The sequence below is a fragment of the Centroberyx gerrardi genome, chromosome 20 (assembly GCF_048128805.1).
Source record: "Centroberyx gerrardi isolate f3 chromosome 20, fCenGer3.hap1.cur.20231027, whole genome shotgun sequence".
Lineage (NCBI taxonomy): Eukaryota > Metazoa > Chordata > Actinopteri > Beryciformes > Berycidae > Centroberyx > Centroberyx gerrardi.
The window spans coordinates 13,849,696-13,993,874 of record NC_136016.1 but is presented as its reverse complement, the minus strand read 5'-3'; the positions used below and the strand labels follow the sequence as shown (position 1 = coordinate 13,993,874).

Sequence of the window (144,179 nt, the reverse complement as noted above, 5' to 3'; positions counted from 1 at the left end):
AGATGATGAACATTCCTTTTTGATTTCCACCCAGTCTCCAGTTTCCTTGATGGGTAGGGATTTGTTATGTAAATTGCATGCTACCATGTTCTTTTCCCCAGAAGGAGTCAGTTTGTTAATTCCAGAAAAGAGAAGTTATCAATGTACTAAATTACTAGCTTGTATTCAGGTTGTGACAACTTTGTATAATTGGTCTATACCAGCAGTTATACCATGGTCTGGGTGAATACTCGATTCTGATTGGCTGCAGGGTGTCTATTAATTCCTGATAATGGACACCTACTAAGTAGTTCCAGTGAAACTGTCTGTTCACCGTTCTAAATTAATGCACTGGCTACGTAGTATCAGCCTGTATCTAAAATGAGTAACCATAGCAACAGGGACACAGTCAAAGCCTCCGTTTGAGCCTGATTTGTTCGTGAAAATCTTGATATTGATTTGGGGACAATGACATGGCTGGATAGCTAGCTAGTCTTGTTGTTAAACATACTGTCAAATTATATTTACTGTTTGTCAACCGTACGCAATATTATTGACTTTGAATCTTGCTAGCATAACGTTAGTCCATTGCATAAGAACCTTATGGGATGGTAATGATTGTTCCAGGTATTAGTCAAACCCTCAGGTGTTACCAGGGAAACTGAGTTATGGCTTGTGAAAAACTTTAGATTTTGATTACAAAACGCATGAAAATATAAATTAATGGTCTTCATTTTTTTCTCTTTGGCAAGTGACCATGGTATAAGCGGGATAATGCCCTTCGAGGTGTCCATTATCAGGAATTAATGGACTCCGCGGAGGCAACGCGGAGGATGGTTCTGGCCTCCCCGTCGTCCATTAATTCCTGATAATGGACACCTCGTCAGGCATTATCCCTTACATGTGTTTTAAAATGAGAGTCTGTTTTCTATTGCAACTATACAGGCTATATCTAAACTAAACCAATCTCTTGGCCCAGATTTGTTAACTCTGCACCACCACATAGAGTTACTTTAAAACCAGATGCAGAATTACCTTGTATGCGACAGTACAATATTTCACCTCAGGCGTTAGAAGGTATACGCCCAGTAATTAAATCTTTGTTACAACAGAATGTCATAGTGCCAACTTCTAGCCGTTGTAACACATCTATGATGCCAATTCCAAAGCCTAATAGACCAGATTCATGGAGATTTGTACAGGACCTGAGAGAGATAAATGCATGTGTTGTTCCCACGGCTCCCATAGTCCCAGATGTTTCGTCAATTTTGACAAGTATTCCTGTGAACAGCACCTATTACACAGTTGTTGACTTGTGTTCCGCCTTCTTTTCAATTCCATTACATCCAGATTCACAATATCTATTTGCATTCACTTATGATGGTCAGCAATACACCTGGACCAGGTTACCACAGGGCTACACTGAGAGTCCTACTGTGTATGCAGCAGCGGTCAGACGTGATCTGAAAGACTTGGAATTGCCAGGCGGCAGTACACTGATACAGTATGCTGATGATCTGTTGATAGCCTCTCCATCTCACTCAGCCTGCACAACAGACTTTATTGTGCTTTTGACCACACTGGCTGAGAAAGGACATGTTGCCTCATTGAATAAACTCCAGTTTTGTCTTCCCAAGGTTGACTATTTACGCCATGTTCTCTGTACCGGACAGCGTCTACTCTCTCCATCTAGAGTGGCTGCACTCTCTTCCCTGACAAAACCTCGCCCAAAGAAAGAACTGAATTCTTTTCTAGGCATGTGTAACTATTGCAGGCAGTGGATCTTCGATTACCGCTCCATGGATGCTGTGCTGAGACCTGCAGCGACTGAACACACAGCTCCCAATGTTGTGGAATGGACATCCGACATGGATGCTGCCTTTGTGGCCCTAAAGACTGCACTGCAAGCTGCTCCAGGTTTGGGCATCCCTGACTACACATTGCCTTTTCACCTCTTTGTGGCCGACAGGGAGGGTTTTGTGACTGGTATCCTGGCACAACAACATGGTAATGGCAAACGTCAAATTGCATACTATTCAGCTCAACTCCCTGCTGTGGTTCGTGGTCATCCTGGTTGTCTATGGTCTATTGCTGCCACTGCATTAATGATTCAGAAAAGTACTCCCATTGTACTAGATTCAAAATGCACTGTCTATGTACCTCATGCAGTACAAATTCTCCTACAGAAGGCGGCCACACAACACTTCACTGTTGCACACTGTTCACAATATGAAGCTGCTATTTTAGGTCATGCTAATGTCACTGTTGTTAGGTCGCCAGTTGTTAATCCAGCAACCCTCCATCAGACTCTACTGACAATATTACACCCCATAATTGTGAACAGGTTGTTGAGTCTGCTACAACACCGCGTCCAGATTTGCAACAAACACCATTGATCAACCCTGATTTAATTCTTTATACAGATGGCAGTTCATCACGCCTTTCTGATTACAGAGTACAGAGCAGGCTATGCAATAGCAACACATTTTGATGTGCTAGAATCTGCAGCACTACCACCTGGAATATCTGCTCAAATGGCAGAAGTATTTGTACTGACTAGGGCATGTATTTTAGCTACTAATAAATCCGCTACCATTTATACAGATTCCAGATATGCTTTTCAGTCCCTCCAAGAACTTGCGATTTTGCGATCGCAATAATTAACGCAAATTCAAGAAATCTCTGCAATATTTGCGAGAGCTTGCAGTTTTGCAAAATTGCCGTAACTTTTCCACATGAAATGGCCAAATCAACAGACCGCTTGTGATTTGGACCAATTGTCGCATTTCGTGGTAACTCACGTCATCGCAGCGCGCATTCAGGTGGAAGATGAACAAAGCTCACCTGCCAACAAAAATTACTGCCATAGACCGTGCAAAACAAAACAAAAGCAAGAATTGAGGTGAGTGCAAAATTCAAGCTCTTGGAAGAGTTAATAGCTTAAACGGAGAGTGGGAGAGAATAGGGGGAGGCTGTGTGTGTGTGTGTGTGAGAGAGAGAGAGAGAGAGAGAGAAAAAAAAGTTTTCCCTTTGCTTGCAATTTTTCCCAATTCCCGCAATTTTACCGCAAAAAGAGCACATAAAACCTTGCAAATTGTATCGCAATTTTTGAGAAAAGCCGCAGCAAAATCAAGCATTTTTGGCCGCAATAATCACAAAAAAACTCTGCGAAATACTGGTGGGACTGTTTGGTATAGTTCATGATTTTAGGATGTTATGGAAACACCGCGGTTTCATCACCTCATCAGGTGGTCCATTAAAACATCATGTTCTGGTTGACAATCTATTGCAAGCTGTCCTTTTACCATCTCAATTGGCTGTTGTGAAATGTGAAACTCACACTGGTGGTTCAGATCCTGTCTCTCTAGGTAACGCTCGTGCAGATGAAGCCGCTAAACAGGCCGTGCTTCATCCTACTCTGGTGGTTCCCCAATGTCCTCAAGTGCAACCTACGCTTCTGCCAGCACCGTCCCTTAATGATGTCATTGTGGCGCAGTCCATTGCTGATGAAGTGGAACAGGCTGTTTGGCGTAAGAAAGGTTGCTACCCCTCGGAGTCTGGCCTGTGGCTCCACCCTGATGGTCGTATAATTTGCCCACGTTCTCTCCTACCTGCTTTAGTCCGTTTAACCCACGGCCCATCGCATGTAGGTCAAATCAACTGGCCAGATGCTCTACCTCTTGTACTAATGACTCTCAGATCTTCTCCCAACAGAACGGGATTGTCTCCTCATGAGATCCTCATGGGGCGATCAATGTCAACAGGGTCCTCACCTCCTCTTACACCACAGCAGGTGACTCTACAATGGACATATGAAGCAACCCTGCGGTATATGTCTGCACTAACTGCTCAATTGAAAATATCCAATTCACAGGTGGCAGCAGCATTCCCGCCGGCAGTGGAGGGGCCCAAACATCCTTTCCAGGCAGGAGAATGTGTTTGGATAAAATCAGTTGGCAAGTCTTCTTGTTTGTCTCCTCAGTGGAAAGGTCCCTTCCAGGTGTTGCTGACCAGTGATACGGCAGTAAAGGTAGCAGGCAAGCCGACATGGATTCATGGCTCCCACTGCAAAAGATGTCTAACCCCAGAGGTGACGGTGGAAAAAACCAGATGGACCCAGTGGAACAGCTCCCTGATAGGATGCCTCCTTGCTATGGGCTGCATCGTAGTGCCACTCCTGATCTTCATCCTGGTATCTGCAGGCGATCCTAGATCATCAATGGAGGCGGAGCGCACAAGCTCACTTATTCCCAACACCGACACGCACACTGATAACACCACACTTCTTCTTAGGGAGAAGAGATCGACGGAACCAGGACAAGATGCTCTGCCTATGACCAGCATCTACGCTGAACTGTTTCAGATGCATCGTAAGGCTTTGGGCACCCCTAAAGTATCCTGATGTTATTTATAATGCCCAAGACTACTATGACTATGACTATGACAATGTTGACTGTGATAATGATGATGATTACACTCCAATGACGGTTTATGACAATGCTAGGGTCTGTGCTATGTTTCCAACTACTATGCATTCACTCTACTGAATATTGACACCTAAACTACTGCCTTTAAAGACGATGATTGTGTTGAACTGAGCCTCGTTTGGGATTTTTCCCTCTTACTATCATCATGAGGGTTTTTGTCCTGAATGTGGATTTATTAAACTTAGATGCCCACTTGGTCTTTTACTTTTCCCTTGTCGAATGGGGGAGGAGATGTTTGGCCAGATGTTAGGATCATGAGACGATGCTTTGTCTGGGGGGGTAGGCTTGCAGGTGGCTGTCCTTGTCCTAGGAGATATAAGCCTGGTTAGTCTGACCCTTGTTAGAGAACTGCACCATTCCCTTTGCTATGATGTATTTCTCTCATCATTAAAGAAACCACTAAATCAACGGACGGCGTCTTTATTATAAAATTATTCATCAGTGAGTCATCAGTCTCCAATCATTCAGTCATGATTGAAAATGACAGCACTATACAAGCACCAATGCCATGTAATAATGGCTGTGTCAATTAGCTACCATTTACTCTGGCCTGCACTGCTGGTCTTTTGTGTTCAAAACGAATAGCTATGAGAGGGAATATAACACATTATTTAATGGAGGAGAAAACAGCAAAATGATTTCAAAATAAGGGACTGCATGACAAATTCAGGTGCAAAGCAAAGCTATTTGAGCCAAGGTAAAAACCTAGAGGACAGAAATGGTTTCAAAATGGCCGAGATGTTCCTTTTCTGAGTGAAAAAGCTGGCCTCCAATTTGGGCACAGCTGCACCGTATGATTTGCATCTAAGTTTACTGTAGGGCTTTCTACCGGGCTGGGGCATGACGAGCATTTTCTCACCATGAGGACTAAAGGAAATAAAATACATGTATTCTTTAACACCATCATCCTTGACAATGATCCATTCAATTATATGTCTAGACTATATAAAGGTAGATGATATTCATTTCAGCACAAAGGCAAAGAGCACCAATGTCTCAAAACATCAGCATTATGTAGTTGTGTCTCAATCGTTTGCTGTTTTGTTGGATGATGTCTCTTCTTTGTGCCTGTCCTCTGGTGATGATCCCACCTGCAGGAACACCACGTTTTGTTTTTAAGCCTAAATGACATGGCTGGGGAGTAACACATAGCCTACACACACACACACAGTCCCCACAGGACACAACAGCATATTGAGTATGCAGTAGGTGAGAGATATTCAGAGAAAGGGAGAAACCCATCTCTGAGGCTGAGGCACACTTTCAAGGTGCCCCCCCCTCCTCCCCCTCCCCGTCTTCCTTTGTACTCTTCTGTGGGAGGATCATTTGTCTGCACCAGTAGCTGGGACTTGGCTGTAAGGAGAACTGGAGGAGAGTCACCACCAGCTGGTCTAGTAGGTCATGGATGGTCCTGTCCTAGGCCAAATTACAGAAAAAAATGTAATGCTAAATCTTATCTTACTTAAGAATGCAATGTAGGGTTTTTACCATTACAGAGGATCTGCTGGGATGTTCTAAAATAAAAAATAAGACAGAATGGTAAAGTTTAGGTTGATTTAGGATTTGGTTCTCTAATAGTAAAATTGGATTTCTTCTTTCTTTCAAATTGGGAATAAGATAGGATGGATTAACTAACAACTAAACAGGCAAACTAATTTGTATGGATAAACTTGGTCTAAAGCATGCAATAAACTCTGGCACTCTCTCCATCCTCATTCTAAAGGACAATGCCTCCAGGACAAAGTCAAAGTCACACCTTGCCCCCCCCCCCCCCCCCCCCCCCCCCCCCCCCCACACACACACACACACACACACACACAAACACACACACAAACACATTCACAATGCTGCCTGCTGTGTTGAACCTGTACCCACCATGCAGCCATGGGGGAATGGTGAGGTAATGGACCATATAAAAATTCAGCTTCCCACACTCAAGGTGTCGGCCCATCCCTCTGCCCATACGGAAATATGACAAGGACTCAAAAAGCGGCCATCTATCAGTTCAGGTAGGTTACATACACCAGCCCATTCTTGCAGGCATCAAGGAGCCAGCGTGGGCGTCCACATATAGAAAAAAGAAAAGAAAAAAAAAAAAAGTATTTTCTTTCAGTACACTTACTAAGAAAACAGATATTTTAAAGTGCAGATAATGTGCAATACGCATTGCTTAATGCATGTAAAAGCAAAGTTCCATTTTGGGGAGTTGCTAACCTTGAACTACAAAGCCACAAGCATTTTGGAAAAATACTCTGGCACCAGCGCGTGGCTGGCATTTGAGAGGTGACTTCATGGGATGTTTTCAAAAGGATGAAATCAAGGGGCTCTCTGTGCTATGTGTATATAGTCCTGTTGACTTTAGGGGCCGGGGCATTGATATTACATGACATGATGAGGGGAGGCCTGTTTTACACAGGAGCTGCAGAGAAGTGGTGTGTGTGTCTGTGTGTGTGTGAGGTTTTGGCCTTGTAATATAGTAGGATCACTGTATAGCGTTATGTGATGTTGTTTTATCTCCGAGTACATTCAAATCCCTTCACACTAGTCCAGCACCTAACAACAAGAAAGACTTCTAATCTATTTAAGAACAATAAAGCTGATGACCGAACCACAGGAGGATTCACACTCCTAATGTAGTGCTATATGAACTGTGAAAACCCCTTTAGTTTAACCAAACATTCAACTAAGTCCATCGCCAGAAAGTCTGTTTCTCTTCGGTGAGTATATCACAGCCCAGCACTGACGAGCTTGTTTTGTCATTACACCCCTTCTATTGATCTTTTGCAGGCATTTTCCCATTTTTGCAGTGCCTTAAAAGATTGTTTTTCCACCCTAAGCTCCAGCTAGCAGAGGTTTGTTGGAGGGGATTTACAGAAAGCTGGCGGGGGGGCTTTGCCCTCTCTTCACTCGCAAGCAGCCAAGCAAAGGTCACAGTTATCAGTGCAAAGGGAGGATTAGGCTGCCACTGTGTGAAGGAGACTGTCATCTGACTTGTAATGACATATCCCAAGAGCCATCGCATCTTTGATGGCAGACTTAGGCACAAATCCATTCCAATGTGTCTGATGTGGGACGGGCTGAGAGGGAGAGGTTTGGGAAAAGCAATCTGTTGTGAGTCCTTTGTGATAAGGTGTCTGCTGCACATGCAATTCAGCAGTGGTGGAAGCTTCCTTTGAGGACGATCATGGTTTGTCGTGTCATTGATTTTGACCATTTCAAATTACTATTGGTGCTAGATGGGGGGTTTGCATCCGCATTAGTCTCAGCCTTCAGAGGACAAAGACAGGAGTGTTTTGTCTAAAGCCTACTTTAACTTTTGCCATTTTACTATCAGACATTTGTCGAGGAAATGTTGTGTTCTAACAACAGGGGCAGGGGTGCATTAATAAAATCCATGGCAGAAAATGACCGCATCCATGGCAGAAAATGGTCGCATGTGGCATCCTGGTCCACATGCGACCTACGATGCACACTATGTACTCACAATATTCGATCATGATCTTTATGTTATCCGCTCTTTCTCATGAAGCAGAAATGTCTTCAATAAAGCTGAGAGTAACGATAAAAAAAGAACTCTAGGGGCCACACTCTACATTAAAAACAAGATTTATTTATTTTCAAGTTAAAAACATCTTCTGGCCATGGAGCTCTTTAACAGATCTTCAGTGAACTTGACGGCCATTTAATATTTTAGTTCATCTAATTGGTTTTGAAAAGGTTTCATAAGATCAAGGTTAGTAGAATTTACCACGTAATCCTTCAGTTGAACTTAAAACATGAAAACCACCAAAATTGGAGTTATGAGGTTTTCACCCGACAGCGACGATATGCTAAATGTGTAGAAGTACTGAGGATTTAGACTCAACTTGGAATAATGAAAGCTAGGATACTTCCAACAGAGCTGAAGGTTGCCACACTGGGAGGCGTGTCTAAAGGAGTGTTCTGCTTAGTGGGCCAACGCTATTGGTGAACTGCCATGACAGATTTAAGACCTGTGCTCCTAAGTGCCACAGAACAGGTGGCACACTCCATCTGTACCTATATGAGGGTGGAAAATAATATTGCTAAATGCAATACCTGTAGAAAAGCAATTTACTGCAAGGGAGGCAACACCTCAAACATGATTAAGTGTTTTTGATGCATCGGTGTAGTTCCAAAGCAACTCAGCCCTACACAGCTTAAACAAATACTATAGCTAAGATTGAATACTTTTTACCATTTATTTTTCATAAATAGCCAAGCAGCTACAACCTTTGAAAGTCAGAAATGACTAGGGAGAGTGGAGGAATGCCACCGAGTGATGGCAAGGTTTAGTGAAGCGTCTATTCTTTCTCCACAGTTGAATCCCCTTTTTCAAGTCTACCTAACAGTAAATTTCATTATGTAATTATTGCAATATTTGCTTTTGATTTTGACCTAGATTGACAGCCTTTATACAAATCACAAATAGTTACTATGATTGCTATTCACTGTAGCCTATTTGGCCAACAGTTCTGTTAAAAGATTACTGAAAGGAGACTAAGACTACATGCTACACACTTAAATATAATCTACAATATAGTGATTATAGTGGGAATAACAATAAAATAAACATTTTCTCTCTTACACAGAGTACCGTAAGAATTGGCATCAAGATTCAATGAGGAATCAAATCAATAAGCACTGATGAAATCCAAATAATACCTGATTCTGCCAACAGCAGGGCTCAACAGCCACACCGAGGCCCCGACAGTGACCTTAAACATGGTAGGGTATCTGTAGCGTATGCACTTAGGCTGCCCCACTCCCCACCGGAGCACGAGCAAGCATGTGCGCCTCATTATTTTGTAAACAAGACATTAGAGAAAGTGCTTCTGAGATACTGAGAGTTGCTTACCTTGCAGAAAGAATCTTTACGCTAGACTTGCAGAATGATAGCTTATACAGATGACAAAAAAGTAATATTCTTCACACGTCAACAGGAAATGTGTTGTGGGTGATTGTTCAGTCCTCGGTGGACTTTATCAGCAAGAACCATGAGTCCATTGACAGTGAAGGGCTGGAGCTCAAGCTGCTCCCGTCCCAATCTCGTTCCACATGATTATTCTCAATTTCACAGCTGATGGTTTTTACTGAGACAGACGGCAGCAGCCAAATGCCAAAGTATAGAGGGGAGCACACCGAGGTGGGAGAGAAAGTTAGAGAGGGAGAAAAAGATAGGCTGGTCACTGAACTTCATTACCAATGTTTGGGATAAAAGAAGTAATCTGCGAATGTGGCCTATTCTCGGGAGCAGAACGCTGAGGGATATGGGGCACATATACTATACTATACTTGGGTGTGACAGTCCAGGCCTGGCCCAGCGTGAACCTCAAACATTTGTGTCTAAACACAAACCAAACCCGAGAGATAGTAACTTTTGTGAGCCCAATCTGGACTAAAGCCAAAAATGCTGCTAAAAATCAAGTTTTTTCAAAATTTTCAATACTAAATGACTAAGACAGTCTGTGTGCCGGATAATAAAATGGACATAAAAAAGGCTTCTCTGGTGCGTCAATTTCAAATAGGCTTAATCCAAGAACCAAGAAATTTTCAAGAAACCAAAATTTTCAAACCTGAACCCAACACAACTCCAAGCGAGGAAGTAGAAGTAGAAGTAGTGAGAAGTATTTCCCTAACCTGAACCCACTTGGTCCAGTTGTGTCCCATTGGGTTTGGTCACAGTAAATATCAAGCTCTAGGCAGTGCGCAGGTAAGGAAGAGAGAAAATGTAATCCTAGCTTCGTGAATTTCTGTGAATCTCTGTGTTGCTCAGATGGTGTGAGGCTGGCCCAGCTGTGTTCACACCTACAAGCTCAACTGAATCACACAGACACGGGACTAATGGAAGTACAAACTCTCCCAGTCTCACGTTGGAGTGGTAGTGAAAATTACAGCATTACCCTGGGGAGTGGGCAGTGGGAGGCGCGGGATTTGATGAATCAAGGCCCTTTTGTTCACAACGAAAATGACAGTCGCAAAGAACACTGCTTTGGAGGTGCAGCGGTGCTTGGCAGCAGGCAGGCGTCATTTGAAGCCATTTAGATTTGAAGCTGAGGCGGAGGGGTACGGATGAGAGCAAGGTCATTTGAAGAGGATGCGGAAGATGATGATGTTGCCAGCACTGGGTGTTTAAGTGGCGAGGTCCAGTCCGCTTGACTTGAGTGGCCGCTGAGTACACAGTAATGAGGGTGTGAGAGGCAGGCTTCCATAAGAAGATGTAGCAGCCAAACTGAAATGTGAGCAGCAATACTGACACATAAGGTTTTTCACCAAACTGTACTCAATGACATGGGTGAGTGTACCACTTTACTCACTAAATTAACTCTTTTTCTTCTTCGGAGGAAGACTAAAGTCATTGCTGATAACCCTCTTTAGCTCCAAAGAACAGCCTATCTGATCTCAAAGAGGCCCAGATGATCTCACTCGGTAAGAAAAGGAAGACACAGTGAAAACAGACTGGTATCTGTTAGGACACCTCTTGTAAGACAGGGAGCTTTTTGTCAAATGGAAGCCCGATGAAATATTCAGCAGTGGTTTTTGTAGTGGCTACAGTTAGCTACTTAAGTTACAGTGTCTATGTCTCTTTCTCTCTCACTCTCTGACCTACCTCTGCTTTCCTACTGCTTCCATGGGATATTTCAGGTGGCTGACACACATAGGCTTCTCTGTCTTTTGCACACATGCGCAAACACACATGAACATGCGCGCATACGCGCTGACACAGAAAGACACACCTTTCCTCCTTGACTGTGACTGTGATGGGCAGAGTCACATCCTTGAACCCCAGGGGATAAACAATCACCCCATTCATTAAAGTTAGACTACATTTGATTTACCATTTATCACCGTTATATCGTTGACCACCATCAACAGGAGGGCCACTATTTGTCGAATAATTAACACTAAAAAGTGAAATAAATGATAAACGCACTAATCTTCTAACTGGAAATCTCTGTCTGTACAACAACTTGGTAATTAGCCTAAACAGCCTTTACTGCCTTTAAAAGTTTCAACTATGGAGTTGCAGAGGAGTGCAGCGACTAGGGCTACTAAACATTTTAAAGGGGAAAATATTAGTTTCTTGACAAGCAAGTTTTCCCAGTCATTTGGCTTAACAAGACAAGAACAAACTGCTTATAAACACCATTCCGCTTTTTGATATATTCAGACCTAACGTTTTTCTTCCGAAAAAAGAACTGTAGTAATCCTAGACACATTTTAGAAAGACACTATACAAATATCACAACAAACAAAAATACCATAAAGTACGATAAGGTCACTATAAACTCACTATTGTGTATACAGACACACACTCCCTATAGGAATAGTTCTAGGAATATTATAGTGGTTTTTCGTTAGGGTCAGAAACATCTGGTTTGTTACAGGCGAAACAATTGCATTTTTAGCTCAGGACAAAGACAGACATAGTAGAAATGTTTAGTCGATGGACGACAGCAATCGACATTTGTGGCTGAAATCACACACAAATGGAGATAAAGACAGCTACGAAATGTAATAATTAATTCCAGAATATTTCCCTACCTGTGTCAGAGGGTTTGGCAGGTCCTCCGGTGTGACTGTCCATTTCCAACTGTCACAGATCACGGCGCGAGCTGCAGGCGTTTCAGTCCCGCGAGCGTGTCAAGATAACCATGCTGCTTATGTGCGCGCGCGGTGCCACTGTACTGCCTGCGCGACAGAGATATCAAATCACTGGGCACGAGGATCAGAGAAAGGGAGAAAAATAAAATCGGTATTTGAAGAAACGAGTTGGCCAAGGAAGAAAAATGAAACCACTGTACGGTATGGAACGATTTGAAACGTCCATTTGCTTAAACCAACATAAAGTAACTTTTAAAAGCTACTCAGAGGATAATAGTGTGTCTGTGGCTGCAGTTTAGTCAGGGCAAGATAGGGATTTGAATGAAAATGTAGTTGCCAATACAGTGCGTTTCCATTGATAGCCTACAGCAATTCACTATTGCTTTTTTATGTTTTATTTTTTGATAAACTTCCAATTTCTATCATCAAACTAATGGTGTCTTGAAGGTGCCCAGTCAGCATAAAGCATGATAATGAGACATGACACAGAAAAGACAATGACTGTCAATACAGTAGGTTATGGAGTCCAGCAGACTAGTCTTCTATTGTCATATGGTTGAAACAGAGAAGAGATCCATTTGTTCCATTATTTTCTTCTTCTGCCCAGTGAAAGTACATTTGACCTCACATATAATCTGGGGGTCTTTGTAAAGCAAATATTGGCATTTCAACAGCCTCTGTCCAACGCTGATGTACATCAGTGTTCACTTCTATTAATAACCCACTACCACATAACAGCTACTTGGAGGAAGATAAATTGCCCGTGGGGTCAAAGGAAAATGTTGACCATGTTGTATCACCCTGACACGTCAAATCCTCTCCACCTTTAGGTGCTCTCTGTGCCTTGTGGGCCTATCACCCTGTGATCATTTCCCAATCCCACCCCTCAGCCCCCCTTATTAACATTGTTGGGCTATGTTCAAACATAGATGCCTGTAGTTGATTTTGGGACTACACTGAAACGGCACACGCCTGTATGTGTTGTGGTCAAGGCGGCGGTGTGCGGTAGGGCAGCTGTCATGGATAGTGATGGATGCGCTGTGGAAACATACTTGGAGTTTGAGCTATGTCCTTCTCATTGAAGTCCTTTGGCACCCTGCTTGACCCCACCACAAGGCAGCCACCCTAAAAATAAAGGTGCACATGTGCTTGTATACACACACAAGCAGAGACAAGGGTGTAAGATAACACAGTTCTTCTCTGCTTCTTTGTCTGTGTGTTGTGTGTGTGTGTGTGTGTGTGTGTGTGTGTGTGTGTGTGTGTGTGTGTGTGTGTGTGCGAGAAAGGGTAAGTTCTCAGGAGAACAGAACTAGCACACAGACAAATAGAGTGACATGCATATAGGCTACATGTACGCCACACACACAAAATCACACATTCACACATGAAACTAGCTCAAACTGGATATTCCCACTATAGTGGAATCAACCCCGCTTTTGTTACAGTAGATCTGCTCTGACTCTACTAGACTTGAGTCCAATCAACAACATGTTCCTATCATCAAAGCTGAAGCCAACGCTCGGCTCCATTATTATCTTGAGTGCTTTCATTAGAGGCCATTTTATTCTTCTGGTCCATGCTGCGCTCCAGACTTATCTCAATCAAGACCAGGCTGCCCCTCAGACCCTTGCATTTCAATTAACCTGGTTACTATGGTAACGTTCTTGAAATGTAGGCCTACGTACCAAAATTTGTTATGTTATTTGGCTTCAAAGTTTTATTGAGATGACATAATTTGAAGGATGCCAGTGGTTAATTTCAAAAGTAGAGCTAGAGCGGGGGACAAAAGAATAGTACCACTGTAAAATCCATGGCCAGATAATGACTATAGTTCAATGCCTGTAACACTGTAACACTCAGCAGTGTGACTATACAATATCTGACTTTGGACTGGTTGAGCATCCTAATTCCACATAGATCTAGTTATTGGTCCACTAGCGGCTGTGGCAAAGCAGCGTTTTGTTAATCTATTCCTTAGCAGACCGTCAGTGATTCCTCTGGCTTATTGGACATGCTGCTAATAGATTTTGAAGTACTGGCAAGCAGGTAAAATAATACTTTAGTCCATTATCTACTCCCAAGCAGTCTATGACTTTAGGGACAGACGAGAAACTCAACCTCTTTAGGACTTTAAATAGAAATAGCTCTTTATTCCTTTATTCTTCTCTCACTGCAAACCCATTGATGCTTTGTTTGGTTACTGTACTACTTAAAGTCACAATGAAACAGCATTTTGAGAGCATCTCCTATTGAAATAGGGTGTTGGGATGGGATGCAATTCAAAATGTCATTTCATTTTTCATTTCAGTGTGACTTTAAAGGGGCATTAAGTAATCCATGGCCTTTATTGACCTCTATCAGCAACCAGTATCTCCTCTGACACAGGGATCTGGCACAGCCCCTTCACTTTTGGTTAAGGGTCCCACGTAATTTTTTTTTATTTCTTCTTGTTTTTAATACATTTTTAAGCCGCTTTTTTGTTGTGTATCTAATGCAGAATTTCATTTTCTTACTTTGAAATGTAAGGGCCTTAGTTTTGTTACAAATGATTTAAATGAACTTGGTTTACATTAACTATGGTTTTATATAGGACAACATAAACTTGGACTTTGCTTTTGATCACAACTGGGTAGCAACTCAATGGAAACTGGTTATGCTTCTGTTTGCAGTCTGTTGTGCTGTTGATACAGTGATCATCTATTGTGCTACAGAAACATTTTGTCCAGTCAGTCATTTTACAAAAAGGTTTACCCAAGTTTACTGGCAAAGTGTGGTAAGAAAAATGTCCCCTTCATTTCTGAAACTGTTATCCATTGTCTGCTTCCCAAGGACACCAAAATAGAAGACATTGTTCAAGTTGATTTAAACTGTGAATTCTTTACCCACATGGTTTTGCCCGACCCATTTTTAAAAAAGTTTTTCACTCTGGAAAGCCCTTAAGAAGTCATCAAGGCCAGAATGGAGTCACTAAAATGGGTTAGGTTAGCAATTCAGGGACTGGATCCACGCTCACCATCATGAACGCTGCCACATTTTTCAAGATCCAAGAGAGTCATGGAGAGAAAGCTTCGAGGTGTTGTTTCCACTCATCTTTAAAGTTTGTGTTCGATGGCCTTGTCGGTCTAAATGTGGTAAAAATCAGAGACTGTAATGAGAAAATAAATAAACAAATCAAAATGCTGCAGTGTGAGACGAGTATAAGAGATTTGTTGTGTTATTTTTTTTATTGTACAAGCGTACCTTCTTCCTTTGTCCTCTTGATCCTGGGTGGAACCTGGGTGATCAGAAGAAAATGAATCATATTTAACAATGTTAACATAGCAGCTGGACCAGGTATTCAGAACTGATGCTGTTCTAGGAGATTGCATAATCTGAAATGTTTTCTAGTCAGTCTTAATATTTGACCCCTTTGTCAGGAACTGAGGCAACTCAACTCACCATAACCATTAATATTTATGTTACTTCTCCTTGCACCATGCTAAAGTAATATTGATATATTGATATATAAGTTGAATTGCTAGAGAGCTTGTAGCGACTGTCACCCCCCTCCCTTAACATGTGTGTTCAATGTGCTGTTAAGCAAGACACTTAAACCATTCGACTGGAACTAATCAGGGGTCATGAGGAGAAGACTGGGGTTCCTGGGTAGCCAATTTCCTAGTGTGAATGTGTGTAACTGGGTGAATGTGTAATAGGGTGTTGCTAAAAGACAGCATAGGTTTTCAGAAAACCCACCTTAGGTAAATAAAGGCTGAAATGCAATAGAATCCAAAATACAAAAGCAGTATATTATCACCTGACAGCTCGCGCTGTTTGTTGTTCTCCATTCTGGGTTCCTTCTTCACTCACATCCCATCCTATTACAATACTGTTGGGTGTTTCATTTTAGATAAGAGACAATAATTGTAACCACATCAGACATGCTATAGCTATCAGCAAAAATCTCAAACTGCACCACAGTGTTATCCACATATTGTGTCCCTCCTGTCCCAATGCCCTTGGTATTTAATGTCATTTCTGTCTGTCCAGGAAAATAGAAGGAATCCATCAGGAACTAACTATCTTGCTGTCAGATGCTGGACTGTCAAGATGATTCACCCTCTTGGCATAACTGTGATTCTGAAAGGCAGATCATAATGCGGAGGGTGGGGTTTTGACGAGATAGGCCCGTTTCTTCCAAAAATAACCATATAGGCAATTATTTCCAAAAAAGAGAGAGACAGTCTTCCGGGTCATTCTCTCACCTGTCAATATATGGTGATACATGTCAGCACTCAAATCCCATTTTCCCTTCATAAATGATTGATGGGTTTAGTCTTTTTGGTCTGGGCCTATATGCTACAGAAGTGGGCCAGTGGTTTCCCCCAGCAAAGAGAGCATTCACTAAAGTTAATCAAAAAATCCTTGTTGTTATGACAACCAGGCATTATTCAAGCCAGTTATTGGCCACATTACCCATTTCATTTGTGCTATAAATGAAAAAAAAAGAAGAAAAAAAAAAAGATTATGGAAGCAAAATGTGCAGGTGTATATGTGGAAGACTATGTTTATTTTCAGGGCATGTCTCTCCTTTTTTTCTGCAAATCTCCCCTCTAAACACAGTCATTTTTAGTCCGGCTCCCACACCATATGATTCATAGTGGCAGTATAGTAAGAAATGAGTTTCTTTTTTGACAGAACATGCCTTGATTGACAGCCCAACAAATGAGAAAACATTTACTGTGAACAGAGCTTGAGGCCGCTTGCATTTGGCAGAGCAGCTGTCTGTCTCTGAGGCATGTGTGTGTACGTGTGTGTGTGTGTGTGTGTGTGTGTGTGCATGTGCGTGTGTGTTCCATTGGCTTTAAAAGCAGCTTCACTGTAAGAACAAGGTCTGATGCATCACAGCCACGACAGCAGGTCTGTCAATTTAAAAGACAGCTTACACCATTTCCAGTGTAAAAATCTCAACATGGCCACAGTTTCTTTTTGATGTTCACATGCAGGTCGAGGTCAACAAGCGAGGCTTTCAGCAATCCACTGTACCTGTCTGAGGAACACAAAGGAACCTTTGACAGTGAACATGCATCTTCTTTAGTTTTTCCATTCTGTGCTCAGGGTAAAACATCTTTCAGAAACTTTAAATTCTAGTGCAATCTATGCTCTTTTACATTTGCTGGTTGCTGGAGTGAGACATTATCACTTATGACTAACTTGTTTTTCTCCAAGTGGGAGTGTTTATGAATTATAATGCAGCCTTGCCGATTACGTGACTCCACTGTTACAGAGCATGAATACAACTTGAAATAATACCATTTGTTATTGATATTTTTAAGACTAGCAAGTAAAATACTTTAAACTTTACTTAAAATTGACTGAAGTATTGAACAGAAATGACTGAATGAACATTAATGAACTTTTGTTGTGTTGCAAAATTATGTAACATTCAAAATATCAACGAGAGAATTCTAGATTGAATTAGTCATAGAGAGTCATATTCCCACTGATTCCATCCATACTAAAATATATGCAGTGCTTTGAAGTGCTTTGAATAAATCCACCGAATGGCATATACTATGTTGACAGAATTTCCAATACCTGATACAGTCAGGCATTTCAGACGCTGAGACTAATGCCACAGATATTCTTCAAAATCCTGTACAAACCCATGAGAGTTCCCTTGCATGGAGACCATTTAAAATATTATGCAGTTTCTTCAACTAATAGATGTAAAACCTGAAAGAGCTGCAGGCACCTCTATTAAAAGGGCATTGTACATCAAAATAGAGTGGACCGATGCATTAACCCAGAGAAACCCTGTTTTAAAATGCGCAGTAGAATAATCAGGTGAGCACAAATGAAGCATACCTCTATTGTGCCATGCCTCTGCAAGACACTGTAGATAATGGAGTTTTTTCCCCCACTGTGCAAGTAATGGCTTTTTACATGGTCACTCTCCATATTGTCCACATTCACACATACACATGCTCATACATACAAATGCACACACCATACTGTGGATACATTTCTTCAAGCTATTAAAATTGTGGTTAAGAACGCTGCATCCAAACATGACAATATTTTAACTAAGAATTATACTATACATGTCTAACTGGTGTAGAGTTTGAGAATCTACAAAACAAAATAGATTTGTATCTGTTATTATTATTATTATTGGTGTAGTTCAAGCATTTGCAAATGTGCACACACACACACACACACACACACACACACACACACACACACCATAATCTCTAACCTTAAATATAACCTATTCCTGACTGTAACCCTCAAAGCCATTGCCCTTACCTTTAGCTTACCAGTTTCTAAATGAAGACCAGAAAAATGTGCTCACACTGTAGAACTATGATGTAGTTCTATGTAGATGAATATGGCCACACATGCAATCAAGAAGACCAATTTGTGATGGCTTGGCTTTGTATCTGGACTTAGAAAGCATTATGCTTCCATCTAGTGGTTGGAAATGTCCATTGTGGCTGTTTCTATGACGCTTGTTATATTTACAGACAACTAAAGCTTCTATGAGGGCAAATCTATGAATACAATAAGTGCAACAGGGTCCAATTTACACTTTGGAATTTTGTTTGAAGTTGTTAAAAATCGTGCATTTCAAATGTATTCACATTGTATCCATTATTTACATTTATGTTGTTTTTTCCAGTCATTTTGCTGGTGTATATTACAATCTGTCAGTAGCATACATTTTATAGTGATAAATTGCTTAAATTTATCAAACGGTGGTTATTTTAATTTTTGCCTGGTGGGTCAGTGAAAATGTACTAGAACTCTGACCTACTGGCCCAACTGGGCAAGTGGAAAATTAATTCTTAATGTTGAACCCTGCATTATGGCCATAACAGCCAAAGGACTGAGTGTAGCTTTGAATTGTCCAGACTCGGGTGAAAATGTCACCTGTCTCTTTTGTGTTATCAATTTCACACAGCAGATCCATTCAGCAAATCCATTTTCTTCAACAGGGAGGATCTTCAATGACTGAGCGTTTTACATTTCATTTCAAAGTTTTCAATGGCTTTGTACCCACTATCCATCTTCAAGATCTTCCATGGTTTTCTTTTACTTTCTATGACTATGACAAATTAAAACCGATTCCTGGCATGTTTGTGCTGTCAGCTAAGCTATAAAAAGGATCACAAAGGATATGATGTGATTTAACCACAGGATTGTAGTAAACAAATAGTTTTCAATCCTGTTCTCTGAACGTTTTGAGTTGATTCTGGTCATGGTAAGCCATAATTGGCCTTGCCGTAAACAGTTGATCACCAAGATCTGAATGTCAATGAATGTGCATGAAACAAGCGGCAAGAACCTCCTGATATTCCATGACTTCACCAAGGAATTTACTTAATTCTTGTTTTCCTTCTTTAAAATAAACCTTTCAATTCAATGATAAGGCCAGTAATTTTATGACCAGTGGGAAGCCTGTTGAGATGTTTATCCTCATTCAATCATCTGTGGTGGGTCACCACTGCAAGAAAAATACCACTTCTAGATAAAATTAGAATTTAGCTCAGTGTCAACAAGTAGAAAAACAAGTGCATGTCTTGTCTGTAGAAACAGTGCTTATGTACCATAACAAAGTATCCAAATATAAATAGCGATAGTGTGGCACGCCCTAGCAGAACCGAAACAGAGATGGTCGTGATAACAAACCAAAATGTATCTCCAACCATCACCCCTACAAACAAATGAAAGAGAAAACTCTGGAAGTGCCATGGTAAAGGTTCTCCATATCAACTCAATGCTCAACATGCAGACACTGTTTACGCAGAGGTGATATTTATGGCATTTCTTAAAAGGGGCATTACAGGGAAAAACATATATGTGCATAATCATTACAGGAATTAGCCATTTTGAAATTGTGGAATGTCTTTAGATACTAGAGGTTGTACTGCAACTAGTCTGACGACTGAAAACGACTGGAATCTGGATTCGGATCAAGAAATCTTGCATGTTATTTATTACTTTTTGGTCTTACAATTTTTTTCACATTTATCTTACAAATTAAAAAAGAAATTGCACATAACTCTCTGGTGTTACAGGTGTTAATGCACAATGGGTACAAACAAATGAATTTGTTGCACAGATCAGATACACCTTAAGGTGCGTAGTCTATCAAATCATGACCTGCTGTAAGGGCGTAGCAGTCTTAAGCAGGGTCTAGAGCTTTCCTGGTCACTGTGCCACCAGTGTCCAGGTCCCTAAAAAGCACGACAAAATGCTGTGATCTGAAAAGCAGTGAGACAAAACCCTCCTTTAAGATCAACGGCTTTGTCATTTACGTTTTCAGCAAGATGGTTGGGTATTTGTATCTTTCATAAGGACGATTGATGTAGAGGGAAACAATAGGAGTAGAAAAGAAAACAACCGCCAAATTTTGCATGTGTGTGTGTATATATACACACACATACACACAAACACACACACATATACACATATATATACACACACACACACACTTACAAAGAGGGTAAAATGACGTACAACCATCATCCTTCAAAAAGGTCATTTACGACAGAATTGAATCAACTGAGACAGGGAGGTTGAAGACGGATAGGGAGGTAGATAGATACAAGGGGCAAGGAGAGGAGAGAAGAGAAGGAGTGAGGGATACTGGTACTTCCCTCTAGCTTATGATTCTTTTAAAAAAACGTTCCTTTAATCAAAGGGGATCCAGATAATCTCATCTGTAATCTCAGTTTAAGTGCAGGAGTGGAGAGTGGCTCTGCCCTCTCCCTCCTCTCTGGGTTTTAGTTAGCTGCTGTCCTTAAAACCATGTTCAGGGCTCGCTCACTAAGTTCATTGTTTTGCACTTGCTAGTTGCTGCCGCCACAGCACTGGCTGCTGCGGCCCTGGGGGGCGGCTTCCTGTAGGTCCACTCCAGTCCTGGTCCGCCCCGCTGTTCCCGCTCCGCCCTGAGGATCGTTCTTGGGTAGCTTCTTGGCTACAGGGACAAACAGGATCACAGACATAAGACATTAAAATACAGCAAATTTAAAAGTTCAAAAATGACAATGTACTTAGCAACAAAATATAGTGTAACAACTATGAATGGGAACTTCTGACACTGAAAAAAAGACAGAGACTGGCCGCTGTTTTTCCATTCATTAGCAATGGTTTCTTTTTCTTAAGTGTATACTCAAAAGGTCAGGTCAGGGTCTGCTGTAACAATTTTCTTTCTAAAATGTATGTTCAATTAAACTTTGCTGCAGAAAAACGGAGCTGTAATCTAAAGCGTTACCTAAAGTATCTATCTGAGGGAGCAGCGATTAGAAACAGATATACATTTGACTCTGTAGAAAGATGCTCTTACCAATAGCCAAAAAGATTTCGTTGACATTCATGGCAGTCTTGGCTGAGGTCTCCATGAAGAGTAGACTGTTGTCATCAGCGTATGCTTGTGCCTCCTGAGGGGAACATTATTTAGATGTTTAGGATAGTATTAGACATTTACTGCAGGGAAAGGTGCAATTCACTTTTAAAATGTAATCAATTCAGGAAGTGGATTTCTGATCATTTGAAAATATTTTGCTGTAAAAAGGCTCATATATTTAGTCTAGTGAGTAAAGTGTAGTTATACTATTTTGAAAATATTGTATTGAAAATTAACTGACTTGGACTCGGGACAAGTGCCATCACCAAATTAGAAATATCCAAGGCCACAGCAGAGAGAAATAGTGATGACCATGCCATCTCCACATCCACTAACATCCACTGGCATGATGTAATATCTTATCATATGTTCATACCTGAAGGTCTACGGCTCTCTTGTTGGCGATGTCAGCCTTGTTGCCAGCCAGAGCGATCACTATGTTGGGACTGGCTTGTCTCTGCAACTCCTTCACCCAGTTCTTTGCTCGTGTGAAAGTATCCTGATGAAACAACAGGCTTGTCTGACATTGGTTTTAACTAGTATAGTCCATATAAATTCATGTGAAGTCGACCTCCAACACTGGCTGACCTGAGGATTTGATGTCACTACTTAAACACTTTTGAACACCTACACAGGTATCTGCACTAAAAACGACTATGTTCAACCACAGTGAAAAGTAGCTTTTAAGGCCCTATCCTGGATAATTTAATTACACAACTGATCCAATTTTAAGCATAGGACAGATACAGATGTAGAGTAACTGAGTGTCTTTCACATCCTACAGTAACTCTCATTGCTTCAAAACAAACCTTGTAAAGCTTCATAATGCATTCTAAAATTCATAATTACCCGTTATCAACATAAAAGGTTTGTTTACAACTTCACATGTAAAAAAAAACATGTTTAGGTGTCATATACTGTCAGAGATAGTATCAAGAGATCAGAAAATCAATTTGATAGCAGAGAAATTGTTTTCAATAAACATAAATATTGATAAAACTAGTAGTTTTATCAATATGGCACCCTCTGAGGTGCCATACAGCTGTGCCATTACAGATTCAGCCTTGAATCTAGAGTAAAGCAACAAGCCATCTGACTTCATCATGTGGCTACTGGCTAAGTTCTGTCCACCACAGTTGAACCACAGAGGAGACCTACTGCGTTGGTTATGTCGTAGACCACGATGGCAGCCTGGGCTCCTCTGTAGTACATTGGAGCCAGGCTGTGATAGCGCTCCTGGCCCGCTGTGTCCCAGATCTCAAACTTGACCGTGGTGTCGTCCAGACAGACAGTCTGGGTGAGGAAGGCAGCTGTGGAGGGAAGGAGACAGTTCATCAGTGGAATGACAGTTGGACAAGTGCATCGGTACCCATTCACTTCTCCTTCCTGTAAGGTCCTGTCCAACTATGCATCTAATTTAGCGCTTGAAGGTTGTCATCTGATGTGAAAAGCATGCACACTCAAATTCCTTGCTCAAAAAAGGTGATTTGGTGGTTACAGGGATGAGGAGCAAGACCTTTCAGTTGCTCTTCTTCCAAGTTTATTCAAAATTTCTATGTTATAGCGTGTGCTTGTGGCACGGTGGGATTCGGGAGAATAACCCTAAAAATTACTTTTAATTGCTTAGCAAGGAAACTCCACTATTGACCAGTGATTAATATAATGGATTTTGCTATTGACACTATGTTCATGGTGTCTATTCCGTTTGGCCTAATTTGACAGTATAGGTGTCAAAAATCTGAGAACGAGGGCGCCCCGGAGGCTCAATCGGTAGAACGCTAAGTCCTAATGGCAGCGGCACGTGTTAGAATGCGGCCCATGCCCTCTGCTGCATGTCATCCCCTCTCTCTGCCCCGTGTTTCCTGCCTCTCTCTACTGCAGCTGTCCAATAAACTAGGAATGCCAAAATAATAATAATAAAAAAATAAATTGAGAATGATCAACTGTAGAAATGTATTTTAGACATATAAGCCAAATGGTGCAATTTGTACTACATGTTCTACATGTGTCTTAGTGTCCAGACAGCATGGGAAGAGAAGTGCTATAAGAAGTGTTTAAGTGTTAAACCAGTGAATGCAAGCTGCTGACACTTCACTTGGCTCAAAGACAATGCCTCAATCACATTAGTTAAATTAATGTGAGAAAGAGAGATTTACTTGCTACCTCAGCAGAGGCTGTCTCCTGTGTTCACTGCCTGCCATTGCTGTACTAGAAGCTGATAAGATGAGGCTGCTATTTTGAACGCACCTTGGTCTGGATCTACTATTAAATATTCCTGAAAAGCGGTGATTATCAATCATGAAGCAAGAGGAGCAGGACGCCCTTTGAGATCAAACTGAAATAGCCTGTCTGTTTCAACTACAGCTCCCCTCCATTCCTTTTAACGTTTCAGCTGTCACATACTGTCAGTCCTGGTATCAAGAGCTCAGACAATCAATCTGAGAGTGAAGTATGTCTTCTATCGAATAAAAGAAAGAAAAAAAAACAAATAAACAAAGCCAGCAGTGGGGAGGGGGGCAATGTTTCAGCAGGAGGAGCAATTATGGACGGGGCCTTTGGTCCAGAGTGGTTCCTCCTGTGGCCTGTTTGTCATATATTTAGTTACAGCAGTGCAAGTTCACACAGTATTTGATGCCAAGTATGGCGGCTCTGTGGAACAGCTACATCTTAATAACACATTAATTTAGAATGGTGATAAGACTACTTTGTCAAAGCCAGTGAGGCCTGGTGAAGCAAGGTGCACAAGTGGAATTTGATTCAGATCATAACATAATATATGCCATTCGTCAAATAATTTTATCCAAAGCACCTTGCTGTACCATGAATGAACACATTTTCATTATAGGGGCCCACAGTGGGAATCAAACCCTAAACCCTGTTAGTATGAGTGCAATGCTCTACCTATTGAGCTAGACAGGGACTAGAACACCGAACACAGACAGTGTTAGTGTGATGATCTGTCCATTGAACTATATCGATAGACAGGAACATAATCTACTTATTAAGATAAACAAAACCCCTTCATCAGACCGAATTCAGTTCCTCAACAGTCTAGATGCATCTCTGTATCACTTACCTCCAATGGTGCTCTCCTGGTATTCATGGAACTGGCCTTTGACAAAGCGCAGCACTAGGCTGGACTTGCCCACCGCCGACTCGCCCAGCAGCACCAGTTTGAATTGGCAGATTTTGTTGGCTGCCGCGGGGCCATTAGGCCTGGTTGCTCCTCCACCGCGCCCCGCCATTGACAGAAACAGGGACTGCTCTGGATGAGAGGGCCTGAGCTGGGCTGAAACTGTGGCTGGCGAGGGGTAGACAGACGTCTGGATCGGGCAGAGAAGCCAACTCCAGAGGCACAGGCACTGATGGTGAGCGAGGTCAGCGGCCGAACTCTTTGTGCCAAGCACCAGACGGGGAAAGTAGAGGTGGAGTGACCCAATCTACCAAGAAAAACGAGACCACAGGAAATCAGCTGGTAAAGACCACGTTCTCAGGAAAGCATTTGGTGACAAAAGCTTGGGCTACACAGTTCTGCTTTCAAAAGAAGCCAAGAGGTTGTAAAGTCCCTGCACAACACAGCACAGAGGATGGAAATGGGGAAAAATAGTTGAGGCCTTAGAGTTGATAATACAACTTTAAACACTGTAACTACTATTTTGCTTTGGCTTTGACTAAAAGGGCTCTTTACAGCTTCATGCAGCAATCAATCTTGGGGAGTCAATATCACAATGTCATCCAAAAAGTCTGGATTTAATAAAAAAAAAAAATGGTAGCAATCCAGGTTGTTTTGCTCTGATTTTTAAAGAGACAGGGATGATATTTAACGTTGTCTTCAAATTGCCTTATAACCTTATGATGCTGCCTACCGTCGGTGGAACTAGTAGTTATCAGTACCTACCTAGGGTTAGTAACTGTAACGTTACTGCTACTAACTAGGTGGGGCTACGGCTAGAAATAATGACAGTTCATCGGCCGTGTCGTGAATGGAGGGGTGAACTGTTAAAATAGCAAATTGTATTGGTAATTGCAACTAGCCAGGGTCCATCGATCGACCGATAGAGACTTGGGCTAGTGTGTCCCCGCACTTCCAAAACAGGAAAATGTGGCCAGCTTAACAAAATCATAAGTTAGATGGGTGAAGCCACCAAACTGGCTAAGTTTAACTTAGTCCATAGACAACAGAAAGAGAAAACGTCACTTGCATTTCGAGGCTAAGCTTACATGTAAAAACAACCGAGCGAGTTGACGTAGCTACGATTATATCCGCGGTTGTCACACAGATTAACTAGAAAGACAAAGACAACACGTTGTCGTTCTTACCAATACTGAAACACAAACTCCACTGCGCCCCGTAGCTTGTAACTTATAACGGCGCTATTCCTCGTTAACAGCCTTTTTCCCTGAATACTTTCAGGCTTAGCAAAATCATACTAGTCCTCACTTCCGCCTTGTGTAACCAAAATACTTCCTGGATTCGCCCGTCACGTGATACAATGTCACAGCCAATGAAACGGCTGTCTAGTCACAACTGTCTATTAGAAAGTCCATTAGGATGTCTACAGCACACTTTCACAACATATTGATTATAATATAACGATTTTTTTAAACCTATAAAATAGGTACACCACACCGTGAAATAATTGACTGTGAAATACCCTAGGTTCTTTTTTTCTTACGCTTGTACACTTTAGTCTGTCTCGTCTACCACAAGATGGTGCAACATGATAGGAAATAACATTTCAGCAGGCTTTAACAACTACCTGCTTTTAATTGTGTAACATCAGCACTCCAATCCTTAGATTCTGCATCAATAATAAACTGAAAGAAGTTGAATATGTACAATTCAAAATCCTTCTGTTGGTTTACAAAGCACTTGCTGGTCTGGCTCCACAGTACATCTCAGACATGCTGTCAGTTTATAACCCCAGCAGATCTCTCCGGTCACAAGGTGGAAATCTCCTCCATGTGCCTAGAGCACTTTCAAAGTCTGGTGAGATGGCATTCAGTATTTATGCACCTAAAGAATGGAACAGTTTACCTGCTGATCTTGCTCCAACACTGTGTTCTTTCAAAACCAAACTAAAGACCTTCCTTTTCACTCGAGCATTTTCTTAAATGAACACACTGTATGTTTGTTTGTATGTGTATGTAGGCTATATGTGTTTTTATGTGTATGTATGCATGGATGTTTCTGTTTATTTGCACATTTCTGCTGTTTTATTCTGTTTTATGTAAAGCAATTTTAACTGCTTTTGTATGAGATGGTGCTATACAAATAAATTTGAATTGAATTGAATTGAATATTTGTCCCTAAGCTTGGCTAAGTAGCCTTTATGAGCTGTGCTTAAATGGTTTTATGTGGTACAGAGGCTAGGGGTCATGTGTGATGAAAGGTAGTAGGCTGGGAACACCTTGTGGTTAGATTAAATCAGTTAAATGGGGAGACCTCTCATCGATTTCTGACTTGACTACAGTGTCTTGATAAGCTGTATAACTGGTGAGCAACTACTCATCTTTTTCGACTCAAGGACAAGGAAGCCTCTCCTTTCTTTTCTCTTCTTGTCATTTCATGTTGTGAAAGCTCTCCATCTAACCTTATCTATCCCTGCAGGTCTCCTTGCACACAGTCCAACTGCAAGTCAGAAGTCCAGAAAGCTGAACTCATCCCAGCCTATACACTTTCATTCTGTTTCTGCATTTCCACAGGTCTGCTCATCTCTCCCAAGTGGAAATTTCTTGTTCTTCTTCTCTGTCAGTCACATATTACTTCATTCGGATCTCATGCTGTCACTAAGTCACGCCACCCACCTTCACATTGCTGATTTTTTATCACGCCCCCAAAGATTTCTTAAAACACCTCCATTCTCTCCTCACTCCCTCAATCTGGCTTCTTTCTCTCTCTTTCCACCTTTCTATCTGCCCTCTCATCTTCCTTTGACTTCCTCAGCCCCCTTTTTCTCACCTAATTTTAGAGGAAGGTTGATGATATCCTTGACTTTTTCTCCCATCTACTCTCTAGCCCTCACCCCAATTCCCTCACCAACTCCACTTCTAACCCCACTGACACTGTAACATCTCTCTCTCCTCTCTCTTCTGAAATTAAGTCCTGAAATTCATTTCTGCCAGAAGTGCCACCACCTGCCTTCCTGACGCCATTCCCTTCCTCCCTCAGACAATCGCCGCTCATCTGCTTCCTTCCCTGACTCCCGTCGTCAGCTCCTCCCTGGTGTCAGGCTGCAAATCATCTGCATTCAAGCCAGATAGAGTTACTCCTCCTCTGAGGAAACCAAACCGCAGCCCATCCAGTATCAGAAACTACAGAACGCTATCGCTCCCTTCATTTCTTTTCAAAACTCTTGAACACTCTTGAACTTTCTCAAGATATTTTGAGAGTGGCTGACACTGATGCTGTCACTAACACACTCCACACCACTAGAGCTGCTTCTCTGTCTCCTGCCCTCATCCTCTTAAACCTGTTTGCTGCCTTCAACACTGTGAACCGCTGCTTACCATGCTTTGCTGACCATGGGGATCTCTGCTTGCTTTACTGACCACTCCAATCAAGTATGGTGGAGATTCAAGCTCAGCCTTGACAAGACTGAACCTCTCTCATTCCCTGGTAATTCTCTGCAAAATCTCTCTATCACTATTGACAACACTATAGTCTACCTAGACTCCTCCTCATGCGGTATGAATCTAGACAACCAGCTGTTGTGTGACGCCCACATTGCAGCTGTAACTATATTTTGTGGGTTTAACACTCCACAACATCCACCAGTTCAGGCCCTTCCACACCAGTAACACTGCCCAGCTCCTTGTTTAAACTCTAGTCTTCTCCTGTCTGGACTACTGTAACTCCATCTTGACTTGGCTCCCTAATCTCCACCACTTCACCCAGACTTGACTGTACTCCTCCCTGTTGGTTGCCTATAATGTTGGCGATCAATGAATTTATTTAATCTTATTCTACTGTTGCACTCTCTGTAAGTTTGAGTGTCAGCTAAATGGCTACAATGTAAAATATCCAATGGTTTTCAGCTTAGAGAGGCGGGAGTGAATCTTCACAGATTCTTCTTCCTACACACATTATGTTATTGACCAAAGCTTTTCTCATACTGTTTAATTTATTGCTGGTGAAATGGATGCAATCTCCAAAGTGCAAACCTGTGCCTAGACTAGTGGTTCTCAGACTAGGGGCTGGGACCCTCCAGGGGGTCGCAAGATAATTTTGGGGGGTCCCAAGATGATTTATGGGATCACAAACACAAACACATTTCAGCTATACAGATTTATTATCATGTCTGTTTTTTCAGATTTGTCTCAAATTGTTTACTTTTTTCTTATAAATTCTGAATAGTTTTCAGCCTCTCGGCCTCCTCTGATAATTAATCAAGTGAAACAACTTGAAAAGGGAAAATCATATGCAGCCTGTGATGAGGGGTTACAAGTAGGCATCTCTTCATTTTAAGGGGTCACGAGCCAAAAAGGTTGAGAACCACTGGCCTAGAGAGCCTGAGCAGGTGGCTCATGTAGTGGACTAGTAGCCTCATCACCTATGATGTGACTCAAATTTGGCAAGCATGCTATACAGTCCTGCCCATATAAAGGTAATTTTACTCGTCTGTTTAGTCTGCAACAAAAAATTCTCTCATAACTGACAGCTTGACACATATTAATTTGACATCAGCTACAACTGAGTACAGTGAACAAAGGTTGAGCCACCTGGCAGACCTTGAGCACTGTTCCCAGCTGTCATTAACTGCTGTTTCTCTGCCAGCACTGCTTTCTAAAGCACTTTCATTAACAACACATCAGCGTGGATTGCCTGTTCAACTTTCCGGTGGTGGAAGTTGAGCAGGTATGGGTATCTAATAACCGCCCACTCCATACTGTGAGCAGCCATCTTCGCCTGAACCTTTTGAACCTTGTGGGCTGTTAAAATGTCCTGGGCACAGACACCGGTGCCACTCTCACCTACCTCTGTGTTTTCACTGAGGCTAATATGGAAAAGTGGCAGGAGCTTGGGAACACGATACACGGAAAAACATGAAATATTACAGATGGGTCGGGGTGAAATATGACTAATGGCAGATGAGTGACATGCAAGGGAAGAATTGACAGGCCATTTAACAGTTGTTGTATTGTATTGTGTGACAGTGTGCACTGCAGGTTTGGGAGTTTCTTATTTCTAGTGAGAAGTAAGAAAAACAGGATCCATTCTGAAGTTAATTCCCCTACTTTTAAACCGTCCATCTGTGCATCATGTTGTATTGTTTTTATTGTGGCTTCTTGTAATGAAATTGCTGCAAATCGAGTTTGCCCATGTGGGATAAATAAAGTTTTCTAACTCTTCCCATTCAAAATACTCAGGACTCTGGTTGTGCTTTATTGCAAGGATCAAAGTGGAGCAACGGGGTCTAAGGAGAATACCGCTGAATTTCAGCTTTTTGGAATACATCAATCCTATGTCCTATGACAGTTCAGCCTGTATTAGTGAAATTTCCCTACTGTCTCCCACAAGACAGAGTTTGTTCCACTTCCTAATAGAAACAGATTATTTTTGGATCAAATATGGAAAGGATAAGGGGTGACATTCCCCAAGATAATTTTCTGGGCGTAACAGTACATTTTTTTGGAAATCATAGTAGTAGTCGTAGTCAATTGCTAAGCTCTTTTGGATATAAAAATTCAGGCAAGCATTTCATGAGTCCACACAGTCACTCTAACAGAAGTAGAGCCTGATGTACATTAGGAGACTAAGGTGTGCAGACTTCTGTTGGAATGATTTTCACTTAGCCCACACCTACTGTCGATGTGCGTATAACTACTCTTTCATATAGTCCACACAGTCACTCTCCCATTCATTGTCAATGAAGTAGCTCTTATATTACACTGTTACAGCATCACAGATTGTAGTCTTGTTTCTCTGGCCTACAGCTGCGAGAGAAAGTTGTTTATATCCAAAGCTGTAAGAATATCATAGATGAATTTGTAAATTGAATGGGACAACCCTTTTTAATGGGGTCTTGTAAACAAATTCAATGACAAATATTGATCACAGTACTTCATATTGACAGTGTTCTCATATAGGCAGTGTGGGATTGTGTTTACACTGCAACTGGTGAGACCAACTGTGAACACTTGTGTATGTTTCTGGCATTTTGGTCTTCCACATAAATTGCATTGCATGGTGACAAGTAGCCTAAAACAATGGCAAGGTAAATTTCAGTCACAAAGAAGTTCTACCTGAATGGATTCAGTGTTTCCATACTAAATAGCCACGATGCTCAACAAAGGGTCAGCTGAAGCACAGGGTGAACTGGAGAAATCTCATGCAACACAAGCTGACATGATACAGTATAAAGGGCTCATTTTCAGCAGGACAGGAAAGAAAACTGATTGGAACTCTGGACAAAGCACTGCCACAGAAATTGCAGCTGATGTCGGATGTTAGGCTAAAGAAACTGTGTGGGCACTCTTGTCAGTCAGAACAAATGAAAGGACAAAACTCAGTATAGAGCATGAGTGGGGCAGAGGCACTGTGTGAAGTCCAAGACAAAAGAGTGTGACTTAAAGGCACATCCAGAAACGAGAGGGAGAAACACATGGCAAAGCTAAAGGGACAGAACTGGAAAACACAGGTGATGCAAAATATTCACAATACGGTAGACAGCATTCTAGAAATGATTAAGCAGGAATAAATGCCCTTGTTGTGCCGAGAGAGACCAAACAATCTTGTGTCACATTCAGGAGTTCAGTAATGTAATTAGAGAATGTGTCTGTTTTTCTGCAGATGGTACTCCAATAAGCCTAGTGTAATTATCGACAAGGGTGGAAATAACTGATTACAATTGATCTCATTATTGTAATTGATTTGCGTTTTTGTGTATTTCCACTATTTTGAGTATTTCATTAAATCAGTTCAGTATGTTTTGACTTAGGTATTGTACTTTGCTACATTTTAAATCGCATCCATTACAGAGTACAAATTTTGTAGGCTCTCCATAAGCATTAGGCTACATTAGAAACTGGGCAGTCGTAAATTTGCCAAAACAAGAGAAAACAAGAATAATAATATTTTATTTTATTTTTTCCAATTACAAGAATCTATTTTGAACTCTGACTTCATATCCAACAATGTTCTCTTTTGTAAAAAGTACTTCAGCAACTTTTACTCTTTATTAAGCTACTTTTTAGTTTTACTTAAGTAGATCTTTACACCAGCACTTTTACCTCCACTTAATTAAAATTCCAGCAAATTAACAGTGCTTCTTGAGTAGGATATTTTACTTTGTCCATCCCTGGTTCTTGATTCACAATACTTTCACATCTGGTATTGACATTTAAGGTACAGATAACTGTGATCCAGAATAAACAGAAATCTGAGAACCCAGGCACAACTGAAATGTGTGTGATCGGTGCTAATTTTCCCACGGAGTTTAAGAAAAAAACAACAACAAAAAAAACCTTTTTACCGGAAGGAAACCTGCTCGATTCCCTGAAATGACTGGGAAGATGTGGGTGGGGAAAGTGAATGAGTAACACTCTCCCCACCTGAACGAGCACTATCAAGGTTCCCCTTGGCAAAGCACTTGACCCCCAGCTGCTTCGGTGGAGCTGCTCAGTGATCAACAGGACGGAATGTGTGTAACTGTTTGAATGCCAAGAAGAAGGATCTGAAAAAGAGCAAGTGTGCTCAGCCAGTCAAGAATGAAGAAGAAAGAATATTTTGGCACAACTTCACCCACTAGCAATGTGCATGGAATGAGCAGATAACAGTAACACTGGGAAATAAATTCCAGCAACACTTGGAGCACTGAGAACAATGATTTTTAGTAGTAAAACTGACACATTTCAGCATGAGGCCTTTGTCATGGTTTGCAAAACAATTCATACACAAGACTTCACATTCTTGGTGCAATTACCACAATTGAATTTACCAACAGTAATTATACCTGTAAGGTTATTAGTGACTGAAAACAACTTCTTTGCAGTTGTACATAACTACTGCTCCGCATTTCAACTGCACTGTTAGGGCGTGTTTACACAGTTTTTTGTAGTCAAAGCACTGCTTCTACCGTATTTTGTGCTGATAATCTGAAAATACAGGTTGTGAAATGTGCACCTTGTTTCTCTAAGTTTCTCTCTTCTACTAGATGCAATAGCTGCCACTATAATATGTTCAACTCTCAAAACTCCCACAGTACAGCCAATTTGCACCATACTGACTTGTGATCATCAGAGTAAAAGTGACTGCCATCTTTTTTACTGGTATTTTCTTTTCGGTGTAAATTGTCAACTGCCTATGTACTGTGAAACCCGGGTTGTTTTATTGTTGTGGTGAGTCGGCTCACAAAAAAGTCCATGTCATGTGACCTCCTCTAAAAAGAAACTTTTCTCAACTTTAGAAAGTGCTCCACTCTACCTAAAAATAGTGGTGGAAGATCTGTGAACGACTCTTCATAAGGAACTGGGAGTCGGGACTCACTCTGCTGTATGAGTTGTTTGTTCATGCTCTGTAGTCATTTAGGCTACATCCTAAACTGCTGTGTGCACCCTAATCATATACTTTGTTTGCATATTTATGAAAATAAACACCTTTTGTATTTATTTGTTTAACTGCTAAAATGTTTCTTTGACATATAAGAGAGGTAGAGCTGGGATGTATGTATATGTACATTATCTGGAAGTCTCTCATATTTCTTATTTCACTTGTGTTGTTTTTTATTCATAGTCGCTTTTTATTTGGCTTTATTTGTTTTATCTTATTTGTAGCATTTTGTACTTTTGCAATGTTACATAGGTCGCTGAGCAATGAACTATAAATAAATGCACTTGATTCTAATCGTCACGCACGGTTCTCATTGATTGACTCTACTGTACACGGCTCTCATTGATTGAAAGACACTCTTTACATCATTCACAACAATGAATACATAGAGTGAACGAGAATCATGTGGAGCCAACTCGCTCTTTTTCGACTGTCGTTCATCGTTCACTGGAAGTCTTCCCTCTCTCACCCACACATAACGGCCGACTGAATCAAACTAACGAAAAGACTCAGTCGAACAAATCTTTTAACCGAGTGACTCATAAAGAACCAAATCTGAGCTGAACTTTGCATCACTACCTAAAAAGACACCAGATGCAAAGTGGCCACTTTCTGTCCACCTTGTGTTCACTCCCATTGACTTTAATATAAAAATGCCGCTCACAGTTTGAAAAAAGCTGAATAGTGTGAACGAGCCCTTGGCTTATATTTCTGCTATTTGGGATGTGTCACCTTTCCAGCGATGCCATAGTTTGTCAGACACAAGTCATTCTACACAAAAAGACAGAGGAAAGACAAAAATGGCAACAGATTTCTCTTTATTGTGAGAATGTAACACATGATCATATTCATCAGTTGCAGAGATCATTGCTGCAGCAGCTGGAAGTTGATATCCCTGGCTGATCCATGATCATGCATTCATATTGAGTCATGCAACCCCGGAAGATGGTGGGAGCTGTGGAAAATTAGAATAAGACAGAATGGATAATTGGATAACTGAAGTTTACACTTAAAGAAATTTCAGAATGTTTGGAAGCATATCCTACTGGTCATTAACCAAGTCCCCTCCTAAAACATACAAAAAGTCTTCATGTTTTTGATGTTGAAAAATTGGTAGATTGAGCTTATTTGTTAGCAATGCTAGTACATTAAAGGAGGATGAGATGATTCCTCTTCAAATCACATGCAAGTCATTCCACCTACTTTTGTCGGCTTTAGGAATAAGTAGCAGAACTGTTTTAAAGTACTTGTATACAATTTTGAGAGAAATGCTTTAAATTTCAATTGAATAACACATACTAATGGGAGGCTACTGCCAATATGAAACATTTTAAACTTTGATCTCATATTTTTCTTTTACAGCCCTGTCATACTGCTGTTAATTTGGCACTAGATTGAAGGGACGGTTTATAATTTCAAGAATCTTTAGGGACATTTTTGCTATACCCACAAATAATAACACAAATAATTATATCCTAAAAACACCTTTATAAGCAAAGGTCTTAATATATTTAATAACAATAACAAATTCTGAAAGTATATATATATATGTATATATATATATATATATATATTAATATTGGTGGTGGCTGTTCACCATGTGATGATTAATGACATTTGAATTTAACAGTACCCCACAGGACAGGCCTACAGTACTTACGGTTGCTAATATGAATGATGTAATAGGCACAGACATCATTTGACCCGTAACAGGTCTCCACGCTGTCTCTACAGCTAGGGTTCCTGCAGTAGCACCTCAAGCCTTCGCCTGGAAAAACAAATGATGCTCTTTTTTAAATGTTCTTGTTCAACCACTTTCATCAAACGTTCACTGCCAAAAATGATTGTTGTAGCCCTAAAATCTGTTTTAAATCAGTTTCAAAACAGTGAAAACATAGCCTTATTTTTTTTTTAGAGTTACAATTATAGAAGTAATACAATAGTAATTGTAGATCATACTGCAAACCATAGTCCATGCTATTGTGCAGGTCAATTTACTCAAGTGCAGCATCTTGTGCTAGGGTTTCAGGAACATTCACTTTTAAACACTGAATTTTGGTCTCAAAGCCTGCAGGATTGTAGTGTATTCTGCTAAGTTAACTCACCTTGGCTGATAGCCATCAATACCAGAAGAGCAAGAATCACAACCTTCATGTTTTCACAGTGCTGCGTTGCTGCACACCAGTCTCTGTATGAGAAACGGAAAGGTAGAGAGCAAGTGTGAGAGGATCAGACACAGATACTCTCCCATTATTGGAGAGAGCACTTTCATAAACTGTAAATTAAAACACATGAAGGTAACCCACCAAAGTGGGTCGTCTCACCTGAGTCTTGATAATCCAAATGTACACTCATGTGAGGCTTGATGTGAACTTTCTTTCTTTTTATATATTCTTATTGCGCAACTATTGATAGGACTGTTTGATTTATGTTGCATAAACAGTATATCATTAACTCTGAAAATATCAGTTGGCTTTCCCTCACACACAAAAACTAACTGTATAAATACACCTCTACAATGAGAAAAACCTCACGAGAAAAACCTGGCAAATTCTGTTCTTCCAGGTGAATATAATATGCCTCTGTAATGTGCTTTGTTTTCAGACAAAACAGACAAACATTGATTAAGTAAAAATATGTTCAAACTGAACCCATGGCAACTGCACAAAGTTAAGAGAGTCAAATGAAAACATATCACTGATTCAAGGAACTCCACATAAATTGTGTAAATTAAATCAGATATTTTATGCTCATGGATACAGATGATATACCTGCATATACACCTGCTACTAAATTTCTCACCTTTCCTTTTATATAACCTTAATAAGAGCCACCACTGTGATTCGTCTTCAGAGAGGGGAATAAACAGCATTCACAAAATACTTGATTTGAATTCACAGGCAATAAGAAGAGCTGAGGATACCCTTCTCTTATAAGCTGACTGGTGATTCTCTATGTTGTTCTAATATTCTTAGAGGCTTCATTGACCTTGCTGACCAAGTGTTTGTTGGCCAATCTATTTCTGTACTTCTTATTGGCTGCATTCAAAGAGGAAGGGTTGTTAATAATTTAGCACAAATAATTCTTTTTATTGGCAGAGCTGTGGAAGTCTGGGGTAAACTAAGGTTTCAGAATCAATTAGCATTTCTTTGCATATTGCTTATATAAGGGGAAACATTCATGAAAAACAGGAGCAAGAAATGATTGGTATATCAATTCTTCATCACTGAAACTTCCCTCCTGCAGCTCTTTGACCAGTCCATGAACCCTTCTGTTTGTTAAATCCAGGATTAATTGCACAAATGATTAATTAATTAAGGTTTTTCTGCCATTTGAGCAGCTCTTTCCAGTTTGCAGTTCACAGTTTCTTAATTGCAAGTTAAGGGAGAATTTAAGGGGAAACCTAAATCTGTTTTCAACCCTGTTTTAAAACATGTCAATACACACATTTTTCGCTTCAGTTTTGTAGAGTAACATGTTTAAGATCATTCAGATAAGTTATCTTATATGTCAACTAGAAGGCACTTGGAGAGCACTCACCTCTGTCAACACTGAACAATTCTCCAACTTGCAGTTAAACCCAAAGACATCATTCTTATCACTTGTGAGCCTGCAAACATACCCTTAGGATTTGTAATCAAGTCTATCTCTGTTAGTTTCATAGTTATGACAAAAAAACAATAAGCATCTAATAGTGGAAATCCCAGATGCGGAACGCCACCAAAATCGAATCAGTTGTTCTTTGGCCCAAGGCCGATCTGTCCACCAATTTCATGGAAATCTGTTCATAAGTTTTTGAGATATTCTGCTGACAGACACAGTAATAATGTCTGTCATATCTTATCAGTGTTTTCAGTCCAGAATTGTATGGGTTGAATATTTTGGGCCGTGATACAACAAGTTTATAAGTTCATATATTTTCAAAACAAGTTGTTCTAGCCTTGCCCAAAAGGATTTTGACCTGGGAATATTGGCGCAATAGGTGAAATTTTCCATTACTACCATTTAGAAGGCAGCATGTTATTGAAATAACACCAAACTGTTGTGCCCTTGGTTGTAAATTTCATCATATTGAGGGCTAAATCATTTTGGGCCACCTCCTTTTGTCACAGTAACAAGAAAAGACATGCTATTATGTCTCAGTATTATGAGATGATTTTTTGTCAGAATAATGAGAAAAGATCTCAGTTTCTCAGACTTCTCTCAACTTTGGTTATCGTGTTATGGCTGGAAATAAAGCTGTGATTTTCTACAGCATCCTGATAGAAGAAAAGGCAACTAAAGACTGAGGACAAAAAACTGTTTTAATGAAACAAGAATTTCTGCTGAGGAGGGAAACTCACCACAGCTGAAGGCCAGCACAAAGAGAAGAGCAAAGCCACAGTCTTCATCTTCTCCCAGTGTCAGGATGCTGCACACCGGCCTCTACAATGAAGCAACAGTTTTAACAAGTATGCTCAAATATACAGTTTTGTACTCATTTTGGTTTTCTCCTTGTGAAAGTCCCGTTATGTGACACTTGGGAAAGCTCGGATGGCCTCACTGGACACAAATTACAGTATAATCTTGATGGATGAACAGGAATATTTCAAGCACTTTTTACCTGTGAAATAACAGCATTCCAACTTTATAAAATAACTGTATCTGAACCAAAGACATAATTTGAGACATAGTTCCAATGGAAAAAAATCCAACTCCTCTCTCATTTTTCTGAAGCTTCAAATCAAATGCCTGGATGTCCTGTGTTTAAAATCACAGTTGGTCCAAAGCATTTGCATTGAAATACATCACCATAGTTTGCTGAGCGTGTTTTCAAAATTTTAGAAAACCATGTTGGCATTTGAGCGCTTAATGAGAGAAGTTAAGAGAGATTAGAGAAGTTGTGTTACAATGGTATGGTCTAATGGCCTAAGCACTCTTTCAAATGTCACTTATTCTGACCTGTATTTAAAAAAAAAAAAAAGAAATTGCTTATCCTCCACTCTCACTTTTGCTGGGAAAAGATAAAAAGATAAAAAGTAGGCCCACACACAGCATTACTGCTCCACAGCATATTATTACAGATAAACAACGTTTTGATCTGAAGATGTCTTTCTCAGGTGTGAAACTTTTCTTTCTTGGGCAGTCGGGGAAAAAAAATTGCTGGATCAATAAAAGTGTGTGCAGGCCTGTTTTTTGAATATTTGCAGTGTCTGTAGCAGCTGCGAGGCTGACTGGATATTTAGCGATGTCCTCCAGTGACGTGTCATTACTGCTGTTTCCCAGTTCTGGTGACTTCAAGGTGAAGATAAAGTTTTAAGCCTGGAGCGAAGATGAGCAAGCACATATTTGACATCTGTCACAGATGAAATGAGTGAGAAACTGCTGCCTCATGGGAGTCTAAGTGGCACTGAGGAGTAAAGGACACAGTGAGAAATCTCAGCATACTTTATTTTGTCAGTCAAGGAAAAATCATGTCAAAAAGAATCAATGTCCTCAATACTCTGTTACGTGAATATTGCGATTTAATGATTGTTTTTTTTCTCAGGAGGCATTCATATTTTGCAAATTAGTAACAGTATAAAATATTTAATAGTGGGACCCACTTTCCGGCTAAATATATATATATTTATATATTTATCGGTAGCTATACTGTCTTGATAATATTGTAGATCATTGAGAAATAGCTTTTTAAAGGTTTTTAATAGCCTTTTTAAACAAAAGTTTTTGTGAAGCACAATTAAACCTAATTTATATCTATATCATGTGTAATGCCTTCAAGGAAAGAATATGAAATTTATTCACAACTCCTGAAGGATCTTCAAAAGGAGAACATAAAAAAGTTGATGTTCAATTAAATTAGAATTTAAATTTCAAATTATATATTGTGTTCTACAACTACTTTTTGGAGTATTGTTTGATATTAGACATTCATATTCCAAGAACTCTATAAACTCACAACTTAAAAATGCCAAACTGGGAAAAACATTCCATTTAAAAACAATAAACAATCTGTGCTGTGTGGTGCACATACACTATTCCCTATATGCAAGTTAAGTATGTGTCATTTGCTTTGCTCCATAGTACATCCGGCCTTTCTGACCAGCCTGCCTTCACCTGCCATGCAAATACAGTATTTGTCTACACAATCAACAGGTTGTCATGTAGAATGCTTACACATTGATTTGGATACCTTTTCCTTAGGAAAAAGAATAAACAACTTTACCATGCAAGGAGGTAACAGGTATTATCAGCTGCAGATTCCTCTGAGGATGTTGGAAAAATATATACTGGAACCCACTGCTGTGGGGCTTAAGGGTTGGGTTTTGTGTGAGCTTGGAGCTCAACAGCTTAAGTAAAGGTAGATATTTTAATGTCCCAAAAGGTTGCTCATAATAGCATGCCATGGAGTCATGAATGAATGTGTGTTTATCTATGGATGGAGAAAGATATCAGTGATATTGACTATACTGTACATCACTAGTTCCAGTAATGCCTCTGATAGTTTTTGATTACCAGCTCATAAATAAATAAATAAATAAATACATTTTGTAAAACATATTGTGCCAAATGTTCATACTGTGTAGTATAAACAGTCATTATGATGCCCATGAAAAACTGTTGAAGTTCAATTCAAAAGACATCAAAGAGTCACATAATGCTTTAGCCAACAGAGAAAAAAAATGATTCTATTCCTATTTTTGTCTCAAATGTTTCATAGCATAAGTCAGTTGAGCCAACTATAATAATATTTTATAAAATTAATCTGCACTGTATTCGTGGCTTTGTATTGACTATTCCTTTAAAGAAGCTTACACTATAATGCCATGTTGTGGTCATGTGATTTGATAATCCACTGCTACTCAACCATGTTATGCTTTTCAGTTGAGAGGGTAAATAAAAAGTTCTTTCCAAAAGTTCCTCTAACTTATACCTAATCATATATTTGAATTCTGTAAATTCAACACTTGTTAAAATGCCTCTTAGATGAAGTAATGGATAAGAGAAAGACCTCTTGGCGTTTTTTTAAAGACACACTTCAACAAAGCCAAGATAATGCACAAATGACATGCTTTTGCATAGAAAAGGTGTAGTTTGCATGGAGTTTGACAAATATGACAGCCCAGGAATCCAGAGGGACACACGGTACACATTGACAATCTCCAGCAGAGTCACTTCAAACACTGTGAGAAGTTGCATGTCAGTAACTTGGGCTCCTTGTCCAGTGCTGCTTTCTTCTAGTACACTGCCACTGTATCTGTTAAAGGTTTCTGCCATGAGAAGGTGGTCCAGTCTAGTCTGTGAGGTCCAGACACCACGACTGCTCCGTGCTCTGAGTCTGGACGCCGATGCTGGACCTCCGGGACGACGCGCTTTCGCTGTCCCTGCTCTCCATGGAGCCCCCGTTCCCCAGTAGGCACTCCAGGCTGGTGTGCTCCACGGCAGATGGATCGCCCAGCGGCATATGGGCGTCCAGAGGATCTGGCCTTGGAGGTCCTGAGTCCTGGGAGCAGACAGACGACTGGCGGAGAAAGGTGGGCGGAGAGGCAGGGATGGGGTGGATGGAAAGGTGCGGCTCCTCGACCCGGAGGCTGGAGGCGCCGTCCCGGATCAGATGACCTTTCGGGTCGGACGTCAAGACACGAATGTCCCCTTGTGTGGCTTGCGCAGGGTGGAGGTGGGAGTCAGAGGGCAGGTAGAGATGGGGGTAAGAGCTGGGTGACGGAGCCAACAGACTGTGGGTGGATGTTGGGCCGCTGGACAAAAGGCAAGAATATTCACCAGTGCCACTGTGAGGCTGCAGGCACAAAGCGGGCTGGGACTGGCTGATTGTAGCCGGGGTAGCACCGAGAGGCCTATCGTCAGAGTCGTCGTGCCCGGCATGAGGCGCCAGGCCGGGACTCCCACCCTGGCAGGCTGGGCTGACGCTAAGAAGGGAAGAGCCAGTCCAAGGATGTGCGGTGGCGCTCCCAGAGCCATGGCATAGGCCTGGTCTGGGCGCTGAGTCTACAGGGAGGGACGGGTAGAAGGTAGGAGGGCCTGGACTAGAGGATTGGGGCTGGTAGTGGCTCTCAGTTTGGGTTCCAGCAGCCCCACTGTAGCTCCAGTGGCCAACAGGTGGGAGATTGTGGTGGCTGTGGCCTTCGAGGCTCCCAGGATCGTGATGGAGGTGTAAGCCGGAAGCCGGGTTGAACGGCATGCCGGTGCTGGGGGCTGAAGGAGGGTTGGAGACCATATGGACGCCGTAAGGGTAGGAGGAGAGCGAGGCCGTGTAGTGGTGCACAGCCACGTGGGCCTGGAGGAGATGCATCATGTGGTGCAGGTCCTTGGTGAGTTCAGATACTTCCTGGTTTAATGTGCCCATCTGTGAAGAGAGCGCACACAGTTTGGTGGTGATGTACAGAGACTCGGAGCATATTCTCCCTACCTTGCATATCCTACTATTAGGTTGAGCAAACACTGAAAAGTAACTTAAAAGTACAGTAAAAAAGAACTTCTTCCCAATTAAGTCCCCGGTATAGAGTGACAAATTAATCAGCTTCTATCTTTAAGACTTTATCTCGGACTCCTGTCCAGATATAATTTTCTGATGACCTCCCAAAAGAGTACCAAACAATTCATAATCCTCTCTGTGACTCTAAGAAGTGGCTTCTTACGCAGCTCTGAAATCCAGAGGGAGGCGAAGGGAGGCTAACTGACGCAAATAGGGAAGAAAGTAGACAGAAACATGGGGAACGAAGCAGCGAAACAAAAGGAAAAGGGGGGCAGAGAGGGAGCGCAAGTAAAGCTGGGTTGTCATCAGAATTTCTTTTCTTTGGATTGTCGAGTCAGCGCTTCAGACTTTCCTCTGCATTGCAGAAGCGCCCTGCTGATTAATTAATATCTACTTCAGAGAGCACCTACCTAGGTCCATCTGGATCCTCTCGCTGCACCTGCCTTCCCTCTATTTACATTCAAATTAGGAATGCAGGGATGGACTGTGATACAGGGCAGAAACCAAGCGGATTCTACTTGATCTCACCATACATTTTCCCCTGCTAAATTTGGTTGATATCTGATGAGAAGCCAGAAAATTATCTCTGGAAAAATTGATGAGTTTGTGTTTATTTTGTTGGTTTGCATTAAAAACAGATACTGTATGCCAGTGATTGGTCTTGTAGAGACTCAAATTTTAAAGTGGAAATGGCAAACATGTTGTATTTTTCATTAATGCTTGCTATATTTTATATCCAGTCCATCCAAAATAGTATGTTGTTAAGGATAATTGCTAAACAAGTCATGAAACACAAAGTCAATTTGAATGTGGGAAGTACGTAGTGAGGCTACTTTCTGTCTTCTGGACAGTAGGAATGATAAGAAAGATTTGTTTTCTGCGAGGGTTTCATCCTAGGCCAACATAGGAAATCATAAGCCCAGGGATGAGGATCTTAACTGCTACATTATCTTTTGGTCCTAACAATCAAAAGTGATTTGTGCTTAATGAGCTGTACTTTACCTTTTGGTTGAGTTGACCGATGCTCTGCCTGACCTCCTCTGTCTCCAGCAGCAGAGTGGCACTAGCCTGTGCGGGATCTGGAAAAATGAAGAGGAGAAAAATGTAAGTTGCGGACTTTGTAGCACACAAAATTAATATGCACACTAACCAGGGGTTATATGAATAATTAATGAGGTGTGATTCTGAAGGACACTGACTGAATTGAACACTCAACCCAGAATGATAGTGGTCATCAGTAAAAGTTCAGGTTAGATATCAGTACCCCCTTTGGCCTCAGTTGTCCATTACCATGTTGGGTGACCCTTTAGACACATGCTGGCCATTTCATCCCTCTTCCCTCTCATATTCCCCAGAAGGAGGCAGGTAGCCACTGTTTGAACCTTTCAGTTCACCTCTAGCCATCTGGCACCCAGGTGACCCTCCCGCTGGCAGTCAACACGCAGCTGGAGGCGGTTTGGCTTACCTTGGGTGCTGCCACTCGTACTGGCTTTAGGCCCACTGTGCTCCACGTTGAAATGGAACGTGTGTCCATTATCTTCGATCCCGTCGACAACCCTGGCAGGTGGGGGGTTTCGGGGGAGGGGAGTGAAGAGGGGGGCGGAGGGGGGGATAAGCAGGAGTTAATGTAACAGTAGAGCTTTTTCAATTATCGCGGAGCCGGCAGACGACCCGAGGAGCTGCCATGAGAGCTGCTGCTGGCAGACGCCCATCTGGGGTTAACATGAGGAGAAGAGCCCGCTACCTGTCTGCATGGGCGGACACCTGAGCCCTCTGAACCGCCTCTTACCCATATGTGGGACTTGCTGGGTGACCTAAGGCCACGTTATGAATATAGATGGTTGGGGTAGGTGGATAAGGTGCTCCGTTAATGAAGTGCAGTGACATCTGTTGAAATATGCGATGCAAATGCAATCCATTTACATCAACTATGGTGCAGGTTATCTTATTATACGTCTTACTTATTCAGATTGTCTCCGAGGTTTTGAAGCTACCATACTGAGGGTTAATGTATAGACATAATGTGCTCCAAGTAGTTCAGTGAGCTGCTGTATTTCCGGCTGAAAATATTTCTGCCTGAAACAGGATGTTGGGGCGGGACATAACGGCAAGAGGTACTTGTTAAAAAAATTGGCAGGTTGGACCATGACAAACATGGAAAGAAAAAGGCAGTGTAGCTCATTGCATACTCTGTATAGTTGGTGAAGCAATACAAAAGATATACTATTTCTCATCGTCAAACAATCCTCTATGAAATGCTTTGCGCATAACCTGACGCTGTGATTGCTATAACCTTGACGCAACCATGGTGTCTTAGGAAAAGGAAACAGGGTTTTCAGGGGTGAACAACCAAAAATGCACAGCTGTACCATGATGCCAGTCATGTCAGTTTGAAAGATGTGCGGTTGCAGGTTTTATATCATAGGAGTCAAAAATCTGTGGGAATAATGGGATTTTGATATAAAAATATAGGAAAATACAAATTTAGTAATTTTTTTGCCATGTATTGTTAAATATGTATACATTATGATTAGGAGAATTTGCTCACAAGGGGAAAACATAATTTTTCATTTCATTGTGACTGTAAAGAGCTTGTGTGATACCTGGGACTAAGGTCCGGCGGTCCGAAGCAGGTGACGGCTGGGATGAGCAGCTTCGAGGGCTTCGGCTCCCCCGCTGACTCTTCCTGGGCCGGAGCTGCGGCTCCTGTAGGGGCGCTGTGCTCTCTTTTCGGGGCCAGCTGAGGGGACGGGCTCTGGCCCCGGACACCGCGGTTCAGGTTGGGTGAGCGGCAGCGGCGCAGGGCGTTGAACTGCCGCAGCTCGTCCCCCAGAAGGTTCCCCAGGGAGGTACGGCGAACGGGGCTGCTGAGGCTGGGCAGGAGGAGGTTGCGACGGGAGCGTGAAGCTGGAGAGAGGTGGAAGAACTCGTCAGACTCGTCGCCTTTGGTCTCCACGATGGAGGGAAGCTTGTGCTCACCAGAGCCCCGTTTGTTCTGGAAAACAGGAAATACAATATATGCAACATTAATATCCTCACAGCCATAAGGGTGAAGCTGCTATCTTCAAACAGACTTAAAAATTGTTAGGGCCATGTAAAATGTAGCAGTTGCTTATGTCAAAACCTCGGAGTGCACTAATGATGCGACTGCCTGATTTGGCTCTGTGTTTGGCATTGTTCAAACACTGTGAGGATATGAAAACTGTCAAAACTTCAATCAATCAATCAAAATGCTCAGTAATCCTCCAAGTAATGACCTATTTATTTTAAAAGCAGCTGCTGATTAACATTGATTATTGTGTTATTCAACTTTTAATGAGTTTTGTTTTTGTTTTAATCAGATTACTTTCCAACCCTGGCTGCATGTGTGCTTGTGAATGAAAACAATTTTTGGAAACAATGTTTTGCATTAAATGGGATTCTTAATGATAGACAAAGTGAGCACTGTATATAGTATTTAATAATGAAAAAGTGAGGGGTGGGGGCCGGGGGGGCGGGGCTAAGCTCTGGCTGGCTACATACAGTATGCGGTGAGAAAAGTAGCTCATAAGGTTTCCCATTAGGAGAGCTATTGACCCAGTTAGCGAGCTAACCCCAGGGACTGAACTGCTCTCTCTGCTCCAAATGAGTTTCAACCTGTAGGGGAAGTCCTAGCACAAACCCTCACCAGCAACATGTCCCAGAAAAACAGGGGGATTTTTGCGTCTGAAAAACCAGACGCACGCTCGCTAAAGACCAGGAATTGTAATGCCTGGCACGCATGCTGAAATGGTCTTGCCTATGTTAATTCGCTTTTGCCACCAGGCCCTGTGACTCTATTATGACTTACAGGTATGTTAGGAAACCCTTGCCTTGTGGAAAATGGAATTATGATCTGTTTACACCTCTGAGAGAAAGAAAGAAAGAGGATATTGAAATTGTGCAGAACTCACGTGGGGAAGCCTGGGTGACCTTGAAAACCTGCCGAGACCCTGCAGTGACAAAAACAAAAAGGGATTACACAAAACACAGCTGGTGCATCGTGAGGGATGGAACTTGTTCATGTATTCATCTTTATTTCTTATTTGTTAAACCTTGTCAAAATTATATTAAAAATGAACGCAAGCAGACATCTTGACACAATTGATTAATCGAGGTGATGCCCAAGGTACCGTCTTCTCAGTGATGAAAACACATAACATTACAAGACCCTTTTTTTATCCTGAAACTTGGTTTCCCATAAGCCATTATTTAAATGACCCTGGCCAGTGACGCAGCCGTTGCCACACAAGCTGAGACCCATAATTGATCCTTTCTCTACACTTGATAGCAGTAGGATTCCAGGGAGAATTTGTCTTTCCGCTGGCATGTGGAGAAATTGCTAGCAATTTGGCATAATTACCAGCCGGATGGCACATGAAACTGTGATAGTGTGAAGCCTTCCCTCGTGTGTGAAAAATGTGTTTTGCTTCTGACAACATGGCTTAATGTATGTGACAACACGAGCCACAGTTTCTGTCACACAGCACCAGCATACTGTCAGTAATACTCTTTGACACAGGAAGCCATTCATTGAGGATATGCATCACATTAAATGCTAAAAAAAAAAAAAGTATAAAAGTATGTTATATTATTCTGAAAATGTAACTGTAACTATGAATTCTCACATCTTAGCTGTGAATTTTCACACAACACCCACAATCCTCTTCTCGCATTCCCAAAAAAAAACGACATTACGACAAAGGCTTTGTGGGACTGTACAGAATCTGTCATTGTTTCCTTTCTTGCAAAGACACATTTTTCTCATCTGTCAGTAGCGCTATATGTGAGGTAGGGGGGATAAGTCGGTCTATTAGTCTATTCAAGGCAGGGAGAAATTCTCCTCATAAGGACAATTATCCCTAGAGCAAGACGGAATGATTAACCAGCCAGCAATGAATATCAGTGCCAAGTGACATTAATTGAACATCAATATCAATTAATGGGGCACTAACGCCACAAGTGTCCCACATAGCATAGCAAAATGGGTTTGGAGGGATTTAACTGAGGGATTTCGTCCTGTCAGTCAAAAGTGTGCGTGCTTGTGTGCTTGTGCCTGCATGGATTTGTGTAAGGAGGAAAGGAAGACAGATCTGAGGTTTTCCGTAGCCTGGGTTGCAGGCTACGGAAAACCTCAGATCTGTGTGTGTAGTCTTTAGTAGATCTTTTCTCAAGGAGTGTTAAGTGTGTGTTTACAGAGTGATATGTACAGCCGGTCTTACACTGTCATTTTGCACTGTATGTGTGGTCCTTATATACTGCACAGTATGTAGGCTACTGTGAAATTTGGTGAATTGTATGTCTATGCACCAATTCCACCAAGACAAATTGTTGTGCTTTTGTTGTACTTGATGGTTGAAAATTTAAAACAACTAATTTCTTTCCTAGGATTTTAAAATCTCTGAGAATGTAGTTTCCTCCCATGACAAGATAAACCACCAACCATTCATTGTTACGGCCGCTACTCTCTCACCGCTGTGTACAGAAACAAAGAACCACTTTGGCGAAGACGGTTTTGGGAAAGCAGCCTCCAGAAAATGATTTCTGCTCAGGTGAACCAAGGGAGAGATCTGAAAAAGGGCAGTTTGCAGCAAAATGCTAGAGATGTTCTGAGGGCATGGCTCCCTGGGACCGCTTTTTTTTTTTTTTTTGACAAACCTATTTTAAAAACTCCTTTCTGGTCCTGGCCCTTCCACTCTGCCCGGTTCTTTGTTCAAGCTTTATTTATCTCCCCTCTGTACTGTTTCAACACACTCCTGGCTACTCCTTTCAACCCCTCCAACTCATTTCCAACCTCCACAAATTTTCCCATGTCTACGCCTCCTGCACTCCCACCACTGACTGCCTGTGGCTGCTCGTATCAAATTCGAAAAACGCTGGTGCTGGTGTTGGTGTATAAAGCTGCTGAGGGAGCTGCTGCACCCCCACACCTCCAGGCCGACACACCAGCCCACTACTACTGGTCATTTAGCTCTCCTTTCCCTGTGGCGACTTGGTCATTACTCCACCCAGCCTCCACTCTGGCTCCCCACTGGTGGAACGACCTTCCCGTTCCAGTCAGGAGGGTGAAGTCACTCCTTATCTCCCATCGTAAGCTTGAATCTCGTCTCCTCAAGAAATACTTCATGTCTCTCTCTCCCCCTTAAATCACATACAGTACCTCCTCTCCCATATTTTGCCTTTGTCTGCTCCTCTAATATGCTCTTCTCAGAAGCTAAAGGGGTAGTAAGTAGGATTTTTATTGCCCTATAGCACAAAATAATCATAATACATCTGTGGGGGTTGGAAAGGGTTCGTGATTAATAACAGTGACTCAATGATTACTTCACCAGGTGCTGAGATTTCGGGCTTCCCGGCCCAGTGCTATGAGTGAGTGACTGGCATTGCAAGACATTTCAACTGCAAAGGCTCATAGATTACTTAATGCCCCTTTAAAATAAAAACAAAACCACTTTCCTGCTCTTTTTGATGTTAAATGATTATTCTAGTGTCACAGGAACATTCTGTCATGGCTCTATGACTTTGACCCTCCTTACTATTGGTTTCTTGTAATGTTGGTGATCAAGGGATTTCTGTTGCATTCACTGTAATTTGCTCCGGATGAGAACGTCAGCTAAATGCCTAAAATGCAACCATAAATGTAGATGATTACTTTTAAAAGCAGGATTAAGATTTTACGATGCATTAATAACATCCTAAAGAAACAATATTTAATCCTGTCACACAAAACCATATTATGGGTGTTGGGAACTTGCAGTGCGTTATGCCTTTTGTATCCATTTTGAAGCTGTGGAAAGTGTGTTTCTCTTTGCATTGTGTCTAAAAAAAAAGTCGTAAAACACTAATGCTCTCTGCAAAAATCTATTGAAAAGAATTTAATTGAAACCACTGCAATTAAAAGTCAGAGTTAAACTACCAAGTTGACAAAAAAACTCATTATCCATCTGGTAGTCTGGGTTTTTCCCTTTAAGGCTAGGTGAAGGAGTCCCTTTTGGGTACCTTGTGATGCAAAAAATCAGCAGTCCTAAGTTCTGGCCTTGAGGCAAAATAGCAGTACAATACATTTTGGATCGCTATGTGGTCTGTGTACTAGTCTCTGCAGGGTAAAGGCCTGGGAGCGGTGATAGCGACAAGACTAGCCTCCACACGCCTCCCACCTCCACCCACCAACCCTGTGGCTGTGGATGAGACCAGTGCGGCGACGTGTGTGTGTTTGTGTGCGTGGAGGCTGTGGGACCTGGCAGCTTGTTCGGGAAGCTGAGCACTCCTTCATCCTGTCAGGGGTGGCGGTGACGCCCCTGGCTTTGTGCTTGAGCATAAACTCTGAGCAGATGGTGTGAGAGAAGTAGAGCGCTGTGCTCGTGATCGGCCACACCCCAAAAAACCTGCCGATGCAACTTGTAACTTGTATCCACCGGCTTGTATCAGAGTCACTGACTGTGGTCATTTTAGTTTTGTTGTAATGATACGGCAGTCAGAAAGTTATCTTTAAAACTCATACATTCTTTGTGCACAAATGTCTTAAGATGGCTAAAAGCGTCTTTAATAACCCATAGCGAGCTTTCCTGTCTTTGATATAAGCAATGATTTTGTAACAATAGGTGCCAAATTTTACCAATGATGTCTCTTTTTGAAATGAAACACTTCAAATATCTTCATTCTGTTTCCAAAGCCTTCATAAACGCAGTTCAAGCTGTGTTGACAGACAAGAATACACCCGGTAATGAACAAGGCCGGCAGAAATGTCTCATCCTTCATGTGTCAAACTAAGATGAATTGAGATGAAAAAGGAAACGTTCTAACAATAAGAGGACTGTGGAAAACAAGAGGAACACCTGAAGAAAGTACCAAATGCTCGGGATTGATAATGAGAATAAGATTGGGAAGATCGTTGAGGAGCTTTGTCAGACTTGTCAGACACACAAAGACATTTGTTTTGACGGTGCAACAGCGCAACAAAATATCATGCAAGACATGCGGGATGGGATTTTACTTTTCTGCGAATTAAAGATTTCATGTTGAGGGCATTTCCAAACTGATTACAAAACAATGCTTGAAAACGTGGCTGCATGCATAACATCAACGAGACAAGTTTATTTTCTGTTCGCCACAGACTGAGGATTATCTTCCCTTGCATAATCCTGTCTTAAATAACTGTTAGGGGTAAAAGACAGTGCTGAGAGGAGGTCAGTGTCTGGGTGTAATGTCATCCTGCTGTGCAGTGGGGTGGGCGCAGGGAAGCGATATGTCTGCCTGACAGTGGCACTGATGCTTTGGTAATTGGCGTGACAATCAAGCCACCAACGGCCCTTTGGTCACTTTGGCAGAACAAGTGTCAAGGGGAGGGACAAAGACACTTTGAGGGGCAAAAGTGTGTTGTCTGGTATGTTGCATCTTCTTTTCCATTGTGAAAGACAAAGTGAAGACTCTTGTCAAGTCTACTGAGCTGCAATGTATAATGTAATTAATAATGTAGTACAAGTATAGACATGCCACCATATGTTTCTAATACTTTTTTCAAACTGCAGTCAAATTATAAACCCGGAGCACCAGATCTCTTGAAGGTAGCCAAGTGGGAATCATCCATCCACCCGAAAACACTAACAATGTTAAAAAAACAGGTGTTGGCGATATTTTTCTCATTCTCGTTGATAAGTCGCCAAACGTAGACAACGTTCCAGATATTTGCAGCAATAATTAACATTTTCACGATCTTTAACCTCAACAGTAAACATCAGATTTTGGTGTCAGTCCCTCAGAATCAAAGATCTTCTTTCTAGACCAATCATACAGGGAGAAATCCATCATAGAAGAGACAGAGATGTCACTTTCTCCACTGACAGTAGCCTCAATAGACCAGAATGCAATGCAGCCACAAGATATGTTGCGTTTGTGAGTAAGCGGGGCGACTCTCGCTTTTTCTCGACTGGAAAAATTCTCACTTTGCTATCGCTAACATCACAAAATAACTGGAACACACTGAACATTACAGATTGATGATATATAACAGGCAGCTTGGTCGCCTCTCTGCACGTTGTAAGTGTCATTTGTGCTGGATAATGAAGGTATTTCAGTTGTATCTGTGTGTCTTTTGTGTGTGTACTCGTCTTTCTATACTTGTGAGGACTGGTTATAGACATAAGTGAGGAGTTTTAGGATAAGTGAAGACATTTGGCTGGTACTCATTTTGAAAAGGAGGTATTTTTATACTGTAGGCTAAAGGTAAGGTGTTAGATCAAGGCTTAGCGTTAGAATTAGGTTTAGGTCAAGGTTTGGGCCAGGGTTTAGGTTAAGCATGTACTGAGTTAGGTTTTGGGTTAAGTTAGAAGTTAGAGAGTGTAGTGAAAGGCGCTATAGCAATAACCACTCCAATGACATGTCTTAAAACTCCTGCGTGTTGTCTGTGTATGTGTGTGTGTGTGTGTCTGTGCGTGGTTGCCCACATTTTGTACCTCATCCTGGGTGCCCTCGCGCAGGTTGTAGGTGAGGTTGTGGTGGATGTCGGAGGTGAAGATGCTGGCGTACTCAGGGTAGAGCTCCAGCACCTCCCTCAGGCCGCGCACGCTGATGTACTGCAGGTCGCAGTAGGTCAGGGCCTTCACGTCAGCATTGGTCTTGATCACCTGGTCTGTGTCGGGCAGGTCGGACCCAATCAGGTCCCCCTTTCCTAGATTCAAAGTTAAAATAATAGGAAAAAGTGGTGGGGCTTCTTGGTTATACTGTTAATCTATATTATGTATATTGATGCTCTCACATAAGAAGTTGAAAAAAAACTTGAGGTAGAGTTTTGAATTGTCATAACAATTCTGTACCCAAAGTACACTAAAACAGATACAAATATTTAGTTATTATTGTTTTGTTTGGTGGCACTATGGGCTAAAGCACATGTTATTGTTGTAGAGACATTGGTTCATATTCAGGTCACAACCCTTGTTGTATGGCACCCCCCCCCCCCCCCCACCCACCCACCCTATCGCTCTCATCTTTCCTATCTTGCTCAAAAGTCAGACAGAAATTCAATGAATATTAGGAGAGTTACAGTAGCAGGGAGGGCTCAACCACATGAAATTACCTTCTCAAAAAAGCAAGACATTTCCCCCTTCCCTGCATCATACACACACTTATGCACACTCTATCACATTATTGGAGGGTGAAAGTGAAGGAAGGGAAACATTGGGTATGTGTTTCTGGTTGTGTGTTTTCCTTATTTTAATTTATGTCTAACATAGTTTTGCAACCATGTGTATGGTAGCTTTGATTTATTAAATGCTTCCATCTAATCTTAGCACTGGAGTCATAGCTGCAGAGCATTCCATTTTATACTATCCTAACTACAAGCCACAAATGTTACTTTCAACACAGTGAAAGGAATATAACCCTGTACAATGACTTGTCCCCAATACCAACCTAGTATGGCCAGCACCATGCTGTCTTTGAGCACCTCCAGAGAACCGGAGCAGACAAAGTAGTTGGCATGCAGTGCATCCCCCTGGCGGATCAGGTACTCCCCAGGGGCGCAGAAGGAGGTTTTTATGTGGAGGGAGAGCGAGCGCAGGCAGCCGCGACTGGCCCCCTCAAAGACAGGCAGCTGGAGGATATCCTTATTCAGATGCATGGCGATGTCGGCACGCAGCTCATCAGGGAAGTCATGGAGGAGCTGGGGATGTGTGACAGTTGGGAGGAGGTGTGACATTGATTGGTAATTATGGAATAGACTGTGTTGTCGCCGGTTACCCTCTTTTGAATTCCAACAGGCTGTCAATTAACGGTGTGCAGGCTGCCATATGTTGCAGAGGACCGTAAACAATTACAGCAGCAAAGGTTTTTGCATGAATTGTGGAACGTGGCTCATAGCTCAAATACCATGACATCATTACTTTGAAGTTTTTTTTAGGGAAGACAGCACTTTATACTTTGGTACTGCATCACAAGAACAATGATATGGACTCCTACCTCGTTGGCATCTATACCATTGTTGACAGACCAGGTGGTCTGGAAGTACTCCAGCATGCGCTGTTTGAGCTGCTGGGGCAGCCGGTGGACACGGATAAAGTCCTTCAGGTCCTTCATGCGTGTGTGGTAGAGCGAACGCCGCGAGTACATCCGCTGGATGATGGCCGTCACGTTACCGAAGACCACCGCGTGCATCAGCGCTGTGTGGGAGGAGACGGAAATAAATAGGTTGAAAGAAAGTAAAGGATAATATCTCAAGAATTTAATTCCAAGGTGCTGCATATATATCCACGATGGAATTTTTTTTTCTGACGTTAGCTGAATTTGAAAAGTTCAACTTCTATCCCACTAATTTTCAAACGGTGGCTATCTCCTTTGTATACCTATACCTCCTCAGTAATGAAACTAATTATGATCAAATATAGAACTAATTACAATTACCACAACTTGTTATTAAGTATTTGCTCAGTGATCCACACAAGATCATAGTAATATACAGGTCTAATCAATTTGATGGACAAAAATAAACACAGAACAAATAATTATCTTCTGGGTTGTTGCACCAATAATGGCTGCCACTCAGCTTGAATAATCCGTTTATTGGTCTATAATGACGGCAACAAGCTGCGCCTTAGAGGCCAGCCAAATCATCCAACCCACTTCCTGCTGAATTTGCTGCTCTGTGTGCCAACCGGAGGCAACCATTGTGCCAGGAAGCCGGAGGGAGAGGGACCCCGGTGTCGGACGTACCGCCGATGAGCATGGTGCAGATGGAGAAGATCTTCTCTGCATCGGTGTTGGCACAGACATTGCCAAAGCCCACACTGGTCAGGCTGCTGAGGGTGAAGTAGAGGGCAGCGATGTAGGAGCTGCGCACCGACGGGCCGCCCACTGTGCTGTTGGCGTACGGCGTCTCCAGACGTTTGCCCAGCTCGTGCAGCCATCCTTCGATGAGGAGGAAGAGCATGAGAGAAAGTTCAAAGGTTAAAGTTCATGTGCTCTGTCTGTCTGTCTGTCTGTCTGTCTGTCTGCTGTCACTTGAGAGTTAGAGGGTACAGGCAGACAGATAACTGTATCCCTGGCCTGAGAAAGAAAGACAAAGAGAGTGTGTTTGTGTGTGCATGTGAGAGAATGGTAGAGTGTGTGTGTGTGTGTATGTGTGTGTGAGAGAGAGAGAGAGAGAATGTCAGAGTCAGGAGGCTGGCATGTCCGTGCGGGACAGGGCAGAATTAGATTGACTCCTCTAGGGATAAATAAGGCAGAGTGTTAATTAGCAGGTATGACCTAACCTCCCCGTAGACAGAATATACAGACACAAAAGCAGGCATGGACATGCACACACACACACACACACACACACACACACACACACCTACACGCACACACACACACACACACACACACACACACACACACACTTTGCGCTGCAGACTGGACCAGATGTTTAATTTTGTATCATACTACAGTATGTGCCAGTATGCCAGTTGCTGTTTATGATTGTTTACAAACATGGTTGTTTGTCTGAAGGATTCAACTCTATTGATGATTGCATGGAGCCGAAACCTACACAGGGAGTCTTTGATCGGATGCTGTCAATAGTGCAAATAATGAGACAGTAAGCTCAAATTAACCTTTTTGTGACATTGACTCATCTCCAGTGTAAGAACTTCATATCAAAAGAAAACTCATAGAACAACAGGAGAGACTGTCAGCTTTTGATTATGGGTTTTTATTGGCCTCCATGTTTAAACAGTGACACCAACAAGATACTAGTGCGCTGCTTGCTCCCAATCCTTTTGTGATATCAGCTTTTGATCTGGTTTCAGACAGTCCTCATTAGAGTGCCAGTGTCTGGTTTTCGCTACCATCCCACCACTGGGCAGAGCTAGATGTCCCAATAGGTGAGCCATGACTATTTATAGTTGAGGACAGAGTGGGAACGCAACAAATCTCTACACATTGTATTGGCACAATCCAGTCTAAAGCCGTATTTGTTGGCATTTGTGACCTATTTAACCCAAGAACCAACTGATGTACATACTGTAGCACCTATGTCAAGTGCAGATATTCAGCATGTAATCCTCAGTTTAATGGAACATACATTTTAGTCCACAGTATAGCAAATGAATGAGTGATGGCACATGCAGAAAAAGTCATAATATATCTAATATATCAGTAAGAATAAGATTTACTTAATTTGTCCTTTACAGAAGAAGGGAAATTTGTCTTTCTGGGCTATGGATGAAACCCAACACTCAACATCCATGCCGTTACATCAACAGGCTTCATTCATTCAGACCCACCTATGTCCCAGTTGTCTGGATCGTTGATCTCGATCTCCTTGCGTCCAATGATGTACCAGATGCAGGCCATCCAGTGTGCCAGTAGGGCGAACATGGACATGAGCAGGGTCAGCACCATGGCGCTGTACTGGGAGTAGCGGTCCAGCTTCTGGAGCAGACGAAGGAGGCGCAGGAGGCGTACCGTCTTAAGCAGGTGGACCAAGGAGGTCTGGAGAGGAGTAAAGGGAGAGAGAGAGAGAGAGAGACAGTGAGAGAGAGAGAGAGAGAGAGAGAGAGAGAGAGAGAGAGAGAGAGAGAGAGAGACAGAGAGATTGTTCAGATTGCTAGAACCCCTTTGCATTGCGGTTCCCTGGAAACCCAGTTTGACTATATATATAAATATTAGTATATATATTATTAATATCCACAGCTGGATATCACAGTTTAGAATTTAGCAGCACGTTGTTCAAACAGCTTCGCTTGTGTATGAATGTTTAGGGAGTGCTTGTCAGATAGAAAGAGTAAAAATAGCCAAAGTAATTATAGAAGCAGCCTTGAAAGCAGGGTATTTTCAAAGACTCTGCATTCCAGGGGAAATTGGTTTATATAATGCTAGGTCATCAATTTGCTGGTCATGGTAATAGTCACAAAGGTTAATCAAAGAGAGCAGGATCTGACAGCCTGAGTAAATGATTATGCACTGGTACCCACCACTGTGATGTTAAAGGCATAGAGCAGGTCAAAGGGCAGAGCGGCCACCAGATCCACAAAGAACCAGGTGGTGGCGTAGTGGATGCAAATGGAGCGCGCCTCGTACACCACCTGGCCTGACTGGCTCACGTAGGTGGTGCGGAAGTTCAGGATAATGTCTGCAAATACAAAGATCAAAGGTGAAATTTACCAACTGACCCCAGATGGTACAGTCAGGATATTCATTAAGCTTGAGGAGGAACATGATTGCTAACTTAGTGTTTTTTCCAAGGTATTTCTGCTGAATTAGATGTATACAATGAGGAGAGATGGTCAAAACAAAGGTCATAAGCCAGATTCAGTCCCATGGCCTCACTCATATACAGTATGATGTACACCTAAGTCCAATGGGCCACCAGGATACTTGTCATGCACAGTTTTGAGAATCTAGAATAGCACCAGATTGATGCACATTCAAAATAAAATGAAAAGACATGGAGTATCCAAGATGAGCTACAGCTAATTCTACAGTACATCTGTCGCTTATCTAATCCGTCCTTTAAAAAGTTTGATGAACAGAAGTTCTGCTATTACCTCACTAAATACTAGAAGGGTAGAAGCCAAATATTATGTAACAGCTCAGGGTAAAACAGGACGTCTCCCTGCCACTCATTATCACCTACTGTAACCATTCAGTCTATCCCGACACAACACAGGTGGGAATGTGAGACAGCTGGTTTATGTTATTGTTTAACGGAAGCCAAATGGATCAGACTGTTTGCCAGACAGATCATCTAACCCAGGTTTCATAGAGTGGCAAGCAGACAACAAACAGACCTCCGGGTCCAAGCATGACTTAGCAAAAACTCATCTGTCACCCAAGCTGTTGATATGTGCAGAAACGATGGCCCATAACTCAATAAGGAATTCAGTTATAGGTTAGAAATAAAGAAGTTATTACGATGCTGATAATGATGATGATGATGATGATGATGATGATGATGATGATGATGGTCACATTATATAAAGGCAAAGAGAGAGCAGAGCCACAAAGCAAAGCTCTCGATTTCCTGGTCACTCTTCGTTCCTACGGTCACGAGCTCTGGGTAGTAAGCGAGAGGATGAGATTGTGTATGCAAGCGGAAAAAATGAGGTTAGTCTGCAGGGCGGCTGGCTTCGCTCTCCGTGACAGGATGAGGAGCTCAGCGAGCCAGGAGGACCTGGGAGTCAAACCGCTGTTCCGCTACATTGAGAGGAGCCAGTTGAGGTGGTTCAGACACTTGGTGAGGATGCCCCCATGGGCGCCTCCCTTTGGAGGTTTACGGGACGTGGCTGACTGGGAGGAGACCCCAGGACAGACCCAGGACACACTGGAGGGATTACATCACCCAGCTGGTCTGGGAGCGCCTGGGGATTCTCCAGGAGGAGCTGGAGGAAGTTGTTGGGGAAAGGGACTGACACTGACCCGCATAAGCAATGAGAAAATGGATAGATGGATGTTGGATGAAAACCTCACATCACCAAACATTGGTGTAATTGGAGTAATGAGGTTTTGAAAGATCTATATGAGTCATATTATTAGCTTTCTAGTGTAAGCTCAGAAGAATATGAGAACTATGACAACATGTGAGAACTATGGGAATGACCCTCAAAGTTTGAGTGGATGGAATGGCCTAATTGGGGCGGATAATAGTCAAAACAAAAACCCTAACCCTTCAGTTCCAATGTATCCATGGCCCAAACTTTCAGAAGATCGGTGTAAAACACTTGAATCGATGTCTTTCTCAGCGACCCTCACCTAGAATAAAGAGCATCTCCACGGCGATGTCGCTGACGATGGTGGAGCGCGCAGCTGTGTCGGTGTCGTCGTACGGCGTGAAGCAGACGTTGTAGGGCACGGTGACGGCCACGTAGAAGGTGGCCAGCAGGATGAGCCAGTCCCACAGGGCCTTGGACACGCTGTAGTGGAGCAGAATGAAGCGGGACTTCTGCACCGTCGCCACCTTGTACTCCGGCACCGAGGGTTTGTCAAACATGTTCTGTCAGAGAGGAGAAGGTGGAGTTGAGAAAGTCAAAAATTTGCTGGAACACTTGTGTTGAAGAGGACAATAAGCACACATGTACACAGGCATATGCACAAACACACACACACACACACACACACGAGTAACCGCCTCTTGAATTTCAAGCTCAACTTGATAAATATACAAAAGAGACAATGCACATCAGAAAAGCTGAATAAATGAATAACTTGATAACCAGATGTTCCATGGGTGAAGTGCTGTGCAAATAAATGATAATCAGATGGATATTGCTGTGCCAAGATTTTTCCGAAATAGAGAACATAAATGTCAGGACCCTCTCCTGTGAGTGCGCTGAACGCTGAGGTTTCAGTATTGCAGGCAACTCAGGTGAAACAGATGCGGTAATGCTGCGGGTTATCTATTCTAAACAGCCTCCAATAAAGAGGGAAAAAAACTTGATGAATGACCATGCAATAACCATATAAAATGACAGAAATAGAGAACTGTGGTCAGTGAGGGGGAAATTCATTTCCAACATTAAGGGCTGATAATTTCATACATGACTTGACCTTGGCTTGACTCCATCACTTCAAATGCCATTAGTGCATCAAGTCTCAGGTGGTGCTGGATGGATAATGGCAGAGGTGTGAGAACATTGACCAAGTGCTGCTGCTATTTTTGAAAGTTCATTCCTCTCATTAAAGTTTTTATGGGGAAAATCCAATTGCAGAAATATATGAATTGCTATTGCTGATGAGTTGGGGAGTCCGTTTGGCACATAATGAGTCTGCAGATCTCCAAACGGGACCGTACACTTGGCACATAATCGCCTTAACCATATTTAGGAGACAGAAGGCATAGCTATTACTTTTGACAGTGGAGAGAAGGCAAACAAAAAGAGGGGATAAATGAGCAGCAATCCATCAGAGAACAATGTGGCCACTTCACAAACAGGCGAGGCGAGCACCGGGGAGGCTGGGTAATGAAGTATTAAACTGAATTTGTATGTGTATGTGTTCAGGAGCTGCCGAGCTGCTACCGTGACTGTGTAATATCTTACTTGAGACTTGGAGGAGATGGATAGACTCTACTTGGGGAAATAATTGGGGGACGATAGACAACCTTTCCTTGCACTCCAAGAAGAAGAGACAGACATCGACACATCCATCTCCACTGTATGAAGGGAGGAAAAATGGTCAAATTGTTCCCGGTGTAATAACTTTTGACATATTGTATTGGCTAGACCTGCCTGACAAGTGAAACCGGGCAATTTATGGTCAAAGAAAGAAGTGTGTTTCACAGCACAGTCCATGTGTTTTCACGGCTTCCATAAAGAAGTTTAACGGCGCACTGGAAAATCCAGGGGAAAGCCCCCGCTGATTTTCGTCAGCAGCTGTGGCCACTTTAATGATGTTTGAAGGAACGTCGGCAAAAGCTGGACTGTTTTTTAATTCGCCTTACATCACAGAGGTCAAGACACCCACCTGACCTTTGGCCCGAGAGCCAGTCAGCCGTGCGCATCCACGTGATTGGAAGGGAAAAGCCCAGCGCTGCGGGGACACATGTCACTACATGTCACACAGCTACAGCTGATCTTCGCACTTCATTAACTCACGCTGTGGCCCAGGGCCTGCCCTTCCGACTACATCCCCCAGCATGCTTTGAGCTTTGCCACAGATAGAAAGGCCTGTCCTTGATGGGAAGAGGATACACACGGCTCACCATGTGACTCGAGCTGCAACCATCACGTTCCCTCGAGCAGAGAATCTGGAGCTACTGTATTGCAGAAGTTCATCAGCCTTGCTTATATCCTAAAATATTACTTCACTTTTTTCCAAGTAATTTCTCTTGAGGGTAGAGCAACACTGCAGCAATCGTTATAACACGGTTACACCTGTAGTCCTCATGTCATTTTTTCAAAGTTATCAACAAACCTGATTTGAGTTGAACCTAATAACCTCTGTAAATTAACCTCAAGCCTCTCTGAAGAAACGCTAGACCATGATGAGTACATTATGGGATGATGAAGTGGGATCAATCCTTATTATGTGATTGTAGGAAGATACATAAAGACACTCTGAATTCAGGGTCTTTTAGCTGACCAACATTGACTTGCAACATGATCTTTATATTCAACAAACCGCATGTCTTCTCCTGCACTCCAATGTATAAAAATGGATTACAGCAGGAGGTGACTAGAGATAAACATTCACTGTCCCACAGAGATATGAGAAAGAGAGAGAGAGAGAGAGAGGGAGAGAGAGAGTGAGAGAGAGAGAGAGAGGGATGGGACAATAGGGGAGATACTCAGACCAGGGACACAAACTAGCTGCTGAAATGTGCGCTGTATTTCATTGAGCCAGCCAAAGTATGAATTGCATCATAACTTAAAAGGCCTGTAGATAGCACAATTTGTCTCTTTTACAGCCTTTTGACAAGTGTGTTAAAGTAAAAACTGGCAATAGTGGCATTCCCCTGGGAAGTGCAGCAGCCTCAAATCAAGTTGTAGCTACTTCAGTCAGTGTGTCCCGGATTGGCAACAGAATGGGCTGACAGCATCAAAATTGGCAGATCAGTCATAAACAACTCAGTCAGAGTGCCTGTGCTGTTAAGAACCCTTCAGACAAAAAAAATAATACAAGTTGAAACCTTTTTTTAACAGCTGACATAGTGGTATAGTAAATCATTCGGGGTGTGAATGTTCATCACCAGAAAGTACGCAGCCTCTACTGTCTGATGGTCTTTAGATAGTAAGACTTGAACACTGGGCTGCTATGGTTCAGCAATTGGGAAATCAAAAGAAAAGAGCTTCCTTCTCCACCTCTGAAATCAGGTAACAGGCTTCCAGCTGGAATCTACGGCTTTGTACTTCGATTTATTGAAATTCTGAGAAATTACGCACTGCCTCTGTCTCTTTCTCTGCCTTTTTTAGTGGCTGCTCTCCCTTTTGAAAGTGTGTGTGTGTGTGTGTGTGTGTGTGTTCTCTCCAGCAAGGGTAGCTCCCCCTGCTCCCTTCTTCCTTGCTGGGACGACGGGCTACAAATAGAGATCTATTCAGAGCACGGCTGGCTGGCTGGGGTGTGGAGGCAGAGGCACGCACTGCTAGCTAACTGCTACTGACAGAGAGGCAGAGAGAGACAGAGAGAGAGACAAAGTGAGAGAAAGCTGGAAAGAGAGCCGGACAAAGAGAAAAACTGACAGAGAGAGACGGAGAGAGAGAGAAAGCCAGAATGCAAGACAGAGAGAAGACGGAGCGAGAGCAAAAGTGGGAGGTTAAAGCGATAGAGAGCATCAATAAATGAGTTACAGTGGAAGAGGAAGAGGGGAAAAGAAAGGAAAAGAATAAAGGAGAAAAGGATGTAGCGTGACAGAGAGAGAGAGTAGGATCAGAAGGGATGAAGCTGAAAGGAGATGAGGTTAGAATGATAGATGGAGAAGGAGAAAGTGAGAAAACATGTAAAAACAGAGAAGGAGAAGAGAGAAGGAGAAGGGTGGTTAAAGCTAAAAAGAGGGGTGAAATGAAGGCACTGAGGAAAGGAGAGGATGAGAGGAAGATAAAGAGAGAGAACCTGGCTTTCCATAATTTTCTCTCGATTCCCATGAATAAATAACAAGTTTTTATGAATGTAAATGAGTCAGCCAACTCTCCAGCAGCGGCGACTGCACACAAATCCCACATGTCTGGTGCATGATAATGCCCACACACACACACACACACACACACACACACACACACATACCACAGTAAGACTGGCTTTCACTGGGCTCTAGATGTCTAGCATGACTCCTTGTCAATCACACACACACAGAGAAAAGTTGATCCTCTTATATGTTGACATATAGCTAGAAAAACTTGCGCACAAACCCAGGGCAGAACACAGTATATATTATGAAAAAAAGTGAGAGACTTGTTTTTTACATATTGGCAGAATCTGCTTTGTCAAAGTCCTGTCTCCCACCTTTTTTCGCCTATTTACAATTCTTGGTAAACACACTATTTTCTTAATAAGTTTCCTCTAACCATATTTCACTTGTTCAAAATGAAAGGTTTAATAAACATAAAGAAAGCGATTCACTTAACCACAATTCAGCAACATGAGAGTAGTTTTTTTATATATTGTCAGAATCTGCTTTGTTTGTGTTCGTCTATGCGCTGGAAGTGTGATTTTGAGACTTGTTTCACCATACAGTGGCAGTGAATGGAGGGAAAAAAACGCAACCGCACCAAGACCATCTGAAAACACAGGTCTCAGTCCTCTTCCAAGCGAACGTTAGGAGTGAGAGTGTAATCTGAACCAACTACAGGAAGCGATCCCAAAACGCAAGGGCTTATGGGTATAAGGAGATGCATTTTGACATCTGATAGCTAGCGGTTACTCATGCTCGGAAAGTCTAGCATGACAAAATGAACCAAGGGCAAACTGCAGTCTGGAGTGATGCCCATATTCAGGTAATTCTCCAAGTGTTCCTACCTGGTATGAACACCAGAGAAGAAGAGGACAGACAAGTCCATCATGCTTAGTTGCTAAGTTACAGGGACTGGAATTGGATTTGTTTTGACTCCTCCCACCGCCAAATTCTCTAACCTGGCAGGATGACAAGTTACCAAAACTCTGTCCAATAAACAATAAGTAAGTAAAGTAAACTTTTCAACTCTGGTTCAGACCAAAGCAAACAAACTGCCGGTGTGATTGTGTGACTAAGTGTTGTTTGTAAGACATTACAAGGAATCATAAGCACATTATAAGCATCTTATTAGTTCATCAAAATAATCAGAATAAGATCATGATCACTCATGCTATGATGCACAGAAACTGAAAACTCTCAAGGGGTTGAATTCCTTTTTGGGGCAACTAATAATAATCTCACAACACAGTCATACCAGATTCAAAATATATTGTAATACTTGGACTAATGTATTATTATGCATGTAATTTTCTAATGTGTTCTTAATCATAAGAACAATGTGCGTATGCAATGTGCTTATGCTGCACCATAAATAAAATGCAACAGAGGATGCAAGGAAGTAGCTGAAGTAACTAATTAGTGTGCAAGCAAAAAGCAACTCCATGGACAAAAATAACCCATTTTGTTTGTTTGTGTATGTGTGTGTGTGTGTATTTGTCTGTCTGTGCTCCAAACATTTTTTCTGCCATGCTTTCTTATCATATTTCTCTCAGCTCTTGAGTAAACATCAACAGAGGAAAAAGAACCCCAGTCAGTACCCCATTATCATTTTATGTTTGATGAATATAAAAAGCAATTTCGTGAAATGAAATGTACCATCTGAGATTAAGTGTGTGTGTGTGTGTGTGTGTGTGTGTGTGCGTGTGGGGAGAAACACTCCAGTGAGCTTGTGTCTGGTCTGGTCTTCATTTGAGCTAAACTAACATTGAAGCTTAGAGTTTGGGGGAATGGCTGTCCTGGGATTATAGCAGCCTGGCAGACAGGTGTTTGGCAGGTTGGGTTCGATTTGCATGTGATGTGTGTGTGTGTGTGTGTGTGTGTCTGTGTGTGTGTCTGTGTGTGTGTGTGTGTGTGTGCCGCCAAAAATATCACAAATCAAGTTTTGAATTTTTGTTCTTAATTAAAAATCACCGATATGTACAATACAGCACACACATCCTGCAAATATAAAACTAACTGAAACACACACACAGAGGATAATACACATGCATGAGTGCAAACTCATGCATACAAACACACACACAAACACACACACACACACACACTGCTTATCTCAAGTGCGTTGCATCTCATTAATGCTTTGCATCTCATTTCCCATGCAAACTGCGCTGTATCTGCTTAACGCCTGTGACAGGTCTGCAAGTTAAAGGTTTCCAAAGTCATGGATGGAGGGGAATCACAAGACACAGTCCAATGAGCTGTCAAAGACCCGGGGAAACAAACACCACCTCCCAGGAATACATTTGAATCATATTCTGACCAGCGCTACTGCACAAGTTTTCGCTTTGCAGCTAAAATGAAGCTGGTTGCCTCTATTTTTGTATCTTTTATATTCCCGCGCCTCCTCTAAATGCACGCTGTTGGTGGAAATGACTGTTTAGGGTCGTAGGAGCTGTTTTTCTTTATCTGTCCCGAGGGGTTAGAACAAAATTAGGTGCTTCCATGTATTCTCTCCATGGAAACTTACTGCAAAGTGATTTCAAGTACATAGAGCTTGTTAGTTAAAACTGGTGATCTAGGATTTTGATTTTGACTTGTCTGCAACTTTTATATCTGTCTTGAATCTGCTCCCTTGCTCAGGTCTACCTTGAAAAGGAGAATCTTAATCTCAGTGGGACTAACCTAGTTAAATGAAGGTTAATAAATATTGTAACATGGTAATTCTCCTGTCAGCCTGCAAACAGAGGTTATGGAAAGGTGACATTTCTGCAAGAGCGAGCGTGAGTTTGAAGGAGGCAGAGAGAAAGACAGAAAGAGCGTATGTTGTGAAGATATTAACTCTTTGATTGTTGAATTTCAAGTTCCTGTATGCATGTTTTGTGTATACCTGTGGTTTGTGTGTGTGTGTGTGTGTGTGGCGTCTGTTTGAATGTTAAATATTGTGTATTCCTGTATATCTACTTCATATATCTCAATGTTTAGGTGCGTGTTGATGTTTGGATGTGTTTGCCCATGTGCCGTATGCTTTTCTCTGTTTGTTCTGTAGGCAAGCCATCATTTACTCTCTGTCTAGGTATATGTGTGAATGTTTTTGTGTGTCTGAGTGTGTGTACGTGTGTGTGTGAGTGCGTGCGCATGGCTCGAGTGAACAGTGCCATCTGTGAGTAGGTGGGATTGGAAGCGGGGCACCAGGAGGGTTGGCAGACGAGAGGGAGGTGTAGCTCATTGATGCCCAGGAAGGAGCCTGCAGGTCTGCCCTGGAAGCAACATCACAGCCTTTGTTTCTGAAGGTGTTAACAGGATATCAGGCCAGCCATATTCATGTCAGAGGAGTCACACAGGGACACATGAGGATACTTACTGCTGCCGTTGAGGAAAAAAACACGTGACTGCAATTTAGGTGTTCTTTTTGAGTTGAAAGTGTACGTGGTCATTTATGTGTTGAGTTAGTTTCATGATGGCTTAAACAAGAAAAAAGCATTATTTTATTTTCTTTCCTAAAAAACCTTTTTGCAGAAGCATGTTTTTTATCTAATAGTGTTAATGGTAATTTATGTGTTGAGTTTCATGACCCTTGGGCCCTTGAAACCTGTTAACACCCCATCAGGTATTTTCAAAAATAGGTTTAAACGAGAAAAAAAGCATTATTTTCCTGAAAAACGTTATTCTCGCAGAAACATGTTTTTGTCTGATAGCATTATGTGAAAGTCATACTTGGCTACAAAGTCAGTATTCAAATTTTCATACTATTTTCTTTGTGTCACGAATGGCTAATAGTCTATAACATATTTGTACTGGGAAATCACTTTTGACCAGTCACTGGAAAAATGCTGAAATGACCTTTGCTCCACAGCTGGACATGCTTGAATGACACGAGTGAAGTGGCCAATTACTGAAGGCAATGTGCTTGTTGTGTTTGCTGAGAGAGCAAGTTAGAAAAACATTTATGCACAGCGCACCACAAAAACAACATGTCTGACTGACCATAAAAAGGTGGTCAACCTTCTCACTTGTAAGCTTGGTTTACTCAGAAATACAAACAGAGATACTGATCACATGTTTACAGACTCATGTACCAGCATTGCAGTGGGGAAACTCAAGATTTGCGGTTTGGTTCTGGGCCTGCCATTAAAATGTCCTCTCCCTGTTTTCAGTGCTAAAATGAACAAGTGCTTTAGTTTCAGTCACATAATAGGTAAATTAATCTATTCAAAAACACACAACAACCCATTGCTTTCACATTTCTCTTTTTTCAAATGCTAATTTTGAATGCCTGTGTCAGTCGCACCCTCTCTCAGGTGCTCAACTTTTTTTTTTATTTACCCCTGAAAATTTCTGCATCACTTTGAGCCTCCTGGGAGGAAAATGGCACAATGTGAAGGACAGGTTTCACTGCAGACCCTGCAGGTTACAGAGCCACTGCAGGGGGGGCGGGGGATTATCTCAAAATGTGCTCCGCTACAAACTGTTTTGGCTTGTATTTGAGAGCAAAACAGGAACCCCGTTGCATGCATAACATTGCTTGAAGTGTAGCACGACTTTATTATTCAAAGCTTATGAAGGGCCTTTGTTCTGTTAAAGTGTGGCAGCAATATGACAAGTGGCGAGGAAATAGACCATGGCTAGCCACACCATCACAAATGCCCTCTTAAGGTACTTGAAAGACAAACGCTCTTGAAAGGCAGATGAAGGCAAGTCATTCCGAGGGCAAAATGACTCACTTAATCTAAAAAGGCTTGAAAGGATTGAAATCCATATCGAATGATCCTGTTCTTTCCTCCGTTCATTTGCTTGTCAGCAGAGGTGCAGTAAAGCTTGTACATACAGTATATAATATAGGAACTGTGGCGATAATAGCCTACTAGACCCAAGGGTAAAAGGCAATTAAAGACATACTGGTGACATAATGACCTATATCATGGAGCCACTACTGTGGTGCTGGCATGTCCAGACAGTCCCACAGTGATAGGGGTGATTTACGCAGCTTCCTCCGTGACCACTAACACCTCACCGGCAGTGACCTCATCCCCTAGCAACCACCTTGGGTCTCCCAGCAACTGCCGCTGCCACGGTGACCTTGCTGTTTGCCCGTTTAAAGCCAGCACTACTTCACAAAATAGCAGCTTAGCATGCAAAAATGCAACAGGAGCAAGATTACACGAAGCGCAACAAATAGTTCTTTTTATTGCTAAAAAAACCCCATAATCATAACCATTCAGGAGACTTAAAATAGCGAACACATTGGATGAGTTTTCCACTGAGACAAGCCACTGTCTGTGAATCTGGGCCAAGACTTCCCTCATATTGTCTTCCTAAAAACTCATCTTTTAGATATATCAACATTAATAATGCAAGCGCAAGAATGAGGACATGTCTACACTGGATGCCTTACTGTTTATCTTCTTGAAGGGGGAATGAGGGGGCACACATGAAAAACCAATGAGGAAGCATGTGTGTGAGTGCGGTGCAGGTACTCACACTGCCCAGGTTGACCGCCTCTCCTTTGCCTCCTCTGGAGAACTGGCTGGTCAGCTGGTACAGCATGGTGCGGCCGCACTTCCTGGCCTCGCTGAAGTGAGAGCTGCTCTTCCTCCTGCGCCTCTTGTCCTCTGAAACTTTCACACAGTCATACACCCGAGATCAGTGCGTGTCAATCAATGTGTTGGATCACAAAGTTGGGCGCAAGAAAGTCGGACAGCGTTGAAAACAAGAAGAACTTAGGAGAATATTGGGTTATCTAATGCAACTTTGTGGCTATAGCAATGATTATCCCTTAAACTTTTGTATTGCAAGTCTCAGTTTCTTACATATAACATGATATATTTTCCTCTTACACTCACACAAGGGAGAGAAATGCACAGCCCTCAGTGATATGTTCTACTACTTGACTTTCATTCAATTGCATTACAACAAAATGACAGTTTATTCCCGCTGGCACGGTGCTTGGTATTTGCGGCAGGCTGTGTCCAGGTTACGCTTCAAGACACACCGCTGCCCAAATCAAACTCCCTGTTGGAAAGCAGAGTCTGGGTTCAATGAACGAATACCAGCCCTAACAAAATTGCCAGGTAGAATTTGACAATGATGAACAAGAGCACACCGTGAAAATGAAAGCTGGGGGCCAGAAGATGGTCCAATCGTAAATCATGTCCCAAGTAAGCAAATAACAGGATTTTTGTAAACAGGGCTTGTAGCCTACCTTCTTTCCTGCTGTTGTGGTGGCCTTTTCCATGGGTGTCAGTGATGTCCTTGAATGAGAAGAGAAAGAGAACCATTTCGCCCTTCTCATTCTTTATGGGCACGATGTCCAACAGGCACCAGAAGGCCGCTCCTGGAACAAAACCAACAAGGTTCATTCAGGGCAAATTTCTTCCTTCCTTTCTTCACCGTTTGGAGAAGGATACAGCTTGAAGGAAACATGAAGGAAATATGCTCAACAGACATATGCGTTTATTCACTATCACCCACTTTAATAACCACTACTGCAAAACTATCCACAATTTTCATTTTAATTTCTGTCAGCATGTCTTTAGCCATAAAGTGAAAATTAGAGTAACACTGCACACTGATATAAAGCAGTAAGGAGAATGTCCAAAACTGAGGCTTACCAATACAAGAGAAATATTTATGCATATGCACAAGTGACAAAAAAGTGCATTTGTTTTTTTTCTTTCACCTCAACCCCAAAAAATGGTTGCACTTTTTTTGTCACTTGAACACCTATATAAATACTTTCCTGCATTGGTAAGCCTCAGTTTTGGACATTCACCTTAATGTTTTATACAATTACTTTTGCAACCAGCACACCTGTAGTATTGACTATGTGAAGAGTGCACAATTTAGCCATAAAGTAACATACTGTACCATGGATGCTTGGCAAATATTGTATAGCGTTTATAAAATGATACCCTGAATTAGAAAGGGACCATGTTGCAGAGTGTGCTCAGAGAGGAAGAGAGAGTCAGATGAGGGGGGAGAGTTAACAAGGAGCACCATAGATCCCAGACCTCGCCATAACCCAGCCAGCTCATTAGCAACTCCACAGAAAATATCCTCTGCCTCCAAACAGATGTTACACATCTCCTATAGTGTCCCAGTGTCTGTGTGGGTGTGTGTGTGTGTGTTGGAGAAACAGAGAGAGAGAAAGAAGAAAGGAGAGAGACAGTGTTGATGGTGGCGTCTTAGCACAAGCCTGTGGGTGTCAACATGAGAAGTTTGTGTTTGTGTGTGTGTGTTTTGTGCTTGCATACATCAGGCGCACACTCTAGTGTGTGTGCGCATCGACTCCTTTCGTCTCAAAGATGTTATTTGTTGTTTTGAATATCCTGCTGATACTGGTCTTGAATGTGGTGAACTTTTTTGCTGCTTTTTTTTTTTTTTATCCACAAACAGAAATTTTATAAATATTCCCCTAATCTCTTGCCTTTTCTGCCTTTTCTACTAGAACTGAAATCTCTCCTCAAATCGCTCTCGATACATTTTTTTTCCCCTGAAACCTCAGGTTGACTGATTGTATCCCTATTAATTTGTTTATTTATCCATTTGTTTATTTTCTTATCTATGTATTTGTTTGTGTTCACTTTTAATATATTTTATACTCTTATCTGTCTGCTCTTTATTTACATATTTAGATTCTAGAGTTAAAGTTTTGTTACTTCTATTTATATCTTCATTCTTTTTTCTGTCTATTATATTAGTGTACCCCATTGTCTTACTTTTGGGTATATAACAAATGGCTGTGTCCTCCGACTGTAAGTTGTTGTTTTATTGCCTGCACTATATTTTATTAATAAAAAAAGTATTGTGTAAGTAAAAGTCTGTGTGCGCATGCAACTCTGCCAGCGATTGGCTAATTTCAGGAAAAAAGACTAGAAGAAAAGGCTTTCGACTGTGCTCATTACCCACACTGCAGCTTTGGTGATCCATCACAGTAATTAGCGACACTGAGGTTCACACACTTTGAGGCGGAAGGTGTGCATCTCTGCTGAAGGAGCGTAAGCCTGTCTGCCAATCAGAGAGGCTTAAACAGCGTAGCGTGGTCTCCTTCCATGCATGACATCATATTGTGAGCCTAGTACTCGGTCACGGTTTTAAGGATTGAGTTAAGCATTTCATTTCAAAATCTAAGCTACTGTAATAAAATGAGTGCATAATCACACACACACACATACAGTATGTAAATCCCTAATGTACAACATGCAACTCCCGTTACATTAACCCACTGCTTTACTTCTAATTCTGCATTTGTAGCTACAGCCTCACAGCAGCACTGTGGAGATTCTCCATTTGATCAAAATGTTCAACTCTCTTGAAAAATAAATGCTCTCGAAATGCTGTTCATGTACATGATGTACAAGTCAATCTCGCAACCTAAATTTCACAAAAAAAATAAAATAAAACAGAATAAATGATCCTAACTTGCACCATAAAAACAACAGAAGTGGTGAAAAAAAACAGTCTAGACTTGAAAATTCTTGCTATTTACAAAAAAATTGACCATTTGAATTTCAAATCTGATTCAATGTGTGGAACCATGCAGCTTGTGGTGAAATCTACAGGCTTCAAAATACTTCTTTCTCATGTGTTTTTTTCCTCTTTATCCTCTTCCTCCACCCACCGTTCTTCTTGTAGAAGTGGACCTCGGCCTGGTACTCCTCCCGGCCCTCCAGAGCCTTCTCCATCTGCTGGGCCACGTGCTCGCTGGTGTCCGCCCCGTACAGGAAGCGGCAGCTGCAGTTCTTCTGCATCACCTCGGTGCGCGCGAAGCCCGTCAGCTCACAGAAGCCGTCGGAGCAGTAGACGATGGGGTAGCCCCGGTGGCCCTGGGCGTTACCCAGCAAGAAGTTGCTGTCTGTGAGGGTGACATGAGAAGGTAAAGAGGGGTTGTTTTAAGGAGGTTTGATAGAGAAGTTGTGTCTTAAGGTGTCTGAGATGAAGTTCAAGCCCACAAACACAAACTGAGGCTGATGGGTCATAGCTGTCTGTGACTGAAGCCTAAAATAGTTGATAAATACATTTTTGAATGGTGTTTCTGTATGCAAACCTGACCTAACAATGATTGAGTAACTGAGAAAGGCAGCCCGCCCCAACCCAAACACATCAGGACCAGCCAGGCCCCATCAGTCCAGTTGTGTTCTTTGAGCTGATATATCCAATCCTAGTTCTGTCAGCTAGTATCAAAGCCTGTTCAGCTCTTTGAACTCATGTCAAAGCTTTGCAGGTTTATTTGACCTTCACAAAAGAATGTTTAATTAAAGCCCATTTTACACTTCAATATGCAATTTCATTTTTTATATCATTGTACCTTAATTAAATAACATGTTTGGATGAAAAAACTCTTTTCAATGCCACTAATTGTTTCTTGCAATGCTTTCAGCACCATGGACAGCTCCTCTCCAGCAGCAAGCCTCTATAGAATCTATTCCTGCCAGAAGATTCCTTCTCATTTTGTTTAGTTATGGCTGGACAGGACATCCAGCAGCACCGGCCCTTTGTTCTGGGATCACATCCCAAAAGCTCCAGGTTGCAGAAGCCACATGTTCTGTCTGATGCCCCCAGGCCATCCATTTATTCTGAATCCCTTCATACATACATTATACTGGTGATAGCTGCATTTCGACCCTAAATTTAAATATGCTGATGCAATTTTCACTTTCCCCTTGGCTGCCGGATGGCATTGTAGCCATTGTCATTGTAGATGTCCTAATTTTAATGTGAGCTTGATAAGCTACAGCAAGTGCTTGCTGCAGTGTAGCTTCTCTGTTAGACAGAAATATTTAGACAGAAATAATTTGGAACAATTCTGCTTTTTATCTGCCAGAAGGCACTAGCACCCAGTTGTTTGAGTGGTACAAGTTCTGCATTACAATGCATTACAAAAGCAAAGCCTGTTCAGTTCTTCTTCTTAACATTTCAAAAAACAATAAGCAGCTGCACACCCTGCAGTACTAATGCAAGATAGAAACTGAATATTAGACTTCCACAGAGGGCAACACTGTATCTTTATTAACTTTATTTATTTTGTAATAGTTGATACATGGGACATAACAGACCCTCAGCCAGAGGCAGCATGCATTCTACAACAGGTGGATAAAAGCCGCCTCACATCTATCAGTCTACTGGATGATATGTACTTACATATTTGCATAACTTTACATAATTTGTGGATATTAGCTTATTCTTTAAATTCGTTTACCAAAGTCACAACACAATGCCCCACAGTAATTGACTACTTGTCAGTAGCTTAAGTGAACACATCAGACTCCAGTTTTGTTGAATGTCAGGGAGAGAGGCGGCACACAAGCAGACAGACCGGTCTGAAGCTACTGATTCCACGGGGAGCGAGCCGGAGGAGCATTAAGCAGCTGCTGCCACGTTTTCCACAATCTAGCACTTTAATTGGCTGCACTCAACAGAAAGCAGACCACGGGGGATGTCTTTTCTGAGCGGTGACAACCTTTCACGCGTCTGCACTGAGCGGCAACAAAACCGTCACCGTGCAATTATAGGAAGAGACAGGCATCAGTCAGATCCATCACCACACAACAGCAGTCAATGGAGGCTTTGTACTGTTCCTTGCAAGTTGCTCCCCAGACTTAAACATGGACAAACTTCAAGATTTTGCTCCACAGTCTGCTACAGATCTTTGTGAAAGTGGGTTTTATAAAGAGGGATGGATGACTTTCGCCTTTTGTCATTTTTGACGCTATGAACAGCTGTGAAGACAAACTGCTCTGGAAAGGATCTTACAAGCAATATCAGGCCATTCACATTTGGGAAATTGTCCTAGAAACAATAGCAGAAAAGGATGTGATAGCCTATCCTGCCGTAAAGAAGCATGCCCTCTTTTTCATGTTGTATAAATCCCTAACACCTCAAGTTAACTCAGTGAGCCAGCAAGTGCTGGAGAGCAACTGCATTCATCTCTGGTTTACGTAATATTTACCTAAGAATAGACACATCTCTACTCAGCATCCCTAAATCGGTCCCTCAAATAGGTCAAGGGCAGGTGTAGTCATAAATCACTTTGTAGGTACTGTATATATCAACACCAACGCGTTACCACAAAAAAACTTTTATGCCATGTATGGAGCTGTGCAGACTGTACTGCTCCACACTGGGGAATAGACTATTCATTGTCTGCATGATTCATTGTTGTTTTATTCTAGTCAGGAGCAACAGTCGATGTTTCAATCTTCATTCATCCAAAAATGTATGTTTTGTTCAAATGATGATGTTTTTTTCATTTTCAAATTCAGAGAATTCAAGTCACTTCATTGTAACATATCAATGCTTGCAAGAAGGCCTATTCAATGACATAAAAGCAGGTGTCTGTCTTGTTTTGCAGGTTTGCCTGGCTGTGCAAATGGAAGTCTTGTTTCTGAGCTGGTCATTTACGCTCCTGCAGCCCAAAACCTGTCCATTAAGACGGCACTCTAAGAAAAACACCATCCAAGGCTATGGGAAAGAGGATGCCACTCACTCACTTCAGTCTCTACAATAGCTAACTTAGTTCTTGTCTAATAACTGATATGTAAACAGGCAACACAACGCCCACATGGATCCTCTTCACTTGGTAAATAGTTTTGTGTGTGTGTGTGTATGTGTGTGTGTGTGTGATTGTAACAATGCTTCAATTCTTAGGCCCTAATCCTCTCAGGGATTTTGCTTCGAGTGGCCGCTCCACTGCGCCTGCTTCTTTAATTGCACATCTGTGCTGACTAGCTACAACAGTAATCTGGTATGCTGATGCTACATGCTAATGCTAACAACAAACAGCCTGCATCATGTCCATGTCGCAAAGGTCCTCTTGTGGGGGAAGGCAGCGTAGAAGTGAAAGTCGAAGCCCATGAGCTTAGGCCATTGTCTCACCAACTAATTACCACCGGGCGGTGTGGAGATGACTGCTTCAACATGTAATTGGGGCAGTGATTGTGACATTTCAAATAAATGTTGTGGACTTGCTGGGAACAGGTGATACAGTGAGGGATCATCATGAGTGATTCAGTAGGGATCATCAATCACTCATATTGTGATAATCAATCAATTGTGGTCAAACAGACCGTTCAGAACAAGACCATTTTCTAGACTTCAGAATGAGACACTGGGAAGAGATCTGGACCAAAAAAATGACCATTTCCAGGTCATATCTGTGATTTAGTGATCTGAATCATAAAATCAACGTCAATGCTCTTTGTTAATGCCAAACCAATGAAATCACCTCATCAAAAACTAGCATGTACCTTGAAAACTAAATAGCAAGTACAGTGATATGTCCCCTCCAAGCCTCAAAGAAGCAACAGGAGTAAACCACACAGCTGTCCACTGGCTTTCTGTCAGTGGGCTGCTCCTCTGTTCTGGCCTTTGCAGCTGCCTATTTAGACCCATTCATCAGCTGGTTAACAATGAGCTCCGTAAGGTTCAATCTGCCGCTCCTCACCCTTTCCCCCTTTTGGTTCCTCGGTCGCCTTTTTTCGACTGAAAAGTGTGTAGGGAGAAAATAAACCCGGCTCTTATCTCTCCCTGCAGCTGCCCTGTGGTTACGCTGCCCCACCGGGCGAGTGCTGCTGTCACTGTGAAACGCTGCTGGGGAGGTCGTGTTAGGGAGCTGGGGGAAGGGGACACACACATGACACACTCACACGTCCACGTACGCACACACACAGCAGGCGCCGCGGCGGGGTAGCAAGCAGGGAGATCATCCTTCAACTGGGAGGTCCAGGTTTAAGCCCTTGTGACAGCAAACATCCGCCCTGCTGAAGTGCCTTCGAGCAAAACACAGACTCCCTGCCAGCTCCAGGGCCGCTGCTCTGCAGCTGACCCCCGACCTCTGACCTCTGACTATTTCCCTTTGGGGATCAATCACAAACACACACACACATACTCACGCACACATACTGTAAAACACACATACACACAAGAAAACACACACAGTAAAACAAACTAAAATTAACATACTAACATGTACACACACAGACACAATGGCAAATAAAAACATACAATCAAAGCTATGACAAACACAGCCATGAAGCGCTGTGTTTATGCACTCAAATACACACACAGGCACGCACACACACACACACACACACGCACGCACACACACGCACGCACACCATTCTGTACAATTACACAATTCCTTCGGGCGGCAGGAATGCTGACATTGCTATGAGCCAAATACAGTACTGTGCCATGCCAAAGGTTACTGACTTAACCTGCTCTGACATCCCGCTCACTGGTAGTGTAGTAGTCATTTTCTCCAACAAGGAACTGTAGGCTTAAAAATACTGTTGCACTCAGCATTCATAAATGTTATTCCTACAGTCTAGTACAGTCCAATCAATATTTCTGAACAAAGCCAGAAACCAGAGAAATAAGACTCTAACAATGTGGAATCTGGAGCTGCATAAAAGATAATGACTGGGAGACAGATTTTGTGGTTTTTACACCCAAATGAGCTTTATTATTATTAAGCCTAGCAAAGTTAGACATCTATTTATGCTTAGCACCACCAGTGTAGTGTAGTCTAGCCTTGCATAGTGGAAGCAATCTGAGTAATTTTGTGAACACGCTGGGAAATAAATGTAATAGGATAATGATGTCCACATAATTGTCTGAGTTGAAGTGCATTTAATGTAAATGGAAGTCTAGGCAGCGGCTAGGTTGCAATGGCAATAATATAAATTTCTGACAGTATTTTCCTGGGTTTAATTTCCTCCTCTTAAATTGAATTGGAAACATTTTTCACTGTGAGATTGATTGTCTGAACCACAGTTAAGCATCAACATGTATTTTCATGTACTTTGTATGAGGCTGCAAAATGTTAGTTCATATTTGTTTTGTCTGTAGCTTGTACTTAACTCAAACCTGAGTTCCAATATGATGGGTTATGATGTATTTTCCAGGTACAAGTCAATGTGTGTGAATATACCTAAAACTTATATGGCATAATTCATTCTGGGTTGCGGCTTTAAGGCCTAAAATTGAATTAACATGGCAGACAACTGTGATTATGAGCTTCTCAAAATGTTTTTTTATATGCAAGAGTTATATGTAAGAGATTTTTATTTGGACTTGATCTTTTAAAAATGAGCAAAATCATACACAGTGTCTAAGATGTCTAAGAACAGACTACCACCTACGAGGGACAGGGCCGCGTTTTCATGGTTTTGCAGAGCCAAGTATGTCTGGCTGGTTTGACGCTTCAAATTCAGGTCTTGGACCTGGAGGCATTTCTATTTTTAAAGAAGCTTGGACAAAGAATTCAACAAATATCTTATAAAATGCTTTAGGACTGTTCAGGGATATAGAAAAATGATTTAGACAAAAAAGGAAAACGGTGCCACCTTCAGCTGCACCAGGTGAAAACAGACAGGTGGAGGTGATGCTGAGAAGGGAAGCTCAGCTGCAGAACCTGCTGCGCCTCTTGTTTAAAGACTTGCCTTTCCAAACAAGAGAGCAGCTGCACTCTGAAAAGTCCTTGATTGGAAGGCATGGCGCAGCAAGTTAAAGTGTTTCCTCTTTTGCGGACCATCTTTTCTTAAGCATCGAGCATCGTCCATGACAAGTGGCGGGACCCTGTCTCCCGGGCAACAGGAAGGAAGCTATTTTGAGCTGTGGGCAGCCTGCCACTCTTCAAGGAGCTTCAGCCTTATGGTGGCTTTGAAACTGGTTTGGAAGTGGCAAAACTGGCACGCACTTTCAAAGGCATGTATCGTGCTGCTGCCAGCAAGTTTTCATCTAGACCTGTTGTTCTGACTTGGCTTCATTTGGACATTTGTTCACAGGCATGTTGGAGAAAGCCTCGGCAACCTGCTGCGGAACTCCCATTGCATTGTGTGAAGTAAAGCAGATAAAATGCTGTCATCATAAATGTTGGAAAAGTAAAATTGTTTGTGGAAGTGTTGTAAATCTGTGGCAAAGTGGTGGCTGTGGACTCATTTGTCCAGTCCAGAGCTGTGTATCGGTGCTGCAGGTCTTTGTTTGCGGAGTATAAAGGTTTTGATGCGGCAACATCTGGAGTATGAAGAAGAACGACCGACGCTCATAGCTGTGGCATTTCATAGCTTCATGGACACAAGAATGTACATAGGATTAGCACGACTGAACAAAGGAAAGGGCCAACAGCGATAAAGAAACAGAACAATAGAAGAAGGATGAATCTATAACATTAAAATGGCAGATTTAGGATGCAGTCCTACTGTTTGCAGGGACTTTGATTAATGCATATTGCCTACTGGTAGACTACTGTTCTGAGAAAACAATAGGCTCTATAGTCTCATGTTATTCTATGAGAAATGGCATTAGACATTAGAAAAGACATTAGAGGTGTTATACTTCATTGATCCCCGTAGGGAAATTTTCTTTCCGCCAGGTCCCCTCCACAGGGAGGTCAGAGGTCAGGGTCAGCTGGAGTGCAGCGCTCCTGGAGTTGGCAGGGATTCAGAGTCTTGCTCTAGGACACTTCAGCAGGGCGGATGATTACCCACATGGGGGCATGAACTCGGGTCCTCCAGCTGAACTGTGTGCTACCCATGTCATCTCTATGTGTGTATATTCTCATCTCATGTACCCCTTAATGTATATTTCCAACAGCAGTCAGCATTATGGCAAAACCAGTTGAGTTCAAAGCTGTGCCTTTAATTTGCCTCCAGGATGATTTTATTTTCTAAATCAATTCATGGCTGAACATGAAAACAATCCCTCATCAGCAATATGTCGGTGTGCTTTAAGCTCATGAGAGATCCTCTAAGACCTCATTAGAGTGACTGACTCACGAGTGACAAAGCTATAATTACATAGCCTACACATCAATTACACAGTAATGTCACCCACTTTACTATAATGTTTACTTCCCAATGACTGTGGCACATTTGAACTCCGGCCCAGCTAGGAAAATAATTGCGAGACAGACTTTCATTCAGGCTGCTACGACGGGCAGAGGAAAAAGATGGGCTGAATCGACAAGCGAACAAACACAGACGTCCCATGGTATTTGTTTACAACGAGCCACAACCTCCCCTGAGGTGGAACAAGGTACAAAACAAGAGACACAAGCCATGCAGAAATGGCAGCGCTGCCTAATGGCTGCACTGACTAGTTTAGAGCAAACTACTTTTCCAAATGTGGAAAGACAAGATGATTTCTGAAGGTCAATTTTCCAGTCCCGCCTTATTTTAAAATGTGAAAAAGTGCGATCAAGGTTAACAAACTTTCCCTACATCCCAATGTCACCAGCTACAAAGTCACCACAGACTTTAATCAGGCAGCATCATGGTCTTTTTTTGGTGCAGGTACAGAGGGACCAGACCAAATGACCTGAGAATAGATATGGCTTGCTCATATCCAAGTTCACACAGGTGATGAAAAGACGTATCGGATTAATTTTTATTCTGGCAGAAGTCTGCCCTAATGCTTGAACAGTGGCTCTCTCATGATGAAAACAACAAGCATGTTGCAGCCAACTGGTCTTTCCTATTTCATGTAATGACAGTCACCCTTTAGGTGTCAAAAAGCTTTATCGATTGAGTTTTTTGTTGAAAGTACAGTATCATGTTTTATGTGTTATAAACAAAACATGCTATTCAAGCATGTTTAGATCAATAATATGGCCACAGTGCTACTTTTACTATGGATTATTGCTACATGACCATAATGTACATAAGGTAGTACAATAAGGCAGACAGTGGTGAAGAACTACACATTTTCAGTTTGGCGCCACAGCAATTCATCTAGTGTGTGTTTGCCAGTGTGCATCTATTCCAGTGTACTTACGGGTGCCATCAAAGCGAGTAGCGATGGTGTCCAGAAAGGTGTTCTGGGGGGCCAGGAGGCCCTTCATCACGGGCATCTTGACCCAGATCTGAGACAGCCAACAGCTGGCTGGAGGTCACACCATCCCTAGGGGGCTTCCTGGGGCTCTCAGGGGGTGCAGGGGACTGTCCAGTACCGGGCGGGCGGTCACACATCTAAAAGCAGCCACCCTTCTCCAAGCAATGCCTCTCCCAATACCGCACCCTAGGAAGGCAGTAGAGCAAATAAAGGGTAGCAGTCATCAACAGTTGCTCAGTCAGTAAAGAGGGATCAAGTCCAGGAGATGCTGAGATCCACAGACCTTCAGCTATGTCTGCCCAGCTGTTGCTTGTCGGCGCTCTTCAACTGGAAAGATCATTCCAATGCCGTGGAGGAAGTTATCCTTTAAGTCCATTGTGCTTTCCATTCATCACGGGACCAAAAATCTGCAGGACAAAAATGACACTGCATGTCTCCACACCTCTCGTCTCCCTAGCTCTGTGTTCTGCCAGGATGCTGTGGCTGTTGCAGACTAGTTACATCTTCTTAAGCTTTCTCACTATGGCTTGTTCCCCTCCTCTCTACTCACACTCCCTCTCTCTCTCTCTCTCTCTCTGTCTCTCTCCCCGCTCCCATCCAGTCCTGTGATATCTCAGCCAATGAGATTCTTGGGTTTCACACACTGGCATTCTCTATAGAAACCTGTTTTCATCTGGGGGGGATAGAGGGAGGGAGAGAGAGAGAGAGCGGGTGAGGGGAGAAAGGAGGGAGGGACAGAGCGGGCAGAGACGGAAGGCAGGGGATGCTTTTGGAGCAGCTGACAGCACGATTACACCCCATGGTGCTACTATCAGCGCATGGTTTTTGTGTGCATGTCTGCTAATCAAGGAAAGATGGATTACCTGTTTGTCGATCAATGCAGGCTATTGTATTCAGGTTGACTGTGTTCTATTGTGTTCTAGTGATAGTGAAGGGAATCTGATTCAAGGGGCATTCTGAAAGTGGGGAAAAAAGAAAAATGCATGCGGTCTGAGTTTTGTACATATCTACCTTGCGTAATAGTAAGCCTATGCAGTAATATATGCAGTACCTTGGATAATTACTGTTTCACATTGCAATCTAACACAGCTACTGGCTGTCAGACACATTTCAGACACTTTATTTTTTCTCGAGCAAGTGTTTCTAATACGGAGAAGGAGCTGCTGCAGCTGAGACGCATGGTCCTAAAAAGCCATTCCTAGAGTATGTGTTTCGAACTTCATTCAGCCTTTCTGGACGAAACTGTTCCCTATTCACCCTCCCAGCCCCTATCCTTATGAGAGAATTAAGACTCTGGGATGAAAGCCGCTAAGAGCGGATTAAAAGGATAAGCCAGGAGATGTTTTTCGTGAGGACTTGATGCTGAACACACCAAAGTAACGTTGCGTCTTAATTCACTTTGACCCAGGCAGACTACACAGCTTAGCAGACAGGGAAAGTACCTCTAGATAGTGAATCTGCTTAACAGAAACAGAGAGGATTGTTTTCCTCCAAGTCATTCTCTCAGTTTTTATAAAAATAGATCAGACAAAAAACAACTGTGGTCAATATTATTACATCATTAGATGTTATAGTAATCACCAGAGGAAAAATGCTTTCCTAAAGGGATCAATAAAGTATCATATTATTATTATTATTATTATTATTATTATTAATAGTAGTAGCAGTATTCACAGTGGTCTTATTAGTATTAAATAATATATAATAAGAGGACTGAGTTGCAAGATTCTATTGAGGATGGATGTGAAAGTGGGCGACAAAAGGTTTTCAGCAGTAGGACGGGTCCTAGTTTTGCAGAATGGCAGAATTGTCTTTTGACATTGTGATTAATGTGGGGCTTGAAGTAGAGGATGGAACAAACAATAGCCTTGAGGTTGTATAGAAATTCCCAGAAGCTAGAAGAAAACCTGAGACGCCAGTATAAGAATCGATCATTTTGAAGTCTTTTGATATCTTTCAATACACCAAAATGCTTTGAAATCCATGCATTCATTGTCTCACTTATTCCTTCAAAACTAATTTTAATACTGAATGATTGTACACACGTCAATACCCAGCTCCAGATAGGGATTAGTATGATATTTGCTCTATTATATCCTATGATATGCTAGTGGCTCAGTTAGCTAAGGAACATGACATGTACCTGTAACCTGTAACATGTTCCTGGGTTTGAATGTGGAATCTTTTCTGTCTCGCTGTATTCTGTTGCCTTTGCAAAATGCCAAAAAAGAAGATTATTTAAACCTATATATATATACAGTATATATATATATAGATAGATAGATATACTGTATTTCCCAGACCATTAAGTCCAACATTATGCTTAGTGAAAGTTAAGTTAAAAAAAGAATGAGAGCAGTATATGTGAGAGTTCCTAGTGGGGGCGTTGATGTTAGAAAAGTTAAGCAGACTCAGCAGCAGTGTGGGCGTCTCCTTAAGCAGAAAAGGGAAGTTTGTGAGCTTCGGTGTGAACAGTAAGTTCGCTCTTCTTAGTTTGATGCTGCAGGCAGCAATCTGTTTGTTTGAATTGTTGATGTCTGAGGTGAACCAGGTTAAGGAAGTGGTAAAGGACACAGTCTCAATCTTTTAAGATCAGGTTAAGGGAAATAAAAAAAAAATAAAAAATATGGGTAATGGGTAAAAAATAAGAAAACTAGTGACAACAGCAAGATGTTCAGGTTAATTCTTTCTTGGTTTAATAGGAAGACGCTTTGTGGGTTGATCATTCAGATGCACACTTAAACCATCCACTAGGTAGTACAGGTGAGCTACATTTGCAGAAAAAGAGGGGAAAAAGAGAACCAGTGAAAGTAAAGGACTGGCTAGCAGACTGTAAGAGAGTATTGTTCTCCCTCTCAGATCCTATTCAAGCCCTGGCGGCCCTTCACTGCCATCCATTTTTAATGGGCTCTCATTGTCCTTCCTCCTTGTAGTTCATCCATCTCTGCTTATCACTAATAAAGAGGCCAATCCATTAAACATGCTCACTATCTGCTCGCTGGTCTCATACCACAGAGTGACGTACAGCCGACCAGGTGTAATTATCCCAAACACACTTCCCACAATTCATAGGTCTGCCGGTGCAGCTGGTGTTTACCCTAATAAAGTGAAATAGGATTTGAGATTAATGTTAAATGAATGGATAACTCCTCTGAGTCTATCATACCTGGACCAGACAAATTGTTTTTCTGAACTTTGAACCTACTTAAGGGGACACTTGAGGGGTTTCAGTCAGTTTAAAGCCTTGAATATACAAGTTTGATCAATTGTTTGGCAAGAAAACTATTTAACGTTTTGAATTTCAATGAAAACCACAACCTGGATTTGAAAGGAACTGGCCATAATCCCGATTTAAACTCGGAAGTGATGATAGATAAGCTGTGCAGCCAGCATCATTCAACATGCAACATTACTGGGATCTGTGGCCCTGCCCTCGACTAAATATATCCTCCTTTCCTCGGCAAAGCCATTGAGAAATCATGACTGCCATTCTCAAATCTCTGTTGTTTACATTGAATGAACTAGCGGGCTGGGGCAGATGTGATCACGAGCTCTCAGTGTTTATGTGTGTGTGTAAATCCGCAAAGCACGTGAGGATCAAGACGCAGATACAGACTCTATCTCACAAAACCCACACATAGAAGTTCCAATTCATGCTGAATGAATAAAAATAACAACAAATATTATGAATAAAAGAATTTCAATAGGAAACATGTTTGGGGATTTCTCAAAAATACTGTCATGGAAAAGAATTGAGTTCTACTTCAACAAAAACATTTATAATGCATTTTACAATGATAAAAATAGAGCGCCATCATTAAGAAAATCAACCAGTTTTTCTCCAGCCCCCCAAAGATTTTACATCACATTTCTTTTTTCAAAACTGATACAGCTTTAACTGAACAATTCTGGTTATCTTTATCCTGTCCTGTACTTGGAATTACTTCATTCATGAAAGACCCTGAAGCCCAGAAAAAGAATAATATAAACTAATATTACTCATTTGCATGGGTAAAAGAACAGGACAAATAGCATCATCATCATCTATCACCATTGAGTGAAGGCGATGGTTTGAGTTTGTTTATGGCTCAAAAATTCCCTGTTTGTTAAAATTCAGCAACAGCTAAGGACATGGAAAACAATACAAGGTTGGCACTGGTGGTCGTTTTGCTCAAGGACACTTCTGCAGGGCGAATGCTTGCTGACATGAGGGCTTGAACCCTTGGTCCGGTCTAATCTCTAAGTCATCAATAACCCCTCTGCTTGTGTAACCTTTAATGTGCTGGGGAACATGAGGAAGACGAGGCAGGAGACTCACCTATTTCACATCTTCAGGTAATTGCAGGCTGAAAATGCTTTTAGTTTAGGTTTCAGGGAAGAAAACACCATCTCAGCTAATGCACCTCAGAGTCACCATCTTGTGAAAGGCCATTTGGTGTGTGCTTTTGTGAGGTAAATTTAGCTCTTTTCATTTCTCCCCTGTTTTGCTCTAATCACACCATGAAGCCAAAATAAAAGCGCAGAGAGCAGTGTCAAATCTCTGCTGAAATGGGACGTTACTAAAAATATTAGCCCACTTTGTGAACGGAGAGACCTGCAGGAGAGAAGGATGCCATGCGACAACACACCAGTGTAATAGATGTTCGGAGTGGGCCAACTCTAACGAGAGCTTATTCAGCTGCTTATTCAGAGTCCATGACCAAGACTGCAATTTGGGCAACATAAAATATCTCATAAAATACTGATGTTGCAGTTTGTGAATAATTTAAAGTTACCACTCTCTTTGACTTAGAGGAAAAGATGCATTGGATCATTGCAGCTACAAATGACTTCTTTACTGTCTTTACACTGTTATGCTGACTTGCCTCTGGTTTCATGTGTGCTGGATTGACACATAATGAGAAGCCGATACTTCAGATCCATGACAGTGACAGTTACGTTATTTACCAATAATCCACTCTCTTAACTCATGGAAGGGAAGGGAGACCATTCATTAATAAGATGAATAAGCAGTGAATACTTACCTGGGTCTATGCCAACTGAGGAACCCACCTGCAGTGGCAGCTACATGTCTTTCATGTAGGACTAGCACCCTCTAGTGGTCCGATGATAAGCTCCTGGCGCTGGTACAGTACATAGGAAGGTCAGTCAGATGGAAAAGAGTGAACGCAGGCACAGCAAGTACGGTGTTGGTGTAACTGTGATTCTGCTGGAAGCCAGAGAAGATCTTGAGAGAACATGTCATTAAGCAAAACTAATATTTTAATAGATTTCAGCACAGCCTACCTTCAGCAAAATTATGTTTATTTATTTATTTAACCATTATTTGACCAGGAAAGCCTCATTGAGGGACCTGGCCAAGAAAAGCCGCATCAATGACAGACATAAACGTTATGATTATGGTAAAGAAAAAATAAAATAAAAGGTTTTCAGTCATCATTAATCTAGATGACCAGAGTCAGAGCAGAGTCCATGGCATATACTGTTGATTGTTTTGACAACATTATAATGTACATTTTTATTGTACACTTATTGTCAAAAATCAACAATGTCATGATTTGGAGTATGAAAGTGTCCAAACACATGATTCATCAATCTTGTACCCATGAGTAGCTTGTAAAAAACTGGAGATACTTTGAGTGTGTCTCATTACAGTCAGTCAGCGCTCATCACAGTCAGAGTGCACAAGCATCGTCTCATTTCCCACAATGCCCTTCATCTGGCTTTCAGGAAACGGTTTTTCCCAAGAGGAAGTCAGCATATTCTTTCCTGCGCAGCACGCGGTGCATTTTGAAGGTGTTGGCTGAGGTGCTGGAGAAGGCCAGCATTTGTTTGCGAAGTTCCTTGAACGCGCCCTCCGCCACCAGCTGCACCCTCATTGGTCCGATGCTGCCTTTGATACGGAAGGACTTGTAGACAGCCGAGTCCTGCTGGAGACAAACGTCCAGCTGGAGGGGAGGAAGGGGAGAACAATAAAAAACAATTTTCTCATTCATTACATGGCTTCAAACCGTCATTTTCTACAAGACACAATCCCACCCTTTGTGGATTAATTGATCCAAGAAAAAGAACAAGTGCTTGCTAGGTTTCTCTTACCTTATATCGCTGCTCCTCTGTGAGGTTCCTCACTCCTTTCAGCTCCACAAACACCTGGTAGTGAGGGTCAGAGCCGCCTATCGAATCTCCTGCAATACCACGGTAAGTTAAGATTCATTATGGCACAAAATGTACCCTACCAACCATTCAGACATGAGTCACACAGCATCCAAATGAAAATACTTGCTCGCTCGACTCACCGAGTTCAATCTGTCACAGGCAAGGATTCCAAATTCTGCTATGACTCAGGGCTACAAGCTGTAAACCTTGGACAAATTAAAGTTAGAGAGAGCCCGTACCCATGATGCCGCTCTCGGCACAGCAGTAGTCGACCAGGTGAGCTCCGGGCCACTGGGCAACCGCTTTCCTCAGAGCCCCGAGGAACAGCATCTCAGACACTTTCTCCCCTCGAACACTTAACATCTGGCCCCGCCTGGGAGGAGAAATTGGTTTGACATTCACATGGGCAGACAGGAAAACAGGGAGATATACACACAACATTGACGAGATGAGATTATATGCACACACATGTATGCAGAAAAACACGTGCATCTGTGTCATACTGTACCTGTACTGAAACTCTACAATTGGACACTGATTGTGGAAGCCGACTACTTTCACAATATCTCCAATTCGGTATCTGTAACACAACAAACACTAGTGTCATTTATGCAATTGTCCAATATAACTGACAAAGTACCTGGAGTTTGTAAAGTTGTTATGTCTGCTGTGCACCACTCTCTGGTTAAACCCCCTGCAGGCTGTGCAGTTCTGATTGTCTTTTATGTTTATTGCATATCAGATAGTGTGAAGGAACCCAAGCACAAATCTTGATATCAGCGTTGTCAGACTGTGCGAGACGCAGCTCGTTCTGTCTCGACAGTGTGCTACCAAGTCTAGAACTTGAAGAAGGGGCATTTAATCAACCATTCCCATCCATGTCACACTGAACGACCCAAGATTGCGACCATCGTTGCCACAACCAAAGAATTTGCCCGTGACATGAAAATTTTGTCTGGGACGGTAAAATCGTACCCCCAGACGAGCAAAATCACACAGATCTGTCTTTACTGGAACACACTGGGAACAATGTGAATGAAGCCACTGAGAGTCAGCACTATAATAGAGTCTGATATTTCAGTGCACCGCTATTATTAGCTTTTCACAGACATGTATTTGTATCGCCATATATTCTCTGATAATGCACCACAAAATTGGTATTTTTGCATAACCACACAACATTAATTTCACAATTACACAGACCTTCGAAAAATAAGAGAACTCTATGCAAAAACAGTGACTTTCAGTAAATAAAATAATTTTTGGGGTCAGCATGGCTTGTCTCAATCACTCTTCCACAGCCATATTAAGATTACTAGAATATGTGGTCTGTAAATTAGGTCTATATTTCATTCATCACCAAAACGATACTGGCAGGTATTTTGGATATTGTTGATTTTCTTCCCCAAAATATTGATATGAAACTGCAAAAATCGGTCCCTAGCAATTTCATTCATCTTTACATCCCTTTTTGGTTGGAAATGAGTCAGACCTGAAGAGTCCTGAGGCGTTGGTGATGACCAGCTCATAGCTGTGTCCCTCCTTCACCTCCCCCATGAGCAGAGTGTGCGGCTGCTCCTCATCCAGGCTGCTTTCAGGCAGGAACTCGCAGAACATGGAGCGGGGACACAGCAGGTAGCGTCTGGAGAGCTCCTCAGGCCACAGGTTCACCCCGATCAGACCTGCAGGGGCCCGTACGCACTGTTAAATCAAATGTTGCCAAATATAGCACAGTGGTTCCCAAAGTGGGGTCCAGGAATCTCCAGGGGTCCTTGAGGGGGTCCCATGGGGGCCCCAGCAACATGGGGAATATTTTGACTTTATTTTGATTTCACTCACTAGATGTTATCACGATGAGAGAATGTATAAGAATGACTATCCTAATCATTTGTACAGTGGAAGAGATGCTCTCCCTTCCTTCAGTAACTACTTTCAAGACAGACTTGTGCAAAGCAATTCACTTCTCCAGTGGAGCTGCTCAGTGGCAAAGAGAAATCATCAGGCCAGAAATACCGATTGGATGTGGATGGAGATTGTACAGATATTCATCCATATGAAATAGAGGGCTCCCTATTTATAGAGCTCAACTCAAGCAATGTTTCTTTTTTTAAAACTATCTTTCTGATAGAGTCTGGTGCACTCAATTTTCCCTGGGTTAACAATTTAGACCAAAATCTTTCTAATGCAAATCTTCATCTGTATACACATCTGGGCATACACACACACACACACACACACACACACATACACACACACACAGATACACACCCCGCTTTTATTTTTCCCACATCAGTTTTAAAATTTTTGTTGTTATCAAAATATTTTGAAATAGTTCAGTTTAAGCTGAGGAAACTAAAGCCGATGTCGTCACACGCAGGTTCCTACCTTCAGTAGCAGCGTAGAAGGGCGAGTAGAAAGGCACTCCTTGGCAGTAGTTCTCCCTCAGCATTTCCCCATAGATCTGATTGGAGCCCGAGTCGACGGCCAGCACCAGGTGGAGGCGGGGCCACAGCCGCTTGGCGATGCCCCGGAAGCCCTCCTGGAAGTGGGCCCGCAGCTGGGCGGCCCTCCCTGGGTCTGGCTTCATCAGAGCCTCCAGCCTGGCCCTCACCTCCGGCTCCAGATCCAGAGCGTCGCTTATCTTCCCACGTTCAATATCCTCCACGAGCTCCTGCCAGCGCCGCTACAGGAGGGAGAGCACATCAGATAGAGGGTGACGGGCTGGAAGGCTTACTTTTCTAATTCTTAGCTCACCGAACAAGTTGACAAAGAAAGCGTTCCTCTTCAGGGCTTTTTCTTCTGTCTACGGACACCTGACAGACGGCTGCATCCTCCCTAAGATTTCATTCCACCTTACTAGACAAGGTCCTGGTGGGACTCAGTCAAAACCAGGCCAGCGTGAAGGTTACAACTTAGGTTACAACTCCTCCTCCCCCATCAAAAGCAGGAGTGAAAGGCCCAGACCAGGGATTTCCTCCTGCTCCTCCTCCCCCATCATCATCATCTGTACAATATCTGATTTGTGTATATAATGTGTGTATAATGTATGTAATGTGTAATATCTCATGTATATAATGTAACCTGTTACACCAACAACTCATATTTATTCCAGCATCTTTGCACTCTGCACCATTGCACTACTGCCCTAGTGTTGTTTACGTTGTACATAGTAGTTAAATAGGTTTAGGTTTTACCTCTGTTCATTTTGTTGTCCTTGTTTTTAGCTATATATTTATTCTGTGTAAGTACACTGAGAGCAACGAAAAACCGGAGTCAAATTCCTTGTATGTGTACATACTTGGCCAATAAAGCTGATTCTGATTAACACAGTAGAGGATTTTTCTGCAACATCACCAACAGAGTTTCATAGCGCTGCTGTTGGATGAAAATCTTGCATCTCCTACAAACAAACATAGTAATCAACAAAAACCATGCATTTTATGAAATATACAGTGGGTTTTGAATGGATTTTGTGGGCCTTAGTGTTATGGAACCTAATTAACACAAAAAAGAGGGTTAGTTAGAGGGTGGTTTTTCAAGATTATTTTCAGAATTTCAGACACAGAGCTCCTCTTTCTTTTTAATAAAAGAATGTCAGTTTTTCCCTGTCTTCCCTGATCACATACTTGATAAAAGCACAATGCAAACTTTCAAGTGACTAGAAAAAAAAATGAAATTCTGAGGTTTTCACGACATGCTGTATTATATTTAAGACGTAAGCTATGCTGTACCTGTAAGGCGCTGAAGGCATAGAAGACTGTGGAGGCAAAGTTGGACTCCAGCGTTCCCACACTGGGATCTTTCAGAGCAAAGAGGAGATGCAGGTAGAGTGTGTCCTTCTCACTGGGAACCTGAAGGGACAGGAGACATTAAAATCACCTGCAAATCATTCAGAAATGGAAAAGAATTGAACAAATTACGCATGAAAATGAAAAAAACGCTCAATAATAATGTTCAGAAACCACTTAATACTTTGCAGTGGGCTTATAGTCAGGCGTTCAAAGAGACAAAGAGGTGACACACACACCAATCACCTTGTTGGCCGTACCTCGAAGGCGGGTGCTGGGGTGGTGTAGAGGTTGAGCATGTGGCGGGAGGAGGCCGGAGTGGAGGAGTTTGGCCCAATGGGAATGCCGGCCTCTGACTGGCGGAAAGTGGGCATGTAGAAGAACTTGGTGGTCCGCTGGAGACTCTCGCTGGCAGGGAACGCCCGCCGCATGGCATCCAAACACACAGCTACACCCTGAGGGAAACACACACACACACACACACACACACACACACACACACACACACATTAAAGCTGCCGTTTGTACATTTTACTTACATCACTGCCTCTAGAGAGTGTCTGTTTGAACATGTTGTTTCTGTCATTGCTGCTGACTGCTGGATCTTTTTGCTAAATTATAAGTGAAAATGAATATCCATATTCCATGATAGACACAATTTTACATGCACGACAACACAGAAGCGATAAATGTCATGCTGTAAATGACATTTCTGCTGCTACCTTAAACAATAAGCAGCAGTGTGTCTCCCCATTTATAAAGATCAACTCAAGCAGTGGGGAGGTTTGTGAACTATCTTTCTGATTCTGAGTCTGGTGCATTCAATTTGATGATTTCACACTAAAAGGTTACCTGTCTAAAGGGATTGCCCCTTGGCACACACTTGGCCCTCTCCAATTTACCATTTATATTAATAATTTAGGCCAAAGTGTGTCTAATGCAAATCTTCATCTGTATGCTGAGGATATATTATAATATGTACTACTGATCTCTTGACAAATACTAACATTTTAGAGCTATCTCAATACCTCCAATCCTATAAATTGCAGCTTCACTGACCTAAATATTGCATACATACTTCACTTTCCCTTTCCCCAGAGAAGAATGGATACATAGAGATACATAAGCAAAAGGAATGTCCCTTCCGTTTTTGTCTTTAAAAACAAAAAAATGTTAAACTTAGCTTTTAACTTTTAAACGCTACTTTCTACTTAACTTTTAATCTTGACTCAGCAATTGCGCTCTTTTTCAGCAATGTCCTGCTTCACCTTTATACAATTACACCCAGTCCCAGCTGGGAAGCGCACACAGTCAAAACACTAGCCACTGAGCAGCTCTCCTGTAGCAGTTGGGGGTGAAGTGCCTTGCCCAAGGGCACCCCGAAAGCACTTCCTCCACCCAAACTTTGTCATCTGGTCAAGACATTCAAACTGGCAACCATCCAGTCACTCACAAACCTGCGTTTCTACCCTTGAGGCTGCAACCAGGCAGCCAACACATCATTATTCACCTGCAGGAAGAACTCGTTGTTGGTGTCCTTGGTGCTGAGCAGCATGGCGCTCGGCCCCGACGTCCCGGAGGTCATGGCTAGGATCAGAGGCTTCTCAGCGATGATCACCTTCTCCTCCCCCGCTGCGATGCGCGTGATGAGCTCACGGTAGTGCTCGTACGTGGTGACGGGGTGACGTGCCCGGAAGCCGTCGCTGTCTGAAACAGTGTCAGTGTGGAAGTAAACAGCTGGTTTTCAGGTTCATGTTTATGAATTAAAACCGTCTTCATGGTGTTTATAGTGTCTGTGACCCACAGCTATGTCTTTTAATTACTTCTGAGCCTAGGTGTAATCCTCCTGACCAATCTGAAGTACAGGATGACGACCAAATCTGCCTCTTTAAAATCACATCTTTAAATCACATTTTTACAGACAGGCTTTTATATAAATTGTTTTTACTTATTTTTATTCCAGTTGTTTTTTCCTTATTCTTTTGTTTTAACCCTGGTTTTAATTGTTTAGCATTTTTTGTTTGTTCATCCAAATGTTTTACTTTATTGTTGTCTATGAAGCAATTAATAACAGAGGGACATTTTTTTTTTTTAATAGTGCCACACAACGTTTATACTGCTAATAATAAGCCCCATTCAACGGATGATTTTAAGTGTTTTCTTTCTTCCTGTTGTCCTAATCAGTATTCACTAGCTCCCATCTGATGGCTGCAATTATATATTACATATATTACTATTATATACTACATATTATACAGGCTACTAGGGTATATTATAGGATCAAAAGCTTGAATATCCTTTAGAATGGCATGGGACTTGCAATATGATTGACTAAAACTTTACTTTGACAGGCAGCAATTGATCAGATAAGCTGCTGGATGTGACAGTGGCTCTCCATAAGTCTGGAAATGGTTTAAAACATTATGGGTAAACTAAATAACTGGTTTAGGTCTGTGGTGTTTTTGATATAATGTATAGGCTACCTTACTTTTTTACTTTCTTTCCCTTATTGTTTAGTTTCCAGACAATGAATAAGAAAAGAATATTCATATTCAGTCCTTGGGTGAATATTTGTCCCCAAAAAACCCCATTGAATTATTATGAAACTACCGTATACACATATACATGTAATATCCTATATAGGCCTGCCATAGGAAAATAAAAAAAATACCATAAAGTACCATAAGGACATTGCAAACGCACTATTGAGTACCACAGATGAACAAAGTCCTTCTAGAAATAGTGATTTTTTTGTTCTAATGATATTGTTACTGGTTATATAGAGGCTGTGACTATAGACAGTCCCTTTACATAAGGTTACATCACAGTTTGTTGGGGGTCAAATGAATGCTGATTTTAAAATACACAAGGGTTATTTCACTGCAGTAGAGTTAGGCATGGGGCTAACTTATACAAGCCCACGTCAGAAATTCTTCATTCAGCACCGTTTAATTTATATTCCTTACCTTTGATTGAACTGAAGTCATACTGTATTCCATAACATGTGTTTGCGTTTTTGCGCAGGCGCCCCAGCAGAGTCTCCTCCTGAACTTGCTTTACATTGAGCGTGTCGGCTTCAAGTTTCGCTCTCTGCCGTCTGCCCAACCAGCCGACCACCTTCACCGCAAAATACTGGCTTAGCAAGCTGCTTAGTGTCCGGTTTTCTCCTTTCACCCTTGAGCTTATTTCCCTCCAAATGAGAGCCATCCCGGCCACAGAAAACACACCGAGGGCGGTCGAGAGAGGCGGCGGCATCCCTGTCAGAAAAAGAGACAGTTACACAAGAAATACACTGCAGCTGCTGAGCCAGTAGGGGGCGCTGTTGGTCAACATTTATCAGTCTTAACCACAGACTGTAGGCGTTACCCTGCAGTTAAGCCAAGTATTACTTTGTTCTTCAGTCCAGGCTAACGTTACAGTGTGACTTTTGTCATGCCTTAACTGTTTAAGTCAGTCTTTTCGGCCACCTACCCTGAAGTTGTCCAATGATGGCAATAGCGATGGATAAAATCGCAAAGCCCAGCGGCAATGCAACGCGAATCCATAAGGAAGCCATCTGTAACAAACGAGGATGTGCCTAATATGTTTACAGACTTATTGTTTAAATTGTTTACATGGATAACACTGTTTAAGCTGCATTGGAGTTAACGGTGAAGGGGTCTTAACTTTCACTTGCGCAGTTGATGTTGTGCTGCTTCTTCCGTGTTTGGGTCGCAGCCTGTCGCGCTGATTGGCTGACGAAACGGTGACGTCGCTATGTCTGATAGATGGGAAAGCACCCAGAAAAAATGGAATACTTGAGATCTGACCACAGGATCTGACTGACTGACTAGTCAGACCCAGAGCCATATAGAGAGATGGCTCTATATGGCTCTGGTCAGACCCAAAGGTTTAAGGCTGAATGGGCTGTTTTCTCAGACCAGATGTAGAAATCTGTGGGAGAAGTGAATGACAAACACCTTCCCCTCCCACAGCAACTGCCATTCCAGTGCAACTGCTAATGTTGCACTGGAATGAATACAGTAATCGTTAGTATAATTACATTGTTCTTTACATAATAACAGATAGCTTACAGGTCGAGGCTTCCCTGGTACAAAGTTAGTATATTAAGTGTAGTCTACATTCTAACTTGAAGAGCTATGGGTGCGTTAAGGGAGTAAAATAAAACACAAGCCCAACGAAAAGGTCTTGTCCTGGGCCACAGAACATTTAAGAAGTCCCTCTTGCTTCTGGCTCTAGACTAGTCCACAGAAACACCGTCATGGGCTCTCCTCTTCAAAACCTGCACAGACCAGAGAAACAGTTGAAACCCTTGAAGTGGGACTGTGTGGGAAATTTCAGCCAGTAAATAGACGGATCAGCAGTATGCTCACCTGTTTCATTTCCACTGTGACGTCTGATCATGAAAGAGGACATAAAGTTATGTAGTGCACATGCAATGCAATTAATAAGCACACAACCAAATGTCATTTCAGATGCATCAGTGCATTTTTTGGACTAACCTGCCCAGTAAGATGAGGGCAGCACTGAGAGTCCATCGACAGAAACACCATGCAGCAGCTCAGCCAGCCAGGACACTTCAGCTGGGTCGTCAACCAAAACCTCCTCTGGTTCGTCCACACACAGCTCAACCTCTGGCACACACAACATGAACACAGAAATGCAGAGTAGTTTAAATGTTCCCTCTTGATTTTCAGCCAAAGTCACTAAAAGCTGAAATAAAATAACAGTTCAAAAATAATTAATTCATGTCTTTTTCTGCTTTATTCCCCTTTCAGTTATGTGCCAAATTAACAAGGCTGATTTCACCCAAAGATGTGGTTTAGCAGCTTAAATCTCTCTCTCTATGTTTTTTATGTGACTGTACTACATTGTCATATATTGTAAACTGCTTTGGCAATATTATTAATTTTTGAGAGTCATTCCAAGAAACCTTCTTTGAATTCAACAGATTTCTAATCAAAATAACTAGCGACATCTTGTGCAAAAAAGACCCTTGGTTAACCCAGGTTAGAGACATGGAAGATTTCTCCAATATTACTTTTAATCTATTCAGAGAGCACAAAACCTCTGACACCTCTGAAGGTGGTCTCCTCCTCCTCTTCTTCTTTAGTCCAGGCCCTTGGCTTGGCTGTGGGTGTTACTAATGCAACGCTGCAGTCAGACAGAGAGGATGTGAGGCTGGTGCTGGTGCTGCAGAGTCTCTGTCTTAGGTCAGCCGGGTCACAGATATAGGCCTCCCTGTAAAACTGACAGGCTACAGAAACAGAGACAGACAGAGAAAGAGAGCCTGGGACTGTCATTATGTAAGAAATTGGCTTAAACATCCCATATTATTCAGTTGTCATGATTTTGTGTTCAAATATACTATGGCTCAGGTTAAGAATGATATTCTTCATGATGTTTGGCAAATACATATCCTTTAGTTAAAAGGTTATTTATTGAATGAATAATGAAAAAGAGGTGCTGGCAGTTGGGGAGTCAGTCAGTCACAATATTGGTCCTTGATTGGATGACAACACCAGCTCTTCTAATGAGGAAACCTGCTGAGTGGAGGCTTTTCATCTGTATCCCTGAGTATAAAATATCTAATGTAATTTACACAGCAGAATAATAAATATTACTGAAAAACAAATGTGTTAAAGCTTCACATCAGCACATTTTATGTGGAGTTCCTTGAATCAGTAATATGTTTTCATTCATCAAGGAATGTCTCAGTACAGGTATCTGTAAACACCAGAAATATCACAGTTGTCATCGGTTCAGTTTCAACAAACATTTTTTACTTCATCAATATTTGTCTGTTTTGTATAACATTTAATTTCTGACCTTCTGAAAACAAAGCACATTAGAGGTATATTACATTCATCTTGACAAACAAAATTTGCCAGGTTTTACTTGTGAGGTTATTCTCATTATAGTGGTGTAATCATACAGTTAGTTTTCTGGGCATCACTGTCTGGTCTTGATAAGCCATTCTGTGTGTGAGTTGGAAAGCCAACTGATATTTTCAGAGTTAATGATATACTGTTTATGCAACATAAATCAACAGTATCAATAGTTGTGCAATAAGAATATATAAAAAGAAAGAAAGTTAGTAGCCTCACATGAGTGCACATTTGGATTATCAAGACTCAGGTGAGACGACCCACTTTGGTGGGTTACCTTCATGTGTTTTAATTTACAGTTTATGAAAGTGCTCTCTCCAATAATGGGAGAGTATCTGTGTCTGATCTTCTCACACTTGCTCTCTACCTTTCCGTTTCTCATACAGAGACTGGTGTGCAGCAACGCAGCACTGTGAAAACATGAAGGTTGTGATTCTTGCTCTTCTGGTATTGATGGCTATCACCCAAGGTGAGTTAACTTAGCAGAATACACTACAATCCTGCAGGCTTTGAGACCAAAATTCAGTGTTTAAAAGTGAATGTTCCTGAAACCCTAGCACAAGATGCTGCACTTGAGTAAACTGACCTGTACAATAGCATGGACTATGGTTTGCACTATGGTCTACAGTTACTATTGTATTACTTCTAACTATAATTGTAACTATCTAAATAAAAATAAGGCTATGTTTTCACTGTTTTGAAACTGATTTTAGGGCTAAGACAATCATTATTGGCAGTGAAAATGCAGTGAAATTTAAAAAGAACATCATTTGTTTTCCAGGCGAAGGCTTGAGGTGCTCCTGCAGGAACCCTAGCTGTAGAGACAGCGAGGTGACCTGTTACGGGTCAAATAAAGTCTGTGCGAGTTACACCATTTATGCTACCGACCGTAAGTACTGTAGGCCTGTCCTGTGGGGTACTGTTAAATTCAAATGTTAATAATCATCACATGGTGAACAGCCATCACCAATATTTAAAAAAAAAATAAAAAAAAAAAATATATATATATACATACATATATATATATATATATACTTTCAGAATTTGTTATTGTTATTAAAGATATTAAGACCTTTGCTTACAAAGGAGTTTTTAGGATAGAATTATTTGTGTTTTAAATATTGATGGATAACATCAGGGTATAGCAAAAAATTCAAAAAAATGGCTAGTTACAAGCTAGTTATGATTCTTGAAATTATAAACCGTCCCTTCAATCTAGTGCCAAATTAACAGCAGTATGACAGGGCTGTAAAAGAAAAAGATGGGATCAAAGTTTAAAATGTTTCAATTGGCAGAACCTCCCATTAGTATTTGTTATTCAATTAAAATTTAAACAATTTCTCTCAAAATTGTATAAAAGTACTTGAAAACAGTTCCGCTACTTATTCCTAAAGCCTACAAAAGTAAGTGGAATGACTTGCATGTGATTTGAAGAGGAATCATCTCATCCTCCTTTAATGTACTAGCATTGCTAACAAACATCAATCTACCAATTTCTCAATATCAAAAACACCTGTGTGAAGACTTTTTGTATGTTTTAGGAGGGGACTTGGTTAATGACCAGTAGGATATTATGCTTCCAAAAATTCTGAACATTTCTTTAAGGGTAAACTTGTAAAATCAGTTATCCAATTATCCATTCTGTCTTATTCTAATTTTCCACAGCTCCCACCGACTTCAAGGGTTGCATGACTGACTATGAATGCATGTTCATGAATCAGCGAAAGGTAGCAACTTCCAGCTGCTGCAGCTATGATCTCTGCAACGAATGAATACGATCATGTGTAGCATTCTCACAATAAAGAGCAATCTGTTGCCATTTTTGTCTTTTCACTGTCTTTTGTGTCGAATGACTTGTACTGACAAACTACCATATAAAAGAACAGATGAAAAAAACAGATTTAGGTTTCCCCTTAAATTAACTTAACTTAACTTAAAGGAATAGTTCACCCAAAAATTAAAATTCAGCGATTATCTACTCACCCCCATGCCAGTTGAAACTCTGGTTAACTTTGTTAGTCCATATAACAGTCCCAGAGCTTCCCAGCACAACTCTGTAGCAGCCTGCTCCAAAACAAATGAAGTCTTTGAGGATCTTTAGAGTTACAAAAATAACAAACACCACTTCTGACACCATATGATCGCTCTGTGAGTAGAAAAAAAACGACATTTTATCCATTATTTAATGCAAACCGAGTCTTTCTCCATTGTATTTAGCTTCTGCATTACCAAACCTCATGAAGCCACCGTGGCTGCGCAAGGTTTGTGTGTGCAACAGTGTGCGACCTCCATCTTGTCAGATTTGGTAATCCGGAAGCCAGATACAATGGAGAAAGACTTGATTTGCATTAAATAATGGATATATTTTTTATATTTTTTTCACTCACAGAGTGATCGTATGGCGTCAGAAGACTTGGATTATGCTTCACAAGCTGTATGGAGTAATTTTATGGTTATTTTTTGGTTATTTTTGGAACTCTAAAGATCGGTCCTCAAAGACTTCAATTGTTTTGGAGAAGGCTGCTACAGAGTTGTGCTGGGAAGCTCCCGGACTGTTATATGCTGTATATGTTATATATATATAGTTTAATACATCCATGGTTATATGGACTAACAAACTTTACCTGTGTTTCAACTGGCATGGGGGTGAGTAGATAATCACTGAATTTTCATTTTTGGGTGAACTATTCCTTTAAATTGAGATAAAGAAACTGAACTGGAAGCTGGAAAGAGCTGCTAAACAGCAAGAAAACCTTAATTAATTCATTATTTGTGCAATTAATCCTGGATTTAACAAACAGAAGCGTTCATGGACTGGTCAAAGAGCTGCAGGAGGGAAGTTTCAGTGATGAAGAATTGACATACCAATTATTTCTAGCTCCTGTTAACTCTGTTTTTCAAGAATGTTTCCCCTTATACCAGCAATATGCAAAAAGAAACAGCTGACACTGAAAACCTTAGTTTACCCCAGACTTCCACAGCTCTACCAATAAAAAGAATACATGATTTGTGTTAAACTATTAACAACCCTTCCTCTGTGAATGCAGTCAATAATAAGAACTACAGAAATAAATTGGCCAATCAAGCACAAACACTTGGTCAACAAGGTCAATGAAGCCTCTAAGAATATCAGAACAACATAGAAAATCACCAGTCAGCTTATAAGAGAAGGGTATCCTCAGCTCTTGTCTCTCTTCTTATTGCCTGTGAATTCAATTAAATTTAAGTATTCTGTGAATGCTGGTGCATTCCTCTCTCCCTTCTGTCACAACATGATTGGAAACTGAACTTATTTTTTGACACGTATTTATTCCTCCATACCTAAATGTTACTTGACATAATTGTCACTAACTGCAAATATGTTGAAGGTGGCATACATTCCATGTAAGCTAATGTTGCACTGGAATGAATACAGTAATCATTAGTACAATTATATTTTTATTTACATAATAAGGTATAGCTTACAGGTCTAGGCATCCCTGGTACAAAGTTAGTATATTAAGTGTAGTCTACATTCTAACTTGAAGAGCTATGGGTGCGTTAGGGAAGTAAAATAAAACACAAGCCCAATGAAAAGGTCTTGCCCTGGGCCACAGAACATTTAAGAAGTCCCTCTTGCTTCTGGCTCTAGACTAGTCCACAGAAACACCGTCATGGGCTCTCCTCTTCAAAACCTGCACAGACCAGAGAAACAGTTGAAACCCTTGAAGTGGGACTGTGTGGGAAATTTCAGCCAGTAAATAGACGGATCAGCAGTATGCTCACCTGTTTCATTTCCACCGTGACGTCTGATCATGAAAGAGGACATAAAGTTATGTAGTGCACATGCAATGCAATTAATAAGCACACAATCAAATGTCATTTCAGATGCATCAGTGCATTTTTTGGACTAACCTGCCCAATAAGATGAGGGCAGCACTGAGAGTCCATCGACAGAAACACCATGCAGCAGCTCAGCCAGCCAGGACACTTCAGCTGGGTCGTCAACCAAAACCTCCTCTGGTTCGTCCACACACAGCTCAACCTCTGGCACACACAACATGAACACAGAAATGCAGAGTAGTTTAAATGTTCCCTCTTGATTTTCAGCCAAAGTCACCAAAAGCTGAAATAAAATAACAGTTCAAAAATAATTAATTCATGTCTTTTTCTGCTTTATTCCCCTTTCAGTTATGTGCCAAATTAACAAGGCTGGTTTCACCCAAAGATGTGGTTTAGCAGTTTAAATCTCTCTCTCTATGTTTTTTATGTGATTGTACTACATTGTCATATATTGTAAACTGCTTTGGCAATATTATTAATTTTTGAGAGTCATTCCAAGAAACCTTCTTTGAATTCAACAGATTTCTAATCAAAATAACTAGCGACATATTGTGCAAAAAGGACACTTTGTTAACCCAGGTTAGAGACATGGAAGATTTCTCCAATATTACTTTTAATCTATTCAGAGAGCACAAAACCTCTGACACCTCTGAAGGTGGTCTCCTCCTCCTCTTCTTCTTTAGTCCAGGCCCTTGGCTTGGCTGTGGGTGTTACTAATGCAACGCTGCAGTCAGACAGAGAGGATGTGAGGCTGGTGCTGGTGCTGCAGAGTCTCTGTCTTAGGTCAGCCGGGTCACAGATATAGGCCTCCTTGTAAAACTGACAGGCTACAGAAACAGAGACAGACAGAGAAAGAGAGCCTGGGACTGTCATTATGTAAGAAATTGGCTTAAACATCCCATATTATTCAGTTGTCATGATTTTGTGTTCAAATATGCTCTGGCCCAGGATAAGAATAATATCCGTTATGATGTTTGGCAAATACATATCCTTTAGTTAAAACGGTAGCCTATTTATTGAATGTATTTGAAGACTGAGTCCTCACAGACAGAACAGTCACAATACTGGACCCTAATTGGACGACAACACCAGCTCTTCTAATGAGGAAACCTGCTGAGTGGAGGCTTTCAAGTCAGTTCAAATGCTACAAAGTTGCCTGATTAAAGCTTTGGCTTGGGAGCCAATCAAGACCAACTCCAGTTGTGATGTGTTGACTGAAGTTAGTCTGAAACAGCCTTTGAAAAAGGATTTTTGAAAAAGCAATAACTTGCAATCCAACCATTTATACAAAATCAAATTCTAACAGTGCCTTTAAATATCTTTAAATAGAGGAAAAGTTGAATTCCTGTTATAGGATAGGGCTCATTTACATCAATGCTCTGGTAGAAATATTATCCTCCTATTCTTTTGTTTTATTCAAGATTGTGTTTCTGAATTTAACAGTAGCAAGACCGGCTATATATACATGTTGATCTGCTGTGTGGTACATTATCAAGATTTCCACCCGATTTTACATTTATTGTGTTTGCACTAAAGATGTGCAGGTAAATACAAATGAATAATAGTGACTTTTTGAGGCTGTTTAGGCTACTCAAGTTGAGGTTTTATGACTGATCATGTAACAGCTGCACAAGTTATATATTAAATTTGTAATTATATCTATATATCTAGCACAGGAAAGCCCTACAGCCTTAAGGGGAGTAGGATGATCCTGCTGACCCTGCATCTCCTCCAGCTGTCGGATGTGGCCGACTGTGTCTCTGGTGTTGATGTGCAGCCGGTGACTGTCTCTGAGGTGCTGCAGGATGTGTTTGGAGTGGAAGGCTGAGGGAGAGTAGTACACCAGCTTAGGCAGACACAGGGAGCCCACCGCATGGATCTCAAACCTCCTGCCCTGCAGAGGGAGAGGGAGAGAGAGAGAGAGAAAGACGGATGGAAAAAGAGAGGGAGAGGGAGAGCAGACATGCATACTTGCTAGTGGTGTACAAGTGGCGACATGAAAGCTCAGTTATGTGCACAGCAACACACAAATGTACGTGAGTCTGATGCCTTTTTGTTGTTGTTTTGTGTGTGTGTGTGTGTGTGTGTGTGTGTGTGTGGTCGTTGGGACTGACCTGGAAAGTGAAGCGGTCTACATTGGTCCAGGAAAAATCATATAATAGACATTGCTTTCCTTCCACCTCCTTAACAGACATCAAAACAGTTCACATTTGTAATATATGAATGTAATATTTTAATATTGTAATATTTGTTCATATATGTAAACTCTGGGGTAAAACGTTACGATGGCGTAAGAAAGTTCCAAAAAAGCAAATTTTCCATCTACTTGTCAAACTTTTCAAGAATCAGTGTGTATATGCTGAAACTTTAGATGCTCAAATAAATTCCACATTGTACCTTTAAGTAAAAGATTCTGGCACAGTGTAAGACCCACCTCATAAATGTGTACTCCTTTCAACGCCACACCAAGAAGGACTGAACTTTTCAGCTCCTTTTTCTCCTACACATAAATGACAGAGGAAGGAGAGAATAAGATATAAAATATACAATATAAAACGTGAGCTTGTGCTGTGTGTTTGGTGTTAGCAGACAGAGGAGAGAAGGTGTAGTCTGGATTTTGACTTGTTAACCCATAGCGAAATTTTCTCTGACTTTCCAAATTGTTTGTTCAACCTAGGGAATGGGGAGGGGGATATTTGTGGGGAGGTTTTTTAACCGCCAGCTTGTCAACTTGTTTCTCTAGTAAACAACTCGAACATCACAACACAATACAGTCTTAGCCTCCAATTTGTCATCAAAATCAGACTAATGGTGTTTGTCAAACAGACAGAAACAGCCAGATCCATAGTCTCCATCGTGTAGGAGACAGCTACAAACAGGCTAACAAGTCATGTTGACCATCTTCCTCATGTACCCTGTTCGGTTACATGGAGGTTTCCTGTGGTTATGTTAAACGTTGACCCCTCTGACCTGCTGTCTCATGCTGTAGAAGGTGACCGGACCGTCCTGCAGGCTGCTGGCCTCTTTTATAAACTGCAGGATGGCTTGGCTGCGTGACAAACCTCTCAGCTCACTGTGTAACACCGGGCTGTGCTGCAGCAGGTAGCCTCGCCCTCGACGCTTTATCAGCTAGGGACACAAGCACACACACACACACACACACACACACAACTCATATTACTTTTTCCTTCATCAAATGTATGGAGACATTATTTCCAAAGGTCACAGAAACAGACACAGAAACATATACAATGACAAATCCTTCATGTACAGTACAGCATAGGCACACTGAGACTTTGTTATTTGCATTAGTTTTTATGATGATTTAATTTGTTTAGTTTCCCTTAGTTTTCAGACATTGTTTGTTTTAGTTGCTATTTTTACTTACTTACTTACTTACTTTATTTTTTTATATTTGATTGTCAAGGTCAAGCAGAATATGCATGAAAATACTTCTTTTTGTCTTTTATGTGATTTTATGTCTAATGTTAAAAAATGGAATTCTACCCAATTTAAGACAGTTACTATGTATTAATGTATTAATAGTACGTTGATAAACTTATTCAAAGACATACAACTCTCCCTCTCTTGCTCTCTCTCTCTCTCTCTCTCTCTCTCTCTATTTCTCTCACTCTTTCTCTCTCACACACTCTTTCTTTTTTTTTTTTTACCCAAGAGGGGAAGTAATCTTCAGGAAGAAAGTAATGTCTATATTTTCCCTTCTCTCTTTTCTTTTCTCCCCCTTCTCCCTCCTCCTCCTCCTCCTCCTCCTCCTCCTCCTCCTCTCTCTGCTCCAGATCTCCGAGTTCAGCTTGCAGAGCGGAAGCTGCCAACTGGAAGAGCAGAGCTTCCTGCTGGCGGCACTGAGAGCGCAGCACCTTCTGTCTCAGCTCGGTGTAGTAGAGCCGCCGCACTCTGCTGCTCCTGAAACAACCAAACAGCAGATCAATTCACAGAGTTAAAAATCTGGAAGGCTGCTCTTCTCATTATCGATAATTACAAACAGGCAGGATTACTTTTCGAATATCTTTCATAAAACAAACTGATGGGATTAGAAAATGCACTTACAAGATTAGCCGCCCACTCTCTACATAATACTGCACTCTCAGAAATAAGATGAATGGGCCCTGGAAATATAGAATAAATATTTCAATAGAGTTAAAAGGGAACACTGCTCAAAAAATCACATACTGTATCTTTCTCTATTGTCTAGGAAAGTCCAAGTAATATTTGAAAGCACAGCGCTCCCAAAGCCAGAAAAAAACAGATAAACAAGACTTGACTTACATTAAGTAAGTAAAATAATAAACTCCTCTATAAACAATGAAGAGGAGAATGATTTTGTGGACCCAGTGAATTTTAAGTTTGTGTTCTAATGAGCTTTATTCCCAGTTCTACAACAGAAAATCAGTACAGTCCTAGACCATTAGAATAACTTTAGGATTTATTAAAAGTTGAATAGTATTCCCATTTAATACATGCCAGTATGCAAGACATTATCAATGTGTGTCCGTACAAGAGTTCACTGCGACACTCTGCTATATACAGTAGGTAAACCTTCTGAAACTAGGAATTGAAACTGAAATTCAACACTGTGAACTTCAGAGAAAACGACTTACCATCAAGGATCCTCTCCTGCTCCATTCCTTACCAAAGTACTTCCTCAGCTTTTGCTCCAAATCGAGAAAGAGATATTCATTATCTATTTAAATAAAAGAAGCACACCGAAAGAACACAGAGAAAACAGGGTGATAGACTGAAAAACATGGTGACATATGACATTTAACCACTAATTAGTACTCATGAAAGCCAATTAACTTGCATTTTTTATTCATATAAAGGGCTGATATGAGTCAAATGGTGAAAATAAAGGTGAATGTCTCTCCTTTTCTTACTGTAAGCTCATTTTTCTCATCAACACCACCACCAAAGTAAGAGTCTCCCTCAGTTTCAGCATTCCATACTAAATGAAGTAAAAACATTTTCTACTTAACCCCCCCCCCACACAGTAAAACCCACACACACCCACACGCGCACAACCCAACCTCTGAGAATGGCCAGGCCAAAGAGATGCAGCTCCCTGACACCAAGCAGCTCCGACACACGATTCAACACTTCTTGGCCTCTGGCTTTCATCTAATAAAAACACACACACACACTTACAGGATTTTGTAACATGTAACACCCGATGTATCGGTTTAATCGGTTTAGTATATTGGCGTTTTATTAAATATTTGATATTGGTCACAGTCATGTTTTCCACTGCTGATATGATTTAGGTTCCTCCCAGACCACAGCTACATAAAACAGTCTTTAAAACCGGCAATCAAATTGTAGCTCCTTTGCACATTTTATTTATTAATTTCATTGCTTAATTAGATGTTTTTGTGAATTAATTCTTCATTTAAAGGCCGAATGTATTCCAGAGTTTGCCCTGGCATTGAATGGTGGGTCATCCTGCCTTAAAGAGATGCCAACACCCCTAAAATAATTGAATTAATCTGTGTTTCAGTGGAGAGTTTTAGTGTCCCGTTATGGTCTAAATGCTCTTTCAGAAGCTTTTCCATCCTGCTGAGAATAAAAAGTGCAGTCAAATTGAAAGATATGTGGCACAAAATATCAGTGACTTACATCTAAAAATATCAGTATTGGCCTTCAAAAACCTATTTCTGTCAAACCCTAGTGTCCATTTAATATTGATGTCATGTCATGTGACATTGCCGTGGAAGAAAGGCCTCTTAACAGAAAGATAAATCCATTCTAAATGTTGCATTAGGATCAAAAACATCCCAGTACAATGACACTGAACGCCACTCACCCCGACAGCACAGTCCAGGTGCTGCTTGTTGGGTAGAAGGACGCTCACCTCTCGTTTCTGCTTCTTCCTCATCGTCAGGAGCGTGGAAATCTGTCACAGCAGCTTCAGCTTCACTCACAGCCTTCCACAACACTTCATCTCTCACTCTCCAATATCTTCACCGTCCTCCCATGGGCCGGTCAAAACAAGCCAGCCTTCCCTCCTCAACCTGATAAATAATGACCTCCGTTAGTTCCAGTGTGTTTAGTTATGTGAAAGAAAATAGGAGGAACAGCACAGGAGGGTTTCTGGTGTGACTGAATGAATATGCATTAGCTGTACCAATTCGCAATGCACTAAAATGTAAATAAGGTTGGGGAGGAATATTGTATAGCAGAGAAAGTTGGTATGAAAAGTGGTTATTGCACAGGTTATTGTATACATCATTGTATATGGGAGAGCATTTTTCACAGCTGTATCTGTATGATTTGCACCCCCAAAAACACACATCACAAGTCCTGTGTGTGTAGAGATGCGTTGTGTCTATTTGTGTTTGTGTATTTGTTCTCAGTGGGGTCATGGGACAAAAAATGACAGATAATTGAAGAAAAGTGAAGAAAACCTTAAAGTGCTGAGGTGTTTGTGGACAGCTGGATGCTGCAGGACTGTAAATGTCTTGCTTCCAATGAGATTGCTTCAAAAGCATAAAAGATACAGACATTGATATCCAACCATGTATTAATGTAGCAATCATCCCATCCAAAATAAGGACAGACAAAAGAGAGCATTGTTAATCTATCATTAATTTATTTAAAAACAAAACTTAATGATGCCAACTGTGCTCTGCTCTAGGGAAGCAACAACAGAAAAAAGAGTGACATTTGTTTTTCAGTAGCTGGTGATTCTTCTTATGGTAAACTCAAGTTCTCTGCCTTATGTTTCCTTAGTTACTGTCTAAAAAGTGATTTTTTTTTTTCCCGATGCTCACACAAAATGAGCCTTGTTAACATGCACACAACAACAAAGAAAGAAAACAACACATACAAAGAACACTACAGTGCATTAAAAAGGCATCCTGCTCCAGAGATACAGGTCATTTTTTTTTTTTACGCTACCAAGTTGAGGTGGTTACTTTGCATCGTTTTGTTGTATGGTTGTAATGGGATGCTGTTAAATCAGGTAAGTAGCAATGAGCTTCAACCACCGTTAAGAAGAGTTCAAAAAACTACATAATGTTTGTGCACAACTATCGAGTACTCTACAATATCACATTGACCATTTGGGGGACAGGTGAGATACATTCAAAGTTAACTTTATTTCCTACACACAAACAACTACCCTTCTCCTCAAAATAATATATTCACACACTAGACTGTAAAACACATTTCTCAGGTTAAGTCAGTTCACATTGAAGTGTCGATGAGATTAAAGGCGACCAGCGGATACATACAGTACAGTACATATAGTGGTTGTCTTGGCGGAGGCGCCCCTCACTTCGGGTACCTTTGAGATTGTGGGTTCAGTATTGCTTTACGACTCTCGGTGCTGACAAAGAGCTTCAGCATGTAAAAAAAACCAAAACTGACTTGATATTGTCAACTGATTGTGAGCCAATATTGTGCACACTGATCACATTCCCATTTAAATAACATACTTATCTGTTCTTCAACATGCCATGGGTGATTGATTTGCAACATGATTAACTGATAACCCATCTTATTTTATGGGTCATTTCACACTCTGTGCTCCCCTGGATTAAGATTCAGAACACATATGCAAGAGGTGAAATTTACTACAGTTATACAGAGGTTCAAATAAATAGCCCCATTTTAGATTTTTCTGGAAAACCGCATGGTGCTATGCAGGCTTATAATATTCAATAAAGCTGTAAGCTGTGTTAAAGTACTTAAATTAATTGTTATCAGCAGTGTTGTAGACTATGGTCACCATTTAAAATATATATTACAAGTTTGTGCAGCATAGTCTCACATTTAAGGGTTAAAATTGGACATACACTTAAATTCGTACCATCAGACACCCAATTCCAATTCATTTGATTCATATCAAAAATTGTCCCAACACACAAAGAATGTAGACTTGTAACAGTCACACTGTTTCCTCATCACCAGTCTAAGGTTTGGGTTAGAAACTCCTCCAATCACGATGGCAATTCTCCAAACTTCCACTGGCTTTCCCTCCAATACCGAAACACACTCCTTCCTGTCTTCCCAGCCTGGTGTGTGCACATGTAATTCAGCAACGTGTTAATAACCCAACATGGAGTTGGACTTTGTTCAGGTATGCTCAGGTTGAATGCAAAATGTATTTTGCAAGCAAGTATATGACATAAGGTGGTCATTTTTGAACTCAGTAATTAAATTAGGCAGATACATTTCAGAGGTATAACGACAAGAACTAAACATTGAGAGCTGTTGTAAAACAAAGCTATTCTACAATAAAAATGAAGTGTTAAATAGTACTGATACAACGTTTGCAGCTAAATGCACAGGTGCTGTGCAATGACATTTACAAGCCATATTTCACTTTGGTACAATGTTTTCACTTTTCATGATCCACACCTTCATAGAGGTTCAGGAACATTCAACCTCCAACATCAGCTGCTCTGGTGATCCACTCACCACCAGAGCTCAGTTTTTGTCCTTAGCTCTCAACATTGATTTCTGCAAAAGTCAAAATATTTTTTTGACATGTATGTTCTAAGACACTGTTATTCCATACAGATTAAATAACTGTACCAAGACCTACATTCCTTGCTGGTAAATGTGTTAGGAGTAGGATTTTTAGGCTGCTTAAGAAAGTGGGGCTGAAAAACAAAAATGATATACCAAAGTGAAATATCGTTTTAATAGGAGAAAAAGGAAAAAAAAAGAAGACAAACAGGTGGACCTGACTGTTAAGGACTACTATTTGATTTGCAAAACCTTTACAGCCCTTCACAGCAGTTTGTATACAAAACAACGTAAACAACTCAAAGGAGGAAGATATCTCTCCTTTCTTCAAGACTGAGGAGGTATAACCTAGAGGCTACTAAGCCGCTATCTCGCTCTCCCAAAATAATAGCCAATTTAAAGAGACGTGATCTTTGCATGTTCATCAAATAAAAATGGAATACCCAGTGGATATGTACCATTCATTATTAGCATACTGCTCAATTCCTGTCTTAATAATGCCCAACCATGGGAGCGAAGCTTTTCTTTCAGCAGTTGTGCTACAAAAGATGTTAATACAGTGTCTTCAATTCATAAAACATGAAAAAAACGGTGATAATCCCAACCCCCCCTTTCCCCAAAAGACATGACCAAAGCCTTTCTGTGCTCATTGCATTTGAACTAAAGTAGTTGTGATGGCAAGTATAAGGTATTTGATGTGCTCTGCTGTGTAACATTCATAGATTGAAAGGTGTTATGCAAACACACACAGATCAAACTCTCCTTTCAAAACCCTTGACAAAAAGTACATGAAAAATAAAATGCATTACTGAATGCACTTCAGATGCTATTGGTTCAGGCTGGAACTATGGACTTTCAATTGGTATATCTTGTAGGTATTTTGCAAAGTAAACATTTTTGCATCGCTGAAATGGTTTGTTGCTAAATGTTTCGATATCTAAAAACAATGCTGTTTAACTGATCTTACCTATCTGTAAGGAGGATTAAATCTTGACAATACAACATATATTTTTTTGTACATGAAATCTGGAAATGTACACATTTTGCAGGGACACTTTATATCTCTCAGGATTCAGCAATTCTTTCTGATGTTGTTGCTACATTATTACATTTTAAAGTACCGAATTGCAAGTGTTCAAAATTATACGCTTTAGATAGATTGCTGCCCTATGAGAGACTTGTCTATTGATTAGTTTTTAGAATTAGCTTTTCCTCAAAAGTTTTGACTTCCTATTATACTGGAGTGCACCGGAATGAACAAAGCAATTTTACAGTTAACATAAAAATGCCTTTGTTAGTGGTTATTTATGCTTACCATCAATGAGATGTATTATTTTGCTTGTTCACTTGTCTAAACCAAAGGCAGCTTGCTTTGTTCAGATTGCTATAAATATGATTCTTATTTACTAACCTGCTGGAGTATACTTTCTTAAAGTTCAAAATTCCATTCAAATTAAAACCTGTTGACTTCACTGGCAAAGTACACAAAGAGAGGATGATGCCTAGAAGTACCTCTTCAAAGAACGGTTCATACGTTTCACTAGCTGCACAGTTCTAAGACAGAGAGTACTTGACTGGAACAAAAAGGGAAGACTGGCTTCAAGTCTCTTCTGGCTAACAGCTAACGGTTAGCGGCTTTTGCATGAAGGCACTTCCTGGTAAAGCTTTCCACAGAGTAGCACCTGGGATTGGTTAGATGTAGCCAGTAGAAGCCCTTGATTGGAAAGAGCCTGGGGTCTGAGTTGGGTTAAAGGTGTCTAGGTCACAGCAGGGTGAAACCTAAGATGTACTGCAGGAGCTTGTTCCGATTAGCCTGAGGTAGGAAGGTGCTGCTCAACTCCACGGTCGTCACCAGGTTCTCCCGTCTGTCCTTTAGGACCTACAGCCGGCAAATCACAAGACAACTCTAGCTTAAGTCAACTGGACTGCATGACCGCCATGCATACAACTCTACTTTCACAATATTTTCTTTTAATAACTGTATCCTAGACAACAACTGAGTAGGACATTTCTGTACTTACTAGTAAACTTATATTGAATGAACTTGAAGACACTCTTACCCCCAGCTCTTTGAATGTCCTCACTGTGTTCTTAACCAGGTAATGCGTTGCACTTTCACCTGGAAAAGAAGAGAACACAAGGATTAGTAAAGACGTAAGGGTTATTAGTCTCAATGATTTGGGGAACAAAATTATTTTCTTAGACGTCTTTTATACGAATATCTTGACTATTTTCCCCCTCTGCAGACATTCTGATCTAAATTAAATAAAATGCTTCAATATTGCTTAATTTTCAGATTATTAATTGTGGAAACTAAGACATGATTAATTGTGATGAAACTGATGAAAACCGATTAAATGAAAATGATGAAACCCTGATGAAACTGTTTTTATCATTCTGAATTATCAACAAGCAGTTTTGCATGCCATGTTCCTTTCTAGATAATTTTCGGCACAACTTTCTGTAACTTCCTCTTTGTGGATCCTGTGATAATTGCGTCAATACTGAAGGCAAGGAAGGACTAACGCCGAAATCCAACCATCCATTCATCCATAAGGTTGCTGCAGTAAACTAACAAGTGAGGCAGTATTTATTTTTGTATTTTAACTTTTTCAGACCTACTACACTCAAACACACTTTTTGGAGTTGAAGATGATCATCTACTGCTGCTCATAGTAAAATAGCATACATTACATAACTAAAGTGACATCCATGTCCTTGTACCAGGTATTTGCAGGTGTCAGAGTGCCAAATGTCTAGGATTTTAAAAGCTTTTATTGCTACTTGGAATTGAATTTAAGACCAATTTAAAAAAACAAAATAAAGTAACAAAGCTGGCCATGACAGTCTATTTCTCATTGAACAAAACTAATACATTTCTGAAACTACAAATCAGCAGTATAAGAAAAAGGAAAACAGGGAATGAATTATTAAGTGATATCAAGACCAAATCTGTTTAGTAAAGCAGATATGAAGAAAAATTACATGTTTTGTATTAATCTAAGAGTGGACATGCAGAGTAAAGAAACATGTTATTGCATGGTGAAAAAATACGACTGTATTTAAGACATTTTAATATTTTTTGAGGCCTTTAATTTGCATACCCTGTTGCGCCCTTTGAGCTTTTCTAAGCTATTCTACTTACCTATTTATTCGTTAATTAATCTTCATTCAGCCATCCTGAGACAGTAATGTTTCTTCTAGCAGTTTTTCTAGCAGTAGGGGATAGGAGTAATTTTGGTTCTGGGACCTGGGTTCTGTCCATATCCCATTAATCTTATCCTAGAGTATTAGTCCCAGTACCCGTTATTAAAAAATGACTCTACTTACAGGATGATATATGGAATAACTGTACTGTGCCCTATATTTGTTTATTTCAAGTGGGAAATGGGGCTGGATGATGAATTTTCATTGACTCTGCATTTTTTCTAGACATGTGGAGCCATCGCTGCATCGTACAGGGAAACACTGCAGTAGTACCACCGGTATTACCGTATGCAGCCACTCCTCTCTCTGTGCGGGTGAGCAGGTATCTGAAGAGCTGCTGGGTGTAGTCGGGCTCAGCCATGGGCTGGCTCAGGCTATGGACGAAGATCGCAGCCCCGCTGTAGGCCTCCAGCACCGGGCTGAGCAGCCGCTGCAGGAAGACAAAGAACTCCTGGTGCTCCGTGGAAACGCTCACCTGATGGGAAAAAATAGAGAGGAGGGAAAGAGGGAATGGTTAGATCAGGCTTACACTACAAGACTTTCTGTACCAACTGTTGAGTGTTTGATGTTTTAACATCATTCACGTTGATCAAGAGGAAGTCAGTGATTGGCCTTTGCCTGATCAAACATAAGACCGAAACCTTCATCCTCAAAATAATCAAACAATGTATGATGGACAGTGGCTGTTGAAATATGTGGCATGATGTTCTGATGGTTTTTAATGAGGAGGTACAAGTCCCTGTAACAGCTGAGTATCTGTGAAGAAGTGACTAAGCTGGACCTTTAGGTAGCGGTCTCTCTGCTCCTCTCCAAAGTCGCTGTCCTCATCCTCCTCGTCACTTCTCCAGGAGAGGGGCTCTGGGAACTTTTTGGGCCAGGGTTCCTCTGTCGGGCTGGGGCTCAATTCCTCCTGGTCCTCCTGACACACACACACACACACACACACACACGCACACACGCACACACACACACACACACACACACGTACAAATTATTCCATCTGGGTCTAAGGACCATGAAAAATCCCACCCAAAATCACAGATTAACAAGTAAAGTTCAGCAGCAGTCAACCTCCAATATTAGCCGCTGTTTTCCACTGTCACCACTGGCATTCAGGCTTTTAACCCCCCAGCAATAATCAGGCTCAAATTCTGGGATACACAGTGAAATTATATTACCTGCATCTACTTTTCCTTGTTTGTAGATATGTTACAGACACAATATTCAGGCTAAAATCAAAGTAAGAAAGTGGTCCTGACTATGGGTCCCCAGAGCAACTTGAGTATTTCCCTGCTATTCATGAAGCTTGTCCACCAGCAGAGAAGTTTGTGTGAACTGACCTCTGCTACGTAGAGAACGCCATACTGGATCAGCCGAGTCACAGCATCATGGAAGACCTGATAGATTGTCTGACAGGGCTGTGGGATGGACAGGAGGACACTTAGAAACAAGGAACACGCCATTTGGTGTTGTTATGTAAAAACTATTTAAACCTGCAACAGCAACAATAACAACCAACATTTAGTCAAAGACTAGGGTTCCACCAGTGTGAGTTTCTGAAGGCTGATATCGATATTTTTGGAAAAATGGGTATTGCATTTAATTCAGTTTCAAGTTAGAAACCATTGATTAAGACATTAAAAACTGGAACATCACTACTGGGTAAAATTTTTGAAGCCCTTGCTTGAATGGAAATTAAAATCTTTCCTCCACGTGTTACCTTAAGATTTTGCCATCTCAGCAAATCGGTGCCCTACCACCAATTACTGATTGTTCAGAAAATCTCTAATCGGCTCAGATTAATTGGTTTACCTCTAGATCCTATTATAACAGGAAAGGTATTAGGAGAAATACCAGCCACATATTCACATTCAGTAAGGGAAGATTGGAAGATTGATGAGAGAAATATTAGTACAGCATACTATAATACAATTTATGCTCTACCACATAAAACACAATTTTATGTTTGTGTATTACTGTTAGTGAGCTGCACTAAACTGAAGTCAAGTGAAGACAAAAACCTGTTTCTGCTTGAGTAAATGTAAGATCCAAGATTGAATACTGAGCTTCACATTTTATAAATCCTCTCATTCAAGCAGGAGGCCCTGACAGAAAGCAGTTGCTGTGACAACAGGACTTACTGGTGCCATGGCCACTTCGTTGATAAGGAAGTGGGAAAGCCCGGCTGCCTTGCGGATCAGTCTCTCCTGACTCAGAAGGAGGCTGTTGGGATTGCCAGGCTGGTGCTCAGACTCTGATTCCACCACCAGCTCTCGCTGCAATGCCAGAACGCTGCAGGCTAGGGACCAAGTCAAGAAGAGACTTAATGGAGGACAACAGTAGTATCAAGCCCTGTGGGAAATCAACAGCGCACACTGCACATAATGCCATTCTAAATGTAACAGTCAAAACCACAGCCTTTATCCAAACCACAGGTAACCTAGTGTGCAACTGTAAATATGGTTTTCAAAGATATCATTCAGGCTTTTCTTTCCAGAGTTTTATCTTGGGGGAGTATTTCATCTTTGGAAGAGGACCATTTCAAGGCTAATGCAAGCTTTATGATAAACATTGTGATAAACCGTGATACAACCGACTTAGCACAGAACAGAACAACTAGTGGACCGCTAGCTCAACCTACCAATGATTGCATCGGAAATGAAGACATGGAAAAGGCCATTGCTGTAGAAGTTGAGCTCGAAAAGCGCCGGCACAGTGTGGCTGGGGGCGATGGTGAACTCGCCATTGCGATTTGCACTGCTGGTCACGTTGACGCAGTTGCCCAGCAGGTGGAGGGCGTGCATGACAACGTCCTCTGAGTTGCCCGAGAAGCCCAGGTCAAAGTCCCGTGACAGGATCTCCTCCTTCATGTTGAAGAAGTCTTCCACCAGCTTGGACAGCGCCACCCCCTGGAGCAAAGTGGGGGAGAACACAAGCACAGGTCCATGGTTTCAGGTGAAAAAACAAACATCTGTCATGTCCAAAAGCCGTAGACTGCATCCCCAATCATAGCAGTAAGTGCAATCCTTGATAATCGTGTGATAAACTGTCTCAGGTTAAGTGCCATCTTGTTTCTCTAATTACTCACTCACTCATTAATTATGAGGAGTTTTTTTTTTTTTTTTTTTTTTTTACTATTTTCTAATTATCCCTTTTTCAGTGTCCACTTCATCAAACCTGGAAACAATGCAATATTTGCATTATAACAACGCTGGAAGTTGATCAGCAGGTAGATGAATTTGGACATGATGCTGGATTCAGTCTGACAGGACGACTTGTTATGTTAGCAACAAGCAATCCTTCTCAATTTAAAAAATATATATATACACATAGGTGCAGAATGCATAAAGAATACTAAAACGATTTAGTACTACAAAGTACTAGACTGGCCTAATGGGTTTTATGTGCCACTGGCAAATTTAACATGACAGAAAGGCAATTTCAGTAATTATTTTCCACTGTCACCCACTTACACCACTGTGCCTGCAGAGGGCAGAGGCCGACCACTAATCTACAGAGGTGTGGAGAGAGGGTGCAGGAGGAGCGAGATCTCTAATAGAGAGAGGTATCCATTACTACGATGCAGCGGTCTGTGACATTTGGATCACCTTGGCTTGTGAGAGGGAGGGAGCATGACCGGCAAGAAGCAGAGAACAGGAAATGAGGAGAGAAAGAAGAGGAAGAGATGGAGTAGAAATTTGAGGAACAGAAGGGGGAACAAATAAAGAAAGTAGATAACCGCCTCGCGGTTGTATGCCTCCTCCTACAAGTCAAGTTGCAGTTTACATCCATGTCTGTCCAGACTCATAAAATATATGTAATGAAGACTTTGAAGGAATTTAATAAAAGGTATTAAGTGTATTTTTTGGCGAAATGGAAGTTATCACTATATTGACATGTATGATTCCAGTGAATAATTTCCAGTGAGAAACATGCTGTCTTCACTTAGAGACTATTTTTACAGGAGTACAGAGGACTGATAGAGAGCTTCGTCACACATCACCTGAAGCTCAATATCAGCAAAACCAATTTTGTCATAATTAGCGTATGAATTCTTGAGTTATGGCCAAAAACATCTTTTGTGAGGTCACAGTGACCTTGACCTTTGACCTTTGACCACCAAATTCTAATCAGTTCATCCTTGAGTCCAAGTGGACGTTTGTGCCAGATGTAATGAAATTCCCTCCAGGCGTTCCTGAGATATCGCGTTCATGAGAATGGGACAGACGTGAGGTCACAGTGACCTTGACCTTTGACCACCAAAATCTAATCAGTTCATCCTTAAGTCCAAGTGGACGTTTGTGCCAAATTTGAAGAAATTCCCTCAAGGCGTTCCTGAGATATCGTGTTCACGAGAATGGGACGTACGTACGTACGTACGGACGGACAACCCGAAAACATAATGCCTCCGGCCACGGCTGTCGCCGGCGCGGAGGCATAAAAAGGGAGCGGGGGCAGGACAGAGGCGGTGTGCAATGGCAGCAGAACAGCAGGAGAAGTGGAAATACAGGAGAAATGTGAGACAGCTAGACTTACCTGTCTGTGTCTGTACAGCAGCAGACAGGCTACGATGTGGGTAGACATGATCGCTGATGACTTATTAGCCGCTGTGAGGGGAGATACAAAGAGGACATGCTGACCGACCCGCAACAATCATGGGAGACAGACGACAATGTCAAAGCAGACACCTTTCAAATTCACCAATGGGTCCTAACTAGTCTGTGTACAATGCTACACAACTAGAAGGCACTTGGTAGAGCACAAACCTCCACCAACGCTAAACAATTCACCAACTTGTCAAGCTGCAGCGTTTATAACTATTTATGTTCGTTTATTTCTGAGAAAATAGCACATGCATACAATGCTGTTTAGTAGCTGACTTGGAAGTCCCGGATGTTGGACCTTCCCACCTGCACATGAATGCAGTGTAATAGTTCCTAGATCTGGATCACACCAAAATCTAATCAACTGATCCTTGGGCCAAGGGCTATCTGTCCACACAATTTCATCCAAATCCGTTCATTACTTTTTTTTTTTTTGGATCTCTTGCTAATAAACAAACAGACAAAAAGACAGGGGTGAAAACATAATGACAACACCAAATGGAGCAATAGCAATGTGACAAAGGCGACTGGTTGGCAATCTATGACTGGCCATATGCAATAACAAACAAATATTTTAAATGGTATATTTTTAATTTAACCAATTTCATCCACTTGGCCAAAAGGTAACTACAAGTCATTGGCTTAAAATACAGCTTCTATCAAAATGATAGTACAGTATGTCTAGAGTGCATGTTAGGCATGACTGCCACTTTCTTCCAACAAACACAGGGCTGAAAACATCAGAGAGCAAATTATATCCATGACACAGAAAGAGAGAGAAACAGATGCTCTGTGTGTGTGTGTGTGTACTGAAGAGTGTCAGCAGTGGTCATCTTGAGTATGCTGCAAGTCCAGGAGTGTAAAACATTTACGAACAGCAGCACTGATACTGCAATTCCACCCTTCCTCTGCTTCTCCATCCTCCCCTTCCTGCTATTGGCTGAAAACAACATGCCATCCAGCTGGAGGGCTTGTGATTGGCTGAGGGTAAAATAGGGCTAGTGTAGGAGAATGCAGTTGAATGAGCCGGGGAGAACCGGTTTTTGTTGTGCTACCACAGGACAAAAAGCCCTGAGTGATGTTAAGGGGATGGACTGATGCTGTGCTGTGTTGGATTTCAATTAAAGGAGGTAGTATGATAGATAGTATTTCATGACCGCTTCCTTTGCTGCAGCAAGCAGGTGCAACACTGACGCAGCATGAGAAGGAGATCTGTGTGCTTAGACAAGAATTTCTTTGATGATAGGAGTGTGCTCATCATGCAGCAAGCTTGTGCTCCACTAAAGCTACAATAGCAGCCTATGGGAACAGAATTAGAGTTAAGATGAAAAACATTTTATTACTGCCTAGAGGGTAACAATTCACTTAGCTGTAATCTCCTTATTAAAATGAACTAATCGCTTTGAATCATGGCTCTTCTCCTGTGAATATATGCTGAACTGTGGCCAGGATTTTTTAGATGCACATGAAATGTGATTGGCTACCATTAAACATTTGGCTGAATGTGGCATCCTCTGAATATCATGGATTATTCTTTTTTTTTGTTTAAATCTTTTCATTATTTTTTTTTTTAACTCTGTCACATGTCAGCCCTACTTGCTGTCCTGTCTTTCTCTGCTGTAAACTAACACCACATAAATTTAGCAGTAACTGTACTGTGAAAGCCTCTAGTTAACAAACCGGAGATGCTCGGTCAGGTTGGAAACGACTTCTCACTATCTGTGTCACTGGCTACAAAAAGTTTTTCTACAGTGCAGGGAAATCATTGGCTGAGTGGTCGTAAATTGCTTACTGAAGAGGACGTGCTTGGCCAGGTTGGCAATGACTTGTCGTCTGCAGAGCTCATCAGGCAGCTCTCTGTTCAGCTGCTCCTCCCCCTGGCCCTCAAACAGCACAGCGTCAGGTCTGGAAGGAAAGCAACAACTCAACATGTGCAAATTCAGTCTGCCAAACGCCACTGACTGAGGAACAAGACCGCTCACAGAGGAAAACGATTTCACTGTCTTGGTTGGATGATGAATTTATACTTTATTCTATGCTATACTCCTCATGTTAGGTATGCAGATTTGTAATAATTTTCCAAATCGCAGGGGATACAATATGAATGTTTTTTCTTGCTAAATTCCATTTAAAGTATTATCTGAACATCTGACTGACAGTGATAGTCATTAGAACAGAATGGTAGGCATAATTTAAATTCTACCAAAACAATACACCAGTACATTTCACTGATTAGTTTCCTCCCGTCTGGTCGAAGGTGTGCTATTCAGTGAAATGAGCTGCTGTAGTGTTTGGTGGGAATAAAAACCTGCATACTCACACTCACACATGACACATGATTAAAAATCACTGATTGAAGGAAACAAAATGTAGGTTCTGGTGTATATGTAAATGCAGCTGAGGCTCAGAAAAACTTGATACTTATCTCTCCCATATCTACCCAATGGCAACAACTAATAGCTAATTACACCAATTAAAAAAACATCAGAATATTATTGTTTTGTGCCAGATAAAAAAAACCCAAACACAACTGACTTATCTTTCTCATTCAGATGGCATGTGTAGTCCCATAAATTCAAACATGACTCGATCAAGACTGCGTGTATTGCCTGCGGTACATTTCAAAGCAATTTATTTTGATAAATTTGATCAAAGTGACTCCCCATCGAAGAGCATCTGCACATTGACTATTCATGAATGTACTACTTCAAGTAGTATTTAGCATGACATTTGAACATTACAGATGACTTTCTCTCTGTTAACTCACTCACTTTATGACTGTGCAACTAATTTGTCAGCCTTTTTCAGTCAATGAAATTGAAGCGAGGAAAAGAAAATGTCTTCAGTACAGTGAAACAAAAAGCCAAATCAGATTGGGTTTAAAATGTAGAGAGAACAAAGGCAATATGCATTACATTGTATTTTCATACAGCATTCTTCAATGTAAAACAAAATGTTATCTAAATATGTTACTAAATGTCCTTCATGTGGGTTCTGAATTTCAGCATGTTACTTGGAGCTGTTCCAAACAAGCTGGGATGGGACTCTGCTGTCTTAGTGAGAGTAAGACTGTGTGTGTTTTATTGTGAAGGGACAGTGTTGGTCTGGAGTGGCCCCTGCCTATGACAACTCAAGTGCTCTGTCCTCAGATGTCTGATAGACCCTGCTGTGAAGCCACGGGAGGGACAGGACTTGAGGGTTCATGATGTTTCAGGTGGGACTGTGGGGGGTGCTGGTGTGTGCATGTGTGTCAGATTAAGAGGTCACTAATGTCCAGAGGGGAGGCTGTGTGTGTGTGTGTCTGTGTGTACTTTACCTTCATTTTTGGACAGGGATGCATTTTAATGCACTTTAACGTACTTGTGGGCCTTATTTAGGTATTTGTTTTATATATATTTTTAACAATGATGTACAGTATATTCATGTGAATTTGCATGGACTACAAATTCGTATCGTATTATGTGTGTGTGTGTGTGTGTGTTTGCACTTACTGAGCAGAAATGATGGTGGGAACCAGGGTCTGTTCCAGGGACAGAGGCGGTGGAATATTGCGGCTTCTCTGGGAGTCCAGGTACTCCTACATTTGATACACAAAAGGCCCATTACAAATACAAAGTCAGAATCTATAAATGGATACACCTACTTAAAGTTAAATAAAGTTGAATGGTGAATGGATTTTTTCACACTAAAGACAAATGTGAAATGAGTCCTGCAAGGTACTGGACATGGCTGGTAAAACAATACTTTTTTTTTTTAAACTTTTTTTTTTGAAAGCAAATTTCACAATTCAGTGGACACCAGGTTCAATTTATTAAATAAAAACAGCCATTGATTTCCTCAATAAACATGCTGAGAAACTACAAGAAAAAAATAATTTTCATTGTAAGATTCCCATATTTTGAGGCTTTTTATTACTTTTCGGTGTGTTTTGGTGCCTTCAAATCAAGAGTGATACTCAAAATTTGTGTAGTACCAATAGCTATAGCATTTCGATTCCCAGCTTCATATGTGGGTGTAAAAGCTGCAGTTCTAGATGTGTATAAGCTAGTGGAGATCTGTGATCAATAACCTTTAGGGAGAAGGGCTGGGTGAAGTCGACTCGGACACAACCGTAGTTCTTCCTCAGCATCCTGAACACTCCACACGCTACGCCCCACAGACTCTCATTCTTCTTGGGCTTACCCTGGTGGGATAGAGGAGTGGGGGCTGTTAGCATGCAGATGAAGGGCATAAAGGACACTCAAGACATAAACTGTCAACACAATCCTCAGATGAGCGCATATGACTACACAATTAAAGTTGTCTTTATCCCATTCACACTATTTCTTGTGTCAAAAACAGCCTCACCTATTACACTCTCACAAAAACACTTCAGTCCCCTCCTTTCCCTAAATATATATTATAGCATGCAAATATAGCAAATATATTAGCATGACTGAAGGAACACACCTATGCTGCCAAAGTGAACACACACACAGACACACACATCATCCTCGCCCCTCACCAGCTGCTCGCTATTGTAGTTGCCCTCAATAATGCGGTCGTAGGAGATGCCAACTGGCACCACAAGCACGTCTGGGATGGCCCCGGTGCACAGCGTGTCCACCACGATGGACAGCATCCCGGCACGTGCCGGAGACGGCTTCCCGCTGCGGGAGCGTGTGCCCTCCAGGTAGACCTCCAAAAACTGCTGCTGCCGCAACAACTCCTCCGTGTACTGGGGGAAGGGGGGGGAGAGCATGGACAGGTAAAGGGGTGGGACACAGAGAGGCAGGTGAAGGAGGGAGAGGAAAAGTGGGGAGGTGGTATAAAAGTGAATGAAAATAGAAGAGGTGGCATGAGATGTCAAAAGTCTACTTGACTGTAATTCAGGCAGTGAAGCAAGCCAAGGCTGTGCAGCTGTACTACGCTGCCTGAATGCAAGTTGAAGACGAGAGGTGGTCACCCACAGTACTGGAGCACAGTTTCATCCCATACGCACTGCAGGGAACTGGGCATGTGCCAAGGTGGCCATGTTGTGTTAGGCTAGCCTCCTGAGTACAGTATGTACACAGCTGCCTCTTGCTGTGTAGAGACTTTGGAGAAGAGAAACTTTAGCCTAAAATAGACCCCAGGCATTTGGAGTGAGCTGTGAAGTAGACAGACATCCACATTCAGTTTTCACTCTCCAATGTTGCAGTGCCACATGACTTTCTAATTGCTTGCACTTGTGCCTGTGGCAAAATATGGATAGAGACCTTTCTGTGACTTTCTGACACAGGCATGCACAATCTTTTTTAAATCTATGATCTTAAAACCTTAAAAAAATATTCTATTTTCTGCCAAATTAAAGTAATACTGGCTCCAATTTCTGCATTTACAGAGGCAAATGTCCACTAAGCATGGGTAGTATAGTAGTATAGTTAGACTATTTGTACACAATATTTGTATACTGCGGATGGTGGGATGTGTAGTGTTGGAGGTAAAATGGGGTAAAGTGTTGGTCATCGTCCAATAGTTGCTTGCGTCTTAAGCAGATCCTCTTATCTTAGGGGCACAAGTACATAGCATCTATTTCTTTCATTACTCTCCACTCCCTCCCCGATACACAAAAATAAAAACCAACAATAATTCTTATTTGTAATGGAATGTTACTAAATCCACTAAGTAGGCTATCCATTTTGTGGAAAGCATTTTTAAAGGCTTCCCATTGTAAGGCATTGTACAAGAAGCTTATGATGGCAAAGCATTCATATTCTGAGTAGTCATTCCAATTTGTTCTACTTCAGTTTTTCCTCATTAATAGAAGCTTGTTAGGCCACATTATCCAAATAGCTGAGCACAAGGTTCAGATTCCAATTTTAATACGCCTTTCTGATTTATCTTTCAGTCATTTCACTCCACCCAAAAAGCTCTTGTACCAGTGCTTTTCTTGAGATGCCAAATTACACAACACATTATGACTTGTTAGGAGTACATTCCCAACAGCATCAGTACATAGATGACAGGACTTAATATGAATTTTCAAAGACATACTTTTCAGTGCCCCACTGATTTCTTGCACCAACATTAAACAACAATACAATATATCAACCACCAAAACATTTTTACAAATGCTTTTTGGATAGAGTGAAAGGTAAATCACTTCAAAGCTGATAGATCCATCCTGTTACAAGATGATCCAACAACTACACTTCTACTCATATGTCACGTGATGATTAATGTGTCCAAGTAGATCATAAGATATGGAGGCCTACTTGAGCTCCCGACAGAGTAAAGTGTAGGCCATATGAATAGAATCAATGTCAGCTGCTTAGCTTATTATTTTTGTAGCAAGCACCACTGGAAAACAACATCTGCTAAATCCTTAAAATTTACAATGCCATCAAGTGCGATAGTGATCTGTAAATCCCTGTAAAGACTGTCAGTAGGCCCATAAATTATATCTAGAAAGGTTCCTATAGCTGGGCTAACGTCATTACATAACACAGGTTTTTGAAGTAGAGAAGCAAGAGAGGTGAGTGAGAGTGTTGACTGTCACTGTCCATCACCCAGGAGTGGAAAGTGGCGAGCTTAGGGCCAAAGCCCTGGGCCTCAAATGGAGAATCCCCTGTATAGACACTGCCAACCCATGGACAGTGTGATAGACAAACAGACAGACTTGTGCAAATACACATATATACATATACATAGAGACAACATACACACACAAGCATGAAGATAAATTCCAGTTACATAACGACTCATGTAAAAACACAGACACACACACACAGACACACATAAACAGACACACACATAACTGAAACAAATAACAGTATGTGAAACCAGCCTTTACTTTACTGTAGAAGATCACGTGACTCATAGTACTTACTGCGTGTAACAGTGATCTGTACAAAACGTCTTTCTTCCCGTCGCCCGTCTCATCCAGTTTTCGACGTATGAAGAATCCTCCCAGTTTACGGATCAGGGTGCTGAAAACAGAGAAAGTTTTAGCCAATGGGTTCCACACTAACTTTATATGCTTTATATGCAAAGTGTGTCACTGCAACTCTAATCAGAGCAGACAGTATCAAAAACAGAAAAAAAAAGTTGAGTCACTAAAATACAACAATCATTTATTTTACTAAATTAAATGTTATTTTTTAAAACTATTTCATGGTGCACATATTTCACTTTTTTCGTATACTAATATACTACTAATATACTAATATACATGCTGTATCCTGTCACAATTTGGTGCTGCAACAGCTGAATTTCCTCACAGGGATCATTTAAGTTTTATCTTATCTTATAAAGCAAAGCACAAAGCAGCGTATTTGTTTCTTCTGTCCAAGGTGCTAGGTGGGTGAGGTTAGTACCTATTACCTATATTATAACCTTGCATGTTTGAGGCAAGGTCAGTCAAGCATAAATAATTTGAATTTTGAATCCTATTTGAACCAGGTCAGGAAAATACAGGTTCACAACCTGTTGTCAGCTCAGCCGCCTGGCTTTTTACATTCCCTTCATGCAAAAATAGCGCTTGGTCTCACCCTTTGGTTAAGCTTTCATCCCTCTCTAATCTATTGCCAGGGAACTGTCCCCTTTTTGCTGATCTCAAATTGCATTCTAACGCGACTAAGGGCTATTGCAGCTCTAGTGGGTGTGAAAAGACTAGACATCTTCAACTCTGATCTCAGCTGAGCTGGTACTTCCCACGCACAGAGTGCAGGAATATGCCTTATTGCCAGATGGGACTTGACATCAGGTTTTACAGGCCTCTTACCTGAAGATAGGGATATTTAGGTTGTTCCCAGCAGCAATGTGCGGGGCTTTGATGTTGTGACAGAAGAGGATAAAGGTGATAAGCAGGTAGTCAATGTGGGACTTGTGAACAGGGAGGAAGACCAGGGGCACATTGTGCTGCAAGGACACAAAAAACAGACCACATCAACTAAATGTAGATCATTTCTCCCATTTCAGCAGATGACACTCTTAAATAAGCAGTGAACATATGACATTTAAAACTTATCCCAACTCCAGTTTACAAAATGACAAAGGGCTTTTAAGAATTGCAAAATCAAGTATTGAAGTCTTCTTATTTAATGGTATCATTGGTCAGTGAAGTGAACACTGTCTCCAGTGAAGATACTGTACAATCGTCATTTGCCCTTGAGCAAGGCACCTGGCATCTGCTCTGGGGCTGATGATGTGCTACTACTTAAATGTCATCTACATTGCATGTAAATAAATGTGTATTATTACCAACATCACCAAAAGATGCCTTGTCCAATGGTCAGTAAAGACTACACTGTACTGTATTTTGCTGAAACGCCCTGCAGTGATTTCCAGAGGTTATTTGTGATGGTGACAGGCTGGTGTGGGTAATATACACATAGCCAACATTGGTACAGACTGTTATTGTGTCAGTTTGTGAAATCTATTTGTGGTGTGCTTTCACCAATGTTTGGAAAACACCTTCCTGCCTGTCTTGGTGAGCAGATCATCTGTGACAGTATTATCCATTTTCATAGTGTGTGCACTTGTTTCTGACCTCTGTGGCAGCTCTCTTGACCATTTCCAGCTGACCCTTGTGGATCTGGATGCTCCAGAAGAATCCATTGAAGAGCTTGAGGAGCACCCACCCTGTCAGTCTGGACAAAAGAACAGATAAAAGAAATCCAAAACTTAAGCTGTGACAGTATAAAGTCCAATTGAGCATAAGTTCACCTAATGTATGCGCAAACATACAATATGTACTACCATACCATTACCTTTACATAACATGCAATGCTGACACATCTTTTAACTTAGTGAAGGAGCATTGCCATGCATGCATCCACTGTACTGTATTCTGTTGCAAAACGTCTGACTGCAATGTGACAGATCGTAATCGTAAAATGTTATGATAAGGTTGTGATAAGGTGGTGTTGTGGGACGCTCAACAATAACAAATGCTGATATGATCCATTGCCAGTTCTAAATTGCCAGACAACATCTATTATTATTATCTGAAAAGCCACTGAGATGAGTTTGTGGTGTATGTACCTGATGAAGGCTGGTGAAATGTTGGCCACCATCTCCTGGAGGAAGCCCCGGGCTTTCCGCCTAACTTTACTGACAGCCTTGTGCTCCTGGCCAGGCTGGATGGCGGGCGGCTCGAAATCTGTGGCCACCTCCACAATAGCACTCTCCACCCTGGGACAGACAAAAGCACAAATATAAGGCTGCAGCTTCAAGTCTGCAAACACTATCATCCAAATAATTTGAGTATCAGGGTTGACGAAGCAAGATGACACTGTGAATTTTAGGTGGTTAATTTTCTTCACATGAAACTTGTCACTTGAAAAATAAGCTTCTACATTTGTTTCCTTACTAGCCTGGGGCTTGCAGAGGCCCCTGATTTTAATGAAGAATGTGGTTTCTCAAGGTCTGGAGTTCTATTCCCACTGGGGCCACTGGGGCTACACAAACTCATGGTACTGTAAGACGCATTCGATAAAATGGTCCCTCAAATGACATATTGCCACATCGGATGAAACCACATAACTACAATTTTGGTGATTTTCATGTTAACTTCAACTGAAGGATTACATGCTCCTCTGTGGGTTGAGAAAATTCTACAACCCCTCAGGTTATGAAACTATTTCAAAACCAATTAGATAAACTCAAAAATGCATGGACGTCAAGCTGAGAACAAGTCTGTTTTTCTTAGTTCCGGAAAAGCTGACATTTTGAAGATACAAAGTTTTGACATGACAACAGCGATGTGTTATGTGACAGCGTTATGTTACGTTAACCCGTACCTGCTGTTGTTGAGCACATTGTCCACCACATTCCTGGCGAACATATCCTTGTTAACCTCTCTCTCCAGGACAAACAGCACATAACTCAGCCTGCGTGCCAGCCAGCCCCGCTGCCTGCACATGCACACACACACACACACACACACACACACACAAGAAAGAGAGAACATTCTCAGGAATACTGTATACATGCATACACTAATAAATACACCAATGTGTTCGCATGGCATATCTCTCTCTCTTACCACACACACACACACACACACACACACACACACACACACACACACACACACACACACGTATAGCTTAACTGGGCAGTCAAACAGAATGACTGCTACAGTGCTAATCAGACAAAACTTGGTCTAGACTGGTTACAGTGGTTTCCTGCCAATTTGACACTTTCAGAAACCAGAGAGCAGCTCTGGGTGCCATTATCAATTAGACATAGCACTTTGAAAGCCATTCTCTACCACAAGAAAGGCTATGCTTCCCTGAGTTGAGGTCAGTTTTTGTTCCACCTTGTTGAAGATGTACGCAACACATTATTGATTTGTGTTAACTTATTAGCACTAATTAATTGTGTTCATTTTGTAACGAAACAAGTTTTTTTTTTTCTAACCCTTTGTTCCATTCACCCCACAGTGGAAAACAGACAAGACTGACAAGACTGACTCCCACATGTTGATTGTTGTCCACCCAGGCCTAAGGAATGCTAATGACTACACATTGGCACTGGCATGTGGTACAGAATATAAACTAGCATATAAACTTATTTCAATTTCTGCCATGTAATTCAGAGCATGACGGCAAATAGCCTACATTAGGGCATCCTTATCACCAGCATCTTTTTGGAGTTTGAAACAGCAAACAGTCGATATTTATACCAAGACTGTGTTGATATTCTTTAAGGTTAAGGTATTATGGTGCCTAATTGAGTTTTGCCCACTGAGGTCAGTCACTGGATCCATGTGGCTGGTGTCCACTGACAAACACTGTCAATTATTCATCCGTTTGCCTTTCCACTGCTTCACATAGATAAGTGTTCTCTTAACTTATAGACATTTATTGTAAAAAGGTCCTTAGGAAGGCCAACGCCATTCTGCACTGTCCTGAGCTCCTTCCCTCAGGCCGCCGTTTCAGGCTGCCTGCTACAAAGACTAAAAGACATAAACAACCCTTTGTTTCGGTGGCTACTGATCGGCTAAATGCTACAAGGTAGATGTCACGAATTGATGAAGGTTCTTACTATTTTAGCATTTGTTCTTTTTGGATTTATCCATATGGAATGATGCAACTTCAACTGCAAATACGCATTTGAAGTGTTTCTGTTAGCCTGGTTGCAAACCGGATCTTGTTTTGTTGTTGTGTTGTTTTTATTGTGAAGGTGGATACTTCTTTGATGTGTTTGCATTTTTACCTGGCTGCAAACCAAATTTCCCCCATCGATAATATAGATTTTATTTGAATCAACCCAGTTGATTTGTTGATGAATTTTCATTTGCATACAATTGCAACTTCACTATAACATGTGAACAACAAATGTGGTTCTCCTGCATGCTTGTCTAGGCCATGTGCAAGGTGTAAGGGTCACTGTATGGGTCATCAGCTGTCAGGCCAATATAAGCCAGCTATATATGTAGTTTCATGAGTTCCTGTAGCCTAGCCTACGGACTGCTAAGAGCTCAACGACCTTGAAGGGAGGTGATATGATATAGAGTAGATTTTGCTTCGTTTACCTAGTGTGGGTCTCATTGATGTAGATGACATTGCGCAGTCCCAGAGAGGGAATACTGGAGTTGAACAGTCTCTCCTGGAACAGAAAAACAAAAACGATCAAAAACCACAATAGGCACAGAGAGGATGGAGACTTGAATAATCAGCAGAAGGCAGGAATCTGACTAGTAGCCTAGGGGGCACACACAGGTTTGTTAAAGGAATTAACACGTATTTTGAATTTGACTTTACTTTTTCTTTGACAAGCACTTTATGACAAGCACTTTATGGCACCCATTATGGAAAGAAAGTGTTGACATTTATCTGTCATATACCCTAAAAATAGTTATTTAGCATTGCCTGCATTTCACACTGAAACCAAAGAATTCCATTAAAAGCAAGCCAAGAAAGCTTACAGCTAACAATACAAATTGGTTTTCACGAAGAATCCTAACAAAGCTAAACAAGTTGTTAACTCAGATTGCCATCCTGATACGTTGATACTGATATGCAACTGGGGCAACAAACGTCTCTTCTCCCTTAGGAAACTGTTATGTTCCAGGTTGACCTAAAACTTACATAGATTCAGTCTTTGCTTTCTCTGATAGTAAAGGGGAGGAGTAAGGTTTTGTGAGTCCAACTGACTCATTTGCCCAGTCTCTACAACAGGCAGTTGGTGAAGAAGGCCATCTCCCTCACCTCATGTACTCTGAACTCACTCAATAGGTAGGAACAATCATTCACCCCCACAGCTACTGCCCTCCTGAATTCAGGACATAGTTAATCAAGCCAGTTCTACCTCACTGATGTGGTAGTGATGGTGTCGATGCAGTGGTGCCTTGGTGGAATAGTATGTAATATTTTTCGTTTACGATTTATTATAATTCTTGTGCTCATGCTGGAGATTTTTTTAGTGCTTTACAGGTCAATGTTGTTTAAAACTGGTTTAGTAACCTCTGATGTCTACATGATGATAATGATGTCTACATTCACTGTCCTATGAACCATTTAATTTTGTTGGCTTGTCACATTTTTAATGCACTGTCTTTTGTTTTTACCCTTGCTGCAAAGCTAATTGCCCACTGTGGGACTAATGAAGTTGAAACCTGACCTTGTAGGGACTCTTTTTCCCTACATTGTGACAAGTGCTTAATGAAGAAAAATGGCATAACTATATTCAAAATGTCTATGAATTATAACCCAAATGTGACACCCAGGCAACTTTTTAAGGTCAGTGTTTCCAGGAATATATCAGAGAAAGATCTTAAGTGAATTTTCACACTGATCATTTAAATATTATGGTAACAACCTAACTGGTGCAAATCTAGTAGAGATCACAGATGTGCTGTTATATATTCCCCAGGTAATGAGTAAAAATTTGATTTCTGCACAATTACTTAGGCTCAATTATTAAGAGCAAATCAAAACAAAACATTTGTGTGTTTTGCAATTCCATTTGGGTATAGAAAGTTCTACGGTGATTTATGTCAAATAACAAATTTCAGTGTTGAAACAGCCTTCAATGAAGCCCTACAACCACCACTGTTTTTTTTATTGGCAGAAACAGTACATTGCATATTGCATTTTCTCCCCAATTATCAAAATTGACGTCAGAACAAGTAATGCGCTGGACATGACTAGAGTCTAGCAGGTGTACTCGTATTGGTTAGATGTGGCGTAACTTTACCTGGCTTTGCGGTGTGCAGGTGTGACAGCAGCGGCCCACAAAGGGTCTCTTCCTGTTCAGCAGGCCCTCTTTCCATGTGCTGGCAACACAGCGCAGCACTGAGGGGCTAGAGCTACGGTCCTGGACACACATCCATACACAGGTAAGAATCAATGAGGGTAAAGGGACAACATAACACAAAAAGGACCTGAGGAACAAGAGCTTGCTAAGACAAAAGCATACAATCATGCTAATACAAGATGTTCTCCCAATGCAAGGGTGAATTGTGGATGTGGGTCTGGGGTTTACCGAGTCATCGTTGGGCTGTTTCCAGCGGCTAGCCCCCTGCTCTCCATTGTTGACCTGCAGCAACAAGCCGTCTGACAACTCCATATCCACTCCTTTCCTCTCCTCTCCCTCTAGATCGCACTCCACTGGCTAGCAAGCTGTCAAGACAAAGGGAAATAACACTTAAAATCACTGTAATACAACCACTATAGGTAACATGGGTATGTCAAATTCTATACAATAGTGTTGCCAATTGATGTAGCTTGCTTTGCACACAGTGTTTCTCAGGCTTTTCTGTGTGTTGACAAGTTAAACCAAAGCCACCAAGATTTGATCAAATCATACCTGAAATAGACAAAATGAGCATTTGAGTCCTAACAAGGAACTCTTGACAAAGGGAGAGCAGACTCACTGCAGATTAAATGATAAATAAATGGGAGACATTCATTCTCTCTCCAAATAGACTCCCATTATAACACAAAGAAATTATTATTGGTTCTTTCATTCATTCAGCTAACAGTATTTCCAGTGTAGTTCTTCCAGCATCTTTTGCTTTTTAGATGTGCTAGAGCTGGAGAACTCAAACGGGAGAACTCAAGCCAACAAGCTTGTACTTGCATAAACATTCATGTCCTATATTTGAAGGAGGAATAGATAGAAACTGGACAAAGTTAGCCTCTATTGAGGTGGTTGTGAACACATCAACTACCTAACTCAGAGGTAGTTTTAGCTAGCTGTATGTGGTTGCTATGTAATATGTCTTTAAAAACACTAACTTCTTTTCTTGGCTCCTTTTGTAATATAATCAAAGGGTGTTACAAGAATCCATACAAATTCCCTTTCGTAATATGTCAAACTTTTTCTACTACAGTTGATGGAACATACAGTACTACTGCTCCATCGCAGTGTGAGAATGTACTGTGAAACTCGTGCCTGCATAACTTTGTGTCACCAACTTCTATTGTACTGATCTCCAGTTGCCTTGTAGCCTTTGATGCATGTCATTGTGAACAAGTACAGAAAAGTGTGCCAGCCAAGAGTGAAAAAGCACAAAAAAAGTTAAATCTGGCTAAAGCTTTATACACCTCTAAATCTAGGCTAGATGCTCCTGACAGTACTAAAGCTTGGTTCATGCTTTCTGCATGGCTGCGTGACACCTGAGAGCCGCAGATATGCCGCCCATGTTCCTTGCCATTCATGCAACTAGAAAAAAGAACCGCACAATAAGCGGACAGTAATCAGCCAATCTTGGACAGAGGCACTGTGGCCAATTTCAGATGGTGCACAACCTTGCGTACCCAGTCATTTTGGCCACAATTACATAATTTTGACAGTGCACAATCCGTCGCATTTGTGTTTCTGTGTGACGCATCAACCAGCCATAAGGCCCTTAGCAGTCTCACTTCACCCTGAAGGCCAAAGCAACACAGGTTATCCAAGTGCCAAAATAATTTGGGCCGAGCCTTGTACCTATGTCACACACCTACACCACCCTGCTAGTATGGAGGTTGACAACTGCTTGCTCCAGTTAGGCCAGATTATCTAAGTTATGATTCATGAGGGTTACATTCTTTCACTCATCACCCCACACTTTGGATGCAATGGGCTGGTCTGCTGTGGCTGGAGGAACTAACAAGAATCCACAATAATAGCATATGGCACGTTACAGGCCTCATATCTCTATGAACTGGGTTGAAAGACCTGTTATGGAACAGACTGAGCTCTGACAAGCAGATGACAAAGAGCCCCTTTCTACATACCATGGAAAAGTCTGTTATGCAACTCCTGTGGCTGTATTCATTTATATCTGTGTCTTGCTGTTATGCACATTGTGGCTGGATTGTGTTCAATTTTGCTACTTATGATTACATTTTCACTTTTACATGTTATTATGGCATTATTATTCCAAGCAGAACAGTGAATAATAAAGCATGTAGCATTTACAATTACATTTTGAGTCTTTAATTCGACATACAGTCCAGGCTATTTTGGAATTTGATCACAATGTGAGCTTGAACCCATTCATGTTTTAAAAATCTTATTGGAAAATGATGGAAATCCTATTCTTGTCAGACCTTTCACTTTATGTGCCCTGACATGATCAGATGACAAGTCACACGTGACGTGGCCAACAGAGGACATCTTTTTTTAACTCTTGCTGTTCTTTGTTGGTCTCACACGTTGGTTCTCACATGTTGGTTACTCTATCGCTAGCCAATTAGTGAATCTGTGGGCAACCTCTGGTGTCAGGTTATAATGGAGGTCTGTAGCCTCTGGAACCCACATACCCCCCTACACATAAACACATACACAAATACTATGCCGACCCTCCCAATCTGCCTGCTGGTTCTGTGTTTAGTTGCAGGGGACTGGCAGGTGGAGCTGGCAGGGTGTGAGGCTGCCAGTGAGACACACTTGAGCTTGGTTTGTCCCAGAAGATAAAAGCCCAGTTCCATTAGTGCAGCAGAGACTCCATCTCCCCACACGCTTGTGCCAAAGCGTTAAGTTGTTTTTGGTTGTAGTTTAGTTTTACATTCCAATTATTAATTCTGTTTCTGTTAGCTTAATACTACCAGGCAAATTTTTGCATAGCAGTGTTCGATGGTTGATAGGATACAAATGCCTGGAGACAAGGTTTGTTTAATCCAAATGCTCTATCAACTACCAATACAGTTGAGCATGGTAATTACTATCCCCAGCTGCACATTATGGTTGAACTATGCAGCTCCAATGTATGAATGTTTGTATGCATGTAGGCCTAATTATCCCTCCCCTTGCAGGTACTTCCCCATACTATTGCTGTAATTAAAAATGTACTGTTCTTATTAAGAATTTAGATAGTTGAGGTTGTTTATGAAGGAAGTAGGGCTACACAATATTAACAAGTAATCATATTGTGATTATCTTGTGGAATATTGCAATTGCGATTTAATTTACAGGCCAGAAATTGCATTCAGAACCAGAATACCATGTTTAGGAGTCTATTTGGAGCAGCCACCACTCTGATAAAGTAATTGCAGCCTCTTGCAATTTGGTAGTTCATATTGTGATTGTTGAGGTTTTTCCATTAATTGTGCAGCCCTAGAGGGAAGAATAGGAAAGGCATGCTACACATTTCTGCAGCACCACCCGTGTCATGCCCTGGGGACCAGTTTTAGTGTGACCCCAAGTGAATTTGACATGCTTATAATAGCTTTAAAAGGGTAATCCAATCTAAAACAATTGTTTTTCCCCATGATCTTAAACAGTTCAGTCAGAATTTGTGAATATTCAACTACCCTTACGGGAACCTTGGGAGTGCCCAGACCCCAGTTTGAGAACCACTGGCCTATGTGACACCAAATGAGTACAGATATCAAACACAGCTGTGACAAAACCTCTAATCTATGGAGCCTTTTCTCCTCTGTTTTTGCTTTTTGCCCAGCGTGCCTGCGGTACTCTGGTGAGCTCGGTGTAGCATAGCCGCCAACCTTGACTTGACAGGAGATGCAGTCTCATAAAAGCCCCTCGTCAGGAGTTTTGGCTTGAAGCATAGCCGGCAGACCAGGGCTTTGTGCTCACAAATGGCTCTGCTCTCCTTGCAATGCAGTGACAACACAGCACACAGGGCTAATTATAAAAAGGTAGTACAATTAGTCAAACAATCTAGCTGTGTTATTGAACAGTCTTCCTGATGTGTTTCTCTTATGCTTTATTTCTCAAACACTCCTCTGTCCCATCCTCTCCTCTCATTTCATTTTGATCAAGTCATTTGAATTGGCTTCATGCAAAAAACATTCATATGCAAAGTTGATCTTAAAGCACATGGAAAGGTAATTCTGTGACTGTCTTGTAAATATGTAATTTGTGATCTTATGAGCATATAGTCTACTGTAAAAAACAACTAAGCAGTATCAGAATTAAATTAGGCTACATTCCAATGTTGAAATATATCAATCTATGCAATTCTCTCTTTTCCTGAATCTCACTATAAATTAGGTGGAGATATGCAATGACATTGACGACATCAGCAATTCTTGTCATAGAAACGAGCCTTAGTAAGAGGGCAAGTACATAATCGCATATTACGTCTGTAGTTATAGTGCTATACACAGATCAACAGCCAACATTAACCAGTTATAATTCATACATGCCAAATAACATATTCATGAAGGAAACTGGTTGATTTTCAGTGAGGTTGACGAAAGTGAATGTTAAGAATGAATAGATAAAGTGTGAAACCAAGAAGGTTGTTGAGAAAGAGAGGCAAGTCTGACCTCAACTTCATGGATGGAAAAGCAAAGGGCAGGGAAATAGGTTTTAAACCTGACCAAGAATTAGGCTACAGTTTTTTAAATCCAAGACCTATGACATGGAGATCTAAAACAGAAGCTGCAACCCAAGACTAACGCGTGACAGAAGGCCAAAAGGCCATCATGTGCATTTTTTCAGCTCAAATTTAAAACACAAATAATTAGGCTGTATTTGTAGATTATTGTATATTGTGAATAATAACAAAATGTGCAAACTTTTGAACATGATTTTACATTGAAATTTGGATGGGTTGTTGGTAGTTGGAAATAAAAATAGCTTGTCTTAAATCACATATCATAAATTTGAATTAGCTTGTCACCACCACAAACATCTTAAGAGCCTGTGGGAAACACTAATTCAGAAAATCCATCAACATTCAGATATTCTTATATATACGAGCAACTGCCATACAAAACTAGTTTTACACCAACAATAAAACATAGAGTCCATGTACATGTAGACTCCAATGGCATGGGGAGGCGGAGACAAAGTGCAAAGAGAGTACAAATGTAATTATCAGAAAACACCATGGCCAGTGCCTCTCATTAGTTTGGAAATGGGTCAGACGCATAGTGAGACACTTTATGAATGAACGCTCTCGCACCAAAGAGTGTGTGTATGTGTGTCTGTGTCAGTTAGGGGGTAGTGTAGCCCAATCTCCTGCCCTGTGAATAATAAGTCTGAGGGAGACAGCAGACATGCAGAGAACTCTTGGCTAAAATGTTCCTGCCTGACTCAAGCTAGCCAGCAGTAGATGAATGTGCTTTGAGCCATTGTCCAATTGTAGTGTTGAAGGGCTAGTAGGTGACAAGCACATTGATGAGGGAAACTGGGTTTTCAAAAGGGTCAATGACCGAGAGTACTCCAGTGGATGGGGTGACTTTGTTGGAAGGAAAACAGAAGCTGAAGGATGACAAGCTGTGCGGATTAGGGAACAGGTGTATTAACCATAACACAACATGCAAGTTTCCATGCAAGTCATCCTTTCAGAATCTTAAGTATATTGTGCCTTCCCTAGCCTTCAAGGAGGAAAAACAAACTTGCAAAATGCCAATCAAACCTTTTGTATATAAGAAGCCTGCTGTAAGTCATAACTCACAAACTGATGAGGTTTGCATTCATGCGTTCAGCGTAAAGCAATTTATTATGCTTAGTAGTTTTTCAATATTCTTTGTTTCCACAGTTCTTGTGTGCATCACTGTAGCTTCCATCTTGCCCTAATTCCCAAATCATAGGAAGGTGTGTTAAGAGGCTAAGAATTCAGATGGGATTTTGATATTGTTTATCATTAACAACAAGAGTCCTAATGATGTGTATGGAGCTGCAATATGAATCTTCTGAGTAGACTGCATTAATAGGTCAGATCTGCAAGCATTGAACACACCCAAACAAAGGGCGTAACATGAATTTTATCCTATATGCTAAAACTGGGCAAGATGCCAGAAACATCCCTGTTTATATATATATATATATATATATATATATATATATATATATATATATATATGTGACTAGTAGGTTAATCCGTCTCACAAGCTCCAAGCTGTCTGCACTAAGCGGGTCAAATAGGAGAAGTCGTTGTGACAGATGGGGCCCGGCCAATGTGTGTGAAGATGACTAGTAGTGGTGCAGACAACAATAGCACAAGCCAGGCTGGTTGACGTGTGGCGTGGCTACCAAATACGCTGTTCTGTATTGCTGAATGACCATCTAATTTCTTCATAATATAGTAGTTAAACGGGCCTAATGGCTCAATTAAGAGATTCGTGTCAAGTTATACCGCAGTCGCTTGCTTGGTAGTTTCCGTCACTGCCTCTCTACAGAAACACATTGCATGGCATGCTGCCCAGCCAAGCAGGAGGTTAGCGCTTAACAGAGCTACCTAGACTCTAATTAATCTAGGGTAGACACGTTAAATGAGCTCGACTGACTAGCCAAGAGTCACAAGAGTAACGTTAGACATGATAAGCCATGGTCTAGATGAAAAAACCTCTTTGGTCTTGACATAGGTCTTCTCCAACTTCAATGTCAATGTCACTAGCTAGGATATATCACTTAACCCGGTCCTATATTTGGTTTTTTACTTGTCCTAAATGTATAAATGATTTCAGCCAGTACCAGCTAGCTACCTTATAACATTGATGTTTTCATGCCAATATTAACGGATAACAGCATTAGCACATTAGCTATCTGCTAGCTAACAGCACTCGCCGGGTAGCTGGCAAGCTAACGTTAACGTGCTTTGAAACGTCCTCCCCTACCTTGAATACAATCTTCCGTTGAATCATATCTCAATAATGCGCTCGTCAACGAAACGGTAGCCAGCTGTAGGGTATTTCTGTCCTTGAGAGCTGTGTGGAAGAGCTCCACTCGGTTCACTTCAGTCGGCGGCTGCACGGATAGAGACCGATGACAGCAGAAGGAGCGGTGTGACAGCCAGCAGCGCAGCGGCGTTGTGCTGTTTTGGTACGGCGTGCTGGCAACCACCAGGCTGTTCCTCAAACAACCAGGAGGGAGGGCTGTTGCTCATCTGACCGACAACCTCACCTGATCCAGAAAGTATCACTCACTTGCCTCACATACATATACATTCATTCATTCGTTCATCATTCATTCATTCATTCATTCACTCACTCACTCACTCACTCACTCACTCACTCACTCACTCACGTTTAGCCTATCTGCCCCTAGTGGCCGTTAGGAGGCATGGCAGTAACTAATCAAGATCAATCACTTGCCTCCTTTCTGCAATACTGCTGAACTATACTGTAAACTTATTTTATTTTATTTTACTTTTAGGTCGTTTCGTGTGTTTTATGTTATTTTGGTTTTTTAAAGTTACCACAAAATAATTTCTTAACTCTCTACTTTGATTCTCAACAACAGTAGGCTTAAAGGATGACTGACACTGGTGGCTTGACACTGCCCACTCGGCAGTTCAGAAACCAAACTGTAGGATATATTAGCAAACAAGCTACAAATTAGCAAACAGCTGAGAACAGTGTATGACTACAAACTTGATTTCCACAGTTGGACCCCAGCCGATTCCCTTCCTTCTTATATTCTGTATTTTCAGCCAGAGCAGTTAAGGTGCCACAAACATCCGACTAATAAACAAGGGCGAGTTAAGGATAAGGTCATGCTGTCAAACCAATACTGTATGAAGCCAGTATACCAACATGCTACCCAGCCACTATAACTTACCAGCAAACATACTACTAAGAAACATGTCAGCAGGCATGCTACAAACAGAATGTGCCTACCCCTGTAAGACTCAAAGATAATTAATAATAATAATAATAATAATTATTATTATTATTATTTTATTTTTTTGTATTAGAAATATTACCCAATAATAATATAAAGAATAAGAAGATGTAATTAAATAATATGTCATAACTCTCATATAATATGTTGACTAAATAAAAGTTATTTTCCAATGATTAGTGATATGGAGGACTGGGACTAGTGATATAGTGGTAAATAAAAAGGCAGAGATCCACCAATATAAACAAAAAAATAAATTATATTTTCAGAAAAGCATCATTTTTTTTTTTTGTGTGTTTATTAATGACCCTATCTCCCTATTATTTACATCAGTTTAATACTACTTTATACTATGAGTTAATGTCAAAGATTTATGTCAGGCAAAGGTGTGTAAAATTAGTTTAGGGGGTTTACCTTCCAGGCGGAAGTCAGATACACACACACACACATATATATATATATATGAAGAGTAAAGCGCGCCCTCTAGTGTTTGAAAAAATGACCGCATATTTTCATGGAACGTACCACTGCGCCCTGATAGGCAGAACACGTAAAAATAAAAAACTACCAAGTAAACAGAGTTTGAAAGCACAATGAACTACGGATATGACATCAAATAATGATCTTTGATTACTTACACGTATTGTATCTAGTTAGTCGATGTATCCAGGTTTTATCCATAGACCGTAAAAATAACGAGTCACCTCTTCGATATAATGGTAGAGTCTCTGACGCAGAAACTCTTCTTTCCTTCGTATTTGTAGCTGCAGCCATGAGGTACGTTGGAGGCTTGAATTACTTGTGTGTTTTCTGTTGTAGGCCATGAATTTAACGTCGGGTTGATATTTGAATTTAGTCCCAATAGATTAAGACAAGTCTGAACAGTCGGGCTCAGTCTGAATTGGAAAGAAATCGGTTTTTCTACCAAAATGCTCGTAGGGCCCTGTCTGTTCTGGCTAGCACAGCTCGTGAGCCAAGACATGTCACAAAATGTTATGGTACCGGTTATGGCCTTAATGTTTGTCAGTATTAGCTGAACGAAAGCAACACTCCTTTCCTAAGCCTAGAGGTACAGGTAGCTAACCAATTTAGCCCTGCAATTTTATCAGGTAATAGTATAACTTATGATATTTTCAAGTGTAGTGACAAGCCTGGACAATCGGCGTCAGTCTGAATTTGAACAAAGTCTGTTTTTCTATCAAAATACTCGTAGGGTGTTGGGTCTGTGCGGCTCAACTGTGTGTGTCTGTCAATCAACACTATATGAGTTAACCATAATGTAGCCTTTGCCATTTTCGTCAGTGTTAGCTGAACGAAAGCTCAACTCCTTTCCTAAAGACGCAGGTGAGGTAGCTAACAATGTTTAGCCCTGCAATGTTGTAGGCAGACATGTACAGACATGTTTGATCATAAGGTAATCCAACGTCAGGTGCCGTTTCCATTAGTATTGCGTGATATTATTATGAAGTTGAAGAGAAGAAGGAATGAACTAACAGGTGATGGTAACCAAACGGCAGCCATTGGACCTTGTTTATGGCAGTGCAGCATAGTATGATTAGTGCATTATTATGAGAATACTGTACATTTTTGCTTGCTGAAATGATTTATTGTAGTCCAACAAATATGTATACATATAGTGAACATAGTTTAAACACAGTGCATATTTAATAAGAAACATATGGACTGCCCCTGAAACATTTGCTTGTGAATTTCTTGTGCAAATACTACATAATGTTGCATCCTAATGCTTAAAGATTTGTGCTCTCTATGGGTTAGAAAATGTAAGAACAATGAGTGAGGTGGCACACTATTTTTTTTAGAGAGAGATTTGACTTGCAGGGAATTTTAAAGGGTCCCTAGTATGCACCCAGTACCTTTTATTTTTTATTTTTTTTGTTGCTGTTGGTAACACACCTGACATGTACTCCAAAGAAAAGCAAATAGAAATTCCATTTTCTTTTCCCAGCATGCTCAGGCTCCAGAAGCGCTTGGCGTCCAGCGTCTTGCGCTGTGGCAAGAAGAAGGTGTGGCTGGACCCCAACGAGACCAATGAGATTGCCAACGCAAATTCTCGTGAGTTGTTTTCTTCATAATGTAGGGTTCTCTCTCCTTAAATTTGTGTCATCAGGGCCCCTCAGTCCAGCACATCATCTAAGGGTATTGCACTTTATTTGTCCCACAGGCCAGCAGATTCGAAAACTCGTTAAGGATGGATTGATCATCAGGAAACCTGTAACGGTTCATTCCCGTGCTCGTTGCCGCAAGAACACTCTGGCACGCCGCAAAGGACGTCACATGGGTGTTGGTGGGTAACTCCTTTAAGATCCCTGCCTGATTTACATAATTGCCTTCTAAATAATGCCAAATTAATTTCCCTCTGGTGCATATTTTTCATTGAGTCCTATGTTAGAAATATTTCCTAGTGTGCTAGGTCCTAACACAAATCATAGTCAGCAGGGTTCAACATTAAGATTTATTTCCACTTGCCCAGTCGGGCCAGTGGTTAAGAGTTCTACTTACCTCTAGTGTATTTTCACTGGCTCAACAGACAGCAATGAAAATAGGCACTTTTGTATACATTTGAGTTATTTATTTCTAAAAAAAAGAAAAAGTATGATTGACAGTTCTTTTTGACAATTCTCAATACACATCAACTGAAAAACGAAGTAAATAATTAATTGGATACATTTTGAACTGCATGATTTTTAACAATTCTTTAAGATTGGCCCTCGTTGCACTTAATGTATCCATAGATACATCATAGCCAACTAATTGTGTGTTATTGGGCTCTGGGCCATCAAGCATTCCTTATTGTCGCACCCTGATCAGATTAATAGGAACGAAGGAAGTTACCATTGGCAGACATGTTAAGCATTAGTGGCAATTGAATGCAGCAAATGGTAGTGGCTTTGTAGTTTGACATGAACAGGAGCTGATACAGTGCCATTTTCCTCTCCTCTACCCCAGGTAAGAGAAAGGGTACAGCCAACGCTCGTATGCCAGAGAAACTGTCGTGGATGAGGCGCATGAGAATCCTGCGTCGTCTTCTTCGTCGCTACAGGGAGTCCAAGAAAATCGACAGGCACATGTAAGTGATGCTTTCAGTTCTCTTCACTGGTGAACAAGCCATCTTTGGTTTGGTGGTTAATTTGTTTAAGCTTAAGTATTGAATACCAATTTTAGGAAAAGGCATCTTACCTTGCGAAGCTCTGAGGTAATTTCCAGTACGTACTTCTCTCCAGGTACCACAGTCTCTACCTGAGGGCCAAGGGTAACGTCTTCAAAAACAAGCGCATCCTCATGGAGCACATCCACAAACTGAAGGCAGATAAGGCCCGCAAGAAGCTCCTGGCGTAAGTTCTCACTGAATTGGTCTCCCTTTTTTTTTTTTACCCTTTTTTGTTTTTTGGTTTTGTTTTTGTTTTTAGAGACTAAGATTTCTTCATCGACCCACCCAGTTGAAAACAATTTTCTGCATGAAGATTAATAACCCTTTCTGGCAGAGGGGTGACGTTTCTAAACCAACAGTAGTAATGCATCACTCCCAAAGCAGGCCGTGTATGACAATAGTGTAAAGCTCTATCTCTAAATGCAAGTTATCACTGTGTTCACATGCTATTGGAATAATACCAACCTTGATGAGATTCTCTGAACACATAAAATGACCGGAAATAATATATCAACAAAATCATTTTGGATAAATCTTCACTTTGAGTATGTAAGCTTTGCTGAAAGTCTAAGGATTAATGTGCGATTAGACTGTCTGGTTGCTGATTCACATTGTCTTATGTCTGTCTGTCTCCACCCCCACAGTGACCAGGCTGAGGCCCGCCGTTCCAAGACAAGGGAGGCCCGTAAGCGCAGAGAAGAGCGTCTCCTGGCCAAGAAAGAAGAGATGATCAAGAACTTGTCAAAGGAGGAGGAAAGCACAAAGAAATAAATCCAAACCTACATACTCTCCTCAGATTCCCCTTTTTAAAGTTAATAAATTTGGACAAAAGAGACTCGCATTGTGTTATGTTATCATTATTGAATGACTATTGAATGCCTATTGTCAGTGGTAGGTTTCGATTTTACAAATGATGAGGTTTTGAGGAGATGCAAGGTACAGTAGCACTGTTACTGTAATTGCAAATGGAGGATCTCTTCATCTGCCATTTGAGTATTTAAAAAAAACAGGAGTGACAGGTGGGTGATGACAAATGACTTCCCCTGTCCTTTGTCCAGGTTTCTTCACAATCAACAGATATGGAAGGTGATACATCAAATTATACATTTTGGAGTTTTACAGTTGGATGAAAATCATCCATCTGGGGGCCTAATAATAAATTCACATTTTATATTTTAAGCATTTAACTGATGCCCTTATCCCGTGCAACTTAATAACCAACTCTCTGTTGTAGATCATATCTTGATAGTTAACCATTTCTGCTTTTTACAGCTTGTTCTTTGCCAAGAGAATCATATATCATCAGTGGTGGAAAAAGTACTCAAATCCTTTACTCAAGTAAAAGTATCAAAACCATAATGGAAAAATGCTCCAGTAAAAGTTATGCATTCAAAAGTTTACTTCAGTAAAAGTATAGAAGTATTAGCAGTAAAATGTACTGAAGTATGAAAAGTAAAAGCACTCATTTTTTCAGAGTGTTAAATTGATGCGTTAACCTGTAAGAAGTATTTTAATGTTGTAGGTCAAACTGCTCCATATACTGTTGGGGAGTTTAAACTCTAACAATGCAACATATTTTATGAGCTTATTGTATGTTTTGCATGTGAAACCGTATTCTGCAGAGTAACTAGTAACTACAGCTGTCAGATAAATGTAGTGGAGGAAAAAGTACAATATTTCCCTCTGAAATGTCTCATAAAATGGAAAAACTACTGAAGTACAGTACTTAAGGAAATGTACTTAGGTACTTTCCACATCTGCCTAATTGTAAATTGCCGAGCGCCTAGAATGTAAAATGTAAGTAATAATAATTTATGATTGGCTATTCAATCTTTGCCTGCTGTGAATTTTCCATTTCATTTTTTGGTAATGAAATCAGACGGCTGATAGTTGATGAAAGTGTTTTTCAAGTTCAGCCTTTGTAGTCTATTTTTCTTTTGGATTTGAATAATGATGAATGGACTGAACTGATAGAAAAAGCCTTTGTATGACAATGAACTTCCTGAATACAGTAGCAGGAGAACAGCCAATCACAGAAGAGACAGTGGCTCTGTCACGGAACTGGTGTATTTATTTCTCTTTGGTGAATTGCGGAAGTGAAAAGTTGCATTGCTTTGGCTGCTGTCAGAGAGGAAGAAAAAACTTGGAATGAAGGCTAATGCAAATTAAGCTGACATTTCTATAAGGCAAGAGTATTCATCATCATCACCATCTTCTTCCTATTCATGATTACAATGGGCCATTTAATAATACATCATTCTGGGATCGCAGGGATATTTTGTAATATTTATTGTGGTTCTGACCCTTAACCTCAATATTTAGTTTCTTATAATGTTGGCAATTAAAGAATTTAAGTTTCCTCCCTGTTTTTTCTCATTATTTTCTATTCGTTGTGATTAAAGGCTGTGTCAGAGTCACATTTTCGAACTTCACCCCCCCTACTGCAAAGTTAATATACCCATCTATATCAAACTTCAGCAATATATTATTCTTTTAGAGCTGCATTATATGAGTAAATTATTTTGGACTAAAATGTCAACTGGAACGTTAAAATTCCAAGGTCACAATGTGACTCCAGGTTGAGATAAATGTAGAGTAACATGGAAGCTCCACTTCCATTTCTGAGTTTGATCGTTTAGGAGAGAGAGAAGAGATGGCTCTGTTTTTAACAGCATTTAAATAGCAAAACCACACAAACAAACAACAATAGTCTAGTTACACGTACACTATTGACTGTAGTGGAACTTACAAATCTCTACAGAAATAAAACTATACAGGCAGCACATTATTTAAGATATCGTTGTTGATATCGTTTACTGAGAAGAAATGCAAGACAAAGGGTTTGTGGGAATTAGGGGGATGTAAGGGGGGGGGGGTTGGAAATGGATGGAGGGGGGTTGGGTGTGTGAGCACAGGTGTTAATGTGCTCACATTGAAGAATTGGAGGATTTGTTAGAGTCTGAGTTGAAAGTTGACTCCATCTTGTCCTTGTTCTTCTTCTTTTTCTCCTTACGCTTTGGAGTAAGGGCATCAGCGATTCTACGCAGCAAGCTACGCTTCTTTTTCTTCTTCTCCAAAAGTTCATTGAGCTCCATCTCCAGAACAGCAAGCTTATCCGCCATGAAGGCTTTTCTCTTTGCCCACTCTCGCTCTTTCTCCTCCAGGGTCTGCTCGTTGTCAGTTTTGGCCCTGAGGAGACCAGCCCTCTCCTCCTGCTGCTGGAGGAGGCAGCTCTCTAGCTTCTGCTCAGTGTGCTTCAGAGCAGCTGTGATTCTGGTTTCAGCCTGGGCCTGTGCCTGAGCCAGTTCCTGGGCCTGGACCTGGACCTGGGCCTTTTCCTGGACCTGTTCTTGGGCCTTTTCCTGGGCCTTTTCCCGGGCCTGTTCCTGGGCCTGGACTTGGACCTGTTCCTGGGCCTTTTCCTGGGCATGGACCTGGACCTGGGCCTTTTCCTGGGCCTGTTCCTGGGCCTGGACTTGGGCCTGTTCCTGGGCATGGACCTGGGCCTGGACCTGGACCTGGGCCTTTTCCTTGGCCTGTTCCTGGGCCTTTTCCTTGGCCTTTTCCTGGGCATGGACCTGGGCCTGGACCTGGACCTGTGCCTTTTCCTTGGCCTTTTCCTGGGCCTTTTCCTGGGCCTGGCCCTGTTCCTGGGCCTTTTCCTGGGCCTGTTCCTGGGCCTCGACTTGGGCCTTTTCCTGGGCATGGACCTGGGCCTGTTCTGGAGCCTTTTCCTGGGCCTGTTCCTGGTCCTGGGCCTTTTCCTGGGCCTTTTCCTGGGCCTGTTCATGGACCTGAACTTGGGCCTGTTCCTGGGCCTCAACTTGGGCCTTTTCCTGGGCCTGGACCTGTTCCTTGGCCTGTTCCTGTGCCTCGACTTGGGCCTTTTCCTGGGCCTGGACCTGTTCCTTGGCCTGTTCCTGGGCCTTTTCCTGGGCATGGACCTGGGCCTGGATTTGGGCCTTTACCTGGGTCTGGACCTGTTCCTTGGCCTGTTCCTGGGCCTGTTCCTGGGCATGGACCTGGGCCTGGACCTGGACCTGTGCCTTTTCCTGGACTTGTTCCTGGGCCTGTTCCTGGGCCTTTTCCTGGGCCTTTTCCTGGGCATGGACCTGGGCCTGGACCTGGACCTGGACCTGTTCCTGGGCCTGTTCCAGGGCCTTTTCCTGGGCCTGAGCCTGTACTTGGGCCTGTTCGGCCAAGCCCAGGAACATGAACTGGAGCTGGGTCTGGGCAGAAGAGCCCAGGTCCAGAATCTCCTTAAGATGTTCATCTGCCTCCCTCATAGTCTGGTATTCTTGTCTGGTCCATTTCCTCTGGGTCTGTTGCTGCTTCTCGGCAGACGAGTCCAGTCCCAGAGACAACTTAAAATATGCCTCTGCCTCTATCATCATCAGATGCTCCTGGCTGCTCCATTTCCTCTGGACCTGTTCCTGGACCTGGACCTGTTCGGCCAGGCCCAGGAACATGAACTGGACCTGGGTGTGGTCAGAAGAGTCAAGGTCCAGAATCTTCCTGACATATTCATCTGCGTCCCTCATCGTCTTATAGTCCTGCCTGCTCAATTTCGTCTGGGTCTGGGTCTGTTCCTCGTTCTGGACAGAAGAGTCCAGGCCCAGAACCAGCTTCAACTGTTTTTCTGCCTCTATCAGCAGCAGATGTTCTTCGCTGCTGGAGACTGGGTCCAGGAGCCCAGTCTTCCTCTCCACAGGGAATTCCAGGTAGGTCTGCCGCGCAGTGCTGTGGGCGGGGCTTACCTGGGCATCCTCCGGCTCCGTGTTGTGCTGGACCTCCATGTATTTATTTCTCTTGTCTCTCTTTCTCTCTCTTTTTGTCTTGTGTGTCGCCTCCATCGCGCCAAAAAGTGAAATGCCTCTGTGCTGTGTGCACTTGGAATTATAACCTCACACTGCATTCACTGCCCTCGTTGTGACACCACAATGTATAAAGTTAGTAAGATTCCAAATTCCCCTTGGTTGACAGGACTGTCAAAGATTCTGTGTGTTTTGATTTGATTTGATTTTTTTTATGTGTCTAGCTTCAGTTAAGTGAATAAAAGTGTATTTTCTGAGTTTAATTACAAGAAGTGTAATGTGATTTAAGATCATTCCAGTTAGTGAGTGTTTGGAAAGAGTATTTTGGTTCTTGTTGAGAACCACTGCGCTATGTCATCTAACTAATGTCATCTAATATCATTATTTGTGTGTGGGGTGTGTGTTTGTTTATAACATTTCAAACACTTTTGCCAAGGGAGCCAACAGTTCTGGTGGTCACTGCATATCTACCACAGAGCCCCAAATCTGTGCATCAACATCCTCCCATTCTAATGACACTTCAACAGGGTGATGGGTGCGGAATAACTAATCCAGACCCTAGCCATGTCAACTGAAGAGATGGTGTTGTCAAAATCTACTACATCTAGTGTGTAAGGGTTGTTCTGAGTATTGGGTTCAGTTTTCCATGTTTTGGTCTAATGTTGTTTATAGTCCACAGGGGGGCAGCAGAGCACCAAACTCAAGTCACACCATCAGGCTCCAAAAATGGAAAAACAGAAGCTGCTGATGATGCAAGTAGAGGATCAGTCTAATATGAGGATGAAGTGTTATGAACAATAGAGCCTAATTAAGAGCATAGCACACAATAAATATAATTCATTATATTTTTTATAAGTATTATTTGATTAATATATGACCAATATTTGTCAGCGTCTATGCTAAAGTGTTGCATTTGTTGTTGAATGTTTTTGAATGTCCTCTGTATAGTTTTGGCTCTTTAGTTTCCACTTGGGACGTTTGCTACTAAGACATTTGTCATCTGGATTATTATTCTTATAAAGGTGCCGAGGTCCCTCAGCAGCCAAGTTTACAGATCTTAAAATATTTGACCTATTGAAGAAATTATGACTTTCTTGACATTTCTAAAAACATTTTGGATATGTATCATTTCCCAAAACCTTTCTAGAGAAAAACTTTTTTCTCTAAATTCCATGACATTTCCAGATTTTACATGACCATAGAGACCTTGTATTACTTTAATTCTATAATTAATTATCACTTTAGTCTCTAACTTTCATGTTATTCAGGAAATTTTATTCTCCTGCTTTCATACATAGATCCCAAGAGTGCACTGTCTTACTTCA

The 144,179-nt window shown here is 41.5% G+C and overlaps 6 protein-coding genes and 1 long non-coding RNA gene across 8 annotated transcripts; 1 reads left to right on the top strand and 6 right to left on the bottom strand.

Moving 5' to 3' along the window:
- Positions 1-19,869: 19,869 nt before the first annotated feature.
- LOC139927980 (ras-related protein Rab-5C-like) lies at positions 19,870-25,936 on the bottom strand. Its single transcript, XM_071920307.2, has 6 exons — positions 25,801-25,936; positions 24,557-24,920; positions 22,639-22,790; positions 21,857-21,979; positions 21,421-21,514; positions 19,870-21,051 (listed from the first exon to the last, which is right to left on the bottom strand). The coding sequence occupies exons 2-6, from the start codon at positions 24,723-24,725 to the stop codon at positions 20,924-20,926; spliced, it is 666 nt and encodes a 221-aa protein (XP_071776408.1). The 5' UTR covers positions 24,726-24,920; positions 25,801-25,936; the 3' UTR covers positions 19,870-20,923.
- A 14,368-nt stretch (positions 25,937-40,304) lies between these two features.
- kcnh4b (potassium voltage-gated channel, subfamily H (eag-related), member 4b) lies at positions 40,305-77,944 on the bottom strand. The gene is made up of 16 exons (XM_078290666.1): positions 77,869-77,944; positions 69,716-69,949; positions 67,298-67,429; positions 66,577-66,713; positions 57,246-57,486; positions 55,469-55,626; positions 54,779-54,986; positions 53,226-53,420; positions 52,476-52,675; positions 51,930-52,179; positions 50,975-51,189; positions 45,437-45,475; positions 44,108-44,499; positions 42,944-43,061; positions 42,507-42,572; positions 40,305-41,375 (listed from the first exon to the last, which is right to left on the bottom strand). The coding sequence occupies exons 1-16, from the start codon at positions 77,942-77,944 to the stop codon at positions 40,305-40,307; spliced, it is 3,732 nt and encodes a 1,243-aa protein (XP_078146792.1).
- Positions 77,945-83,212: 5,268 nt separating this feature from the next.
- Positions 83,213-91,552, bottom strand: ghdc (GH3 domain containing). The gene is made up of 11 exons (XM_071907621.2): positions 91,341-91,552; positions 90,836-91,126; positions 89,380-89,576; positions 88,130-88,324; positions 87,813-87,932; positions 86,467-86,764; positions 85,574-85,763; positions 84,590-84,661; positions 84,321-84,454; positions 84,022-84,110; positions 83,213-83,873 (listed from the first exon to the last, which is right to left on the bottom strand). The coding sequence occupies exons 1-11, from the start codon at positions 91,423-91,425 to the stop codon at positions 83,652-83,654; spliced, it is 1,893 nt and encodes a 630-aa protein (XP_071763722.2). The 5' UTR covers positions 91,426-91,552; the 3' UTR covers positions 83,213-83,651.
- Positions 91,553-91,936: 384 nt separating this feature from the next.
- Positions 91,937-93,076, bottom strand: LOC139909325 (uncharacterized). The gene is made up of 4 exons (XR_011784509.2): positions 92,938-93,076; positions 92,372-92,503; positions 92,243-92,265; positions 91,937-92,151 (listed from the first exon to the last, which is right to left on the bottom strand). It is a non-coding gene; the product is annotated as an uncharacterized LOC139909325 (long non-coding RNA).
- A 4,224-nt stretch (positions 93,077-97,300) lies between these two features.
- On the bottom strand, positions 97,301-103,469 carry LOC139923887 (FERM domain-containing protein 6). The gene is made up of 11 exons (XM_078290925.1): positions 103,398-103,469; positions 101,648-101,706; positions 101,251-101,503; positions 100,550-100,708; positions 100,014-100,076; positions 99,694-99,762; positions 99,299-99,473; positions 98,218-98,406; positions 97,652-97,783; positions 97,523-97,545; positions 97,301-97,431 (listed from the first exon to the last, which is right to left on the bottom strand). The coding sequence occupies exons 1-11, from the start codon at positions 103,467-103,469 to the stop codon at positions 97,390-97,392; spliced, it is 1,236 nt and encodes a 411-aa protein (XP_078147051.1). The 3' UTR covers positions 97,301-97,389.
- Positions 103,470-106,641: 3,172 nt separating this feature from the next.
- On the bottom strand, positions 106,642-134,006 carry gpam (glycerol-3-phosphate acyltransferase, mitochondrial). 2 transcript variants are annotated; one of them, XM_071914805.2, is made up of 21 exons: positions 133,854-134,006; positions 127,333-127,461; positions 127,045-127,164; positions 125,381-125,454; positions 123,642-123,755; positions 122,884-123,033; positions 122,390-122,489; positions 121,622-121,758; positions 120,728-120,827; positions 118,382-118,594; positions 117,947-118,060; positions 117,369-117,454; positions 115,670-115,782; positions 113,810-113,880; positions 111,915-112,182; positions 111,415-111,572; positions 110,614-110,691; positions 110,055-110,192; positions 109,559-109,748; positions 108,127-108,185; positions 106,642-107,945 (listed from the first exon to the last, which is right to left on the bottom strand). In XM_071914805.2, exons 1-21 carry the CDS (start codon positions 133,890-133,892, stop codon positions 107,829-107,831), a joined length of 2,568 nt encoding a protein of 855 aa, XP_071770906.1. In that variant the 5' UTR covers positions 133,893-134,006; the 3' UTR covers positions 106,642-107,828. The 2 variants fall into 2 exon arrangements, with proteins under 2 accessions (XP_071770906.1, XP_071770907.1); XM_071914806.2 differs by having other exon boundaries at positions 127,333-127,469; positions 133,866-134,004.
- Positions 134,007-135,523: 1,517 nt separating this feature from the next.
- On the top strand, positions 135,524-138,875 carry LOC139923895 (large ribosomal subunit protein eL19-like). The gene is made up of 6 exons (XM_071914800.2): positions 135,524-135,648; positions 136,838-136,944; positions 137,054-137,176; positions 137,839-137,959; positions 138,114-138,224; positions 138,685-138,875. Exons 1-6 carry the CDS (start codon positions 135,644-135,646, stop codon positions 138,809-138,811), a joined length of 594 nt encoding a protein of 197 aa, XP_071770901.1. The 5' UTR covers positions 135,524-135,643; the 3' UTR covers positions 138,812-138,875.
- Positions 138,876-144,179: the final 5,304 nt, after the last annotated feature.

What these genes read in the sequence shown, in the direction of transcription:
- ghdc (XM_071907621.2), bottom strand. Translation starts at nt 91,425, where the DNA reads ATGGCTTCCTTATGGATTCGCGTTGCATTGCCGCTGGGCTTTGCGATT. An exon ending in CTTCTACGCTGCTACTGAAG is followed by an intron (nt 85,764 to 86,466) that starts GTAGGAACCTGC and finishes GGGCCCCTGCAG; the next exon opens with GTCTGATCGGGGTGAACCTG. An exon ending in TGCCGAGAGCGGCATCATGG is followed by an intron (nt 84,111 to 84,320) that starts GTACGGGCTCTC and finishes GTGGTATTGCAG; the next exon opens with GAGATTCGATAGGCGGCTCT.
- LOC139923895 (XM_071914800.2), top strand. An exon ending in AAGAAAATCGACAGGCACAT is followed by an intron (nt 137,960 to 138,113) that starts GTAAGTGATGCT and finishes ACTTCTCTCCAG; the next exon opens with GTACCACAGTCTCTACCTGA. An exon ending in GCCCGCAAGAAGCTCCTGGC is followed by an intron (nt 138,225 to 138,684) that starts GTAAGTTCTCAC and finishes CCACCCCCACAG; the next exon opens with TGACCAGGCTGAGGCCCGCC.
- kcnh4b (XM_078290666.1), bottom strand. Translation starts at nt 77,944, where the DNA reads ATGCCCGTGATGAAGGGCCTCCTGGCCCCCCAGAACACCTTTCTGGAC. An exon ending in TCCAGACAACTGGGACATAG is followed by an intron (nt 53,421 to 54,778) that starts GTGGGTCTGAAT and finishes TCCTCATCGAAG; the next exon opens with GATGGCTGCACGAGCTGGGC. An exon ending in GGTCACCCAGGCTTCCCCAC is followed by an intron (nt 44,500 to 45,436) that starts GTGAGTTCTGCA and finishes CCTGTTTTCCAG; the next exon opens with AACAAACGGGGCTCTGGTGA.
- gpam (XM_071914805.2), bottom strand. Translation starts at nt 133,892, where the DNA reads ATGATTCAACGGAAGATTGTATTCAAGGTAGGGGAGGAC. An exon ending in TCAAGAGAGCTGCCACAGAG is followed by an intron (nt 121,759 to 122,389) that starts GTCAGAAACAAG and finishes GTGTCCTTGCAG; the next exon opens with CACAATGTGCCCCTGGTCTT. An exon ending in CCCAGCCCTTCTCCCTAAAG is followed by an intron (nt 117,455 to 117,946) that starts GTTATTGATCAC and finishes TATCAAATGTAG; the next exon opens with GAGTACCTGGACTCCCAGAG.
- LOC139927980 (XM_071920307.2), bottom strand. Translation starts at nt 24,725, where the DNA reads ATGGCGGGGCGCGGTGGAGGAGCAACCAGGCCTAATGGCCCCGCGGCA. An exon ending in TCTACGACATAACCAACGCA is followed by an intron (nt 21,980 to 22,638) that starts GTAGGTCTCCTC and finishes TTGTTTCATCAG; the next exon opens with GATACTTTCACACGAGCAAA. An exon ending in CGAAATCTTTTTGGCTATTG is followed by an intron (nt 21,052 to 21,420) that starts GTAAGAGCATCT and finishes TTGTCCCTGTAG; the next exon opens with CCAAGAAGCTACCCAAGAAC.
- LOC139923887 (XM_078290925.1), bottom strand. Translation starts at nt 103,469, where the DNA reads ATGAGGAAGAAGCAGAAACGAGAGGTGAGCGTCCTTCTACCCAACAAG. An exon ending in AAGGAGTACACATTTATGAG is followed by an intron (nt 99,763 to 100,013) that starts GTGGGTCTTACA and finishes ATGTCTGTTAAG; the next exon opens with GAGGTGGAAGGAAAGCAATG. An exon ending in TAGACCGCTTCACTTTCCAG is followed by an intron (nt 99,474 to 99,693) that starts GTCAGTCCCAAC and finishes CTCCCTCTGCAG; the next exon opens with GGCAGGAGGTTTGAGATCCA.